General features: G+C 27.1%; 10 protein-coding genes across 16 annotated transcripts; 5 read left to right on the plus strand and 5 right to left on the minus strand.

Moving 5' to 3' along the window:
• Positions 1-36,699: 36,699 nt before the first annotated feature.
• Positions 36,700-77,716, minus strand: LOC112602785. Of its 2 annotated transcripts, none has more exons than XM_025351112.1 (6): positions 77,482-77,716; positions 73,042-73,238; positions 45,042-45,115; positions 41,315-41,423; positions 41,048-41,191; positions 36,700-38,106 (listed from the first exon to the last, which is right to left on the minus strand). In XM_025351112.1, the coding sequence occupies exons 3-6, from the start codon at positions 45,111-45,113 to the stop codon at positions 37,214-37,216; spliced, it is 1,218 nt and encodes a 405-aa protein (XP_025206897.1). In that variant the 5' UTR covers positions 45,114-45,115; positions 73,042-73,238; positions 77,482-77,716; the 3' UTR covers positions 36,700-37,213. The 2 variants fall into 2 exon arrangements, with proteins under 2 accessions (XP_025206897.1, XP_025206898.1); XM_025351113.1 differs by having other exon boundaries at positions 41,315-41,498; positions 77,482-77,715.
• LOC112602786 (uncharacterized protein MAL7P1.13-like) lies at positions 73,852-80,829 on the plus strand. 2 transcript variants are annotated; one of them, XM_025351114.1, is made up of 4 exons: positions 73,852-73,948; positions 79,279-79,657; positions 79,855-80,031; positions 80,494-80,829. In XM_025351114.1, the coding sequence occupies exons 1-4, from the start codon at positions 73,923-73,925 to the stop codon at positions 80,650-80,652; spliced, it is 741 nt and encodes a 246-aa protein (XP_025206899.1). In that variant the 5' UTR covers positions 73,852-73,922; the 3' UTR covers positions 80,653-80,829. The 2 variants fall into 2 exon arrangements, with proteins under 2 accessions (XP_025206899.1, XP_025206900.1); XM_025351115.1 differs by lacking the exon at positions 73,852-73,948 and adding an exon at positions 78,446-78,475.
• Positions 80,830-81,577: 748 nt separating this feature from the next.
• Positions 81,578-84,329, minus strand: LOC112602666 (cytochrome c oxidase subunit 5B, mitochondrial-like). The gene is made up of 3 exons (XM_025350864.1): positions 84,048-84,329; positions 82,206-82,279; positions 81,578-81,903 (listed from the first exon to the last, which is right to left on the minus strand). Exons 1-3 carry the CDS (start codon positions 84,148-84,150, stop codon positions 81,694-81,696), a joined length of 387 nt encoding a protein of 128 aa, XP_025206649.1. The 5' UTR covers positions 84,151-84,329; the 3' UTR covers positions 81,578-81,693.
• A 356-nt stretch (positions 84,330-84,685) lies between these two features.
• On the plus strand, positions 84,686-88,625 carry LOC112602665 (40S ribosomal protein S7-like). The gene is made up of 5 exons (XM_025350863.1): positions 84,686-84,808; positions 85,365-85,538; positions 85,936-86,117; positions 86,420-86,570; positions 88,504-88,625. The coding sequence occupies exons 2-5, from the start codon at positions 85,365-85,367 to the stop codon at positions 88,579-88,581; spliced, it is 585 nt and encodes a 194-aa protein (XP_025206648.1). The 5' UTR covers positions 84,686-84,808; the 3' UTR covers positions 88,582-88,625.
• Positions 88,626-91,416: 2,791 nt separating this feature from the next.
• Positions 91,417-96,759, minus strand: LOC112602754 (peroxisomal membrane protein PEX13). Of its 2 annotated transcripts, XM_025351009.1 has the most exons (6): positions 96,610-96,759; positions 96,475-96,529; positions 96,050-96,391; positions 93,183-93,430; positions 92,882-93,112; positions 91,492-91,874 (listed from the first exon to the last, which is right to left on the minus strand). In XM_025351009.1, the coding sequence occupies exons 2-6, from the start codon at positions 96,495-96,497 to the stop codon at positions 91,492-91,494; spliced, it is 1,227 nt and encodes a 408-aa protein (XP_025206794.1). In that variant the 5' UTR covers positions 96,498-96,529; positions 96,610-96,759. The 2 variants fall into 2 exon arrangements, with proteins under 2 accessions (XP_025206795.1, XP_025206794.1); XM_025351010.1 differs by having other exon boundaries at positions 91,417-91,874; positions 96,475-96,759.
• Positions 96,760-109,634: 12,875 nt separating this feature from the next.
• LOC112602667 lies at positions 109,635-111,443 on the plus strand. 3 transcript variants are annotated; one of them, XM_025350865.1, is made up of 4 exons: positions 109,635-109,656; positions 109,815-109,963; positions 110,042-110,165; positions 111,144-111,443. In XM_025350865.1, exons 1-4 carry the CDS (start codon positions 109,650-109,652, stop codon positions 111,341-111,343), a joined length of 480 nt encoding a protein of 159 aa, XP_025206650.1. In that variant the 5' UTR covers positions 109,635-109,649; the 3' UTR covers positions 111,344-111,443. The 3 variants fall into 3 exon arrangements, with proteins under 3 accessions (XP_025206650.1, XP_025206651.1, XP_025206652.1); XM_025350866.1 differs by having other exon boundaries at positions 110,042-110,162; positions 111,150-111,443; XM_025350867.1 differs by having other exon boundaries at positions 109,839-109,963.
• Positions 111,444-113,940: 2,497 nt separating this feature from the next.
• Positions 113,941-126,788, minus strand: LOC112602506 (BTB/POZ domain-containing protein KCTD3). The gene is given in 13 exon segments (XM_025350596.1): positions 113,941-114,635; positions 115,425-115,603; positions 117,914-118,010; positions 118,115-118,301; positions 118,371-118,510; positions 122,294-122,410; positions 122,508-122,711; positions 122,783-122,979; positions 124,521-124,832; positions 124,936-125,080; positions 125,558-125,871; positions 126,729-126,767; positions 126,769-126,788. Coding segments are annotated over 13 exon segments (2,166 nt in total). The 3' UTR covers positions 113,941-114,420.
• On the plus strand, positions 119,959-121,306 carry LOC112602507. Its single transcript, XM_025350597.1, has 3 exons — positions 119,959-120,072; positions 120,238-120,328; positions 120,928-121,306. Exons 1-3 carry the CDS (start codon positions 120,025-120,027, stop codon positions 121,140-121,142), a joined length of 354 nt encoding a protein of 117 aa, XP_025206382.1. The 5' UTR covers positions 119,959-120,024; the 3' UTR covers positions 121,143-121,306.
• Positions 126,789-127,405: 617 nt separating the features above from the next.
• Positions 127,406-129,236, plus strand: LOC112602508 (cyclin-dependent-like kinase 5). The gene is made up of 7 exons (XM_025350598.1): positions 127,406-127,758; positions 127,831-127,919; positions 127,976-128,169; positions 128,241-128,328; positions 128,400-128,571; positions 128,630-128,799; positions 128,866-129,236. Exons 1-7 carry the CDS (start codon positions 127,722-127,724, stop codon positions 128,998-129,000), a joined length of 885 nt encoding a protein of 294 aa, XP_025206383.1. The 5' UTR covers positions 127,406-127,721; the 3' UTR covers positions 129,001-129,236.
• Positions 129,237-130,590: 1,354 nt separating this feature from the next.
• LOC112602481 (N-acetyltransferase ESCO1-like) lies at positions 130,591-134,660 on the minus strand. 2 transcript variants are annotated; one of them, XM_025350573.1, is made up of 10 exons: positions 134,435-134,660; positions 133,895-134,360; positions 133,343-133,752; positions 133,019-133,269; positions 132,585-132,735; positions 132,371-132,517; positions 132,108-132,294; positions 131,879-132,046; positions 131,590-131,798; positions 130,591-130,730 (listed from the first exon to the last, which is right to left on the minus strand). In XM_025350573.1, exons 2-10 carry the CDS (start codon positions 134,351-134,353, stop codon positions 130,601-130,603), a joined length of 2,112 nt encoding a protein of 703 aa, XP_025206358.1. In that variant the 5' UTR covers positions 134,354-134,360; positions 134,435-134,660; the 3' UTR covers positions 130,591-130,600. The 2 variants fall into 2 exon arrangements, with proteins under 2 accessions (XP_025206358.1, XP_025206359.1); XM_025350574.1 differs by having other exon boundaries at positions 134,431-134,660.
• Between the last annotated feature and the right edge of the window lie 9,519 nt (positions 134,661-144,179).

Below are 144,179 nucleotides of genomic sequence, written 5' to 3' on the forward strand. Positions count from 1 at the left end.
TTTTGTAATTGTTTATAAAATAACTAAAGTACAAAATTGTAAGTAGGTTATATCTAGTATATTAACATAGTAATTTATAAGGTACTATTCAATACAAAACTATATTTTACACTTAACTCTCTAAATTATTGATTCGATTTTAAGTATGTAGGTGTGTAACTGTTTATGTTTAAATAAAATAAAGATTACTAAGTACATTTTATCATTTACTATTTTTTTTGCGTACTATTGAAAAATACGAATACCAATCCCGATATAAAATGGTTAAGGCTGTTTGTTGTCATAAAATACTTGGTCGTATACTTCCCAGACACAAGTCCACCCCTGATCTTATCTATATAGTATCCATATTATGACGAGCAAAACTTTAAATTACCTACATATTAAAAAAGATAAATATTTTAATCACTAAGTAGTAATTACATAAACCGCACACAGATAATTAATAATAAAACTTAACATGAGGCTTGAAAAAAAAAATACAATTAAAGAGCTTAAAACGCGGTCGGGGAAAGGGAGAAAAATGATTAAAAACACTAAAATGTCAGGTGAGGAAACTTCCCGCCTTGCTCCCCTAATAACGCACCCATAGTTCTAGGTATTGTTTTAACTCGTACAACTGTTTTTAATGGTCATTGTAAACTGCAGATATTACAGAGGTCGTAGTTAATTTATAATTCGAAACGAATAGAAACCAATATTGAATAGTAAACAATACCACATTATACACAAATTATACGATCGTGATTTGTAACAAGTCCATATGGTATAAGTACGTTAAAATAAAAGTATAATGCAGTCGAAACATCAACGGGTGCGCGTCATCACTGTGGAATTTCATAAATATTACAACTATTGAAGTATCGTAGTCGGCGCAACATTGATGGTGGTGTTTGCAGAACTATCATAATTTATTGTGACAGATTTATTTTCCAGGGAAATCGACATTGATCAAATAGAGATATAAAGCTCATAGTTAGCGGGCCTTATTGGGAAGTAGGAGTTTTTAGATTTTGTAGTCCGCACACTACCGTCGAGATTCATTTTAATTTGATTTCATATGTACATTCATAATTATTTATGCCTTATGGTCATTTTTTTTTTTTGTCTACAAAAAAATCATAATAACAGTACCGTTCCTGGAAAGCCAACAAAAAATATCGCCGTCGTATTCAATGGACAAAAAACGAACTAATTGTTTAGTATCTGAGTTTTTAATTTAAAAAAAACGTGTGTATTAGAGTCAATTAAGATTTTTACCAACGACCGTAAACAACAAATCTCAAATACACGTACAGTTTCGTTCATATTAAATTATCTCTATAAATAGCACACGCACACACAAAACGCATCATAATATTATATTAAACGTATGACTAAAATAAAACCATAGTTCATTGAAACAGCTAATTTTGATCGACGCGTTGTTGACCATTTTACGGAAATAAAGATAGTACTATTGTATTTGATCAACAAATTATAAAGCGCGTTATTTTTCTTTAAATAAATTAAAATAGAACTACCTAGCGTAGTAACGTTTCATTTTATCGTTTTTTAATCGACGGAACGATGATTACAATTTGCAATCAAGTAGAAATTTGATAAAAATTTAATTCTGGCTATCCGCAGACGGACGGGTAGGTAAACCGCTCGAGTTCGCTCATATCTATCGGACGGGAATTTATTTTACAAGCGCCGTACGGAACATACGACAATACCGAATGCCGGTATGGATAACAACTTCGACTAAATCGATTTTGCGAGAACGTTTCCGAACGAAATGGCAATAATGGGATACGATCATCGGATGCGATCACGTTTGGGATGCATGCCCGGGCCACATGCAGCAGAAGACGACTCGGCGGCCACGCACTACAAACGGAACCGAAGACTCGCGAGCAGTGGGGAGGGGTGTTGATGATTTTGTCCGTGACGTGTAAACAACGACGACGCAGTAACGGCGGTTTACGAATGTTTACGAAAACGCGTCGACGATGACGACGACGACACGAATTCCACGTCCTGCCGTGCAGATGTGTGTCACCGCCACCACTGCACTACTGTGCCAGGGCGGAAGTTTCGTCACGGCTACGGTGGAACCCAACACCCGCGAGAGATAATAATGTGACGACCTGCCGTACGTCGCACGGAGCGCCGCGAAGGACGTACGCCGCAGGAGTCACGGCGCTCAGACCGCGGCGGGGCGAGGGTGGCTGTGACGATTTCCCGACGGCCGAGTTCACTTCATGTCGGCTTTTCACACACGAATATAATAATTTATCCGTCAACAATACCGACGGAATTATACGCTAAATACGCAGCGTTGGCGTGAGAGAGCGGCGGCAGCAGCGACGACGACGACGATTGTAACGAACAGAAATAATGACCCAAATCCGCGGACCCACGCACCGACCGAGAACACACGGAGACGCCGGGGGCTGACCAGAGATCTCGGTATTATTATATTAAATCATGAGCCGTGAAAATGCGTTACCACTTTCCCGGTTATCGAGCGATCGGAAAACACACGAGCACCTAAGACCACCACCACCACCATGACATCACAACCACGGTCGTGGACGCCGACAGTGGGGAAAACTACGAGTAAAAGACCGTGGTTGACGACAGGCGTCACGTCGCGGCCGTGCGCTATTATTTCGGGAGTAGAAAAATCGTGGACCACATCGAGTGGATAATAATATTATTATTATTATTATTATTTATTACTAATAGAACGACAGTATTATTAATAGCGTGTTGAATGTATTTATGATGTATAAGTGTAACTAACCACGTCCGTTCGAGGAAAGCGAATCGAAACGCCACACCACAACACAACACACGACACGACACACGCACAAGCACACACGGTTTTTGCGGGCGCGAGAAAAATCAAGACGGTTAAAAAATATTAAATACACAACAATAACAATATAAACGTGCACGAGCGGTTTTCACTAGCGTCACTTCAAATCGAATAGATCGTAGTCCAAGTCGTCGACGGAGGTCGCGCGGGTAGACACACGAATGGTGCGTAACGGACGGCGCGGTGCACACTACTCGCTGTGCTCCGGTGACGCCGCGACGGGGTAAGGCGAACCGCACGCCGCCCGGCCGCTGCGCGCGATCGGGGCCCGCCGTCGGCGGTCGGTCGTCGTCGTCGTCCTCGGTGCCGGCGTGGGATGGTGGGGGGAACCGTGGTGCCGGTCGGTCGACCGCGGGTCGGGGACGCGAGTGTTGGCGATGGTGGTGGCGGCGGCGGCGGTGACGGTGGGACGGAGGGGCGCGCCGGGCGTTTCCCGTGCGCGCTCGAATGGGTGAACGGTCGTCGGACGGCGACGGTCGCGGGACGGTTAAGCGGCGGCGGCAGCTACGGCGTGGAGTTCGGTGAAGGGGGAAGGGGGAATCAGTGGCGGCCGCCGTTGCCGCCGCCGCCCGGTTGTTCGTTCGCGTTCGGACGGACGTGGAAACGTGCCCGAGCGATTCCCAAACGTGAACCGTACTTGCGCGTGCGGCAGTGCGCGAAAGGAAAAAGACGGTAAGCAGCGGCCGGTCGGAAAAACCGGTACAAGGAGATCCTCCGACTCATCGGCGGCGGCGATAAGAGATCCTGACCACTCACTCTCGCCGACTGCCGGTCACGGCCGCCGCCCGTCGCGGCGACGAGACGGCGACGTGAACCATGACCCCCAATACGACGCATCGAACGAAACTGCACCAGTTTCTATGAACAACGCGCGTTACAAGCCATAAATGAACGACGATCGCGCCAAATACGTACAACAACACTCGGTCAATAAACAACAATAATAATAATAATCTACCGCACGCAAGCCTGCGGTAAAGTTGTGAAACGTTGGTACTACAAATAGTGTGATATGATAAGATTATATATAAATATGTAAAATTATATATATTTGTATATATATATATATATATATATATATACATATATGTATGGGTTACTAGAGTATCAAACCGCGCAGATGACAGAACGACTGTTTTTGGAGTGAATATTCGCTTTTGACTGCGAAGACGAGCAAGACTATGTTAATCCACTGATTTTTCGTTCCGATTTCCCGGAGATGTAAAGAATTGTTCGTTTGACCGCGTTGGCGATAAGAAACGTAGGAATTCCTAGTAAAACGCATTCTATCGTTCGAGTTGAGCTAAAAAACAAAAATCGTAAATCATAAAAATATCGTGGCCTTTCGTCGGTGAAAATAAAACATTTATTTTTATTTACGTTACTATTATAACTTATTGCGTACAATTTAAACGAATTCGTGGTGGCAATAGAAATAACTAATAATAATTTATATCTAATGCAAATTTCGAGCGGAATACCTCACGCCGTACAAAAACATAAACAACGTAAAAATGTAAAAGTTCTAAACACGCCACTTTACAAGCCACCTAAAACATAGACAAATAAAGAAACTGATAAGTGATAATAAAAAATCCTGCCCCGTACGATGTTGTTTTCATAATCTCGACATTTTTACACAGCACGGATCATAAAACTATTTCCGGGAAATATTGTAATTTGTGCTGTACACTTGTACACATAGCGATGAAATTGTTTTTTTACCGATAAACAGTACACTGAATGTTACTATACGTGGTTCGGACACGGTATAAGTTATTATAATATAATATTCAACGTTTATTACCATAAACATCAACCAACGACGAATAAAATCCACTGCGGTATTAAAAGTGTGTACGTTAAGTTATTATGGTAAATAACACAATACGATTCCACGCTTTTCATTAGATTTCATTATTTCAAGTACGTACATTATTAACAATGATTTTTTGTATGTTTATGGTTCTACTTGGTTTACCACACTAATAATTACTCCGAGCGCTTAATCATATTATTACAACCGCCGTCTGTTATGTACAAAACACATTATAGTACGATGATTGAACTTGGTTAATAAAATATGGTCGGTAAAAAGAAAATAATATACATTTATGTTTGATCTGTTCAAAGGTCATAAGATGCACACTGCAGTTATGTAAATAACCGGTAGCACATACGCCTTGTTGCGTGGCTATACGTAACCTCTCTATAAATAAAGTGAAATAATAGAAATTCAATATTGTTTTTCCAACAGGTGTAGCTAGTGTGAATCGTAAAACAAACGTATATACAAATGTATTAGAAAAATCGTATTTAATTAGTAAAAGTTATAGTCGGTATAATCGTATAAATAGTAATATTTACAGGAAGGTCTTAGGATATTACCATTCCATTTACCGCAGTGCAGTATTAAATTGGTACACTTATCAATATATAAACATACGTACACAACAATCGTTGCGGTATCTCATTGAAAAACAATTACTGAATTACCTGCGTTTAATCGGATAACGACGTAAAACTATAACGTGCAATGTGCAAATTAATTGATATCCGCATTGGCCTAATTGTTTCACTTTTATGGTTTCGAGTCTACAGCGGCCGTTCGACGTAATATTTACAGACAGCAGTGGAGCATAATATGTATACGCGTGTATAGTCACAATGTTCGCGGTTATTGTTGCTATTGAAATTATTTATGCGCTATACATTGAACGAAGCAAACGAACACGAACTCGTATATAAAAGTAAAAAAAAAAAAAATAAAGTTATACTACCTATTACACGTATTATAATTTATAATATTGTACATATATATAGAAGCCAATACTCTATAGACTACATTATTTGTATGCGACGCAAGGTCAATGTGAATTCGTAATTCTGAGCGCGTATCGTGAGTACACAACTATATATTGTTGCGCGCGAATGACACGATATTTCGAAATAATCAGAATGTATAATGTATCCTCGCCGCTATCTCTTTTGAATTATCAAACTCTGTAGAATATGACATATTACGATAATCGATGGCTATTGATTTTTGGCCTCAAATCGATTCCATCAACTGCAGTAAATGGCTCATCTATATAAACGACGCGTACATCCAGTATTAGATTTTACAAGGCGACAGCGACATTTATCGAATTTTGACACTCGGAACTTAAGACGTTCTGTTCGTTCTAAGAATACGGTGTCTTACACACTACGGGCAAACACGCAACGATTCGACCAGGATTCTGAGGTTTCGCAGATCGTATAATTTTTTAATTGACCGTCCACTTTGCACAATTACGGGCCTGGTAAATCTGCTATTAACCGATACTTAGTTTCAACAACACATTTTTTGTTTAAATAATCCGTGCGACGTTAAATCTCTGTAGAGAAATAATACTGTACAGTATACATAATAGCTGGCGTGTGCGCTAAATAAGGTATCCTGTCATCGTGTTCTGCGAGAAAACGATTTTCGTCTCGACATCCGTCGTCGCAGAGCGCATACGTATACACAAATTATATTGACACTATTATTATGTATAGCATGTGCAATAAATATTATTGTGACGTTAATTATGTTTGTGTTCTGCGCGTTTCTCCGTGGTCGAATCACGGTGCGCGTCGACGTGTATTACCACTACTAGTGAAGTGTGGCTCCTATAGGTTTTCCGAGGGTTCTCAACGTCGATATGATATTATCGTGTACCGGCGTTTCCGGGGTGCGTCGTATACTATAATATAATTATTTTATTATTATTATTTTTTTTTTTACCATCGAGTTTTACAGAGAGCCGTTCAAACATTAGAGCTATGATCACTACCCCGCGAACGAGGGCGTATCATACAAAAAAATTAATGTAAAAGTTTTCGCTTCAACGATTGAAACGGTTTCAGACAATCGGTCGGGCAGTGGGTACACGGTCTCGCGGCGAGCGGTACGGCCCGGAATAAGTGAAACTGACGACGACGAGTAAAAAAAGAAAACGAATGTAGGTAGACCACTAGGAAAAAAAATAGTCTTAAATAACGACCACGACTACGGTTTACGGTGATTATGCGATGACTATTATGGTGATAATGATGATCGTGATGACGGCGATGTGTACGAAACCGTAACGGAGTTTTTCTCTCAAAACCGCGGCGCGCCGTGCTCATATATTATTATTATTATTATTATTTATTATTTATATTATACGCCGCGTCGTCGTTATTTAACCGGCAGACGGCTGCCGAGCGGGATGAGGACGAAATAACGAATGATAATAACGTTGGGTACGATGTGTATCACGTCCTATGGTCCTATATAGAAAACGCGGCAGTGGCGTCGGCGACGGGGTCAGTCACACCGCCGAGCGCAGCAACCACGACGCCGCGCGTCGCCACTACCGCCGCCGCCGCGACCGCCGCGCCACCACTACCCTCCGAGCGGCTAATAGCGCATTATTATTTGTTTTTATGCTCGGACGGCCGAAACCGGTTTTGGCACACATCGATTGTATAGGTCACACGCGGCACAGATACGGGGCTCGCGCCCGCTCGGCGGCGGGTGCATTTCTGATGACGTCCAAACGCGCCGCCAACGTGTACGCGCGAATGGAGGGTGCGGATGGGGACGGCCTTTGAAAAGCATCTGTGCCGCCGAGCGAACCACCCCGCCCGCGCGCGGTCGCTCTCGAGCAGGGCGAAAACGCGTTACACCGGACACGAGCGGACCGCCGTACCTGCACCGTGTCGTACGAGCGTGGCGTAGAAAGCTTGCTCGCGCCGTTTTTGTGGGAGACCTGCCGGAGACCCATTCGGACGGAAAACTGCACCGCGATTCGGCGGAGAAGTCCGTCATCGTTTTTGTCATAAACTCGTAACAGTCATAACACATTCCATGTCACCATACGACACGCGCGTCGAACGCGTCAGACGCGTCTCCTCGTCTGCTGCTCATCTCTGCGTTGTGATATAATAATAATAATAATAATAATAATAATATTATACGTCGTGTCCCCCTCAGCACTAATCACACGGGCCGTCGTGTGCGCGCGTCGATCGTTGCAGCGGCTGCGGCGGCGGCGACCGGTATTCTACGTGCGCGCATACCATTTTTACGTGTATCGTGTAAAAAACGAACAAATATTTTTATTTTTTTATATCCGACCGATTCTTCGCGGATTCAGCCGCGCACGCAGCACATACTCAATATATATATATATATAACATGTTTTTATGTAAGCGCGCACGTAGGTATATTATACGTATGTATGATAGTATGTGTGTACGACGGCGCGGTGTACCCGCGGGAGGACGGACACGAAGAGAAAAAAAAAAACCTAACCTGACCCGCAAACACGACCGTATCGGTTGTTATTTTATATTTTTATTTTAATAAAATATTGTTCTTATTCTCCATACCCGTTTGCCTTGAGAGGAATCACACGACGCCGACGACCGCCGATCTTATATACGCGCATTTTATATTATAGCGTATTACGCGCGCGTGCAAAAACCACCCTTCGCTGGCTGCCGAAACGCCCGCGTCGCTCTCCGCTTCCACCGCCAGAAAACCGACGGACGAAAATCTGCCGTTTTCGCGACCGGCGCTTGTACAGGCTCTTCCGACATCACCGTATAATACATTTTTAATATATTTTATAAGTCGCACGAGGGGCTGCGACGCGAAATACCGGAACCCGGACGGCGGGCAATCGCTAATCTGTGCCGGAAAAACATATTATTATCATTATTATTATTATAATATTATATCCGTCGATTCTCGTTAAATATTACCAGTGAGTCGTGTCAGAGTACGTGCTCGACGATTATATTCGTTTCGTCGATCGTTGCGAGTGATTAACAATTATAATGTTTGTTAATACGTACCGGACGGACGGACGGCTCTGCAGCGCTATTGAAAACGGAATATCAATAACGCGTTGTAAACCGTAAATAAATCTGATGAATAATACGACACCGCAGCGTATTGGGATTTGAATATGTATATACGTGTAGTCGGGATGTTGGATTATTGTGCAGGGTACGCCTATATGTGTTATGAAAGGATTTGAACTTTGTGTGATCGACATTATTATTATGACGTTTATTCGGACGCTCCGGAGAAATCGCATTCAAACAAAATAGGTCTATTTGAAATGCAAAATTGAATTATACAGTCAATACAAACGGTGTGCAAGGAACGGGTTGTGTACACCGCGTACTACTTTGTCGCGTAAAATATAGGGACATGAAATTTGAATTTTTTTTACGGTTACATTTTGTGGCCAATCAAAATACTCCAAACTCGTGCGGGGGGACACGGTGCTCAGTCCGGCGTTAAACGCGACTCCACTTTAATATTACATTTAAATTTTACATCGACCTCTCATAAAATTATACGTATATAATATTATGCAATAAACATTTTATCGCGTCCGTCGCATTAGACGAATTCGGCGAGATGATTTCGCAGTAGCGCTACTAACAAATTCGTTTTATGACCGAACGAGCCGATTCTATAATATATTTTGTATTTATGTACAATAATAATAATAATAATAATAATAATAATAATATCGCGTTACATTCAAAACCAACATCTCAACAAGCTCAGGTCGCGGTACCTATTGGCTATTATTGTAATATCTCATATCTCCACTCGGCCGTGGCGTCGATACGAAGTTATATTTTGTTTTTGTATATACCGCAGGAGAACTACAACGATAAGATATAATAATATGAGTGTATGGGACCCGGTGGTATCGATTTTCCCTTCGCGCTGCACACACGCTCCTCACACGCATCAGTCGCTCTCTCGACTCGTCCCTGCCGCCCGTCGAACATCAATTCCGGCGACGACGCGAAACTCGCCAGACTAAAATAATAACAACATAATAATTAATAATATATTACACATATTACGCGTACTCTCCTAGTGTGCACAGTGTATCGCTGTCGTAATAATGATCATAATGATAAATAGGTATAATAATAATATATAACACGAAATATCAAACTCTTCCGCCCTCCTCCCCCGCTGGTCTAGTGAGGCCAGTGGTGAAATTAATCGCACGCGCCGGTCGGTTGTTAATTAGTAAGAGAGATAAACCTGCACGTTGCGTTTACACAGACACACGGTACACACGCAACGATAATAATAATTATATATACTCATACGCGATACGCTATATTATGCGAAGAGACACCGTGGGCGAAAGAATCTCTGCTAGAAAAGTCTATAGTTTCGAGATGATCATAATATTACACACCATCACACGTTACACACGCACAGCAGTTATTTTCCCGACATACTTTCTATAACTAGACCTTATCATATAGAGAGCTAATTTTTAGGCTTATGAAAAGTTCAACACATGACGTTAATGATATTATATTCTCATGAAGATAAATGAAATGTACCAGAGATTATGTTTTTACACGTGAAAATATTCAGCACTCTTCAAACAACTATATAACTATATAATAATTCTATTATTACTTATACGAGTAAATTGTAAGATTGTAAATAATTATGCTCGACTAGTAATTTACAAATAAATACAATGCATCTATTCTCTAAAATATGCAAGATAAATTTTTATGAATTCTGTGATCAACATATCATCAATACTTTTTCATCCCCGTCAAGCTGCGTGTGAAAATCAAAACATCCGTCCTTCAGTTATGACGTACTAACGTTTGTGAATAGTGTGAAATAATAAGTTTGGTGAATATGTATAAATCATAATTAATAATAACCGCATTGTAATAATCTTTTAATTAATACTAATTAGTATATTCATAATACATACGATTCACGTTTATTTAAACTCGATACTCCTTAATTTTATTAGCTTTCCACTCATATTAGAAACTATGTAATAAAATATTAAAAGAAACTATTGGTGTCTAATTAAATTCGTTGTTTTCAGTCAATTGGGCTGTTTGTAAACCATTGTTTCTGTGAGGATAAGTGTATACTACAATAATTATTATTTACTATTTAGGTATCAAATGTACAAATAAAACATTTTAAACTGTATAATTATAAAATGTACATAATTCAATATTAATGTAGATATTATACGGAGAAACACTAAAAATACAATTGTGCATTAGAAACGAAATATATGGGTACTTCAGAACTATAATACATGAATTGAATTAATACTTGAAAATAATATCGATGAAAATAGAAATGTGTTGGTCCAAGTGCCATTTCAAAATAACTTATTACATAGATATAATTTCAAAGGTACTATAGCACATTTGACACGATATCTCTACGGCGGACGGTAAAGGTATAATATTGTACTTATTATTTCGAAATAATTTAATATCGCTATGGTCACTGTGACATTTCCAACGCCGAAAAGTACGCATGTCAGAGGTATATCGATAGGGTGGCATGACGAGCCACGAGCCCATGACTCTAGAGGGCCCAAAAAATTTAATCCAAAAAATAAAAAATTTAAAAATATGATGATCATTGGAAAAAACTATATGTCCTTATAAAATTAAATTAAATTTAATGTTAAGAAGAATTAATTGACTCACATTTACACATTGTCTTATGTGCAATGTTGACTGTTTATTGACGTCTGCAATAATAATAAAATTGTGAAACGGAGGATTAAACGTACTCCATATTTAAATCGGTGTAACATGTTTTTAATTATTTATAAGTTATAACCTATTAGCCGTAGCATATAGAAATTAATTTTATTGATGGGTGTAATATGTCCCTTATACCGCACCTTTTAATAAATTTATTAGACTAAAGGTCCTCTGGACTATTTTGATACGGACAATCGAAGTTTTAGTCATACCATTGGTGTAAGTGCTCCTGTGGCCTGCATATTTTTTAATAATTAATAAATTTTTCTAAAAATGAATTTTAATTTGGCTGTTGATTAGATTGTCAACTACAAAACTATCATTCTTTTTCGGCTAGGATCTGTTACCTTCAACAATAGACAATTTTTTCCCTCGTCGACTATTGTTTATGTCAGTTTCCCAAAAAAGAATAGTTTATAGTGTTAGTATGATTTATACTTTATTATAAAGTGGTTACTCAAGGCGCTCGTGTACATTTTATACACACAATTTTTTAATGATTTTTAAATATAAACATTGTTTTATTTAGCGCACCGATAGATATATACTTCGGAACATGCGTTTTACTAAACATACTATTTTGCTTTTTCACGCGCGTGCGCTTTAATCTTTGCGATTTAGCAATACAATCGTTGTTTTATGTAAATATCCACCGATAAATTATGCAAATCTAGACACGAATATTATGAATTTAGTGTTTACTCGATAATCTATTTTAATCTATTCCTTCTTCCTGTACACATTGTGATATAAAAATAGGTGCAAATTATAATCTCTAAACAAAACTCGGTATAAGATCTACAATTGTACTAAATTTGGTTAGTATAAGAAATGTTAGAATTTTATACTTAATCAGATATAAGTTTTTTAAATTTAAAACCTAAAATTACAATTCAGTTATACAAATAATTTTAACATATAACCAATACCCGATGATCCAACATTTATTTTGTCAAGAAAAAAAACATCATATTTATAATAATAAAGATGGATATTATATTATATTATATATTTATATATTAGTATAATGTTCTAATGTAATGAATAATAACTAATGAGTAATGAAAATACTACACCAGCTGATAAAACGGTAGTAATTTGACTCTTAAATGAGGAATAAACAATAATGATTTATTTATCTGATTTCAACAATAATTTCTACTTTATTTTATTACAAAGATAATAGTATATAGAGATAAAAATAACCAACGGTCTTCATTCAAAAATCTCAAACTCGAAAAAAAAAACAAAAATGTTATAGCATTTAACAATTAATAATTTTTAAAATGATTAACGTTCTAACTAAACAATTTTAATTTATGTTACATATTATACTGATTTTTTTTCGCTACAAAATAATATGTCTAAATGGATTTCTTTATGTAACATACATTTTATTGTGCAAGACTTATGATTTTATGAGTATTGATACTTCTTAGTTAGATATTTATTTTTAACCGTTAGTAATGCATCATAAATTTATAAACATTGATTTAACAAAGCATAAAAATATATCAACAGGTTCATTGCCAAAACACTACGACCAAGCACAACATAAATGTTTAATTTATGTATTATGTAATAATGTAATATTATCAGTTTTCAATTTTAATTATTTCTGTCGAAACTAATTGGATATAATGCGTATTATGTAAACATCAAAACAATGAAAATTTAGTCCTATTAAAGTTGTTCATATTTAAAACAGCTTAATATAATTTAACATGGTAAAACTGATAAAATATGAAATACTAAAATGGAATATACATGTAAAAACTGTAATAGATTTTTAGTCATATTTAAAGTTCACAATAGATTGGCACATGATTACTTATTAATTATTTAACAGATTGTGCCGATATAGTATAGAACTCATATTTTAAAAGCTAGTAAGTAATAACAATAATTATTATCATTATATCAAAAAATTTTAATTAAATCACATGGAAAAATTATTCCAAGGGTTACATTTTAATTTAATTATTTACTGGCAAACAATAATAACAAAAATAAAATATAATTTATTAAAAATAAAATCTAATGTAATACAGATTTCATTAAATTGAAAATTAAAAATAGCATAGTTATACCGCTATTACAACAACTCAATATTCATTATTACTTAGAATTTATGCGGGGTACCAAACAATGTTTGCTATAATACAATTATATAAAATGCTATAATAAATTATTGAATGTTATAGTATTTATAAATGAAAATAACAAAAATTGTGTGGGATTTTTACAAAATTACACAATTTATTTTATTTAAGATACGAATACAAATAAATATTATACTCAACAAACTAGTTGATTTTAATTTTTCAGTAACAATAATTTATGCAAGTTTTATCCATTACAAAGTTAAAAAAAATATATATAATATTATGATAGCAATGCAAAAAATATGTAAGGAATAAACATTTAAAATTTTAGTTTAAGTAAAAACTCGTATTTTAACTTTTTTATATCTTCGATAAAACTGGCAGCCAAAAATAAAATAAACCGTAGCTAACGCAAAATAGGTGAACCACTATTGCATTGCTGCAACACAGTTAATATAATCGTTTGAATTTATATTGGACGGGTCATGTGTTTTTATTCTAAATGGAAGCAAAATAGAAAAAAAAGGTTATCAGTTATTACTTATCGTATTGTGTACTTATGTTCACTGTTCAGTCAGTTCAGGGCCGAAAGGAAACTATTCTAGTTACGTAATATACAAAGGGGAAATAATTTTCTCCGAAAAATAATAATGTGGTAAAAAGAAATTTTTAAAATTTAATCATGGTAAAAACTATTTAATTTGATAAACTTTGTAATAATTTTAAATATTAATGTTAGACGTCTTATAAATAATAATTATTATTAATGATAATGATCATGTTATTATTATTATTATCTAATTACACCAATAAATAGAACGTATTTAATGTTATAAATTATAATACAATTTGTATGTATTCTTATAATACCCTTCAATATTTTTAATAATAGAAGATATATCTAATAAATTAATATCAAGTTTTCTTATGAATTTTTATACAAATACTAGGGAGTGTTTCTCCCTTCATTTCACTACGATTTACAAACGTAAACTATTCTTGATTTTGCCAAATTTCAAAACTCAAAACTTCAGTTTTAGATTCTTAGCGGAACGATGGATGTATAGTTTAACAATGATGCGTGTTTATATTATGTTTATTATATTATATAAATTACATAATCTAGTATATCACTTAAAGCGAAAGCGATGATGAAATGAATAGATAACCTGGATTAGGTAGTTAATAAGACTTGTGCGAGCCGCGAAGACGGTGAAAACTCCATTGAACGTATGTGACTGGATTTATTTATTTTTCGGAACTCAGGTCACGGAATATCAATAAATAAGTTAAATAATAAATTAGTAAAAAATGAATAGTACAACAAATTTTGCATTATGACATGTATCTTAAATCTTTAACATTTAATTTAGTGTCATAAATTGATTACCATATCCATGATTCACGTATAACTTTCAAACGACCAACGGAATTTAAAAACCTTTGAAAAAAAAATTAATGAGTAACGGTTTGTATGTATCTACTCAACATTTGTCAATAATATTATTAGCATTTATCATATGATTATCGTTTTAAATACTTCAAAAATCTTTTAATTTAATAGCACGCAAACTTATTATTAGAATTACTGAAATTAACTAATGATTAATAATACATAATTCAGAAATCTAAAGAGCAATTGAATATTTTTTATATTATTTTTAAAATTGTTATCAATCACCTTTACGAAGCAACTATAATGAGTAATGACAAATACACGACGATTATTACATATTTCAACAGCATTTAATATTTATTGCCAGTTGAAGTGAAAATAAATTATGTACTATTTTCGAAATATAATAAAAGTGTATAATAATATTTCATTGACTACGAACGTATCGTTTTTCTGTAAACTAATATTAATTTTATTGTTTAAAAACAATCATTAAATTTATTGTTTACAATATCGTTAAAAAAATAATTAGTTTTGAAGTAACTTATTAGGTCGTTAAATTGATTTTAAATTATTGTTATACCTAATAAATAATTATTAAATGAACAATTAAAAAAAGTACGTTTTACTAAAATATGTTTGCATATTTTCACAATTTTAATTGCAAATTAAATGAGATACTGTGACATTTTTTAGTACGCATTCAAATCCAAACTTTACCTATAAACTGGTATAACAATATCTGGCACAGCATCATACTACCTACTATTTTATTTATTTTTTGTCGGCTCGATGGCTGAGTAAAACGATTTGTTTTTAACCGTTTCTTTTTTCGCTATTGATTTAATGAGAATCATCCCGATGGCTAATCGCCAATATTTTTGTTGAAGTAAAAAAAAAATAAAAATTAAGCTAAAAACCAATAAATTATAAGTTACATACTAGTATGCAAAGTTTCGAGCAGTACCAGCACTCAGCAGTCTTTATTCCACAATAATTGTATTGAATATTAGAATGACGATAATCAAGAATATACGTAATAATAAAATAACATGTTATTTTACAGTAATTATGAAGCACGTCGTCCGTCGTCATCACTGAACGACTAAACACAGTGAACACGTTCGCAATTATTTACGTCGGATATTCAGACGACATAATTATTTAATTGGACGGTCAAGGTGAAACATTTCGTATGACCTATAGCCGACAGTTGTTTGTTCACAGTTTACGAAGAAAAATTCATTGACTTTTTTGGGTGAGACGACTATTTATAATCAGAGAATGAGAATGGAGACGATAATGATCCCGGCGTTCGTAAACTCAATATATAATAATACATAATACATAATAATATGATCCATTGATTTTTTACGACGCATGACTACAATTATACGCGATTATTTTACAAAATTTTTATTTTTAGATTTTCCGGACAAATATATCACATATTATATACAAGTAAATACAATGAATAATAGTCATAGAGCAATAAAAAAAAGTATAAACTGATACATTAAAATATGAGGAATTTGTGAACATATTATGTGGGTAGACAAAGTGTGTCTTACTTTGATGATAAGTACCTAATCCTCAAGGGAGAAGAAGTCGATAAAGTCGCAAGTATAAATTGTGTATTATTATAATCGGCTACCTAGTTTCGTTAAAATTTAATCGCACTGCACACTTGCGGTTCATGACATGAAAACAGTCTCGATCGAGAATAGAAAACAGTATAGTTATTAAAGCTCATAATAACATATTTATTAATTTACCATATTATAATTTATAACAAACATATTTTCCTCACCTGATTGATTATCGCAAAATTAATAATTTGTACCGGATGGTCAACAACGAAATATCAAAATGTCAACGATTTTTACAGCCATAGTGAGTGTAATCGCAATGTACTCGGTCAAATCAATGAAATTTTTTTGGGTGGCTGAAACTATTAACATCTATTTTCAGTTATTATCTTAAGAAAATTACTTTGACATAATAGGAATAGGATTTGATAATATAAGAAAAAGTTATATCCACACTTTGTACTATGCCGACGTTTTATATAAGGGATGATAAAACAACAAATAACGCGTACACATAACGTTTTGTGAAACAAATATAATTATCAAATCGGTCGAGAGTTTTTTTTTTATGTGGATAGTACGTTCGTTGGGCTATGATGTCTAAAATACCTGCCAAGAACCAAAACGAAAGACATTAATATAATGATAATAATGTCATAGACCATAATGCACTTACCTTATCAATGTATAGTATTATAATATATATGTGGAAGTATAAATTGGTAAAGAGGTAAGTATACCGTATACCATCGATAATTAATAATGCGAAAAGGTACATAAGTAATATACTAATATTGTAGGTACACCTACCTAAGTAACGCGTATCATTTATTTGCAATAGGCAGAGTTCGAAATGAATAACTACTGATCGTGTGGCACTGAATTAGAATTTTTTTCGATTCAATAAATCGATAAAATAATTAAATAATCAAATGTAGGTACGTGTTTAAATGTAACGACGTAAATCAACGTTGTGCCCGACGCTTTTTTTTTTTTTAATTTCAAACATAATAAAGTGTACAATTTTTGTATGAAATATTGATTTTTTATTGTGCGTAGGTATATACAGTATTTTTTTCCAACATGGCGTTTAAATAGCAATTACACGGCGGCATTAAAGTAAAATAGTATATTTCTTGTGTTTGACACTTCATTTTTGAATAAGAAAAAACCTAAATAGCGTGTGTATGACGCGAAATGAAAGATTTACGATTTGGACGCGATATCGGTGTTTTCATGGTGAACTTTAGGAGACATTTCAAAAGGAATTATAAAACGATTTAATACCTAGCGATCATATGTTTCGGGGGCGTTGTCAATTACATCGAATATAATGTAAATTTTTTATATTCATTTTTGTAATCCAAATTTTCAGACACAGTGAATATCGAAAATAGCTTTAAGAATTTAGTTCGCACAATAATATGACAGCGGGAGTACACACGAATGTACGCGTAAACGAGTGGGCATAATTGACGACAAACCACGTTTGTACATTGTACTACACAGACACACAATACACTAGTGCAACAAATCGGGATATTATTAAACAAAAATGTGAGCCGACGAGTTACGCTTGATGCTTTTCATTTCGATAAGCTTTGTATTATTACATAATACATATTATTTTGTGTTGGTAATTTATAATATCAATTCGATTTAATATGTTTATAATATAATACGTTTCCATCGCGTTATTTATAAATTATAATAATCGACAATAATTATTGTCATATGGTCCTTAATAATTTTTATCACTGTGTAATACAATAAAATATAATATACTCTATAGACTATAATATAATATAATGTTATTATTAGGTATCATTCGCACCCCGCAGTGTTTGTATACATTATTAATATCGAGGTAGTTTATTATTATTTATTACTCATTACTCATTAGTTTCACAATCGTTTGGTGTAACACAATAATATGAGAAAAACATCAAAAACATAATATGATTTACTAAATTTAGATTTATTTTTATCGTCATCATTAAATTTTATTACTTATTAATTATTATACAAACTACGTGAAAACTAACACGCGATTTCAATTTGAAAGACGTCGGCATATAACCATTTTATTATAATATTAAATAATATACATTACCACGCGATCGACATAAATCCGAAATTCCAGACAGTTGAAACTCATTTGCTCGTGCCTTGCGCACGACCGTGAACCACACTTGACCGTCAAAATTACCAAGTTGCAGTACTTAATAATTGCAAACATACGCTATAAAACACACTACCAACGAATTTATACGAATCGCTTGGAATCTAAAATAATATGTACACAGAGACATGACCAAACTATAAAAGTATAAGTACTGTATGAACAAGCAACTGCAGTACTTACTCGGTATTGAATTTATATGTCGTGAGCATTTTTAATATTTTTTTATCGCGAGTCTCAAAAAAACCGCGTTCGATGCGTCTCACGCGATCGTTATACACATTTCCTACAATTATTCACCATCTATACGGTGTTGGCAATAATCGACCTAGTAGCATAATAAATTACATTGCGCATTAAATTCTGCATGTTTTCCCCTAGACAACGGAAAACGCCAGAACTAAAATCTTTTATAATTGCTATTTATACAAAATTTTCATTCGTTAGTAACAAATTAATTTATCTTATACCATACAATATGATATTATCAATTATGCATTAAAAATTCGTATGCATAATAATAATGCGTGCATTTTAAATTATAAAGTCAAAGATTAAAATTACATGATCATGGAATAATATCTTTAATATATTATCTTCTGTATTAGAGACGGTTCCAAGTCAAGAAAAAATTTAATTAAGAAAACCCTATTACGTATAAGGTTTGTCGTTTGGTACGGTGTTTATACAGCGTTTCATGTTATACATATAGTTTTACTTCCTCCGAGAATTTAACAAGCTAATTCTTAAAATAAAATATTAAGACACTCATTATACGGGCACTTCCGACAGTAACGTTTTTATAAATAATTAAATGTTAAATATAATAACGTAAACAGTGTATCTAGAAAAATAATTTATGAAACTAGCTACTAATAATTTTTATATTGGATAATTCTTCGAAAACAAAAATAACTGCAAGACAGTAATTAATTTATTAATTTACCAAGTACTTAAACTAGATCAACCTAGACAGAAATACCAAAATATATGAAATATTTACTATTTAGTATTTACTAATCAACCGTCTTGCGTTAGTAATTAATTATTATTATGTTTTTACAGATTATTTATTTATTTATTCTTTAATATCATCGACTAAGAATCGTTCAGTGAAACCTTCATAATATTACAAAATCTTCATTGACAACAAAACAAAATTCGTATCATTGAAGGATTTATAAAATAATTCCATAAATTTGGTTGTGGTTTTTAAAAATATTTCGTAAATGGAAGTCTGTCGTATAAATATATAATGCCACAATTGAATTGCGTAATTCTATTTACATATTTCACTTCATTGATTAACCTGTATCTATATTTTAGTTTGTGCAGCCACGAAGGCCCCTTCATTAATTAACCATAAAAAAATATATTATTTTTATGTATTTTCTAATTTGTAGGTATAACATTCTCAGCGATGCATAGAGATTTGATATAACTTTATTTTACTTTATTTATTTTTTATAAATGGTAACAAGTGACAAATTTAAAAAAAGAATATTTGATGAGAAAAAAAATATAGAAAATTACATCACATCAAAAGTTTAGTAACAACTGGTTCGGACGAGTAATGTGATGACAAACAATAGTGTGGCACGTCATCGTAATCACCTAAAAGAATAATTAAATTTTCCATTGTTGTCAGTCCACCATGAGAATTGAGAATACAAAATAAAATTATATCATTGTCGATGTTTTCCTCTTGGTCTCAAGCCGGTGCAGTTTTATTTGCCAACAAACAAAGAACAACATTTGTGTGTTATTAAATGAAAATCCAAGAAAAATAATATTTACAGAGGAATATTGAGAGATGAATTATAGAATAAGTAACAATACCACGCATATTGATGTGAACGCAATGACTATAAGATATCAGGTTTTTTATTTTGTCAAATCACCAAACAGTAATTGCGACTAGATGAAATGGTGCATGTGGCGCGCGCGCGAAAAGAATAGAATAGAATATTATACACAAGAAAGTTTCGATTATAATATTTCATTCAACCAGTTGTATAGGTATCTAGCTACTATTAATTTTTTTTTTTTACTTATGCTAGCGAGCACCGAACGAAACAATAGAAACATACTATGTTAGGTTCGGAAATTTCGCTGTGGAAACTGTATCGAACTGTATATTATAATATTGTTGAAATTAACACCCTGGCAACCAACGAGTAAATCCACGATAGGTTTAATAGATATATTATGTTAACGTGTATTTGAATATATGATGTAGAAATATATTTAATGATTTATTACAACAATCATATAACAAATAGGGAACGACGATGGATGGCTAGAAAATATATCGCATTCGATGACGTGTAATACGCGGGTAGTTGAGTATGTAAGACGGGAAATGACAAAATATGAAATAAAAGTAAAACAATAACTAAAAATAAAAATACAATAGAAAATAAAGTTATATGAACAATGAATAATAGATAGTGACATTTAAAGTGGTAAAAAATGTCAAGAGATCAACGCGTGGTGTAAGGTCAGAAAACCTGAAAAATCGTAGTCAAAGACACGCACATGGTTTATTTATTATTTAGGGTAGGTATACAGTGTATAGAGAAAGTTTGTAAAATCTATGATTTCGCAATGTGAAACAGTCATTTTCGAAACTAAGAAGTAAAACTGTATTCAATATCTGCACTTGAATATGTATTCAGTATTATCTAGAGGATTAAAAATTTGAATGTCATACGTACGTGTTGTATAATATATTATGTATAATAATATGCTCAAACTGAAGATTAACTGACAGTTTTTAAACACACTGTAAATTTTTGGACGCGTGTTATAACAATAATGTAGGCTATTATAGAGTAGTCGGTTATGCTCGTAAACAGGGACAGCGGAAACACGCGAGGGACGAGGCTAAAATGGCAAGCGGACGAGTGTAAGCGCTAAGTGTGGGTGGTGTAGGCAATGATGGCCTTTACCCCGTTTAAAGGTCAGCCTCGAGTAGCATATCAATACCTACGTCGCATTGTACTTATATGTCGCATCATATACCGTTGTGCGCATGTACACCATACCGACATCACTTCTTCCGTTAAAACGTTAATCTTAATCACTATTCTGTATTCTCAATAACAATAATAACTTTATATAAACGGGGTAGGATTTATGGGTGAGCTGCTTTGGAGTTTCGGTAGACAGTAAGTACTGGGTAGTATTTACTAAATAGTATTTAGTGTTGCTGGCAAAAGACCTTGCCCTGAAAACGCATCGAATGCAATCGAATAGACCTTGTCCCATATTATTGCGACGATGTGTAAGTGCGACAAATGCTGTTGTTGCTAATGTTGACCTTTCTCATTATTCTTCTACCGTGATCGATTGGTGCGTATAATAGCATTAAGCACTTCTACCTCATCCTCCACGAGTAAGTATCCTCTGGCATCTCGTATCGATATTTTTATAAACCACGCAGTATTAACTGTTACAGGCTTAACTATACCTAAAAATTAGAGGGGGCTCCAGCCCTAGAATTTTCATATAAGCAAATAAAGCTTCTCATTTGCCTCTCATCCCATCACAAACATGTTACATTCATTTTTAATAAATGAATAATTAATATTATAGTTTATAGTGTATGACATTTGTATATAACTAATAAAAAAAGTGGTCTTGAGGTAAATAAAAAGTTATTAAAATAAATAATTTTTTATTAACAAATTCAAGTTAAGTTTTCTTAAATATAAGCAATAGTTAAAGAATCTATTTAAGAAACATTATAATAAACACACTAATCATTATAATTTAATAATTAGTATTAATAAATTTATTTAAAATATCTTCAATAATTAGAATATTTGGTAAATCTCCCCTAATCCTATGATACACAACTTAGAGAATTGATTTAATAATATAGTTGATCTTATATTTATAAAAATTGTTTATCTTACATATTTATTTTTCTTATGTATTTATTTGATCCATTATTCAGTTGTTGAAAATATTCTTTCACAAAGATTGGAACATGTTGGAACAGAAAGTATTAGACATAGCAAGTTATATAAATTTGGAAAGAAAGACTTTCGAACAATACTCCCTGGTGATTGTTAATCTTTTTTGGTTGATTATTGTTACAATTTTTCACAGCCATGATTTCTGATTTTAATTCAGTTTTATTTAATAATGTGCTAAAAATAATTATTTAATAAAGCCTGAGAATAAATTATGACTAATTATAATATCAAGAATATTACATTATAATATTATTAATAGTTTTTCACAGAGTCATCATATATATTAAAATAGTATTTTAATAATAAAAAAAAAAAATATTTTTCCACGACGTTAAAAATAAAGTAAAACGATATTTTAAGTTAAAATTTAAAAATGTAGCTACAGTTGGTGGGACTAGGAATTATGATAGGGTAACTAACTAAAAGTTAGGGGGAGGCTTAGTCGCCTGCCAACTTTCCCTAATAACATCTATGCTGACGGGTGATAATCATCACACAATTGGAGGCTGGAACGAACAATATTAGATGTGTGACTGTGTGAGTGATTTTAAGTCACGCTTCATACTGTAGCAGCTAGAGTCCAAAGGAAGGAGTTGACATATTTGAAATTATATGTTGGACAAAAATGCATTTGATGTTTTATTTATTTTTTGATATAATATAACCATCATATTGGCATAAAATTAGTTACAAAAAATTGTTATCTATGTCTACATACCTAAAAGTCAACTGACGATGGTCAAAAGAAAAATTAAAAAAAAACATAAATATTTGTTGTCAAAATAACATTGTTAAAAATATAATGGTGCAGTGCGGTAGTCCGTGTACTCAATACTTATATAATATTAGTTATTCCCATGCACTTCGTTGCTCGTAAAAAAATACTACCTCTTAGATAAGATTTTTAATAACTTATTTCATCGTTAACATTGGTTATTGTAGATCCATGACCTACGCCGTATCACCAGCTCGCACTATTACTTAGTTTTCATTTAGCGTATTTTCTGAATTTTTTATGTAAGGCCCTATGGGTCATAGCATAAAAGATGGTAAGGGTTCCGGCAAACGTTATTTTGTTCAAATCTCAGCAAATATACGCATACGGTCACAAGAAGTTCTTATAAAAATCTTATCAAAAAAACGGACTTAGTTTTTCTAAAATTTTTCAATTTTTCTTTAGGTACGTAAAAACATTATTTAAAAAAAAAATGAGTCCAATCGATCCACCTGTTATAAATAATGTACTTACCAACAAGCAATATTTCATTTTTATATGTAAAGATATTTGATAGGTGTCTACCAATTATTGCTTATATTATATTAGTAAAAATATATTATAATATGTATTTATTATTTATAATACATAAGTTAAAAAACTTTATATAACCGAACAAATAATATTACATTTTATTTATTATACTTTAGGAAATATAATGTAATTCCAAATAATTACTTATAAATTAAATCTAGGTACTATAATAATAAAATATAACGTATTATAATTTTATACACTTACAAGAAAATTATAATCGTAAAAACAATGGATTACGTAATACCACTTTTTTCGGTCAAACTGTGTGTATTATGCATGGACAGTGTCCGTTTAAACATTAGACTCATTGGGGTGTTGGACTATTTCCTTCTTCCAAAACAACACCAAATGTGTGACACAAATAATACCTATATAATATGTTGATTTAGTAATACATGATATATCATGGTATTACGGCGTTTAGCTCTACCACAGTACCACATGTCATATTGTTCATAAATTTTATCAAGAATGCATCATATATCAACGCAAGTTGCATGCGCATAAATGCGCAATTGCCGATATCGTTTTTAAATTACCATACATCACACTCAAACTACAATTTTTTTTTCACATGATATTTACTGGAAATTGTATCACCGGCTGTGAAATTATATTACAATAGAAATATTTGAATTATTCAATGTGAATATTTACGATAACCATACACAGATAACTAAATAGCGGCACATTATTGCACAAACAGACAAAATAAAATTCAAGTGCGATATATTATTATGTATACCATAATATACTTATAGTAATAATACAGATTATATATTCTGATAAATTAAACGTACTACTCTTATATCTATAGTTTATATAGATCATTTTATGTATATACATTGACCTTGTCGTTTTTAATAAGACCTACGCAACTATCGAGTTACATTTTAATCGTAAACATAAAGCTTTTTTTAGGTATGAAAATAATTCATTTATATGAGGAAAACATTTTAATTTTTGTTATGGTATTGCAAAAATAAAAGATGTCAAATTCCTTTTCGTATAATTTGTTGGCCTGACGTCAAAAAACTATAATCTTAATTTTTCTATTGTTTGAGGGAAAAAAAGACAAAACCCGTGTGACTGTTTCTAAACGTTGCCAAAAATATCGATTAAAAGTTAACCGATAGGAACTTTGTTAAAAAGAAACGACGTCGAAAATTGTATTTAAAAGAATAGCAGATAGGATTAGAATTTTTTGATATTCAATTTGATTTGCAATATTCTGACACTGTTATGAGTTTACAACCACTTTAATTGATGATTAAAATGATTTGAAGAATTAAATGTATACATAATCGTTAAATTAATAGTAGTACATTAATATAGTCACATAAATAGTACAGTAAAAATAAAAGCAAATAATGATTACCTTTTTTTTTTATTTCAAAATAATTTTAACTAATTTTAAGGTCAGACTATTGCATTTGCATAAAAATCAATAAAAATCGCATAATATATTGTATAATTAACTTTAATTTTTTTATCATAGCGTTATAATAAATAGGTAGGTTATACTAGCTATGTTTGTTATATTGTCCGAGTGTAGGTACACTGTAAATATTAATGTGTAAATATACGTGTTTAAAATTTAAACAACGATGTTAATCTGCACTAAAGGCTATTTTTAAATTTATTGAGACTGTGTCGCTGTAGTAGCATTCGCAGAACGTGTATTATATATCATAATAATACATACATACGCTACACGGTATATAATATCCAAGTCAACGCTGCAGCTTTATAAGGATACGTTTATCACAAATATAAAACAACTTCAATAAACCAATTTTGTTTATGTTTAAAAAGTAGATACTAGATATTCTCTACAAGTGTGATTGTTACGAAGATACGAATCGTAATGTTCTAATCTATTTCTCAACTGCTAGGTACTTTTATTGTAACACAATACCAATTATTTAATGAAATTATATTACTGTTCAATAATTGTAAAAAGTTTTGACCACAAATTTAAAAATAAAGTTTTTATAAAAACTATAAAGCGTGTACTTCCAAAAAACAAAAAGTTATAGTAAAATTCAAATACATATAATAATACAGCCAATAATATAGGTACATATTATTAAAAACTATACGATTATTCACTTAGTATTTTTATTAAAAATATTAATTAATTTCGGCCCAAACGTGTTAATTTATTCTCGCGATTCTCAATGCACGAAAATATAATATTATTCGAATACGTGTAAGAAAACGAGGGGGTATTATTGATTAGGTTAATATTATAACTGTGTGATACAAACGAGAATGACGAAGAGAAGGGAAGTAAAGAAATCAATGAATCAAAGGTTTAAGTCGCCCTGAGGGTAGCTATATATTATTGTGTGTATATATCTATACTCTATAGTATATAAAATTATAAACCAATTCGAAAGATTATTTGTTACAAACCCATATAATAATAGTTAATATACAATACAAAATATTGTAATACACATCAAATTTTATATACGAAAACGTGTCTACTTCTATCCGATTATCCTCTAATTGTTTTACATATTATTTTATTTTTATATTGATTTCTCTTCAAATGAACAAGGATTAGATCGATCAATAGACACCACCACTACTCGCGTTGCGACGAATAGCGGGCTTGTATATTATCATTGTATATCAACGGATTTATAATATACATAATATTATTTACGTATTGAACGAACAAACGGAAAAAATAATTTAATACAAAGGTACACACACTGCAGTCACAATTTTATTCATTCACGCACATATTCTCACGATTTTTGTGCGTCGCGAACGAACATAATACTTATTAAGCATTAGTCATTAGTGTATAACAAAATGTTTTTGTTTGTCAAGCCGTGTTAATAATAAAATACAATAATACACCTATAATGGGATATGTACGCATATATTTAAAGACGGTCGTCGTCGTCGCGCATTGAAGTTTATTTCCGGTCGGAACTGCCAAATTGTATCATCTCAGGTCGCTCGGCTCGACAACGACGAGATCAAACGGATACTCTGGTTCTGATATATATATATATGATTATATTATATTTTTACATGGGTACTATATATACGTATATTATTTATATATAGTGTAAATTCAATGGGGGCAGAGACGATTAGGTTAGATTTGTTTCAGTTTTTTTAACCTCAACGTATTAGAAAAACACGACAGAAAACTTTCCTGATATCTTAAAGAAAAAACTCTGAAACTCTTATGAAAATAGGTCGAATAGATTTTAAGTCTACATATGTGCTATAAACACAAGGGCATCTCCTTTTGTTGTACATTTGAATAACAAAAAATAAATTAAATATTATTTTATTTTATTTGAAATAAATTCCTTTCAACGCATGGTTATACTTTACCCGCATAACTCTCAGGGATTGAAGAAGAAGTTAACCCACCCTTCGAGTCTTAATTGATATAACTTTTATTTAAATCGGTTCAGTAGTTTCTGAGATAAGTGCGATCAAACATATACAAACTCTTCAGCTTTATAATATTATTAGTATTTTTATACATTATACTTACTCTATTATTATAAAATCGTTTAGCTTCCCACCCACGAGCGGAGTCTATTAAGAACAACTTTAATCATATCAATGTAGAAAACCGTAAATACGATCTTAAATATACTTGATGCAGTGTATTTTAAATTATTTTGATATTATATAAAATTTTGACTACCCATCGAACGAATTATACGTGCGACTATATACCGAGGCCAAATGACGGACGACGAATAATTATTATTAGGTACTACTTCTTAAAGACACACGTGATTTGTATTTTGTACACATATATCTATTTATATATATACAATAATGAGACAGCGTTTTGTTATTAACCGGAAAAAACTTCGTTTCAGTATATTATATTTTATTATTTGTTGAAGGACACGTTTTAAATATTTTACGCGTCTTCAAAAAAAAAAAATTTCAAAAATAAAAATGTTGAATACTTAAATAATTGTGTTGTATGTACGCGCAGCGGTAATAAAATAAAATTATTGCAACGTCCGACGGACGTAACAGGTAGGTACGTGTGAAAAATGTGCATTCAAAACTCGTTCAGCAGTTTTTAAATGTTTAGCAAATATTATTTTTTATTTCATTCGAAAAATTTTGAACGGTACAACAAAACCACGATTTGCAATAAGCTACGAATACGGTAATTAAATGCGGTTAAGTGACGCACTCACACAGGCAATTCGTGGAGACATCGTCGCTTTCATTATATCATATTCAATTCGGGTCATGGGGTTATAAAATACCAGAAAATGTAGCAGAGACCAATTTTCAATTCCCGTCTTGTCTGCGTTCATAAAAATTTAGCACTAATGAACAAACACAATAATTGAATTGGAATAATATTGAATACGTTGAATTGATGTGTGTACGTCGATGTATGTGTATAGAATATATTATATAAGTAGTGGTTTCTAACAAGTGCGACTCTAAAATTCTAACATATTATCGCGATTCACGACTGCGCGTCTGCGCTGCAGTCTTTATTATTCAGTTCGCATATGTTAATCAATAACGAAAATGGCGATTACAATTTTAAATCATTATCAATAACGTACAACTAAAACAAAAAAAATAAAAAAAGGAATTGAAACGCCAGACATCTATTAATTCGAGTCGTGACCTGTAGCGGTTGAGAACCACTGCAGTGTACTGTAAATATCACACGATGACCAGTCCCAGATTCGAAGAGTTCTCCAGGCCACGGTGCGAATTTTCAAGTATGTGCAATGCACGAAACTCTGTGCATGAACGCTGTTTGCATAAATTATATATACTGCATACTTTATAAAATGTATTATATAGTATATATATATATATATATATATATTATAATATATTATATGTATATTATAATATATTATATGTATATGCATCCGAATTTATGCACAAGAGGGCTCCTTGACATAATATTATTCGAAGACGATTTTTTTTTTTTGCAGAGTTATGTTATTTTCAAATTCTCTGTACCCCGAGGAGTACAGTCGCATATTCTTGTACATATATAAAAACAGTTATGAATATATACATAATATCATGGCTGTAAAATATAAACAGCGGTGCGTATCGCGCATATAAGTATATTATTACATATTACTATTATACTGCAGACACCGCGCAGACGTTTTGAATAAAATAAAAATCAACATTTACGAGCGCAAAACGTAATGCATATAATGCACGTATGTGATAATAATTTATAGATCCAGAAATTGTCGCGGTGCGATGGGATTTGGTTTCGGCGAATGAGATGGCTATCCGTCGCCGTTACAGGTCGTGGGGCTATAGAGTCGTATACTCGCCGAGATTCGCGGAAAATATTTCCATTCGGGAAAATACAATTTATACTGCTCCGTTCGCCGGAAAAGTTTGACGTTAAGATACCAGCTACTCGCAATACTTGTTATTGTTATGCACAGCAACGCAGTCGAACTGAAAGATAAGAAGTGCAGATGAGGCAGCATCAGCGTTAGCCCTTTATCCGACCGTATAATAACAATATTATATACACATTATAATACACACGACGATAGTAAAAAGTATAATATAATATAATACGCCGGGACAGTGTTACCGGGCTTACGACGTGCATAAAACAAGAGATAACGAAAAAAAATTGTAAAGCGGAGACGTATTATATTATATGGGTAGAAAAGAAACACAGGGTATTTTTTTATATTATTTCTCGGCGAGCGGTCGCGAGGAGGAGTAACTGGTTTCCTCCCGATCAGATATAATAGTACACAATATAATATAATTCCACGGACCGAGGAAAGAAACAATAATAATAATAATAAGAAATAACAACCACCGGCCCCCGAAGCGTCGTGCGCACGCCAAACGATTTCGCATTCTCAGACCGTGGAGGTTGCATGCGCGTGGTGGGAGCCCGTCTCGTTTCAAAATAGTGCGAAAAAAAATGTTAAGCCACAACCGCGGTCGGTTGTAAGACTCGTCTTTTTCGATAAACGTTGCAACGCGCGTAGTATTGTATGTGAAAATATTAATATATATATGCATATAGTCCGTCTAAATCGCTGCATACGATGCATATTCGTACAAATGCTTTACACCATAATCGGCATAATTGCTGTTAACGAAATTAAATTTTACCGATTTTTAGCATTGATGTATGACCGTGCCCTCCACGTAGGATGTGCTGAAGCGCCTGAAGCCCTTTATTTTTTCAATCAGTCAACAAATGGATAAATTCATGAGGTTACTTATATACTCACCCAGTACCTATATTAAATTGCGCCATGGGAAAAGTGAAAATTTTTGTATCACTCTAACCGATCGAGGCCCTTACAAGTAGACACAAGCGGCATGTTTAATTATTATATTATTTGGTCATATTTTAACAATTTTAAAGGGATGAACAAATTTGTTCCACTTAACGAACGATTATATTATTATTAGGTAAACCGAACTAATTATTGTCGGTACGGTACACTTTATATTTACGCCTTTAAGGTACGAGTATTAAAGTATAATACATATATATAGTGGATAAAAAAATCACGAGTATTAGACGTAGTTTTGACGAATGTTAATGGCTCGTGCACTGTACACTATACAACTATTTTTTTTTTAAATATTTTTGTTAACAGTAAATATAGTAAGACAATATTTTTTACTTGCATAGTCGCTTTCAAATGATAAAAAAAAAATGGCGTCATACATTACTTATGGCCATTGTGAATAATAATTTATCGTTTTAGAATTATTTATAGTTACTTATTATCATATTATATACAAATACTTCTTATAGGTTACTGCAGTCGTCCTTCGGTAAAATTAATTTAAGACATATTTTTATGCATATTATTCTGTTAATATCATAACGAAAACTTTTTTAATTTGCTTATTTATCAGAAGATCAAAAATTCGTAAAATTCGTTATTTTTATGAAAACACGCAGCCTTACATATTATTATAACTTATCATAAAATCTATTTATTGCGAAGAACAGTGGTACACTGTACACTTTACAAGCATACATTCAAATTCGATATTATAGCATTAAATATTTAAGTCACAGTAAATTTTAATTTAATTAGTATTTATATTCTATTATAAATTAGTCTGGACACTTAAAAAATGTAGGTAAGTTAAAAATGATTCATTATTTAGCGATGACATGAGTAGGACAGCCTCGCAATATGGTTACCTTGGATTTGTGCGACATTAAAAATTCCGGTTTACAGAGCCAATGTGTAATAATATACTGGTCAAACGAAATTTGATTGGCCCGTTAAGTCTATGAAAACGAATTATCAAAACACGTTAGTTGTTGGGCTGCTTTTACGCGAAAATATTGCATACATAACGAGTAATCTTATAAATGTTAAGTCAAATTATGAAAATAAAAATATTTACTGGGAAAAAACATTTATCGTTATTAAATTTGTAATGCTAACAATTTTTATTCACTTTAGCATAAAAATTAAATATACATGCAGAGACACCAGTTTTCTTTTGTTCCAATTATTCTTTTTAAAAACGATACAATTGTTTCAAATTGAATGTCATTTGATCTCTTTACATAATTGTATAATATATATATATAGGTGTACAAAACAAAACCGAGAAAAGTGAAATATGAAACACTGCTGTGATGGCTATAACTACAATACGTTTTATTATATTATATCATAATAATATGATGTTAAACTTCGAGTTATTCAGATATTTGAAAAATTATAAGGATGAGGGATTGTAATTTATAATTTGTTCGTGTTTGACATAGATATACAAAAATAATATTGTGCAGTATTAATTATAATTTATAACATATATATTATGCAGCTATATGTTATTTTATCCGAATAAAGTTAAAAGAAGCGTATGTATAGCTATAGATTATTGATTATATTATTCTATGCTTAGTTACTTTACCAATACATTATATTTATAGAAGTTATTCACAGACCGCGGTGTAAAATATCTGATTTGATTATTAACTCGATACATTTACGAAGAAAATAAAGAATGACATTTCGTCGAAGTTTTATGATAATATTTCCTCTAAAAATTTACATATTATTTTCCACGGTGTAAACAACAAGCGCCAACTTATGTATTAACTATTAAACACGTATCGATCAAGAATCATAATCTATTCTTACCAAATTGAACTGTCAAACGCAGAATCTTGAAATAATGTATATATATACGTAATACGTATAGTTACCATAAATGATACTGTCACATATATTTACGTATAACTCGTATAAGTTCACTTGCAGCTAGTTGCTATACTATTGGCATCATTTGCAGCTTAATTGTATAGGTGTATTATATTCATATACATAATTTTAAAGTATATTAATCACGTACTCGCGACTAATTAGTCGGGCTACTAAATTCTAACATCTATAGAAGGAAACAGTTCTTAAGAAACTTAAAGCAAATTTTTTAAACAAAAGGAGTTTAATACATTATAACGAAGTGCAAGAATAAGTAGGACAGTAGAAAATTGTTGTTGTTGTATACAAGAAAGTTAAATCCATTTTTCCATAGCATTGATAATTTTTTTAACAGAATTTACATACCAATATACGAGCAAACATCTGATACAATATTTTAAGTTCAAACAATATCACTGCACTCCGTGCGGTAGCCGGTAGTATTAAATATAAAGTATGTAGAATTGTAGAATTGTAGACTAACTAACCTAAATTTAAACACGAGACATGTGAGAACTTTCAAGATTGCATCCTTAGATATAATAAAAAAAAAATCACTTCTATTAAAAGTATAAATAAATTGTATTGAAATCATAGAACACATTAGGTACCTACGTCTCAATGTCTGGCAAACGATATTTGACTTAACAACTGCGCAGGGAAACGGAGATTAGACGTAGGTATATATAAGTTACAAAACACACACTGACACATGGTATGTACATTCACGCCTACATAACATGAAATATTATTATAATTACTATGCATCAAAGTGTATATTGTATAGATATCAAAGCAGCAACGAAATACGTACAGTAATAATATACACTTTACGCAATAATAACTAATAAGTATGCCAGTAGTCAAACTAGATTTTGTTCAGAATTTATTTGATCATCAAATATGATTGTGTTATCATGTACAATACGAAACTACCAAGAAATGGATATTAATTAATAATATATTCTATAGCTGATTAAATAGATAAACTTAAAAGATGTTAGCGCAATAGGTATTTGTCTTCTCTCTTGGACCCACGCGCAATATAAATAAATAAAATACATTCATACAGGATAACTTCTAGTGATTTTTAAGTACCTATTCCTAGAATAAAATCATGTATTAAAATATATTTAAAAAGTGACCTATCTTTATTTCATTGTTTAATTTCCACAATTTATATTATATTTATGTAATATATATATTTTAATTTGTCATACCTTAATTTATAATGTTAGCATATTAGCAAAATGCCTTAATTGTGTGTATTAAACATCAAAACTTCAAAAATAATCTGAATTTCATTGTCTCCACCATAAATTATGTAGGTATCATAATGTAACTAAATAAATTCTCAACTCTCAAGTCACAACTAGAAAGAAAATTACAAATTTTTAACTGTCATTTTTTTACTTATCATATTATGTACCAATACGTTTGTTTTATTATAACTTAAAAACTTTTTTTAAAATATTTTTATTTTTTTTTTGTTCTTATAGACGGCAAATCTAATTACAGACCTGCAACGTGCGGTCCCCACACAAGAACATAAATCCTTCCTATAGAATGTCTATTATTATACACTTATAATACATACAACGCATATGATAATAAAATATTATTGTATGTTTAGAATCTCATAGGCTGTATACGCAATAAAAAACATAATATAGAAGGAAGAATTATAATACGAGTATGATGTAAGACGGGTTCCAGCCGTATACCGGATGATTCATTAAATGCAAAACACTAATTATTTAAAAAATTATTAATGTTTAAATAATTTCAAGTTGTTAAATAAAAATGTTTTTCTATAAAAAAATCAAGTTTCAACTTTTTTTTTTTTATTCATTAGAATGACAATTTACATTTTTAATTTTATATTTCGAAGCGGAATATTGTTACGAGTATAGAGATTCAATCGTCTCCGCTCATAAACAATTTGAATGTTTATATTTTACTTCAACAAAAATACATTTATATTCTAAAACATTATTATATAATAACTCTCTCTCTCTCTTTCTCTTTCTCTTCAACACAAGCTGTCAAGCTTAAAGAAGAGAGATTAATCGAGATCATTATTTATAAAATGTCTGATTTGTTTTGTAAAAAAAAAAATTATATACAATAAGTAAATTTGATAACTGTACTAAGATAAAAACAACATAAAATAACGTGAGGAGGGAGGCCCACCAATGTGGAAACCCTCGGGACTTGGAGGATATACTTATGCTTGATTACAGTTACAATTGATGAAATTCCAAAATTCGATTTTTATAAATCGAAATACTCCGAAATAAAGTTCAATTTTTTAACATAAAATTAAAAATATATATGCATTCAAAAGAGAAAAAACTTAAAATATGATAACAATGAAAAATATCATTGTTTTTTCAAAACTATTGTTTTTAACAACATAAAATTACGTTGTTTTCTGATATAATGAATATTTCGCATTAAATGGATCACTCCGTATAGTACATAAAAGGCTACACGTATATGGGTGAGTTGGGCATAGGCAGTTAACCTACTCACCTCATCGGAGTGGTTTCTACGACTTTTTGTATTGTATTTATAAGCACACTGCACGCCGCAGGGTCGTGAACCTCAGAAGAGCGCTTACACGCAGACACGCACACAGAGAAGCGCGCGCGACATTGTGGGGCTCAGGGACAAGGAAATCGACCTTGTCCCAGGTTATGGACGCCGCCGTCGCGGTATTGTGTTCGATTTCCCCTTTGCGCGACGCGGACGTTAAGTACCGCGTGTGTTGCACATTACATCGCGTATTATAATATTATAATATGGTGTGCGGTACGAATGACAAAAATAAAAAAAATAAAAAAATGCGATCGTCGACTGGCGGGGCAGTGCAGTACCGGTAATGAGGATTTAGTGCGACCCCTTCATTGCAATAAAATAATTTACGTTCACACATAGTATCACACACACACACACACACGATGGCGCAGATTGTTTTTTTACCCTTCGTTATTTTAGTTTTTAAGCCGACTCAACTCTTTTATGACGTGCGGTTAACAGGCACACACATAATAATAACACGCACACATATATAATATATAATAATTATTAATTAATAATATTGAACACCAAATGTTATTCGTATAAACGCTGCGCCGACTTCATCGAACGTATATTAATATTGTTTATTAGGTATTGTATTATATAATGTATGAACGGGTCTTGGCACCGGCCTAGAATTTGCGATTTACATTGAATTCTTTATAATCGCGGGTTACTCACGCATAATTTTATTCAACTTTTTTTCCATCCAACTACTACTAAATTCACATACATTCGTTAAATTATGAAGCTTATAATGTAATATCAATATATGTCAAGCAATTGCAATTCTATGGACAAACATAAATAAAAATACAATTGCGATTGGTCCCTTTCCGTGGACTTAAAGTCAATATGTTTGGAAAAAAAATCAAATAGGTGAACACTGAACATACTAAAATGATATAGATCGATGAATTATTTTCCAGGCGAATCAGTTAATATCACAGGGGTTAATTTTTGTTTAAGAAGATTAGATGATTAACAACTAAATATAACATAACCAACAGTGAAAATAACGATATTATGGTGACAACAAAACAAACTTTAGACAACGAGTGATGCAAGGTATCTGAATATAAATTATATGCTTAAGACATCTAGACCCTAGAAAAGAAGTTTATTTATTATTCCATACGAGACACCTAGACACAACTGTATTTATATATTTAAAAATTAAGTTAAAAAATTTAAACAATTATAATTCAAATAACAGTGATGACTAGAGAATGCATAAATTAGTTAACAGAACGGTTATGTTCATCAAAACTGTAAATCATAAAATCAATCTTGTTGATTTAATTGTAAGTTTCTAAATTCTCAGAATTAGAGTAAAATCAGGACTCATACTCAATACATTGGTTAATTTATTATGGTGTGAGAAAAATTGCATTGTGACTTTTTAGTACATAGATAAATGACAAAATTAAGAATGGTGGCGTTTAATTCACAGTGAAATTATTTTCAAAGACTTTTAAAAAAACATAAAAACAGTAATTTATGTGTAGAGGAGCGCATACCTATTTTTTAAATGACGATAGTAATTACGGTAACACGCGTTTGACTAGTGTCTGGGTTTTCTTGGTCAGAAAAGACCGAGAAATCTATATGCAACAGACTGCTGTAGCTATACTCACATCGTGTAAAGGTAGTCGAGTAAGTAGGGTAAATAATTCATTTAATAACATATAAATACAAGGTTTGTAACAACTGCTTTTGGCCGTTTATTGATGAAAAAAAAAAAAAAAACACGGAAACCGAAGACAAGCATGCTGCAGTCGCGAGGTGACTTGCACTGTCACCTATACTTACGTATGTAGTGGCTCACAATGTTATAGATCTGAAGAAATGTAAATAATATGCATGATATAATAGTGATTTTATTATCATATAATATAATAGGTATAATGGTTTCAAATAACTAATAATTAATACGGGATAATACACGTAAGGAGAATAAAACTCCGAACACGACGATAACCGCGTACGGGTATTTATACTTTATACATGTACATAAGAAAAGGGATTGCCACTTAAAATCATATTTTATAACATGAATTTAAACTATATAAATAAATGTAAGTATTTATCATTCAATATTATTTAAGCAATTTTTGAATTACATTATAAATAAATCGGGAGTCTAAATTAATGGGATGGGGAGGGGAGCACTGGCAGTAAAAAGAAAACCTTAAAAATGCGTACACAATTCGGTACGGTACGGAAAAATGGAAAAAATAAAATAAAAAAAAATAAATATTACGAAAGGGTCGCCAATGAGTGTGACGTTCTTCGTCAGCACTGCGTCCGTTAACCGTGGAATATGATATTATACACTTTATTCATATTATAAATGCTAATAGTCGCGCGAGACCGAACACGATCATTCGACGTCCGACGAAGTCATTCCGGTCGACTTGTCGTTGTTCTTGCTGTTACCGCAGTCGTCCGGCCGGCTGCCGTGCAACAACTGACTCATGACGTCGGCCAGCCGCTTGGTCTGTATCGCGTTTTCCTTTATCAGTTTCTCCATCCTGGTGAAGTGCCGATCGTGCATGGACAACGTGTCCCGGTGCACGCGGATCATCTGCTCCAGAATCTGTTCCAGCGCGTCTGGCTGCTGGGCGGGATGAAGCCGGCGGGACGACGACGAACCGACACCGGCGCCGCCGCCGTTACCGCCGCCGCTGCCGCCACTGGTGGTCGAGCACATGGTCAGCGGGTCCACTTTGAACCGCTTGGACACGTGGCCGGAACTGTTGACCACGTAACAGTGGTCGTCGTTCGCGCCGTCCGCGTCGTCCATGTCGTCCAGCGCCGCGTCCGAGTCGTTCATGTGATGAATGCCACTGATGCTCGACGCGTCGGGTTCGGTCATGTCGTCGCCGACCACCACGGTCTGCGTGTACGTGGCCGCGTTCGCGTACTTCTTCTTTCGCTTGAGGATGTCGTGCAGCGCTTCGAAGTACGGCGGCGGTTTTTTGGGCGCCGAACTGTTCGGGTCCGTCGAGCTGATCAAGTAGTTCCTGTACGACTTCTCCAGGTTACGCCATTTCTGGTGGCACTTGATGCCGCCTTCGTTCACCGAGTCCGCGATCCTGTACCCTTTAGACATCAGCTCCTCGCATATTCGTTTCCACACCCGAATTTTAACTGTACATTGATCGTTGAACATATCCTGGTATTTTTTAGAAGCCACTAGTGACAGCATCTCCCTGGTCGCTTCGATATCCTTTTGACACGGCGTTCTCATGCTCCACAACAGTTGGTCGGCGTCTGCAATACAGCGAAGAAAACATATCGTATGATACGTAATTAATTGATGTTATAAGACCGGGCGATTTTTCTAACAAAAAATACCAATTAATTTAAAAACTAGGTATTAATATTATTTTTACATGATTTTAAGTCGTTACAAAATACCACTTTTGAAAAGTATTTTTTACTATTTAATGACAATATATAAGTACATTATTAATTTCTCATTTTAAAGTAAAAAATATTTTATGGATTACTATTCGATGTATTAAAATTTAGTTTCAAACAAGTATTTAAACTTTAACGTACGATTAACAGTGTAGTGGATCAACATTATACAGACTATCCACTACACCTCATCAAAACTTTACAATTAATAAACTAATTTTTTTTTAAGTGAATTTTAATACATCGATGTATTTTGTAAAATATTTGGATCTAGAATAAGGAATTCAATATGTGTGTTGTTATTAAAAACGATAAAAAATTTAATAATTATATCATCGTCATGTTACTGTGTAGACTGGGTAACACACCATACAAATAAAAAATTAAAATATATCATTATACATTTTTATTTTTTCAAATAATGTTTTACAATAACTTAAAATTTTATTAAAAGAAGGGGGATAGGTATCCGCTTCATTCTATAGTAGGTGTCGAATGTATCTATTGAAGATCAAGTAATTTTAATGATGTGTTAAATTTTAATTTAATGATAAATCACTGCTTACGAAAAACGATTCTGAGCAAAAGTCTGTCATCCTAATTACAAGGTAATAGACAATTTTAATAAAACATTCGTTGAACATTTAAAATATCTTTAGTTTTTGGTTTCATAATTATAATAAAACGTTTGAGATGAGAAATCGTTATTTTATACGTGAACATTGAATGTTGTTAAACTTTTAAACTTTAGACACTGATTTAAAAAAATATTGTTAATATTAAATGTTGACCTCTTCCAAAGTATCAATTAAATCTAATTTACTACCAAAAATCATCCCCAAAGTTGAAAATCGAAGAATTTTTTTTATATATATTTATATATTGTGTATACACATAAAAATAATACATTAATCATTCCGCTTAAAATCTAAAATAATTTCAAATAACAGACTGTAATATACCTAGGTATACTAATAGTTTTTGAAATAATTAATTTTCTTTAATAAAATATAACATTGCATATAAATTTAATTGTAAATATGTTGTTTTTGTTTTTATCAAAATCTGAGATATCGTAATTATTTTTATATCAATATTTTAACTTTTTATGTTTAAATACTGGCAAATAAGTAGTATAATATGTGTATATTATGTTAACCGACAGGATAGTATGAGAAACCCTCTAAATTTAGTGGTAGACAGCATTTAAAAATATATCCATAGACCTTATGCTAAGAGACCGGCATTATATAGTGTAACAGTAATAAACACATAGTAGTTGTACAATAATATGGCAGTCTTTATTAATTTGAAATAATATATACAATTAATTTGCTAAAAAAGTGATAACTAACTTCAATAATACACTAAGTAGGTACAATATTTTAACTAAACCACAAGTCACACTCGACAAGTGCCCTTTATCTCTGATCACTTTTCAATAAATAAAATCGGCCCATTAGGTATTTTAAAGTTCATAAATATAATACAATAATCCGTTTCATAATGCAATCGAATAATTATCAATTCAATTTTACGGTCGAAATCATTATTACATAAAATATCTTGCCATTACTGCGACAATTATTATTGAGAAATGTGAACTTGATGTAGCTATTAGCTATCAATTTTGAATAGGTAGGAAAATAAGATGAAAAAAATGGTATGACCGAAATTTAACATTTTAAATATTTGTTCAGTTATATGGTTTTATCTAATGAAACAAGCACGTACAAAATTATTATCAATAAAATTTACTTTTTATCATTAAAATAATGTTTACTTATAAAAATGCTGTTATAAATTAAACATGTACTAAATACTGATATTGGTATGAGAATGTCTGTATAGTAAAAACAAATTATATAACACTATCAAAAAAAGTTGTAAGGCTCGTTGTATATATTATTATTACACGTTTTACAATCAAATGATGACTATATAAATAAATAAAAATAATGGAGTTGAAAACAACTATTATATGCGATAAAATTGTGAAATAAAATGAAACCATGAAAACTTTATTAATTGTTTACAACTACAATCTACCCGCTGTTTTATAAATTGACTACTCCAATCGAATTCCAATATTTAAATTTTTATAACAAAAAAATTAAAAATATATTCACTTAGATAATTATACATATAATTATATTAAGCACAATCTGTACCTATACTTTATAATTAATTTAAATTTTAAACGAATAAAATTAGATTTTAAATTCAAGGTTATGGCGCTTTATAATGAATTAGTACAATACGTGCAAATAGTTCATTTTCATAAAATAAATGAATTATTAATTTATATGAATATGCGTTTATTAGGATAAGTTACTGTGATTCAAATTGAAAAAATATTGACTTATGACATAATTTTAATAACAGTAATAACATATTATAAAACTGTATGTCTGTATGAATATGTAATAAAAAAAAATTGTACATTTCTGTACAAAAATAATTTTGAATCAAAATACAAATACTAACATATTGTGAAAAAGCATTAACTATGTATTTCTTCAATCTACTATTGACAAGAATTTGCATTTTTCATAATGATAAGTCATCAACGAATGTCAATAATAATATTATCGTAGGTACATTAATCAATGAGACCTTCAACCAAACAACAACAGATTTACGATCGTGAATTATGGAACAACAGGTAAATGGTCGGAAACCCACAAACTCATTACTCACTTCACACATTATAATATACTTTTTCACAAATCACATTATGAAACGGATAAACATTTAAATATGCACATTCTAATAATATAGAAATATTTACCTGTCAAGACTTGAACAATTGGTTTCATATCATGTTCAGGCGAATCTTTTGGTGACCCAGGGGGTGACCCATAGCTCCCATGATATCCGAAACCAAAAATTTCTAATATATCCTCAGAGTTAGGAACTGATATACACTTTCCACCTAAAAATGTTCCATGTATAATTTTTTCTTTAGACAGTTAGACGTGAAAAATAACATTTTAGTTATGCCTAACGAATAGTGTATTTATATACTTCTAGAAGTTTCTTTTTAAACATTACTTACTTTCGTTGTCCAATACAATAAGATCACCATTTTCATTTAAAACTGGTTGTTTCTGGTCGTCAACGGCAATACTATGGTTATCTGGGTTAATCCATTGATATTTTTCCATCTTAATAGGTGTCATAAATTTGATTTATTACTTAGGTATTTTTATAACTTAACTATATACGTAATATATTTTTACCTGTCAAATTATAAATGTGAATAATTATACAAAATAGTATGATAAAACTTTCATAGAAATATAATTTGTTGAGTAAATATGTAATTGGCATAATTACATTCAACTAATCGATATAATATTTATTATATAAAATAAAAATATTATCTAACATAGTTAAAGTTAAATTTGCTTAGAAAAATATTTAAATATTATTTTATACAATACATTTTTATTATAATAATAGTATAAGTAATGTGAATAATTTTTTTTAATAATTTATAAACATCTGAGAAAAAATTATCCTTTCTGATATTTCTCTAATTGATCTTAATAAATAATATCGCGTACCACGTGGTTATTTTTCTCAAAGTTAACTCAAACTTGAGTTATTACAATATTTTGAAGAACTATTTCAAAATATCCAATAAATATTTACTTAAAATAGAGATTATTTCAAAAGCGATAACATTACATTACAAAACAAAGTAGTCGAATTTTTAAGTAAATAAAATATTTTTGTTAGGAATTATGACATATAAACCAGTGTTTAAACGTAGTCAATACAACACTCTTTTATAAAAGATAGCACATATATTTAAAATTGCATTCATATATCTTGTATGGCTATCTACATGTATAATAACACTAATACCTGAATCAGCGCTACACAGAATATTTTGTTTTTGCAACTTTTAAAATAAATATGTACTTATACATCATTAATTATTTTTACTTTCGCTAAATCTTTGCATTATATAAGATTTTAAATTTACATCATTATGTTAACAGGTTATGACGTCTGGCAATAAAGTGACCATTTCTTCAATCAATTACAAATTAGTTATTTTTAAAGCTAATGAGCGCATAAAGACGACCTATTAAGTGTAAAAATAAAAACTTACAGAAAATTATAAAAATAAAAAGGTCAATCTATCGATGATGAAGGCATATCGAGCATCGTTCATTTATACTCAAGCATTGATTTATTATAAATCTAGATAAATAACTAAACGTAAGAATGTATTAACAAACAGACAATGTACGGTGAAATAAAATTAATTAATTAATAAAATCATAATTATGCTAGCATCATGATACCGATTAATTTATGATTAATATTATTGGTATGTTTGAATATAACCCACGTGAGCGGTTATAAGTCAAGTTGTAGATGATATTATTTTTTTTAATACGAATGTTACGTAAAATGATCACGGAAATCCGATACACACGTATGGTTTTTGTAACGGTACGGTGGATGCATGTGTAAGGCGATTACTATATACACTATACATCAGTATACTAGAAACAACATGAAAGAGAGAGATAGAGGAGAAACGATAGTGATAACGATGGCCTTGGTCTAGACCCTCCATATAACATCTTTGTGGTCCATTGCACAAGACAACCGAAATGGCACAGTGCACACAACGCACACACACTAAAAAAGTTGGGCGTTGCATCGACCTTCTTCGTTGTTGCACAAACGCACAGACACGCACACACCCACACATAGAATATACACGCGATGCAACGTTGGCAGTTTAACCGGACCCAAGGCCGGAACGAGGAAGACAAGTGCGGGGGCAGTAGATATTACATGACATCGCTGCTGCTGCACTGCACAAATTCACGTCACGAGAACTCTCATAATGTGTTTAGGTTGGACTGGTTAGAAAGAGAGAGACCAAAAAACCTTTATTGTATATAATATAAATATATATTATAATATACATTAAACATAAACTCGTTACTAACAACAATCACAGCACTAATAGAAACAATAAAAACAAACACGCACACACGCATGCACGTCATTATAATAAAAATAGATATAATAAGTAGGTGGTGAGAAGTGACATCAAAACCTTTATGGCCTTTTCAGACAATCTTTTACAATGTCACTGTCAAATGAATATATTGAAAAAAAATACAATATCAAACGTCATGCAAACAGACATTCCTCTCCTGCAGTGCAAACACAACATCTGTGTCACTCAATTATTTTAATATTCAATCCAATAAAAAAAAAAAAATTGTTTAATGATAAAATTCTAATGTATAGCATTTAAAAAGCAACAAAATTAAGTCATTAACCAACGAGGATGATTGTATCGAACTATTACCATCATTACAATAGTTATTATTTTCTTTGCTTGTACAGGCATACTATAGTTGTATTTAATATTATGTTATTTTATTAATTAATGAATTATACATCAAAGAAAAATACACCAAAGTGTGTTTTGTTTATTATGTATAAATGTATAATATATATACGGGTACATGATAATGTATTTCTATAAATGGTAAAAAAATGTGGATTCTCGATCAAAAAAAGAATAAGTTGACTTTTATTATCAGATTTAAAGATAAGAACATCAATGTATTATAATAAATAGCATGTTTAACATTTACATCTTAAAATAGATATACGAAATATTTTCAATATTTTTATTATACTTCTTTAATAATATGGGAGGTCAATTTGCCAGTTTAGACAAAAAAAATGACAAGACAAAAATATCAAAACAATGTGTCACATAAATACTTACAAATACTTTTAGGCTTTAAAGCAAAGTTATTCCACGCCCATAAGAATTAAGTATATATTCTCAACTAATTTTTTTGAAAAATATTAAGTGTTGTAGATTAAAAAAATATAACGAGATAAAAGTACTATTTTAGTATGTGAGGTAAATCGTCGAAAAATATAAATACAATTTGATAGATTACCATTTATACTTAAAATTAAAAGGTAAATCATCTGATTACACGAATATCAGTAATACAATTCTACATTATAACAACTTTTCACAAGCACATTGGTGTGCTTACATGTGTACACAAAGAATGTAAACATAAATTAATAATAATCAAATTTTTCAGAAATATATTTCATTAACAACCACGAAAGCATATAAAATACAAATGAAAATATTAAGTACAGTGAATAATGCAAATGTACAATTAATTATTATTTACAAAAGAAATAATAATTGATCTATTACGACTTGCAAAGCTAAAAAAATAATTTTGAATTCATATTAAATACCTATAGTGACTACAGTCCAAGTAATTCAAAAATTCTGATAATTTTTTAAAAAAAAAAGTTCAATAAACCAACCAAAATCCAAACATACATTGAAAGTAATTTTGAGTAAAATTGGCGTGTATATCATTTGTTACGATAATTTTAATATTTGTAATGGTTTTAAATAATTACAAAGTATTAACCAGTTAATTTAATTTTCATTCACGTACATAAAGAACAATAGACTTAAAATGTCTATACACGGACAAATTATTTTTCATATTTACTAACTACTTTTAAATATAAGATAATTTAAAACAAGAAAGTAAACCCTTTAAAACAAGAACAATAATAATGACAATGCTAGGAACAAATTAAATAATTCCTATCACGTTTTTAAAAAGTATTGACCTGTAAAAATTCAATTCACTTAATATATATTAGAATTGAGTAAATGACTAATGTTTACTTAATAGGTGTTTTTCATTGAAAAAAAACATCTAGTCATGTTGATTTAAATTTTTACTTACCACGTAAATAAATAAATTGTGAATTTCGATATTGTATATCAACTTATGGATATTCAATAAAAAATAAAACATACCTGAAACAAACACAATATACAACTTATTAGTTATGAATGAAATAAAATAAAAAATAAGATATGCACATGAATTAAGCTAAAATAAAAATTAAGCTGTCCAATGCGTGGGCATTAAATTAAAAGACACACAAGTAACATTTAATTTTTATAATGCACCTATGAACAAAATATTAACTTTTATTGTGGTTTTGCTATTCTTTGATTGAAATAAGAACGTAAAATAGTGATCGTATTTTTTTATTATGTTTAACGCCCACGATTAGCTTTTTGAAATTACTTTACAAATATTATTTATATACGTAATATTATATTATTAATTATTTTATTTTTTTACTATAAAACGTTACAACAATTAACCATATTCCAAGAAACCAATTATATTTTAATACGTCGTAAGAAATAAATATAATTTTGGTCTTGGTTAGTTAATTTTTGTTTTATAGAGCAAAGAAATATTAAGGTTATGAGTGTTATGACTGATTTAATGATTTAATTCAGTATATGAAATAAAGAACCTTAGTTTTAGTACTTGCCTAAATTTTTCCTAGTGCCAAGCTTACTTAAAATCTAAATATACCAATATCATTTGATAACATGATAAAATATGTTAAAGTAATACATTTCATAATCAATGAAAAAATAACATACAATACATATAATAATCTTAATACCTATAATAATACTGAGAGCCCAGATAACTCCTCTCTTAAAATAATAAACCAAATTATTAGTACAAATATTAAATTTGATAATATAATTTATAGAACTAATCTTAGTCTCATATTTATTGAAGATGTGTTCATCATAATTTACATGTGCGATGAGTAAATTATTAAATTAAATCTAATTCTAATAACATTTTTTTGGTAAATGAGCATAAATTCTAAATGAGAAATTTAAAATCCAAAACAAGTTTAAATATACTTCATATAAGTATAAACAAGAATAGTTTAATATAAAACAAACATACCTACAATCATATACTCATGACATTCATAATTATGTTTCCTGTAGGCTTTAATGCTCATAATTAATTAACAGGTTATTTTAATGATAAACACTACATATTATGCGATAATGATTGATAAGACTTAACATTATTTATTATTTTTAGATTTGTATAATAAACTTAATACTATAGGCTGAACTAAAATAGAATACTAATAATTATACAAATATTTTACAGATTACTGCTGAATGAAGTAAATAGACAAACGATTTGTATTATATTATTATGAAGTGTTTTAATTATATAAATAATTAAAAATACATTTGCAAATTAACTACCAAATACTGAAATACATATGTAATAGAGGTAATAAGTGTAATATTAAAATAAATAATACGATTGAAGAATATTCATTAATAAAGGATATTTTTAAAATTTATTATCTTCAAACGATAATTGAAATAACATTAATGGATTTATTGACATTGAAATAATAGTACAAGCATTATTTTATTTTCAATATTTTGTAACTAATTAAAATGATTACATGAAAATATTCATTAAATTACAATCGGATAATAAGTTATAAACACAACTGTGTAAAAAACAATGTGTTTATAACAAAGAACACCTATGTAGCTATGTAATAACTAAGTTTTAACAAACTATAATTTAACGAACGTAAATAAAAATGCTTTATAAACTACAATATTCACAATAGTTTAATTTTATTGAAAAACAATTGCGTCGGTATCAAATGATTTCTTCAAAGGCGTAAAGTCTTGGCCAAGATATAACATCAGGAAAGCACTATAATAATATTTTAATGTTTATTTCAAGCACACAACAACATGCAGACTTTTTACACATATTTTTTAAACAATTTAATTGAAGTTATTTTGGATATTGAATACAAATTAAGACCGGTAAATTGGTAAGTGCAAGTGCGGTGCAGACACGTGTTCCTGTTGCGGGGTTCGATGTCCGTATCGTAACCAAATATCGCACAACGGCTCGTAGGTAAAAGCACGTCTCACGTTTCACGTGATAGTTTTAAATAAAATGTATATTATACACTGTTAATAAGCCCACACAACGGCGATAGAAACGTAATGATAATGCATTTGGTTTATCAAACAATACACAAGTCTTAAGACTATAAAATTATTATTCGATATAGGTATAGGTATTTGTAAGTAAACGATTGAATTATCATTGTAATATCTAGTAAAATATTAAAATAGACGGGGTTGTTGGCGAGGTGAAGGGAAGAGGCGGCGGCGGCGGCGGCGGCGGTGCATCGGGTCAAAAGCGCATCGCACACTTGTGCCCAATAACTGCACAACTTAACATAGGTATTACAATAATATTTATAAAAGCCAAACCTATTTATTGCTACACCACAACGCGCAATACATCATAATATCACGTAATATTATAATATCTGTATACATGTTGTTGTATTTAATAAAACCATTAATCGGCCGTCTACGTCTACGCTCGTTCGCGCGCGAGTGTGTGTATCCCGCGCAAAACGATGCGTTATTATTGGCACATGCACGTTTCACACGACGTGCGAGTGTGTGTGCGTACAGACGGACGTCGTCGGTGGCAACGGCCAAATGTGTTAAAATTTAGTGTGTCATCACTGACCTGGGACAACCCGTGCAGTTTCGCTCCTGTTGCTGTGCGCGCGGTAAATGTGTATTATCGGCGGCAGCGGCGGCGCTTGCGCTCTAATTCACAGCAGATGCCACTAAAAACGGCACAGCCGTTCACGTCGCACTGTCGCAGTCACCGCCTCGAATCGAATCGAAGCGGAACGCCGCCCGCCTCAGATCGCGTGGCGCGACCCCTCGCGCGGTGGCCGACGGACGGAAGGGGAGGAAGACCGCAAACCCCCACCCCGTCGCCGACGATCAGAAGCGTCATCGATCTTTTTCGCCGTCCCCCTTTTCTAGTCGACACTGTGCAGATACAACAATATACGTACAATAATTTATTAGTTTTCCCCGGTTTTATCGTCGTATCCGCACGACATTTTTTCTCTACAACGGTGTATAAATAACACATGATAATGATATAGTATAATATATAATCACACAAACTACACGCCCGTGGATGGAACAGAGTTGCATTGCTCCAATTCAATAATGCCATCCTCCTTCACAACCGTCCCCCATGTTACGAACAAATAAAAGCAATCAACGGGAGTTTCCGCCGCGGTCAACCGCCGATCGATACACGATAACAATATTATTAAAACGAAAAACTGCCGTGTGCGTTATCATTTTATATGATACATTGCAACAATTATTATAGATGCGTCTCGGTAGTCGATAGGTACTAGAAGATAACTGAAATCATCACATACAATATGCATAGGTTATAAGATATACGATTTCTCGTCGCTAAATTAATTTAGTTAATCACACTGGACGACTGGACAGTGCTGCTGAGAGTATATTTCGGGTACTAGAGACTATAGAGAAGAAATATTGTACACCACAAATGGCGTATAAAAATGTTGGTTATTTAAAATTGCACTTTGCACATTAATTTCCAAAGTTATAGAATGAATTATTAATAGCTAATTATGGGAATTTTTAAGAGTTGCATTTTTTCGTAGTGTATATGCAATACTCACTAAAATATGACACATCTGCTATTACAAGATGATATTATTGTCTTGTGACAAACATCTCGATCTATAATATTATTTTGTTTTTAATTTTAATTAATCACTACTTTTTATATTTAAATCAGACTATATGATTTTTTTCAGTTTTTAATATGCGTAAAATACCATTAATGAACTAATACCTACATATAGTTCAGATGTCATTAAGAGGACGCCGCACCCGCTTGTGTTTTCTGTCTTACATACATACACAACATAGAAAATTTTCATTCAACTGAATCCATTTCATGTTGTTAGCTTTAGCATTAGAGTAAATTTACCTACCATAAAATTTAAATTTTAGCATTTCATCTATGCAATGATAAAGGCTTTTATTAATATTATAATTTTAAAGTGAGTTATGAGCGTTTTTAAGTTTCAATATTTTATATAGCTATAACTCAGCTTAAAATTAAAATATCAATAAAACCCTAAGTCATTGCTTAGATAAAATTCTTATCTATAAGTTTGATAATAGGTAAATTTACTCTAATGTTAAAGCTAACAACATAAAATGGATTCTGCGAATGAAAATTTGCTGTTGTATGTATGTAAGACAGAGATAACATATGCGGGTGCGGCATCCTCTTAATGCATAACCCGTACTTAGTTAAAATGTATCTACCATACTGATATACAGTTAAATATTATGTACTCGGCTACTGGAGACATTTTAACTTTAAATACATATTCTGTTAAAAAAAAACATTTAACTGCAATTTATGCTTTATGAAAGTAAACGTAAAGTAAATAGTAAATACTGAAGTCGTATTACGCTATAATAATGTATTATGTTCTGTTTAAAATTAAAAACAGCTGTCTTGGTCAATGGTATTGGAAAAAGTTAAAAGTAATTTACCAAAATTAAGTTGTACGTATATAAAATAATAAATTATGAGTTAGGTATAAGCAAACAGTCAATGTTACTTTGTAGGCATTTCCAGACTGCATTATGGAGTACGAGATTAGAATTTTTGTTGTATATTTTTAATAGTACTTAAGTACATTATTTCTCATATCTATATTAATAAAAAAAATAAAATATAATAACTTAATTGATTTTAATTTAATTGTTCAAGTCCATTATCACAAAATGCATTTTGTAAATGAACCCCATGACATGTTTTTATTTCTGGAAATATAATGTTTTTATCATGTCGACAATATAACGTTCGAAATAATTATTAAAAAATGCGGGTAAATTTTAAATAACTATGAGACATAACAACAAGTAAGAAGTAATAAGTAGCAGCGGACCTGAGTGAGAACACAAAATTTTTCCTACCAACAATGTTCGAATGAGGGCGGAAACACACAACCTCTCGTTTCGGTCGAGTGAAAAAAAACAAAGTGAACAGTGGTTGTGTATACTATTTAAACAAAACGGTAATCGTTAACACTATTGGACGGAACAATGACGATGTGAAGGAAAATTAAATACACAAATGCTATCTACGTTTAAATAATTTAAAGTAAAAAAAAGTAGCGCTATTAATACATAACATAATAGGAACCGACGAGATTGGCCGAGTTCCCAACGGCTTACGGTGGTTCGATTAATCCACAGTTCTGCACATAGGTCTAATGGGATGCGCATGTTAGTTTCTTGTCACTGTTGTTTTCGAAATCGTTATCGACACAGTCTAGTGTTGACATTGTCTAAGGTTATGGTCGTAGACAGCAGTTCATTGCATTTTTATGTCACTAAACTATAATAAATACATCTACTCGTATAATGGAGAAAATCCAATCGAATCGTGTGTCACCACAGCCAGCCATCTATAATTTGAACTCAAATCGTACATATAAATACATAATGAGTGTAATACTGCTTATAAATTATAATACAGAGAAATTATATAACATATTTTTAAACATTTTGTAAGGTTCAAAAAATAATTATAAAATAAAGAGATCTGTTGAATTGTATGAAACTTATTGAGTTATGTATGAAAAAAGAAACAAATTTTTGTCAAACCAATTAATCTTATTATAAGTAAAACATGTTTCATAGGAACCACATTTATAAGAAACTTAAAAAGTTAAAAATAATGCTGCAGTTCTATAAACAAATATCAAATCTAGGAAAATTTGTTTTAAACGTTGCATTCTATTATAACAATACATTTTGATTATTTAAGGATTAATAAATAACTCTAAGCACAATAACAATAAGAAAAAAATATCAACATTACCCTGCCAGACTGAAAGGAAATCGCAATATTTTACACAGGATAAGGCAAGTAAAGATACTGTTGGTGTAGTCTGCATGTCTACTTATAATACCGTACCCCTTGTTTATCGTTATTGCGAAAGCACAAGATGGTAGACTCTACTATGCATTTTGAAATTTATTTATAGTTGGCGTGACATTAAGTCATTGCGAAACGTTGTTGGATCGTGCGATTTGTAGAAACTTTTAAGACACCGGCTGTGAGGCCAGTCGGCGCATAACGCATGCACGTCACCTATTACGATGCACTATGCACCATAACGAAGGGGAGGGGAACGTCCGTGGTCTCTAGACAAGGTCACATGCACTTGATACTACATATTATTAGCGACTCTGTAATGTTTTTTGTATTATAGTCGTATATATGTATTAATTTAATAATAAACACATTTTTATAATATTATAATTAGTAATTAATAAATATTTCAATTTGATCTATCATTGAATTCAAATTTAATGCATATATTACTGCAGTAATATACTCAATGGTAAAGTACACTTGAAACTAAATATACAAAAGTCGATTTGACTTCATCCGTTTTTAATTTATTAAATAAAGCCTTAAATCATCAGATTAACGAAATTATTCATTTGGCATAAAACACTTTTTATTTAAGAAAATACTAACGTTTTTAAAAATATTTCTTTAACTTACATAATTGTAAGTTGTTAAAAAATAAAAATTATATTTTTACTATTTTTATTGTTATAATTTTTTATTTTACTTTTTTCAATAAAAACATATGCTTTTAATTTAACATTTCTAAATAAAATATTTGAGCAGATTATTTTTATTTACAAAATGTCGGAGTAGTAGTTTATTTGTTTAGTTTAAGTATTTAAAATTTAGATAAACAGAGTAGTGAACCCATATTTAGTGGGATACCCCTCTGGTCTACTTGAATTCACTCATATATACTTTAAATAATTATAACTCAGTAAGTCATAAACTACTCGTCCAAAGTTTAATTTTTAAGGATCGACAATTTTTCAAATAATATTCAGCTTTAAAATAAAAAATAAAAATGCATTTTTTCATAAAAAAAAAATTTAAAAAAAATATTGCCGTTTAACAATTTATAACTATGAGTTATTTACATTAAATAGATTGCCTGATACAATACATAAATTCTTACATATTTATTCATTTATAAATATATATTATTTTCATATAATTTAACATAAAACTACACGTATATAATATATATATAATATGTGTGTGTTATACAATTTATAAACTTTTTGAAATATTGAATCTAATTGTTAATATAAATTTAAATTACAGACAAAAAAATGTAAAAAAAAAAAAGAATAGATAAAATTTATATATTTTGATTAAACTGCAATTGTAATTTTTTAAATGCAAGTCAGTATTGCAGACATAAATTAAATATTATCGGGTGTATAAAGTAATAATATTAGTAATTTTATAAATAATTTGTTTGTTTTAAAATCAAAAAGTATATGTGTTTTTACAATTAGTAATAGCCACGGAAAGCGTAATAAAACTTTCAAACTAATAATTTATTAATTGTTTGATGTATAAAATAAAATAGTAAAAATAATGAACTTAAGCAATAAAATTAATTTTAACTAAAAATTATATATTCAATTAAAGTTAAGAAAACACTACACAGACATTTGTTGTCTCCGTCTTACAAGTGCTTAACAAAACAAATTTACGTTCAACAAATTAAGTTTAGCTTCGTTATAGCTCAAAAATTAGTGAATCAATCTATAATAAAACTTAAAATTTTCTGTGTTTGTATATGGGTTTTTTACCATAATTCAATTTTTTAGCAAGTTTGGCGTATGTAAAATATAGTATTTAAATTAAAAATGCTCATAATTCACTTAAAAAATTGAATTATTGTAAAAATCCACATACAAACATAAAAAGGTTCTTATCATCAAGTTTCATCAGAGATCAATTCACTATAATTTTTAAGCTAACGAAACTAAACCTGATTTTCTGAGCATACATTTGCCATATCACGCATTTGTAAGACGGAGACAACAAATTTCTGTGTTTTGACCACTTAAGCAAAAAATATTAAATGACAAATTTCACTAATTAAGTTTTAGAAATGATCAATAAAAAAACAAAATAAATAAATATGAGCTAAAAAAATAATAAGGTTGAGGTTTTGAGCTGAGACGTATTGCATTGAATAATTGTACAGGACACGAATACGTTACGATAATGCACTCAGAAGGCAGACACAGATTCTTTCGAAAACATTTTTCAAGGCCAATATTCATCTGGACGAAATCATAGTTTAGTATTGATTGCTTCGAACAATATTACTCATAGGTACGCAATTTATAATAATAGATAATAATAATAAAAAAATATAGTACTATAATAATAATAAGTAATAACAGTGATGGCAATCTCTCCGTCCATCCACCTTGCTCTTCTCTTTCAGAAATCTAATTTACTTTATTATTATTATTATTATTCCATAACGAGAAAAGTGACCGCAGTTTCTCACGGATAGAATACATTTATACATGACAACGAATAACGATGTATTGTACCTATAAAGTACATCCTACTTTTTTACCTGTTCTATTGCACTCCCTATAGACTATAGCCCCCACTTATGACCACTTGCCAATCGTATCAGTTTTGTGATCCTCTCATATTGTAACCTTCGAACGACTGCAGTTACGAGAACGACGATACGGCGTGTATTCTCTATCGCTACTGCCGCCGTCGACCTTGGCCGTTTGTTTTAATATTATTAATATTATTATTATTTTTTTTTAGGCACACTGTCCTTCCATGGTTTCCCCTACCCTTTCCACGTCCTGTATCTACTGGCGGCGATAATAACAATTGTGAAATTAATTTACATAGGTACTTCCTCCGATGGTCTCTGTACACCCGTGATTCACCGGTAATTCTTTGCCTGCCAATCACCAGAACTTGTACACTGTGCGAGTACGCCCACCATCACCGCTGCGTTGCACTTGTCTTCGACAACAGACGAAGAATACAAACATCCATAATAATGTAATATTTTACTACATTGGGTAAACACTAAACGCACACGTTTTTTTCTAACATGTATCCGCTCACGTGTCTTTAACTCGTCCAATGATTAAGTAGCATTTTCATATAGACGGGTGCATATAATTTTATTGTATATCTATAATATATTCTTCAAACAGCTATATGATGTAAACACTTTAATAATTGGTATTTAAAAGAATAAAAAAGGTAGTGTTAAAGTGTTTGTGTAGAATTTATAATATAAAACCATTACAATTATTTAAATTAACTTACAGTTAATTGTAGTTATCAATTTTCTATTTTTTAATATTTCATGTAGGTATACAGAAAAATCTTATAAAAATAAAAACTTATTTGATAGTATAGATAACAAATTTTAATATTGTTTAATAATATATTTATGTTATGAAAACACATCAAGTTTTATTAGCAAATAATCAGTTCATAAAATTTGAAATTGATTAAAAACAATTAAAAAATAATAGACAACTATTAAGTATCCCGAAAATAAAATTTATAATATTTGAAATGACAATATTTAAATAAATCAATAATAACCAGAATAACGATGAGCGATGACCGTGAATATCATATTTCGAATTATTATTATATAATAATATTGAGGTATCTGATAATAGTAACAATGCTATTTTTTAATCAGCACCTTATAATATACTTGTATATTGCATTTCCCATTTGTTATTTAGTAAGAACATAATTATTGGAGATTTCTATGACAATAGTCTATGACACATGAAAAATATAGGTATAAAATATGATGACGAAAAAAAAAAAATATAATTAATATAATTTTAACTTAGAATGCTCAATGCTTATGTAAGTACTAGTCACTTCTGCAAAATGTATTTTACATTAATGTATAAATAAATTAATATGTATAAGACACTATAAAAAAATCAATTGGACTTGAATTATTGGTAACTACGTAACAATAAGTACAGTTAAATCAATTCACCAGGATTCAAAGAATTCTGCATTGACACGTAATACAATTTTATAATAATATTTTTAATAAAAGCCAATTCGTTCAACGTGTATGTGTAGTGGTAGGAAAAGTATGATCGAAAAGCCCAGTTCCGATTTCCGGGCCAATGACCGGAACTGCAACTCGATTAGATTATAAACTATTTCATTATTATAGACCTTTTGTATAAACCCTATATTTCTATTAAATCCATTAAACTTTGTGAAAATGTATTTTGAAAAATATATAAAGAAATGTATGTTGAACACACTTCGCAATAATTTGAAAGCAATGATAAAACTTATTGCATTCTAAACTTAAATTCTAAGCAAAAACATTTACAATAGAAAATACAGGATATTTGGATGTTTTTCAAATTTTTGGTTCATAAGTCATAAATAACTATAATTTTGTTTACAATGATATTATTTTATAGATATTTAAGATTTTAAAAATTGTTTAATGATCAAATGAACACGGATTTACAATTATTGAGTTAAATATTCATTGTAATTTTCTGAAAAATAACAAAATACTTAGAAAATTAATTTTTCTAAATATTATATCAATACTTAACCTAAAAGGCACTATAAGAAACTTATGGATATATATCTAATAAAAATTGTTAAATATATCATCTCATCCATATATCCATACTCAAGCATATGTTTATTGGATGAGCTTGCAACTTTTTATATTATCTCCTATAGCATATACTTATTTTGTGTTGCAATAATTATTACTATTATATCAATGTCTACAAATATATTTAATTAAAAAAAAAATGTATTTAAAGTATGCAAGGCTATATTATAATATTAGGTTTTGAATTTGTTCATTTTTACTTTTATTATCCAAATATTTAAAAATATCTTTTGATTTTTCTACTCAATAGATATCAAAACACAAGTGCATAGAAGAAAATTACAAAATAATTAAACGTCTAGTTAATGAAAAATATTACAGATAACTCACCATAATAAAATGAATTTAAATTTATTAGTACAATATTATAAATACTACAAAAAATATTTTAATAAAAGAAAGGTATTTAAATAGAAATTTTTTTTTTTTTGTTCGAATTAAGATATGTTTTTCTTTTAAGCGACATATTCTAGGTGTAAGTTAATTGTATGTGCATTGATTTTAAGAAGTGATAACCATTAACATTTAACAATAAATATTGTTTTATTTAATATTTAAAAAAATTAGAGGAAACGGTTGGTTATTTTATTTCAAAACAACTAAGTAGGTGAAATTGTTTATTTATTTTTAAATATTATAGAACTACATTTCGTTAGAAGTCAAAGAATTTGAAATAAGTATATCTTAGTCGAAATTCAAACGTGGCCAATATTCAAAAACTTAATATTTTTAATAGAATACTACTGACATACTAACTAACATACTATTTTAAGTGGCCTATTTCTGAAGTGTTTCTTACATGCAGTTAAGCGCCAGATTATTTAGAAGAAATTTAATACTTAACTTGTCAATTAAACATGATATTATTTTATCATAAAATAAAATTTGTATATTAAAAGATCTGAAATGGATTAGTAGTGACCTAAATAGAATCTAAACATACAAATGGTAGTTGGAACAAAATGTACTATTTTTCTTATAAATTATTCTGTAATAATAAAAAAGAAAAACGTTAATTATAAAATGTGATAAAATAATGGCATTTTTATAGTATATTTCTTACTTTATGAAAGCATAAAAATACATGTATAATTTTAAGAATGTTCTAATTTTGTATTATAATATAGACATGCTGAGTTACTATTACTATGTCGTATTATAAACAGGATTGCCAACATAAATAAAGATTTACACTAAATACAAAAATATTATCTAAGCTTATATACATGACTTAATGTAATTAAAACATTATTTCATCTAAATGTTTCATTACCAAGTTTTTTGTTCTGTGTTAATAACAGAACAGAAATATTATATTAATTAAATACCTACTTTATATTTTAAATATTTTAATTAAGTTATTTATAAGATACTTAAATAGTTATAATAGTTATTTTAATAACATTTGAAAATTTATTGTTTTTATCCAATTCTTTAAAATTTAATACATTTTGTAATTTTGGAAAAGAATTATTAATTAGTAATTAAATGTGATTTTTAATACTTATAAAAAATTGTTAACAGTCGTCTAATGAAATCTATAAATTATAATAAGCATTGTATAATTATAAATTATATTTAGAATTTCTACTCAATGGGCATTAGTTATCTAATATATTCGATATTTTGATTTAGAACTATACAAAATGTTAATACTTCGTGTATTGACGTACACACGGTACAGGTTTCGATAAAACGGTCCCCAACGAACGACCGTTCTTTCCCACCTTAAATTGAGGCATCTGCAGAATAATTCTCATCAGCTGTTTGCATGGGTAGAGAAGGGTCATATATTTACGCTGTGTTCCTGGGTTCATCCACCCTCCTATCGTACCGTTACACCCCACGGCAACAAAACACACACTACACACACGTGGAGAATTTACCCAGTTTTGTGTATAATGTGATACTCTTGAAAAAGACGAGGCGCTGATAGAATACTATACGCTTGGTTGCATGTAAATACTAATATACAATTATATTATTAAAAAAAAAAATGAGTTAGTGTTGATTATTTAAATTTAAAATGCTAACTATTTAATAATTAGTAATTACGTATTTCATACTTTATTCAATCGAATATTGAATCAAATATTAAAATTATTTTGTACTTATTTAGCTAACAATATTTTTATAGACTATATAAAATTACATAATAAATAATAAATTAGGCATTATGATTTCCACTTATATCAATTAGAATCTCAGAATGAGAAGAGTGAAAAAACTACGAAAGCAAAAGAAATGTTCCGTGAAAGCGAAAACGGTTGAGTTGCTTCGTCAATTAATTTCACAACAGTGGCGAGTTGATGACCAGATTGTGCAATAAAATTCTAGACGATAGTAACCTATGTATAGACGGCAGAAACAATAAGTTTTAAACAGAAATTAATTTTTTTAAAGTTTAAAATATTTGACTTTGTCTTTTTTATAATATATGACTATATGAGTACATAAACAATAAACAATATTAAAATATTAATTTTCTGATAGTATTAGTTAATTTAAATAAAACAATTAAATAATAATAGCATTTAAGTATCCAAGACTTAAAACAAAAATAAATTGGCATGGTTTTGAATAAAATTTTAATTCAGACGATTCTTAGTTCAAAGCCTGTTGATTAGATTCCATAAACAACAAAAACAAAAATTTTAAGTAACATTATTACCACGACATAACTTTATATTTTACATTAATATAGCCATTAGCCTTAATAATGTTTTGATTATTTATTTTAATATGTAATAAGTAATAACTAATAATATATTATAATCGATACACATGCAACGGAAACGACTGACGAGTAGAGCGCGAAGGGCAATTAGATAAGTTTAATGGTAACGGCGGCAATGTCGGCAGCTACGGAGGCGGCGTTGACCTAGTTAGGAACAAGCCCTGGTCCCCGGGAGCTAAAAGAGAGAGTACGCCCAGAATGATGATAGAAATTATACTATACAGTTGTAAATGCAATTTTTTTTAAATTAACAATAATACACATACAAATTATTGTGTATGTTTTAAGTGAATATCTAGTATAATATGTAATAGCTATTAGCTAATATGAATCTTTAAAACCATTAATTTTACATGATCTTTAACGACCAAAATATTTTAGGAAGGTAATATTAAAAATAAATTTAAAAACAAAATACATCCTTTCTAACACATGTCTTAAAAATGCGTCCTGTTTATTCATAGACGCGCACAGCCAGATGGTTTGTAACAAGGGGTTCACTGTACCTTGGGGTGAAATTGGGACGGACTCGTTTTTTTGACGTTACGTACTAACATGCGCATTTTATCCCTAGGGGTTTTACAGTACATATTTAATGGTTTTTTTTCTTATTCCGTCCCTTAAACCAAGATCGGAAGAAAGGTAAAGTAATTGAAAAAATATATACAGCAGGTGTGAACTATAATAATATATAGTTATGGTTACGGTATTAAAAGTATACTTAATATTATTTTCATAGAATATTGCCAAACAAAGATGATAAACAAATATATTTATGTGGATTTGCGGGAAGTTTTATTTAAAAAAGGTGAGATTTTTGATTTAAATTATTTTGTTTTAATATGTGTATAACGTATACCTAATACTTGGACACGTGGTGAGGGTTTCAATAATATGTTTTCACTAATATCTAGAAAAAACACTTATATACTTATATATAAAGGGTAGGTATAAAAATTACATTTATTTTTGCTTCTCGGAATTAGACAGTAGAATGTTTATAAACGATAGTATATATTTTTTTACCTTCATTTAAGAATTAAAACATAGTTTAGACTGTTTAGAAATATAAATTTAGTATCATTTATTTACATTTTGACTACTTTAAACGACAACGTTACAATAATTTAAGCTTTAACATTGCGTAACCTAATAGCACAATAAAAAAAATTTAATAATAATAATAATAATAATAAACATATATGTCTATTAAAATCATTGATAATTTGACTACGGTTGTCGTCTATTGACCTACATAAGAATTTCACTGATAGACGGTTAATGATTTTGAATACATTTAATAATTAAGTTCCTCCTAATCCTTCTATACTTTTATATAATTAATTATTATTAAACAATTATTGCTGATACCTTTGACGTTTATGTATTACGTACAAGGTATAATATAAGATTTAAAACGCACCTATACTAATTTAAGTTTCAAAAATAATGAACTAAAACGTTTTGAAAAAAATAAATATCACTTTAAGCAGGCTTCAAAATAAGTTTATTACTATACTAATTATACTGATAAAATCATTCATTATAATTTATAAATATAAGGATATAAAATCTTTACATCATCAAACAAAAAATAAAATATATACATTCCTTCAATCGTATAGTTACTTATTAGTATATTTAGTTTTATAAAATACTTGGTTAAAATAAACAGTTTTTAGTTTTTAGTGAAGAACTATTTTGTTTCAAAATAATATTTATTTTTTTCATTTTACAAGGACCAACTGCAGTAGTTACGGTTGTCAACCTATTCAAACATGCTGAATCGGTGTCAAGGCACAGACAGCGCAACACACATGTATAAGTTAGGTGTGACGATAAGAGAGGGTGGAGGAATAGATACACAAAAGGTGATTGTCATTATGGTACTGGAAAGTTATTTTATTATGTGTTTACTAATTATGATTATTGTTATAATTTTAAATGTCGGTATTATATAAACTAAGAAAAATAATTTGTTTTAAAATACTTGAAGGGAATTTTTTGTAATTTAAAATTCTATTGTTATTTTAAAACTATGATTAAAATCAAAATTATGGAGGTATAATTTTAAAATTTTACGTTTATCTAGAAATTTATATATAATAAAACATGAATAATTACAAATATATTATTTGATGAAAAATTTCTTAAAAACACGTATAGTAAAATATTATATATTTCATCAAAATCTATGAGTTTTACAATAGTAGATATGAACTTATAAATACTCAATTGAGGTTTTTTAAGTGTAATACGAATAATGAGATTAATTAAAATCATTAAATAAATACTCTTGAACGAGAGAATTCCAATTATATTTACATAATATAAATATTTTTTAAGACTATATTAAATGTATTTATTGATTTTAACGGCTTTTAATTAGTTTAATTATAAATATGTTTAACATTAAATTTTGATGTCAAGGTCTAAAAAATTACAACAGTTCACGTATATTTTGAATAAATTCCTCGTTGTAACTAAATAAACATAATTGAAGTAAATAAGAGGTTAAATATATTCTGACATACAAAAAAAAAAAGTAATAAAAGAAAAATAGATAATATACAATTATTATTTGTTAGAATAAATAAATGACAAATATTTAATATAGTGATTAGTGAAGTAAAACCAAGTTATTACATTTTAAAGCATAATTGAGATAATATTAAACACTTGTACTAATACTACATTTTGGTAACATAACTATGATATTTTTATATATTTTTAGTCAGTACAGTTTAATTCTTGAAATACAACGTGTGTTATATAATTTTAAAATTGATAAATACTTATTTAAAAAGACCTAACACGTGTCATATAATATTCTTATCATCTTTCGATTTGATAATAGGGTAGTAATGAAACCGCCAAACCTCTTACATAAAACAATTTGTATAGGGTGTAAATTTAGTTTGTACCGTGTAATAAATTAATAATTAGTAGTTAGCTTTTTTACCAGTAAATTAAAACTATTTTAATGTTATGTTCACAACAGTATTTAATAACCCTAATATATTTGTAATTTAATTTGAAAAAAAACGTCAAACAACAAAGGACATGAATATTTTAAAACACATGAAAAATGTCTGTTGTTAATCTCAAAAAAAAAAAATAAAAATTTATTATTTCGCAATTAAAATCATAATTATTATTAAATAAAAATCGTAAGGATCTTTACAACTTAGAAATTGGTATTTTAATAAAAAATTAACCATCGATGTTACATTATTTTTTAAATACAACTACCAATGAATAATACAATATTTTTTTTTTATTATTCAAAATAAATATAATATAAATACGATTTAGATACAAATATATTTATATATGAAGGAATATCTACAAAAAAATCAAATAAATCTTTCGTTTCAAATTGTAATTCAAATAAATACCTACAATATTAAATATTAAATAGGTATTAATGATTTTAGCAAAATCGAGTTTATGATATATTTGAAATGTTTTTAGCAAAACACACTAATACTCTTTAATAACTAAAAATGTGTATGTTCAAAACATCCCTCCAAATATAGAAGGGTGGTAGCATTACAGTACAAGAAGGGAGCGAACTGAAAGCACGATAACGTGGGTGTTGCCTTGACTACTTACCTATCTATAGTACTTGAGTAATTTTAGAGATGAATTTATTGTCATGTGAATTGTGAGTAAAATAATTGCGTATAATTTCAATTAAATGTAGATTATTTACTCAAGTTTATTTAAACAAAAATAAACACCCGTTGTCATACGATAGAATAACACAAAATCTAGGCCACGCTATTGATCAAAATAATGCACCAAGATATTTAATTTATTTATTAGTTATAACCCAAGTAACAATTGATGATTTTTAACGAACATAATATTATAATCACAATATATTTATACATTTTGGTGTCACTCACCGGAAATATAGTGATCCTGTACGACGCACCCACAGCAGTAAATCGATATTTCTCGTACACAAGTTTAGATTTTAAAGCCGGCAAAAGAGAAGAAACAATCACTTAAAAATGAATTTTAAACGCAGTAATAATATTATTAGACCATTGTATGTGTTGCACTAATTTATCAAATAAAACCGATTCGCAGTGACGAAACACAATTTTAACACAAACTTAATAATTATATATTTTTAGTATAGTCAGTGTACGTAATTTTCAAATAGTTTTTAATATAATATATTTATAGAATTACACTATTATATTACAATGTTTTAGGTATATATGCATAATATGTCAATTAAATATAAACACAACGTATATATATATAAATATACATAATATACCTATTATTGTATGATTCCCGATAGTAAAATATTTTCGGAACAATAATGATAATAATATTAGTAAATATAAAACGGAGTGGCGGATGGGAGAGATGTTGAGTGGGAGAGTGAGTGAACGAGACAGAGGGAGAGAGAGAGAGAGAGAGAGAATGAGAGAAATGAGTGAGAGTGATAGAGAGAGAGTAGATAAAGTGAATGAACGCATACAGTAAACACTAGGCAAGCCGACAAATACTGCGAAGTAACCACGATTGTGAACAGGGCCGCCGACTTCTCCCTCATGAGCGCACACACGCACAGGCACAGTCCACGGATCGAGGTTTTTCCCTGCTACAGTGTTGCCGTGCGGAATGCGCACATACATACACATAATGTGGCAACACCGCAGTAAAACTAATTGACTCGCACGTTTTTCTCTTCTCACTCACTCTGTATTCGCTGTCGCACGCACACACGTGCTCTCCCTCACACACATAGGCGGCTTCACATGGCCCCAAAGAAATGTATCTTTTGTTTAGTCACCACGGTATATGTTATTATTACTATTATGATTATTATTATTATTATTATGCGGAACGAGTGGAGAAGAGGGTTTGAATATAAAACGGATTCCTCATGAGTATTAAAGAATTTAGAGCTTTTGTGTAAGTTTTGAATGGATCTCTCAGCATTATAGAGAATTATAGAGATGCATTATAATATGTATTTTAAATAAAGACATAGTATTGCATTATTACGTTTTAGTCGAATAATTCAAAAACCTATAGCCACAATTAATATAATAAGCGATCCGATTGTCATAATACTAAGGTGTGATAAATATAGATACTGCATTTTATAAATCGTAGGCGACTCATTTTATAAATAATTCCAAAAATTCTTGCTCTAGTCTTATACTATTAAAAAAATCCATACTAAAACATATGATCATTCACCCACTTCCCACTTATTTCTAATTTTTCTTGCATTGTAACTGACAATCTAACTCGTCAATTTAAACCAAGTAACTTTAATTACTAAACTCATCTTTGTAAATAAAAAAATACCTAAATCCTAAAAAAATAATTGAAGTAGACAAATTAATACATTCTTTTACTTAAACACACAGACAAGCATTTCAGGGATATTGGCGAGGAAGTTTCAGAGAGCTTAATCTAACTCAGGTCTTCATCGTGAAATAGAATTATTTCGCATTCGTGAACCGTATAAAAAGTAAATTGGTGATTAAGCTCTTTAACTAACCCTTTGCTAAAAACTCTTAAGATTGTACTTTATTCTACATTTCTATATGATTATATGTATCATAAATTCATAACACATATACATTTTAAGAAGACTTCTTGAATTTATTGTAGAATATAATTCTACACTCCATAATTCATATTAAAAATATAAGCTTTGTTTAAAAAAAAAATAAATGTTTTATTAATAACATTTATAATTGACAATTGACTACAATCACTACTACAACGTGTAATCCGTTCCCTGCTACTTGAATACATTTTATGGTTAACCGATACACAAAGTAATTTACCAAGTATATTTATTAGTTATCACTTATCACCATTATTTCAAATAACTAATACAATAAAATCTAGGATTACACACAGACATTTTTACAAATTATAAATGTTTATAGATCAATATTAATTACTGAAATTGTCATAACATCATAATCCACATATATTCTAAACCTATCATATCATGACATTTTATCCTTAATATACAAAATACATAACTCTAACACTAATCGTCGGGATTTTGATTTTGATACATCATAAATTCATAACTTAAAGAAAAATTATCCACTTAGTAATTTGCAGTAAAATAGGTATATTTAAAAATTCTAAAAATCATATTTTGAATAACTGCAATATTGAAAAAAAAAGAGTGAGCATGCTCGGTCAATCGTCCTCTATTTAAATTATTTTAATATTAAAAGTATTAAATTCTAAATTTTGACATATTTTAGAGTACTTATATTGCACTTAGTACCCATTACATTTTATTTATTTTCTCATCCATATAACTAATATTTTAATTATCATTTAGAGTTTTCTTAAAGAAGAGTTCTGACTTTTATGTAATTATCAACAGTTTAATACCTATATTTATAATATAATTGATAATCATATATTATGTATAATGTGTTCGTAATAAAATATAAAAAATAGATCGATGGACGTTATATTATATACTTAAAATATAAATGTATTAATTGATTTATTTATTTTTAATTTTAACAAAAACAATTTATAAATATTTATTTCTCAGTATCAGTCTCATTTGATAACAAAATAATTTAAGAATAAAAATTAATAGATAGAGTACACTAGATATTAAATTACTTGATAATTAAACAACTAGATTACACATAATTAATTAAACTTAATAATACGTATTTTAATTGTTTTCTTAAATTTTTATTTTTTAATTGCGTTTGCAAGTTTATATTCAAGATGTTTAAGTAATAAACAATGTTTTATTTTATTTTTTTATAAATAAAATCTTAACAGCATAATGTTTATATACTTGTATATTATTATAAGATAAAGTATTACGTAAAAATATTATGATAATTTAAAATTGAATAGGTACTTATAGTTTTCATTTTAATAATTTATTAGACATTGCAACACGATCATTCGGCATTTTTGAACAATTGTAAAAGCCGTTAAAAGATAATATTATTTAAATATTGGACGTAGTCGAGGCACAATTACTAATACAGTTGTGACCTCTATTAATAAACAAATAAAATTATAAATCCGATATACGATCTTTAAATCTTTTTTTTAACATGATTGCCATTATTGCATATAATTTATAACTCAACCAGACCAGGAACAATGTCTTTTATCTCAAATGTCAGTTTACAATAATGCATTTATTCATCAAAATTAATATAATCTTTACGAATTTAAAATAAACATGTTTTCATAAACATTAAACCGATTTAAAAATCATAACCAAGAAACAAAATTATTTAAATTAGATATTGATATATTTTTTTTTAAATATACAATTATTAAGTCACACCACTTTCAACACAATATGTAGCTAACATAATTTTCGACTTAATAAAAATTAAATTTCATTTGATTTCTAAAAACAGGTGACACATCATTTTTTTTCATTGACGACTATTTTTTAAAACTTTTTCTTATTCAAGCACGTATAGTATTTATACAAAGGAGTTTTAACCGCTAAATGATAAATTAATTTTTTACATCAATTATGATTTTTAAACAAATCCCAATATATTTCCTTGTCTTCGTACTACATCATTTTATTACATGGTAAATAAATAGGTAAACCAGCATGAAGTAAAATTTGCATTAACTCGTCATTATAGTAAATTTGTATTTAGCAGTTCTAATTTTAGTAATAAAATAAATTGATCCATTGCCAAACCTAAAGGTAAACGTATTATCTATATTTTATTATAATTATAACTCGTATAATTACGTAAAATATCATAATTTAAATATATTTATAATTTGTATGAAAATTAAAATATTGCAAAAACCTGTGAGAAAACACAGATAATATTTTTGGCTTAAAGTTAAATTAATAGGCCAATTCTTCTAATACTAAACTTAACTACATAAATTTTAACTAAGCTTAATAGAAAGTTTCTATGTGGTTGGTACGTTTAAAACGATCCATTGAGAAAATACAAGTTGTAGGAACTGGCTTTTAAATAATACATTTTTAATGAATCTATATAAAAGGGAAACAGTTTCACAAATTAATCTATAAAGGGTGTATACACTACTGCTAATTATGTATTTGTATAATATATTATTATTTATTGCTGTAATTAATGTTGTATCAAAATATCAATATAATAAATCATATACACATCATAAACATAATGATAAAGTTTATCCGTAAGACTGTTCTCCGTCTTTCTAATAAGGTATAAACTTATAAGACTTACAAGATTATAAAATACAATTCATAATATTTCTCTGAAATATTAATTTTAATATGATGCTAATTTTTTTTTGTCAAATAAAATTAATAAGTAAATATAACAATTAAATAATTTTTGTTTTATAATAATGTATTATATAATTATAAGTACCGCATACTTTAGAGAAAAATTATTATCGTGAATATAGTATGTTGTTTCTGATTTAACTAACTATAAAATTTAACAAATGTAGATAAAATGAGGAAGAATAAACTAAGATGGTTTTGGTTGTGTTATGAAGAGAGGTAGGTTGAGGCATCAGCGAGAATAGATATGGAAATTGTTATATAAGTACAGATGGATAGGAAGATCAAAGAAGAGATCAACAGATATAGTTAAAAATTGTATAGAAATAAATGGCGTGTGTAAAGAAGGAGTAAAAGACAGAACCCTAAGAATTTTATGTATAGATCAAGGGTGGGCGATGACCGAATGCGTGTTTAGTTTGGAGCAAAAAAGAACTAAGAAATAAAAGCAAAAAATTTATCAAAAAAAAAAAAAATATATATGATATAATTTTTTATGAACATTTATTTTTATTTATAATTAACTTTAAAAAGCTTGATAAATGAGTACCACTCAGCTGTACATTAGGTTTCGAGTGGGTCACTATTAAAGTGTATTAAATTTAAATCAATGATAAACCTTTGTATATGAAAAACAATTTTGAGCGGAAACGGTCTATCAGCAAGATATATACCACTTTTAGTATTATAATTTATAATAAATGTATATGATTCTTTCCGAAAGTATTTTATTTATTACGTTATTACTTATTAGTATTTAATTATTATTATGATAATATATATTTTATACTATATATTATACCAACTTATATAACTAAATGTAAAAACATATTTTTGGTAAATATCGTAAAAACTACAAATAGATTCATAGCATGTTTAAATAGATAATATTTTTAAATAAATCAAAAATTTTCTTGCGTATCATAATATAAAATATTTAAAAGCTTAAGTTCCTACAAATAATGTTTTTAAATTATAAAAAAATAATTAACAGATTATTCATCGATAAAATAAGTAATTTCGTTCAAACTGAAATTTAAAATGTCTATAAAAAATAATTGATTTCACACATTTTTTATAAAATTTTCGAAATTCGTCAAAATTCTTACCTACTTTAAGTTGCATATAAAAAACTATTCTAATGTATTTTTAATATTTTTATATAAATATAAGAATAACTTTTGTGGGATCTTGTATATAAGTTTCAAAAGTTTTGACCCAGCAAAAACATTTTTATTTGTATCTATAAAAAATTAAACATTTCACATGTTTAAAAATATCTCAAGAGTTAAAAAAATTCAAAAAATTTGGAAATAGGAAATTAATTTTAAGTTTACATTTTTTTAATTAGTATATTTATTGTTATTTTATTGATTATATTATAGACATTTCAAATTTACTTTAATTATTGTCAATATTATTAATATCTATATTACAGTATGGCATAATAAATGGCTAATATATTTCTTAACTAAAGATGCATACATCAATACATCTTTCATTTTAATGTCAGAATATAGTAATTTTTTCACGAATATCAAGAGCCCAAACATGTAGATTTTGAATATCATATAGTTTACCTATTTTATATGACCGATCGTGTTGCACTGCTAAAAACATAGTTTCATAAAACTATAACTAAGTACAAATGGTACAAGTAGTTTTGTTTTGCCAACTCTGAGGAGTTGACTGTGCCACAAGGTCGAAGATATATATTATTGGCAAACACGCAGAACTTGCTATAGCCTGCGGGTGATACCAATGGACAAAGATGGCACTAATATCCTTGACATTCCTGTACACATATATTTACTCGCATTTTAAAAAAAAAACACAATTTTACTGTATTACCGACTGCCCCGTGCGAGTTATGTAATCAGTCTATATATAAACTAATATTACCTATTTAAAATAGTTAATGGGTAATCACAGTAAGGATTACTATACGATACATCATATAAAGTGATTTATAACTACGAAATTAATTCATAAGCTATTAGATCATTACATTATTTATTCATTTTTGTAGCAACTGCAATAATTTACCTAATATTTTCAACTTTATTTTAAATTAATTATAATATTCTGCTCTATGTGTACAATAAACTATAGGTTATGATGTACTAATTAGGATATATCCATAATTATGTGACATGGGTATACTTCAATTAAAAATTTACTTGTAGTTAATGATATAATTAATATTATTCAAATTACTAAATAATTATTATACTCTAATTTAGTGATTTGACCTAGTGATCAATAATATCTCTACTATGGAATAAACTTATAATAACTTGAGTAATATTTATTACCTATCTATAAAATAATAATAAAAATTATAATACAATTATAACTTATCACTTTCTAAGAAATCTAAAAATTGAATTGGATTATATATATAGGTATAATATTAAAGTGCCCAATTTTTTATTTTTTATTTTATGATGAGTACAATGAAATCTTATCATTTTGATAATTACTAATAATAACACAAACAGCGACATATTATAATAAGTAATAATTCAAATTTAACTAAAATAATTAAAAGTATCGTTTTAAATTTTTGGTTACTCCTTAATGATCAACACAGTCAAATCTGAAGATTTTTAGACCTTTTTTTTCTTATCAAAAAATTGTTATTTTACAACAAAAACATTAAAAATTCATGATAAATATATTTTTTTATTACACCAATCTAACTTCTAAAATAACTTTGTAAATATTTAAGCCCACATCTGGAATACTATAAAATGAAGTAGGTACACCATTATGACGTTTTGAGTGTACACAGTTGACATAGTTTTAATTGTTTTCCGCATCATTTCTTGTCATATTTTAATATTTTATAAAGGTACAAGATTATATAGTTAACTAGTATTTTGTTTCGAAAGTCACGTATACTTGGGCGGTTTACAATTTTTATCGCAAAACGTGCAATAACAATATACGATATACCTAATTAAACTGGGAAGGTAAAGCTGTTATGGATAAGGGAAATCAATAATATACCTAATAATAATTAACTGCTTATTTTACATACATGATAATATGTATATTTTATAAGAATATTATAATAATGCTACATATCTAGTATAATATAACTGTACTTAGAAGATACATTTTAAGACACTTGTTGAGAAATATTAAGCACACCAAAAATATATGGCAAATTTAATATCTTTATTTTAATTATTCCAATTATTTTATTTTATAAAATCGAAATCAATATTTTTTACCAACCTATATTTATAATAAAAAATAAAACTTATTAAAAACTCTACCTGCTAGCAGCTGCAACATCGAAAGAGGTTGTGCCTTTGACAATTAAATCATGATATGCTATTCAAGGATTTATATTAGAACATATTTTAATAATAAATAATTTACCGTTAACAAGATATTATAATATTATGATTTATGCATAGAAACTTGAGGAAATTCTAGACTCTAGTTAATCTCTATCAAAATAATGTATGTAGTTATGTAGGTACCTACTAATGATTTGTTATAAAAATTGAGTACAGTGCTATAAATTTATGATCTTTAAATAAAGCAATTTATAAACCTAAAATAAATTAATAGTTAGTAATAAAAAAAAAAATAAGCCACAAAAAAATACAAATCAATTTTTTACTAGTAATGCCATCTATCATTAATTAATTTTTAATTCGTAATAAAATAAGTTTAAGTTAAATTAAGTTTAACTTTTGGATGACACGACACGGCACAATATACGGCGTAATTATGAACCTGGTTTTAAGTTATATAGGTACAGCTGGCTATAGATTGCTTATATTCTAGTATACCATAATATGTAAGTATGTAACACATGTTTAGTATTTCAGCACTAATATTTTTTTATTTATTATAATTTATAACTTTTGTGAATTAAAAAAAAAAAATCTTCGATAAAAAATTATTTATGATTCAATTACAATAGCTTTTTGTTTATTTGATCTATTTTTTAAAAATTTAGTTACGTAATTTTAAATTATATATATACACACTCTACTTGGATTGTGAACAAGACGAAACGATAGATGCTGAAAAAAAATGACCAGTAATACCTACAGTTTTCCTAGGACCAGCCGATAGAAAAAAGGTGATTATTCTTTCGCGAGTTTCATAAACAAAATATCATTAGAGCAATCATTATCAAATTTAAAAGCAAAAATATTATCTAAGTTTGAAGGTTGAATTTTTACGATATTTTCATTTTTAGGCAAGTGCTGAGTATTTTTAAATTGTAGAACATTATATTTTTATTTATCCCACGTATAGTAAACAATATAATATGTATAGTGTATTTTATATTAAATTCATTACCCACTTTCACCCTAAAATAATATTTGGGCCCTGGGAGTGCCACACAATATATTACTCGCATTTATAAGGTAGATTAATAATATTTTAAAAGTTTAATGTGACGGATTCAGTGCCCGGTAGACGTTAGGCGTTTAAACATCCCTAATGTGCTTCTAAAATTACGTACCTACAATAAAATACAGTAATACGAAAAATACCATTCAGCATGCAACTGAAACGACTGACGACTTCTTATACTTAATCCATAAATTCGAAAGATAAAATTACACCAATAGAGGTCATTAAAGAACTGGTAAAAAATAAAAGATATATACCTTTTTGATTTAATCAAAAAATACTAAAAGATGCAAAAAAAAAAAAAATTACTTTAAAATAATCAGTATCACCCAAAACACATTTTATACATACGAACTAATGTTTCGAAACATCAGAAAAAAGATGCCTTTGTATCAAAATTCCAGCTCTAAAAATAAATTTTATCATATGATTTTTAAAAATTTTAACCCCCTCCTCCCCAAAAATTTTTTTTATTAAAAACACGCCACTACATCACGTTATACTCAGCATACAGTATTGAAGAAAAACAATAGTAAATAAAGGGGAAGAAACAAAAATTATCAACATAGCTCAAAAAACCGGGAGTAACGGTAACGATGATAAAAACTAGTGTGGTGTTACCGTACACACGCGCAAGAAGGGTGATAAATATTAAATATATTACATACTTTAAAATAGTTACATTAAATTATATATACAGTGGAACCTCGATAACTCGAATCGGTTGGGGACGAAAAAAAAATTCGAGTTATCGAAAATTCGACTTACAGAGGTTACACATATGATATGTTATAAAGTAGGGGCCAAGACATTCTTTCGAGTTATCGAAAATTCGACTTATAGAAGTTCGAGTTATCGAGGTTCCACTGTATGATGATGAAACGGACAAGTGGCGGTGGTAATAAATGTAGGAGAAATAAGGAATGGAAGGAGGATGAGGCGAGAAAGGGGAAGAGAATAAAGCTGATATCGACATGGCGTGCGATATATTATATCATGAGAGTGTGGGAGGGAAGCCCGGGTTAGGTAGAGCCGTTGATGCGTCACGACCTTCCGCAACGTCAACGGCGTTGTGCTCAGACTTTTAAATCGGAAAAAAACACTGACGATGATCCGTCTCGCACATCTTCGAGCACACGCGAGCAAGGCACCAACAAAAAGGTTTCGTGACCAAACAAACGGTTGAACTATTACAATTTGTGTACGGTTATTTATTAATGTATCTTAAATGCACGGCATGCACGCGCCGATTAAAGGATACACGAAACTCGAGCTTGTATTCCCTCCCGGTCTTATATTGAGTTGTGAACCGACTAAACCGGCATAATATTGTGCATATTATACTTATAATCATGTAATGATAATACAACACCATACATTTTTAACTGCAATATTAAACGTGTAAACGAGAGCGCCGAACGATACGTCACTCGAGTATGATCATATTATTATCAATAACAATAATTATAAGACGTATTCCACAACGCACCTACTAACACCCCGTTAAACCGTTCGTGTTGTGTAGACGCTTTTAAAGTGCAACCGTTGTGTCACTGGTGTCGGTGCGCCGACACATAAGGTCGTTGCGTGTACGCCGCCCACTAGTGTAGTGGGCACTGGGTACAGCTGCCGCCGAATATCGATTGACGACTACTGAGACCGATAATAATAATCATTAACATCGATTCACGCTGATGGGACCGGAATTTAAATCATAATTCATCATTACTGTTGTCGTTGCGATTATTATTATTATTGTTTTACATAATACACACGTCCCACTCGCCTCCCCGCGTAATTAACGCACCCGACGCGCGCCACCGCCGAAACGTTTCACTACGCGTCGAAAATGCAAAATAACATCAAATGCGAGCGGAATATCATTAATATTGTATCGATTCAATCTCACGACGAGTAATGGACACTGATGAATGATGATGGTGGTAGTAATAAAATATTAAATTGTATGTGGTCTAAGGTTTTCAATACTCACACGGCTACGATCCAAAGTTCTCTGGCGACGTGTTTTTGTTGCGATGCGTTTGCGTGTTACGTGCTGCCATCTACGCGCCACTCGAGCGCATTCACGTCAATTTATAAGGATAATACAACTAATTACAGTAATAATGCAATAACAATTAGTTGCTATGTCGTCTCCAACAGTCAGCACCGTCGTCGTAGCCGTTCGATCTGAAACACAAGAACGCCCCGCCGCTCTATTATTAATCAAAATAAAGCCGATAAGTACTGTAATAGTAATAAACATTAATCATTATACAATATACATTCGATTTGGCGAACTGTGAACAATGTACGATTAAAACGTAATGTTTTTATGACATGTTACAATCTGTAACCACTAATTAACTCATATCAACTTAATATAATATAGCGCACAATACTATTAATACTAATATTGTAGAAAAAACTATAAATTCAGTATAATTATTTTATCATTGTATCTTATTAGTTATTAGTTATTACCAATATTACCCCAATATACGGTTATACGGGTAGGTGTAATTATTATCGATTTTACTTTAAACTTTTTTTTTTATAATAGAACACGTTATAATATAAATTATAGAGCTATTGTGTATATTGTAGTTGTTTTTACAAATATTATTTCACATTGAAGTTGGAATGTTAATTAAAAATTATTTGATTCATTAAAACAATATTGGAAGGTAAAATGCATGAAGACTATTATTTATTGGGTATTTGATGAGGGATCAATTTAGTCCGGCCCACCGCATTATTGAAAAATACCTCGAAAAAAAAAAACATCATCGGTAGCTTGTTAATAGTTTGCGTAACAATTTAACAGTGCATTATAAATCCATAATGTAGAAATTAATTGTATTATCTTAGACTATGACCTATCACTCATTCTTCAAGAGGTAAGATTCCGTATTTATTCATAATATAATATTATAATAATATAGGTAACCTATGTCATATTAATTGGGATTTTGAAATTGTAATTTATGCTTTGATAAATTACTATAATAAATTGAATAATTTAACATTTTCACTGTTTATAATTAATTTTATTTAATCATCTAGGTAATCTAGGAACGTATAATTATATTATTCATGATATCATTTAAAATTTATTTACAAAAAAAGTCTACATACTACAAATGTTATTTGTTTATTATAAACAATGCAGTTAAACTTTTATTTGAATTTTTATTGATATTTAATTCAGAATGAATATTATATTAATAATTAATGCAATAAGACATTATTTATTTTATAACATATATAGCATTTGTTCATGACATAGCATGCATCACGGGTAAATTTAATAAAAATTAAAAATTAATACAACCTCAATGTTACCTACTTATAAGATAAAGATGTGCATAAATTCATAATTTTTCCTCTTCATAAATTTTTGATAGATTATGATCAAAAAATTGCATTATTTACACAAAGAATGATTTAATTTCTATATTATGCATAGTTTAATTACTACTCCAGTGACAAACTATTTACAAGATAATGCAGTTTTTCTCTAGAAATTTTTTGTAAAAGAGTTTGGTCTTCTTATCTCTTATCTTCATAGTTATACAAGAGTACAAGACGGTCAAGACGTATAAACTATAAGGTTTATAATTTCAAACATAGTCTACTGATTGTAATTTAATAATTCACTATTTACACTTGCATGATAGATGAATAAAAGTATAACAATTAATAAATATCATGTAATCTATTTTTATATTTTTTTTTTATTTAGTATTAATATACTATTAAAAATAATGTAATTTGATAATCAAAAATGTATAACTCACTTTTTATTATAAAATATAGAACTGTAATATATCTAATAGCAGTTTTCATATTATTAATATTTGTTCCATATAAATTTAACTGTTAGAGTTTGTCATTGAACATAAACTATACAATAACAAAATAATAATTTACCAGATATAGCTGAATCCAACTGTACTTAAGCTAATTGAATAATTTCTCAATTCAGGGGCACCAAGGTTAATTCCAAATTATGATGCGAAATAATAAGCTTTATATAGCCATTTAGCACCAATATTTTAATTTATAGTTATGGTTTTCCTATTAATTTTGACAATATGTATTTATAATGTATTCATTAATGCATAGATAAAACCTTTGTATAATTGACAAGAACTTTTCATAACCATGAAAATAAGTAAATAATATAAAAATAAAAATAAATTATAAATAGTTAATATTTTTTATTACCTAAATATTATAATAATTTTGCAATTATTTAATATTATTTAAATACAATTAATATTTGAAACATTAAGATAACAATACATGTTGGTAAAAAATAATCACCAACATTTTCTCTTCCAATAAAAATATATTATATACGAATAATTAATTGGAATACAATTATTTTGTTTTTATTTCAATGTCATAAAATAAATTATATTTATAAAAATTCCAATAAATAATATAAACAAATTTATAGCAGTATTAACATGGTATGGGTGTTATGAGTGTATTTGTAAATTATAAATGATAATAAATATTATGTATAATATTCTTTTAGCTTTTTTACGTATATTATATACATTATATCTATACTAGCTATCGAAAAATTGGTCAAAAATTAAAAATAAGCTGTTAATACAAGCTTATGGATACTACCACTATCCATCCAAAACATTAAGTTCACTAATTATTTTCTTATAACAAATTATTTATTATTTATATGTTATATAAGCGTTTTAAATTAATGTAAAATTAGTTACCTACAAGCTACAGGGTAGTATAAGTATTATAAGAACAATAATCTTAAATAATAATCATTAACAATTAATAGTTACTTTACACAAAATAAATGTAAGTGCTTAATTAAAATGTTTATGAAACATGTTTCGAACAGAACTTTAAATTATGTCTAATTATTAGAAATGTATCAGCTCTAAAACTTAAAAACTATATAAAAGCTATTATTAATATTAAATTTTATTTTTTGTACAGTCATTTTGTTATGATTATTTAACTTTTAAGTTAATAACTTAATAAACCTCATATAATAACTACAATGATTAATTTAGGTATGATCGATTAATCATATAATTATACAAAATTTATCTATTTTTAAATGAACATTTTCTATTTAATTTAAATAGAAATAATGTATTCAATGCTAGAGACATTATATTATATTAATATATAGTAAAATAAACTTAATATAGTTATAGAGCTAACATTCTTCAGTATGTTAATAACACAGGGCATGCCACACCATAACTTTGATATCTAAACATTACTTATAAATTAAAATCAAATTCAATTAATATAAAAAACTTCATAAAAACATTACAACCATTCAAATCTTATTTTAAATCTTGCTTCCTAACTAGATAACCCTTATTTTTGTCTCAAAAGAAATTTATCTTATAATTTTCTTTCAATATACTTAAAAAAATATAATAATAAAATAAAATTTTAAGTTCATCTCTGAAGTAGTTTTACTAGATGCGCCTTTTAATCACTTTACTATTACCAATTTCTAGTTGTTGTTTTACAACAAATGTCTTTATTCTATTTAAAATACAGTTTGTAAATATTTTCTATATTGAAATATAAAAGATAATACTTTAAAATGAAAAAAAAAATGTGTTGTTTGGTCTTAACTATTAAATATGTATAGGGCATAGGGGTTACGGGTTTTAACTAGTTTTAAAATGGTATTCATTAGAGATGACACTAAAGACATAATATATAAAAAATATACTTAAGGTATTCTATAATACTTGAGGATTTGGAATATAAAGTCACACTTTCTATACAGTCAAGGCAATATAAAATGATTAAGTTAAGGATAAATGTCAGTGAATGAATAATAACTGTTTACTATGTACCTATAACATACTATAACCACATACTTTAATTACTATAAAATATATCATTACATAAATGTTATATTAATTGTTGGGGTTTATATTTTATAAAAGCAACAGTGAAGATGATTTTCGAAATGTTTCAATAATATGAAATTAATTAAAATACGGAGTAACAATATAATAACTTATTAATTTGATTAGGTATGTAAATTTTAATTTTGAGGTTAAAAGGTATTTATTCGGCCAATCGTTAAAATTAAATATTAAAGTTTAATAGATATTTCGATAAAAGTATGTTGAAACTTTCCAAACGAGGGGCGGACATTGCCACATTGGTATCTGTATTCTATAAACTTATAACCGCAGTTATGCGGAATGGTTACAAGACATTTCTACCTAGCTTGTAAACAGAACCAAAGATCATGTCCTACCAAACCAGGTCAATGGATAAACCACAAAGCGGCAATTTGAGTTAAATTCAAAAACTGATATTAATTAAACGTTGAAGAAAAGAGAAAATCCAGTATTAAATGTTAATCAAAAAAATAAATATTATAAACAAACGTAATTTTAGATAAACTCACCTTTATTGTTTTTTAACCGTAAACTCTGTATCCGAGTATCGATCAAATAATACGATAGTTATGAAATGAAAAAAAAAATATTGAAGTTAATTGATCTTCTAAGAATATTGTTAACAAATTTTAAACTAAAAGTATTTTAAAGTTTAATATTTTTATCGCCGGTTACACTTACTAGATGAAAAGTAAATAATAAAATTTAATAATTCGAAAAAGTGGTTATCACTGAAAGATTATTACATTATTATGTATTAACAGTACACAGGTCATGTTCAGCCATTTTTACAGGCATGGGGCATGGTTACACATATAATTTAAAACATGGTTGCCAATAACTGCTAACCATTTATAAGATCTCTTTGACCATCACTCAAATCCCGCAAATCCTGCTTCCCGCTAATATAAATAAAATCAAAACTTTGATAACATTTTAAAATTTAAAGATAAAGGAATAATATTTGTAATTTTAATTTGATACTTATTACTTATCTTTTGGTTTAAACTAGTTAATATTTTACATTTGAATATTTGATAACAGTTCAAATTCAAATATACTTATTTCTTCATTTAGTTTTATTTGAATTTTGAACTTTTTAACAAACCCAAATCGGCTAAATCCATAAGGTTATTTATGAAAATATGTCTATTATAGAGGTTTTATTTTACTAATGATTGTTATTTGATATTATTATAATTGATAACCAATAATGTTCAATTTACAATTTTATTTTCTATTTTTATTTTTCATGAAATGGGAAATAACGTTAAGATTTAAATTAAAATATTTATTAATATTAATAACAACTGAATATGAGTAATAATGAATATATTAATTATCAATACATTATTATAATATGAACATTATAAATAAATTGTAATGTACCAAGTCTAAAGTCTTTATTCTTCAGTGTTTACGAGTAAAGAAAATATTTATCAAATTCTTTTAATTTAGGAATTACTATTGTATATTTAATGTTACAACTGTATTATAAATCATGTGAGTATTATTTAACTTTGAATAGATAATAAATAATCTGTTATTATTAATGCTTTAGATATTTAGTACCTATAAAGTAGGTATTTAGTTTAAATTAAATTATTAATTGGAACATTACCTGTATCATTAATTGTTAGTTCATGTTCATACAAATTGCCTGATGAATTGTTATATGAACTTAATCTATAAAAACAAAAATGTATTTTTCATTTTATTGTTGTCTTAAATGTAAATATAAAAATAATATTAATATAGATGAACAAATTCACATTTGTTTAACTTTTCATTTTAAACACAAACTAAACCATGACCAGAACGATATAATTCCATTTTAATTTTAAATCGATAGATTAGTTTTTTATTTCAGCAAAGTATTTCATGAATTCATGATTCCATAATTTTACACAGTTTGAATTTACCATTACTGTATTTTAATTTTATTAGTTAAGATAAAAATTGACTAAAAAATTCAATGATAGGTTATATCACTAAGAATTAGGGAAGTATCTTCCTCAATCTCATAAATTCTCATTTTTTATAATGGCAATTATATAAGCTAATCAATATTGTCTTATTATTTATTAATAAAGTTATATTAATCTATCAAGTTATTAGGTAGTTATGTAATTTAATTATAAGTTGAACATATTTTTTGATTTGCATTTACTTGGTTAATTGTTAATTGATGTAAGACATTGATTATCAATTTAACTATTAAAATTAAACTAAAATGACAAATGTATAAGTATAATATAGAAAACCCTCAACTATAATTTCAATGAATATATTTTTATTGTTAATAGGATTAATGATACATCAAGTGAAACATATAATGTCAAAAATGATGAAATTGTTTCAATACATAATGCATATAAAAAAGAATTTAGTCGTATCAGTGAAGAACACCAATATAATTTAAATAGTCTAGAAAAATGCTATAAAGAACAAATATTAAGTATAATTAAAGAAAAGGATTCAATATCTCTTCAATTACTATCAATTTTTCAATCTTTATATGAGCATTTTCAACACAAATTAAAGAAATTAAGGCCAAAAAGTTCTAAAGTTATTGAACCATTTGATGAGAAAATAAATTTTATCAATGAAACATATCAATGTATCATAAATAGTTATGAAAATAAACAACAAGATTTATTCAAAGAAATTTTAGAATTAAAAAAGGTAAATTGAATAATAATTAATTATTACTTATCTTTCTAAAAAGAATAAACAATATATTTTCAAAGTCTGAATTTATTATTTAATTTAAAATTGTAAGTTATATTTTTAATCATTAATAGTGAATATTGATTTTTTTGTATACTTACTGTTTTAAGTTTAACCATTATCCACTTTCTTAAAATTAAATTTTTCTTTAGATTATCATGGAAGAAAAGAAGAAAAATTTAAATATTTCATCAATTCATTTGATAGAAAAAGAAAATTCTATTTTAAAGCAACATTTGAATTCCAACAATTTGAAAAGAAACTACAGGTCAGAGTTAACAGCAGGAATTTTTATATGGTGCTTAGGTGTGTTATTTTACCAAAAAAAGGTAATTTAACTGGAATTTATATAAAAATTGTGATAATATGATCTATTAAATATATATCAAAAACGTTTATTGTAATCAAAGACATATTTAACTTTATATTCATTTAAGGATACAATGTCTATAATATTGGTTTTCCTTTACAGTGATAAATCTGTAAACAAATGTATATTGCACAGAAATAAATTTTTACTTAGGTAAAAATCAAAAGATGTCATCATTTATTTTGATTTGCTTGACTATTAAGAATTATCGATTATCAATATTGTGAAAAATAATTTGTAGTTTATGACATCATTACAACTCATAGTTAGAAACATAAACTATAAAGAATATATCAATAATCCTATTTAAAATTTTATAATTTTTAATAAAGTTATATTATTAAAATTCTCCACAATATTTACATTTAGTAAATTATTCAATTAAAATTAAAAAAAAAAAAAAATTGTTTTTATATTTTAGGACAAGATACTAAAAGAACATCCAAAAATAGTGCATTTACTTGAATTTGTTTTGGTTATTACTATAACCTGGCATTTGGGGAAATTTGAAGATCGTGGATTAGCCTTACTAAATATAGTTATTTGTGGAATTGTATGTTGTATCTTAAGTTTGATATAGAACATCACTTTTTACATATTGTATAAATATTTACCCTAAAATAATTGTTTAATTCTATTGAATATTTATGCGTGTTAAAATTATAGTTCTTATATGTTATTTATTATTATATATTTTTATTAATCCTGTGTACCTCAAAATGTTAATTGAATAGTAATAAAATATGTATGAAACATATAAATTTGTTTGTAAAATGATTCCAAAAATAAAATTTTATGTACTGAATGGTCGATCAGTTTTTAATTAGTTCTCCAGTTCATTCAAAATATTTTAAAAATTCATAACCCATTAATATACTGTTTAAATGAATAAATATTGAATTTTAATGCAAGTATTCAAAAATAATTAATAGTCACTTGTAAATACCTTTAATAGAATTTGTAGCGTTATTATATTATCATCATAGACATTTAAGTACTTCTCAATCCAATAACTAGTTAAAGGATTATTTCAAAGATGACATAAATTAAATACCTATCAGTAAATATGCAAGCATTTAAGCATAAAAATCAAAGTAAATATATGTATATATATTTTTTAGAGATTTAAACTTCAAATAAAACAATTCAGTAAATATTTTAATTAAGTTAACCTAACATAAGTCATACTAACATTTGTAGAAAATAATTTTGTTCAACAAATAAATAAGTTTTATACTTGTACCTAACCTTTTAATTGTAAATCTAAAAAGTCCTTCGTGAATATTTACAATATTTATATTAAACTTAAGTATTTTTGATAAAAAATAATACTTAAATAATAAAAAGTAAAATATAAATATTTGGTTAAATATTTTTTAATTAATTATCTGCAAAACTGTAAGGGACTTAGAAAAAACATTAGTGTTTTCATTGATATAAAGCTAATTTTCAAAGAACAATATTGTTTAATACTGTTCTGTATTGGACAATAATAATCTAAGTAATAATAGTGATGCCAACAATACTTTTTTTTAATGACAAAACGATTTTACAAACAAAAAATATTTGGAGCAGGACTAAATTTGTTGAATATGGTTGAACAACAATGACATTTAATTATCTATACAAGTGGTTCCTTGTAAACTAATTTGAACCAATGTCCACAGAAGCAACGTTTTGGCTCGCCAGAGTGTAACCACATCCACTTAACATGTGATGAATCTTCTTCACATACACAACCAACAATTCTAGCTTCAAAGGCAGATGGAATTTCATTTGGTTTTTCTTTGGTCCCCACACCTCGTTTAATAGATTTTAAATTGTATGGGTCCTACAGTAAAAAACAAAAATTTTTGATTATTTTTTTTGTTAATTTATTATTTTTTTTTCAATAATATAATCAATATGTATAAACAATAAAAATATGCATTGCAGCAGTTGCTGAGTTACTTATCATGACTATAATTTACTTATAATTAAAACCCATTAATAGCTTATTAAAGTATTCATTTCTGAATTTTTTAATTGAATAAATTGATTAAAAAAAAAAAAATCAAAACATTTGAAATAATTTAAAAAATGCATAATTTGATTAATAATAATATTAACTTTGTAAACAATAATAAAACTTACATCATTTCCAGCTAGACGCAAAAGCATTTCTTTTTTTTCAATACCCGTAGCTAAATCCAATGGATCAGGAAATCCTAAAAATAAAATAATATTAGGATTATTCAATTTTCTTTAAATAAAAACTATTCTAAAGTCATATTTAATAGCAATATTTATTTAAAAAATGTATTCATTATAATAAATCAAATTTTTTAAATTTTCACCTTAAAAAGTTACATAAGATAATATGTTGCATGATTGTATGAGTTACAATGTAAGTTTTAATTTTTATCAATTATTATATTGATATTAAAACATATCCATTGAGGTTAAATCCTAAACACCTAAATTCAACATAACTAAATAATTATAAAAATAAATAGACAAGGAATATAGTAAAACTATTTTATGTATTTCTAAACATTTACAAAGTTTGTTATTTAAAAAACCAATTCACATTATTTTGATACATGTTAAGTTTAAATTAATTTGAGAAAAGAATAATAATGCACAAATGGATAATTATAAATTATTATGGTTAAAAAAATGTTTCTTTACGCAAAACAACTTTAGCAATCTAAAATATTAATAATATTCCAAACATTTATCACTTGGCAAATAAAAAATTTAATAATGAATTTATAATATAAAAAATAGTTATATAAGTTAAGATTTATAATATAATTAAACATAATCATATAAGTAACTATTAGTTTTCAATATAAAATTTAATAAGAAATGACTGTTTTCCCTTATTTCCATGTCATTAAATTTTTTTTTATCAGATATCCAGAATTATAATTTACTTTATTCTACTTGCAAAAGTAGTTTGTAAGTACAATTAAATTATAATTTAATGTTATGATCCACCAAAATTAAGCTTATACCGATCAAGATTTAATAAAAAACTAAGTTTCTTTTCTTAAACTTGAATAATATTCAAAATTCAAAATATAATGGTAATAAAATAGTATTAACATAATTTAATAAGAAATAATAAAAATTAACCTATTACAATAGGTAATCAAACATTTAAAAACTTATACTCATACTATTTGAGCTATTCAATATGTTTGATGATGCAGAGTATGAGATCTCATTCCAAAAATAAAGTTTTAATAATAATGAGCACCTAACTTATAACATTGAAACTTTATAATAAATTGAATATAACATATTGAACATGTATATAGTATTAATATTAAACTTTTGTATACACCTGTAATCACGTGAAACACAATCAATGATTTGGTATTCAAATATTTAAATAACTAAAAGAAAGATCATCATTTTGATTAGATATTTCACTAGATTTTTATTATTTTATATTTTCCAATACTAAATTTAACAATCTTTAACATTCAATTCATCAAATTAATAATAAAAAAATAAAAAACTTGTGTATTTGTTCATCTTAATGTAAATTATTTTGATAAAAACCAATATTTAGATAAGTTAATCAAATATGAATTATATTAAATAAAAATCGAATATAACCAGTCAAAACAAGTTTTACTTGATAATATAGAAATACTTAGATTTAGATACCAATAGTTATTAAAAAATAAATAGTATAGATAATATTAATGATACTATACAAATAATTATTAAGTATCTACCTATTTACAATTTAAAATTAATGAAGAATACGTTTATTTATCGTCTATGAAATAGAAGAGATACTTAATAGTAGCTATCTGGTCTTTCTTTATAGGTACTAGTAATTGATTGTCACAATATTTTGGAATGATCATTATTAAATTTTGTAGATTAGAATATGTGGTTGTAATAGCAATAGCACTAATGACTATTGCCATTAGAATGGACCTACTGAAAATTAAAAAAATAAGGAACACAACTTACCTTCATCCTTGCTTGAGTTTAACCTCGCAGCCGAGGTTGTGAACATTCGCGGTGAACTTCGGAAAGCGAGCTTCGAACCAAGAACTATTAATCTTGAATTCATTTCTATGTATTTAGGATTTTGTTTTGAGTAACAAACTTAACTCCTACGGTCGAGATGGTAGTTGACAAATTTATCCCCCAGAGTCCGGGTAAGTAGTCTGTGTGATGAGCGGTTAACAGAAAAGAAAATTTACTCGGGTTGTCATGACGGGGTTAAACACATGATTATAGAAGGTCAATTTACGCATAGAAAAAGGAGATAGTTACGCCTTACGAGCGCAAACGGATATGTTGGTAATGCCGATAATTTATTTTTTATTGCGCAAAATCACGAATTCCCATTTAATACGTATATCTTTGTCTAAAAATACATTAATTTTGCTAAAAATTAATTTAAAGTATTTATACAAAAAATTGACACTATTCTACTATAGACGATCGTTTTTAATAATCTTATGTAAAAATAATCAATTACAATTATGCGTTTAAGAAAATCTTAAAAAAACGTAAAACAATTATATCACAACCCTGGTGATCGATTTTCATGAGTTTGCAAGCCTGTAAGAGGGACTGTTGTTAGGCTATCTCGATTCTCGACACTGCCGTCGTCTCTCTCCTTTTTCATCGAACGTGCATGTAATGGCTTGAGAGTTCGGATTTTCTCTTTGATTTGTTGTGTAGTACTTTCGATCCTTTCATAGCGTTACGCGTTTTTCAAGGTATGTATTTTCGTGAATCTAAACTTATTTCTTTTATTCGAATTAGTTTTGAAATTCAGTTGTTTAATCGTTTCGGGATTAGTTATCGTCCGCTGTGTGCATGTACCGGGATTGAAGTATTGTTACTTTAGAGAAATTGCATCAGTTTTTATAAAAATTTTGGTTTCTATACTCGTTTTCGTTATAAAATGCCATAAAATCTGCGAATTTATTCATTAGCGTTTCTTTTGTTTTATAAATATCGGTGAAATTTAACGTGATTTAGGTTATAAGTTATAACTAACGTGTAGCGTGTATTTACACAATACTTAGGTTAAGTGATAGCAGTTGTCTGATAACGAAAATAAAAAACTTACTAGAGATTGTTAATATAAATAATAATTTTTTTAAAATTTTATTTGATATACTAATTATAAATATTAGTTAATGTACCTATTTTTAATTTAATATAAAAAATGTAACGTTTTGTATACTAATAATTGTTTATCTATTTATTTCGTAAAGTCCATCTACTTGAAATAATGAACTTAAATTTATTTTTATTATTTATGTGTAGATGCCTATTCCGACTCAAGCTAAAATTGTTAAAAAGGGCAGTGCTGGCCCTGATCAATTCGAGTTATCCATTGCCCAAGCTCTTTTGGAATTGGAAAACAATAGTGACTTGAAAGCCCAACTCCGCGAATTGTACATTACAAAAGCTAAGGAAATTGAACTCTTAGGCAAAAAGGTAAGCATTATTGATCTAAAAATTATAGTTAGGACAGGTTTCTACTTAAAAGCGTAAACATCAAACGTATATATTGTATCTAAATATTATATGTTTACATCTAATTCCATGTGAATTTCCACCAAATGTGGTTTATTTTTTATTTTTTGTATAACTACTATTTAAAATTAAAGAAAAACAGAAAACTTAATCACATAATAATTAATAAAAATTAACATGTTCTTTTTTTTTGAAGAGGTCTTTGATTATACTATAATCTTAACGGGTTCCATGTCTCAAAAGTTCTTTATGTATTTATAACATAAAAATATTAATTTATGTTTTCATTTTTACTTTAATTGTTATACATTTCAATATTCTTTACATTCTAAATATTATTTATATTTGTATATTTTAGAGTATAATTATTTATGTGCCAATGCCACAAAGATCACAATTCCAAAAAATTCAAGCTCGTCTTGTTAGAGAATTGGAAAAGAAATTCAGTGGTAAGCATGTTGTTTTCATTGGTGACCGGAAAATTTTGCCTAAGCCAACAAGGAAAACCCGCACCCAAAACAAACAAAAACGCCCCAGAAGGTATATAATTTTAATTAATACATTTTCAGTATTTAATACTAAGTTATATTTTGTTGGACTAACCTTTGTTGAATAAGTTGTAATAAGTTACTTGTAAATTGTAAAATAACAAGCATCTGTTTTTCTTGTTATTTTAATAATTGATTTAAGAATTTTTAATCACATTTTTTTAGCGTATTGTTTAAAAGTAAACTTATTTAAAATTTAAAACTATCTAATTTTTAAAAGATAATTTGTCCAATATTTTTTTTTAAAGTTTTGTATTTTAAATTAATAATTGATAATGATTATCTATTTAGCCGCCGTACATTAACGTGGGTCTATGATGCTATTTTGGATGATTTGGTGTTCCCTGCTGAAATTGTTGGCAAACGTATTCGTGTGAAGTTAGATGGTAAACAAGTCATGAAAGTACATTTGGACAAAACTCAGCAAACAAACATTGAACATAAGGTAATTTCTTATTTTAAGTTCATAAATGACTGTATATTATGTTTAGCAAATATATTTCAACTTCCAAACCATCAATATGAGCCAATATTTGTTTAATTTAAAATTATTATTTTGTTATTATTTTTAGTGTATAATTGTACCTATATTAAATATAATAATATTTCTTAATGTTTTATCAATTGGTTAATTTTAGATTCTGAGTATTGATTTGTACTATTAACTTAATTTATTTTTTTAAGAGTGTATATGTACACAGTAAGTAATTGAAAAAATTCTTCAAGGATAGTTTTAAATTGTGAATTAAATCCAATATATACTTAAAGGTGGTAAAAATTAAAAGATTTCAGTAGTTTTCAAAATAATTAGGGAGAAAGAATTAAGGAGATAGAAATTTATATGCAAATCCAGTTTTGAAAAAATCAATTTTTTTTTCATTTTTAGTGTTACTTGAAAACTAATAACTGTAGATATTTGAAGTTTTCATTAAATATTTGTATATTCATTATCTATACATAATTCAAAACATGTTTTGACTAAGTTACTCGCAAGCTTTTCATTTTTTGGTTTTTTTTTTTTTATAATAAAAAATTTGCTAGATTTGAAAATTTAATTCAGAAGCCTATAGTTTTTTCATTTACCGATTGAGAAATATCAAAAATTTACTATCAATATATTTTATAATTTTTTTAAAATAGAACTTCTACAAAATTCTTACAATCTCTAAAATTGTCAAATTGTCTTTTAGTTAATATTACATTATAATTTTTCTTTTTATCTAAGATAAATAAGTTTCTTTATATGTTTTTCAACTTAAAATAAAATAATTTATACAGAAAGTCAAATTAATTTTATGACTATTTGAAAATTAAAAGATAGCTCTTTATGATATTGCTTATTCATCACCCATTAAATAATTATTTATTTTAAGATTAATTGATATTTTCTTATAATTAAAAAAAAAAAATTACTGTAAACATTTAAAATTTTTACTTTATTATCATTTCATTTACATCAAAATATTTCAAATGATATACCCATAGATATTTTGTTTTTTTTTTTTTTTTCAAAAATCCTAAAAATGTAATATGAAGTCCTACATAAAAGTTTTTTATAAGTATTATGTAAAAATAATTGAAGTACATATGCAACATTTATTTTATAAGAATTAAAAGCTCAAATTTTAACAAAATTACATGTTTAAACTTACAACAATGATATTTATTATTTTGTTGAAATTGAAATACATTATGGGTATTTAGAACATGTATGTAAATATATTTATATTTTATACGCATTATAAAATAGTAGTATATATATAGTTTTATATCTAATGTTTTCTGCAAAGTTTATTTCAATCTACTATTATAAATAATAAAACAATTTATTTAACCTAATACTAATATTAAAAAACTACATAAAAATAAATATGCTTGATATTATGAGTTAATAGACCATATTTACTCAGAATAATTTTTATATATAATTAGGTATCATTGAATTTAAATTTTATATGTTTATCACAATGACTCATTCGACAATCTACTATACAGCAGATCAATATCCACTTGCTCTGTTTTTTGCATTTTTTTAATTTATGAAGTATAATTTAGTAATGCAATGAATTCTAAATGTTAATATTTATAACTATTAATTACTTTATGACTAGGAGTAAGCCTGGAACCATAGTTAAATTGTCTGGCAGAGTTTTTCAGTTTTTGCTGTGCTCAGTTTACTATGATAGTTGTGTTAAACTTTTCTTTGAAATTGATCAGCAATAATACTTGTCATAGTATTAAAATAAGAAAACTTATAAACCAGTATGAAAATTAGTTAGCACAATTGTGTTAAAAGCATCTATTGAAACTTTGTCAAATACTATAATATTGTTTTTTCAGAATAATATTATAATCTAAATGTTTTTTGTTTGTTACAGGTGGATACTTTTGCTTCTGTGTACAGAAAGCTGACTGGTAGGGAAGTGACTTTCGAATTTCCTGAACCATATTTATAAATCCTTATTTTTATCTAATAAAAACATGATTTTATGACTTAATATTATTATTGTTATTGTTTTAATCCTGACAGCTAAATTATATAATATAAATAAGTGAATTAGTTTTTGTAATTAAATTGAAATTGGTTGCAGTTAATTATTTATTTGTATTTAGAATTTAAATATATAATAATCGCACAGTAAAAATAGTCTGAGAAACTTACTGCACCTTCTCATTAATAAGGTTATTTAATAGATATTGATTTTGATACTTCAATTTATTCTGAATCCTTTATAGATTCTGAATAAAAACAGTATATTAGCATCCATTTTACCAAAAAAAATATTACAAGTTTGGCTGACATAGATTTAACTTAATTTGTTTTTTTTAAAGCCTTTTATGCCTTAATCATAATTTTATATTGACATGGTTACAAAATAATTTATTAATTTACAGTAAGAATTTAAAGTTCAGAGAAAAACGGTGTATTAAAAAACAATTTTATATTTTTTCTTTTAAATATTACCCAAATTGTAAATTATTAAATGATTGTGCAACAAATTTTCTCAGAGTTATATAAACCCATTTAGACTCTTAGTTGCCAAAACTGTTTTTTCTATTGCTCTCTACAAACATCTATTCAAAGTCCACTCCTATTTCTTCTAGTAGTTCTCTGATGCTTTCCTTTCATCTACAGTTTTTCCCTTATATCTGTCAGTATTTCTACCAGTCCGCTATCTATAGCTTACCTATCATATTCCTAAGCACTGGTTTTAATTTCCCATTTGTGTTCTATATTGTTGAACATGAACCCATACATTTTCCTTATCTCACTGACTGCATTCTGCATTAGCTATTATCTTTGTCAAGATAGTGTTTCAGTTTTCCATATCTTTCTTACACATTGAAAATAGATATCTCATTTTTCACCATTTTCGACTATTCTGGTATTTGTGTTTTATAGTTATATTATGTTGACCTGTTAAGTTAGTTAACCAAAGCCTTTGAGAAATTTTCAGTCTTTATATATTATATTATAGTAGACTTATTTGTAATTTTTAAATAATATATATAGACTGTGAAGTCGTTTTTTCTACGATTTAACTTATTGTAAATATCTAATCTGTGGTCCATTTGTTTTTTTGTGAATTTTGCAATTAAGGAATTACTTAATACTTCACACATATAAACATATTTATATTTTTTAAGATTAATGATAGTACCTTAAATCCAATGTTCAGCAGTTATTCTTCAATAATTTTAAACATTTTTTTGAAAATTGGGTATATCAGATTCATTCCAATCTTGTGGTGTTTTCTTTTATCCATATCTGTTTAAGATTTCAAGGGATAGTTTATTTTTTGAAAATATCAGTTAATTAATTAGAGTACCACCATTTTTATTTTCTATCATTTGTATTGAAGATTAACTAATAATTTTTTGATCGCTAATGTTAGAAAAACTCTAGAGTTATTTTAAGTGATTGTTCAACATACATTTTTTAAACAACAAACCATTTTATATTAGCTAGCTCAATTTTTCACGCTATTCAGTAAAAAATTTTAAAACTTAAATTTTGATAAAAATATAGTTTTTATGGTTATTCTTTAATATTATAAACAATTAAAAAACAATGACTTTATTGAAAACTGATTCTCGGTAAATATTTTAATTCTTCAAATAGTAACTAGTAAGTAAATTAGTGTGAACTTGCTACTAGAAAACACTCAAAAACATTAAAAAATTGTTAACTTAAAATAATACAAGGAAGAACATGAGAAGTTGAATACTTGGATTTCTATTTAAAGTTGTGTATTATATCAATATGTCTGAGTAAATTAGAATTATAATTGTTAAAATATTGAATATTTATGTTGGATTTAAATACAACTCTTTTTTTATTCCAGCTGTCTTCATATCAAGAGTTAAGATACATGAAAACAATTTTCAATTTAAAAATTATAAAAAGCCTAGGCATTATCAAAACCTAAAACTTTATAAACTTTTTCATTATTTTCAAAATGTAATAAATCAGAACTTATAGTTTAAAATAATGGTTTTGATAAGAATACAAATTAATAAGTATAAATGCAATACACTAGCCTGTATTTACAAAAATTGCCGCTTCTCTCCCTAAAAAAAATTAATTTTATTGATATTACACAATTGTTTCTTTATTTTCTGTACTTTACAAAAGACTAGAAATTGGTTGTAAGTAGTAAATAGTTAAATAAAATATAACTCAGTTATAACAAATATATTATTTAAAATATCAAAAAAACTTAAAAATAAAAATGTTCAATAAATTTATAATTTCAAAACATTTTGACCATTTCAATGTTTTGCCACCTCTAAACATAATTTTAATATTGCTTCCAAGGGAAATTGTCCCTTTGAGCCCTTCCTTAAATACAGGTCTGGTAATATAGTAACAAAATATTTTAGTTCAATAACATAGTAATGATAAAGTAATCTTTCTATTAAAATGTTGATATACATAACAATATCATACATAGAATACAACAATTTACCAACAAACTTTTCTTTAATAATAAAAGTAATAATTACAATATGTAGGTTTTAAAATTAAAATGAGTCTTATATAATTGATCTACTCCCACAAAAAATAAATATGGAATGAATGTCTAAATGTAATATAAAAAATATTTACAAGTATAAAGTGGAACCTTACCAAACACATTATGGTAATACATTTCTTACCATTGTTGAGTTTTAAATGTTTCAGACATGATAACAAAATCTTAAAATAAAATGAAAATATACTGCCTATATAAATTATATGTCTATTTTTACATATTCAGCAAATTCCTATTATTTTTTCAGTTTTTTATATCATTTTTTGAATACATATATAACATTGTTAAAGAATATAACAAATATATAATTAATATCAATATTTTTAACTATCACTGTTTATCAATGTTGGATTTATCACAGTCCACCAATGGATGTGGTAAAGGTATCGGGTTGCCATGAACATCAGTAATTGGAGTTGATAATTTAGGTTTCATTTGTTCAGAAACTGAATTTGATGGTGCTAGATCAGAACTTGGAGGATTGGGAGTACCTTGTACCTTAGACACTATTGGATGATTATCAGGTCTGCGTGTCTTAAAAGCACTCAGAGGTACATATCCCTGTTTCCCATCAAAATTATCAACAAGAAGCCATCCCGTTTGTTTAGCTAATGCTAAATGATCTTGAGATGTCAAATAAGACTTTCCTTTAACCAAAGTTATAGTTTTTGGATCTCTATTATTCCAATCATATTGTGCAATACCAACTGTCACTGTAAAAAATGATAAACAGAATGAACATTGATAATAATTATTAGAAGTTAGTCTGAATAAACATAGACAGTACTCAGTAAAAATTTAAGAGAGCAGAAAGTAATAAATTGACAACAGTTTGTGACCTTCACCCTAAAAATTTTTATTTATTAGTTTATATTAATTTAATTTTATATGTGCTATTTTAACAATTTAATCATATGCTATTACATTTTAAATTTTTTCACAAATTATAAAATAATCTAGGATTTTATTAAATGTATATAATTTAAACCAGCATTTCTCAAACTGTGGGTCGCGGCCCACTGGTGGGTCATCGGTCAATTGTTAGTGAGTCGCGAACAATTTTTTAAATTATACAGATTCCAAGAAATGTATGTTAAATTAATATTAAATATATCATTCATTATTAATAAAAGTACATTTGTAAAAATACATTGATTATAAACCTATAGAATAATAAAAATAATAATTTAAACCTAATAAACAAATTTTGTTAAAAAAATTGAAATATATTATATTATATTATTTTAAATTAAAATTTTTTTTTTATTTAACTACTTTTTGAAAAGTGAAACCTTGTGGGCTACTAAAGATTTTTCTGTGGAAATTTAGGTCACGGTACTAAAAAGATTGAGAACCGCTGGTCTAATCTAAAATTAAATGTTATGATTTTTATAATAATATAATTATTTATTTTGTTTTGCAATTGTTGAGCTATCATAATTTTAATACTGATAGCTATTATTAAGAAAAATAAAATAGAAATTTATTTAATGTGTTTGAAAATGGAATTGAAATCTAATGGTTTTTGCAATTTTGTCATTTACCAACTCTCCTTTACAAAAAAAAAAACAAAATAAAATATATACATAATAAATTATACTTTTGTACCCCTATATTATGCTTCTGAGGAAAACTCTACCTACTACTCCTTAAAATTCTGCCTATGATAAGTATAAAGTATTGACTTTTAGTCATTGTACAGAATGAAAGTCCAACTAACTGTTTGAAGGTAGAGTGTTGATGGCAGCACTAGAGTTAGCTGAGTTAGGTACTGGTGTAACTGAGTTGAGTAATTTGTATACAAAATATGGTGTAGCGACTAGAAGCCCAGAAAAAACTACTAATGGCCAAGATCGTCCATCAGAAGGAATTATTTGTCTATTATCTGTAGATGATAAAGCTGACCACAAATCTTCTTCAGCACTTGATCCTCTATCTCCTCTTACCATTCCTAAGTAAAATATTAAGAAAACATTATTCATAAGTTTTTAATCATAATTCATAGATTATAATTTACTTACTTAGAAGATAAAAAATTTTTGTCAAAAACCAACGAGCTAGTTTGAATGTTATAATAGTTGAATACAACTTCGTCATAAACATTTTTAGACGAGTAAAATTCTCAGCTACACCTAACAATGCTTGAAAAGACATATGCATCGCAGCAAATGTAGATTCTAACATCATACTGACTGAGTTAAATGATTGAACAACAGCCTGTATAGATTCAAAAGCTGGACGAGAACTTTCAGCTGCTGCAATAACAATTCTATAAGAAAACAAAATATACATTTAGGTATTAACATCAATACAAATAATACAGCCTATCATAAATATATAAATTGTCCATTTAGCTGTATCAAAATAGAATTGTTTTTGTATAAACTAGATATATTATTACAGATATTGTAGGTATATATTGCTTAATATGATTTACAACTATAAATTTGTTTTATATTTATTAGTAATAAAACTATTGATAGTTATATTAAACAATAACAGAGATAAATAATATATAGTATATATTTAGTGAACTAGAACATGCAAAATAATTTTATTTTTATTAGTGCCTATAAAATATTTAAAATAATTAAACTTAGATAAATAATATTCGTTTTAACAGAATATAATGTAATTAAACAAAATGTAATGAAGTATAATTAAAAAGTAAGGTCTTTTGGAATATATATCATTTATATCAAATAAATTAAAATTCCTTAACCCATTGTCATTATATTTTTGGGATATATGATTAAGGGGATTCTTATGTCTGTCTAAGAGGTACGATAGAACGGAATAGAGAATGTGACTAACATCGAGGAACATGAAAATGTAATGATCATAATAACTATAAGTAAAAATTATCAAGCTATTTACAAGTTTGGACAAAATTAAAAAAAAAAAAAAAAAATGAATTAATAGATAATTGAATAGATAATAATGTACAAAATATTGAGAAAATCATGCAATGAATAGATAAACAATACAGTCGAACTTGGTTAACTCAAAGTTGAAAAGACCGGGAGTAAAACCTTTGCTGTTGATTGCAGCATTTGTAGTAATCGTTCTATTTTATTCAAAGCTTCGAAAAGTTCATCACTGACCTCTCCTTTGTTTTCGATAAATCGCCTTAATTCATTAATATGCATCCGTGCTTGTATACTCGTGGGAATGGGGGGTTCGATACACTTTTGTTCCTCTTCTTCATCCGATGATTGAGTACATCTTACAGTTAATTGTATAATGTCTAAATCTGATAAATGTCCGCATATTTCCAAGTCGTTATCCATGTTGATGTAATCATCAAAATTAATATTTACACCTTGCCTCACATCGTCCTATACATTTATTGTAATCGTTTGTTGAATTTCTTCATCACCGACATTTTCTGAATTTCAACTTAAAAAACCAGCTTTACAGAAACAGTTTACAATGGTTTCTGATGTTACTTGTTCCCAGGCATTTTTGGACATTCGATTTGCTTGTAAAATATCAATTTTACCACCATCCTGTAGCCAGTTCTGTACTAGTAGAGTACGGTAATGGTGCTTGAAATTTTTAATAATTCTTTGGTCCATTGGCTGAACCACAGATGTCATATTGGGAGGAAAAAACACAACTTCGAGATTTCCCATTGTAGGAATGTAGTTATGCGCAGTGCAATTGTCAATAAACAACATCGCCTTTTTGTTTTTTTTACAAAATATTTTATCAATTTTCAGTAGCCAATTTTTAAAAGTTTCACCTGTTATCCAAGCTATTTTATTCACTTGATATTCAACTGATTTTGATTTTACATTTTTAAAGCACTTAGAATTTGATGATTTTCCTATCATCAACAATGGCAATTTTTCTGACCTGTCCATGTTAACTCCGACTAACAGTGTTACGCGTTCTTTACTTTGTGTGCCACTACTGCACCGTTCACTTTTAAAAGCTAGTGTTTTGTCTGGGGTATACCTGTAAAATTCGTCTGCATTTAAATGTCTTTGGGATTTTTGCTTTTTATCATTTGTAACAATTTTATTTTCCAATCACCAGCTTCTTGAATATTTACATCACCACTTTCACCACTTACGATTTTAAAACAAATTCCATTTTTTTCTTTGAAACCATTGAGCCATCTATTGCTTACCTTAAAATTAATTTTTCCTAATTTTAATGTGAATTCTTCAACTTTTGCTCTTATCAATAGCCCACTAAGGGGTATTTTTTTGTCACGTGTCTGTTTAAACCATTTGTAAATGCACTCATCTACATCAGGATTTTCTGGTTCTCTAGCTCTTTTTCTGCTCTTTACACTAGACGTAGCCAACTTATTTAAAATTGTTTCTTTATTTTTAAGATAAGTTGACAAAGTGATAGGTGGAATACCAAATTCTTTAGCTATCAAAGACTTTGTTTTTAATCCATTTTTAACTACCCGTATCACTGCCGCTTTTTCCTCGTATGTTAGTGTTTTTAGCATGCATTTTGATGATGACATTATGAATGATTACGTTGAAACAAACACAGAGCACTGAACACGAAAATCATGCGTCGTCATGAACCAGTCGTCATCGTAAACCGTAGATAAACAACTTATCGGTAACGATAACATTAATGATTAATGAGTAATGACCTTTATAGATAAATGAGGGAAATTTTATACAAATACATATGAATTAATAAAACTCAAAACTTCGAGTTATCCACGAAAATATTCGAGTTAAACAAGATTTTTTTACATTGTTTAAATAGAAAATTCTAGGAACCAGAGAAAAGTTCAAGGTATTGACGATTTCGAGTTAAAGAAGTTCGAGATAACCAAGTTCGACTGTATTTGAAAACATTATGTTTATTTGGTGCTTATGTTCTATAACAAAGCTGAAACAAAATATTTACTCACGGATCTTGGTATTGACCATTTGTTAATTGCCCATATGCACCATAAGGATTGAATCCACCCATGTTCATGCTCGCCATACCCCTATATGGATAGTTATTGTATGGTGCTCCAGCTAGTCCACTGTAAGTATTCATATTAGGGATAGCATATTGTGTTGGCATCGTTCTTCTCTGAATTCTCGGTACATTCGTGTTGAGAGGAGTATTATGAGGTGGAAGTGGTGGTGGAGAAGTTGTGGTAATTGGTGGAGTTGTGGAAATTGGTGGAGCAACTCTGCCCGGATCTACAGCACCAGTCGGTATATTTTGTAACAGATGATTAGACTTATGTACAATATTCTTGCTAAAAAGTAAAAATAAATGAAAACGTCAATATTTTTATTGCATTAACAATGATAATAAAATATACAACTAAAATATACTTACAATTCCTGATCATCGTCGTTCATGATTTTCTGTTTACTTTCTTAGCAGTGATAATCTAAACAACACGAGAAAGCGATTAATTTCAACGACACTACTCGAAGAATAACATAAACATATATAAATTCGGTCGAATACCGTATACAATGCAGTGCCTATGCAGAATGCAGATAATGTAGGTTCAGTACTTCAGTACTCAAGTTTTGATAGAAAATTAGAAAGATCAAAGAAACCGGAGAGCGAACAGTGACAGTAGTGACACAGTGAAATGCAAATATTGTGATAACATTAACAATCAGTGAATAGTCCGTGTCCGCATTATCAGTAATATCAAATATATATCTATATAAATATGAAAAATAATATTCATACTCAAACCGTCGTTACCGCGATGTTTTTAACCGAGTAACTACCAATGGAGATGTCCACTACCCGAATGGCCGAATACCATTTTTTCTTCAATTTGAATCGCCACGAAAGGAATTTTTCTACTTTTCACCAAAACGTAACAAACTTACAAACTTGAAACTTTATATTATTCGTATTTATTAATGTTGTTGTTAGGTATAAGGACCATTATAATAGCCTTGATCTAGTACTTATGTGATCATCATAATTAAGTAAAAAAAATAAAAAGGTATTTATGTGCCTATCAAAAAATGTTGATTTTGAGAAACATTTACAACAGTAGGTATTCAACAATAATAAATATCCAGTCTTGAGGAAACATAATAGAAAAGAACAAATCTTATTAATGAAAAAAAAAAAATGTTTTTTAAATTAAAAATAATAATTAATTATGTCATAACACATAGGGTTTTGAGGAATAGTGCATCTGCATAGGTACTTCTTAAGAAGCTGCATGTTCAAAATTGGAATCGGCACAAATTTGTTGCATAATATTTACAAGTCCTAAACTGTAAGTTGCATCACATTTACAAAATTTAAATGATTGTGTATACTTATAAGTTATAGATATTTTACATATACCTATTTTGCTAATAAATCGAAAAATATTCAATCATAAAATAAATATTATTTTTAAAAAAAGAGCCTTCAAGAACCCTCATCATGTATATTTTGAAATATAATTCATATTATAGAATATAGATTAAAAAATATTTTTACTGTGTAAAGTTTAATAAATAAGTGAAAAAATGTATTTTTATCATTATTAGTTATAACTGGTATAAATATGTAATGCATTTTTTTGCATACGCACACATACATAACTGCGTATGTGGCAATTTTTACTAGTGCATACCTATGTAAAAATATAAATGTTATTGTTTTTAAATTCAGGACAATAAATAATCGGCATACTGTAGTATTCAGCGATAACGTAAACACAAAATATTCTGAATGCTTAACCCTAAATTTTATTCGTGGGTTTTTACTATTTAAAGGATTTAACATTACACTTATTTTTGATAGCTAAATTTTTTTATATTGTTACCCATTTTTTTGAATTTGAATTAAGTTAATTTTTTTAAACAACTTTGACTTATAGTTTTTTCTATTTTAAAAATTGACTTATTGGGAGTTAGTTAAAGTTTCGATTAATGCATGTTGTGTTTATCATATTTTTTAACAGTCTCTCTAAAACTATAGAAAGTTCTATGTGATTTCGTATAATTTTTTTGATAACTTAGATATTGTATCGTAAATACAATATTTTATGAAACTATAAAAATGTAAAATTGTAGATATATATAATATTAAAAAACACGATAAAACATACATGAATTAAAATCTTAACTCACTTTCAATAACATAAGTTTTAAGATAAAAAAAAAAAGTTATATTAATCAAAGTTGTTTAAAAAAGTTAATTATGTTCAGATTATTCCACTTCAAGATCCAAGTGACAAGTGTAATTTATATTTCCAAGTTTGTTTCAATCTAATTCCTTTAATTCTGCATTAGTAAAGCAATTCTACAGAATGGCTATGTATTCATTATTTCAATAATTCGTATATTTCATTATTTTTGAAACGCAATATTTTCTGCTATATTCGCAGATAAAATAAAGTCTTTATTTATAGATTTTAGTAATTTTTACAGTACTATTAATTTTCTATAGTAATCGACCTATTTATTGTTGAGCCAAGTTTATATTTGATCATGGTCCATGACAGATAGGTAACGTAAATAATTATCATGAAATCGTTTTAAATATATTATAAGTTGCTTAAAAAATTATTTTTATATGCACTTATACAATATGAATATAAATAGATTTTAAAAATGTTCACCCGAATTTAGTTCCTGGCTCAGCTACTGCAGATATATACATTATAATAGTATCTTTTGTGCTATACTATTTATTAAGATATTATTGGCAAGAATTATTGAAATAATATAACATTATTTTACTGTTTAAATATCTATCGCACTTAATAGGTACTAGAAAGCTTATCACTACACTAAACAAAAACTTCCCGTGAGGTTACGTCTAATTAACCACAAAATAACGCGTAATAGGTACACACTTTATTATATTCTGTAATACACAGTAAGCGTTCATATGCCGCCGCAACTAAAAATAAAACAAATAATACTAATCAACTATAACACAGATAACGATTTCATGAAAGCTCTTTTATCTCTAACACATTCGTCTGGAAATTACTGCAGAAAATAATTGAAAATTTGCCAACCATCATTATCAGCTTACACTTAAACTCTAATGAATCCTCATAATAGGTATTATTTTGTTAAACTGGAACGCCAACGGTTTAAAAACACACAGAAATGCACTTCTAGCCTTTTATAATAATATATATACCTACTTCAGTGATTGGCAATCCCTTGATGTAACTCTAGACCAGTGGTTTTCAACCTTTTTAACAATGTAGCACACTTCTTCTCTACAAAATTTTTGCGGCACACCAATTCATAAAATACGTGAAACATATATTTTTATATATAATACATATATATATATAAACAAAATTAACTCCATCAATCGATTTATCACGGCACATTTCAAAGGCGCTCGCGGCAAACCAGTGTGCCACGACACACCGGTTGAAAACCACTGCTCTAGACAAACCTGAAACCACCCATATGGCGGTCTCACATTTCATCCAAAGTTCAACAAACTTACCAATGCCTTACTATGCTTTACTCCATTTTGAATAAAAAATCAGCTATACAAATCTATCTCTCCTAATTTATAAGTAAATTTTACTCCTCACCTATGCTCGCCCAATATGGGTTAATTTGCATCTACTCATTTGAGAAAAATACAAATCTTCTAAAACAAGTTTTCCAAGTATTGACCTTCACAAAGACTTCAAAATACTAGAAATACAAGACTACATCAAAATTCTAATTAAAAATGTCCATAGTTCGTTGCTAAACTCAACGGGTTCAATGTACTTTGGTCTATCACTTACACGCACAACCACCTCAATGCCAATTAAAACGGGATCATCCTTGTCACAGGCATTTTTACGGAGGTTATTAGGGAGTTATATCTCTTAATCCCCGCCTTTACCCTCATTAGGTATTTAGGTTATATTTGTGTTTTGTATGGTTGTAGTTATGTTTTTCCCATTTTTAATTTTATTAGTAGGTAATAAAATGCTGGGATGTTTGGGCATTGAGAATTTTAGTTGTATAAATCTCCTCCTCAAAAAAAATCTTAAATACGTTATGATTTTCTATAAGGACACTATTGTCTATTCTGGATAAATCTGGATTTTACTTGAAAATCGAGTTTCGGATTTTGAAATTTGAATTTCATCTAAAATATTGAAATAGTATTTTGTATATTTTGAATAAAAAAGTTTATTAAGTGAGTTAATTCATATTTTTTTTATCAAAAACATTTATTTTTTTTATTAAAATACATAAATTCACATCTTTAAACCAAAAATTCGGATACAGAAACAAGGGTGGGGAGTATAAAGTATAAGCCATATGATCAAAACCAAAATAATAAACTATTCATTAATAAGTATTTACTTATTGTAACTCTAAAGAACAACATTACAAGAAATGTTCAACTACAATAAGAATCATAGCATTTTTATCTATTATGTGTAATTTTAAGATGACGATCCACAATTGTTATTTAAGGGGTTTAATATATACCGTAAACTTATTAATAATATTAATGACAACATTAATTAGTATAAATCGTAAACGACGTGATTAAATACGCTAATTCAAAGTATTAAAAAAATTACACTGTCACTTGTCAGTTAACTAATGGTTGTTGCATAATAACAATATTGTGGTAAAAAGTGGGTTAGGGATAAACTCATAAGTACAATATTTATAGTAGATTTAACTAAAATTTTACATTACATTGAAGAAAGATTATCAGCTGTGTCGTACCGTTTTTTTTTTTTTTTTTTTTTACATAAATATTTATTATTTTGTAATGAGCAAGTGAAAAACATAGTTTGGATTGTCTTTTTAAATTATGACAAAAAAAAAACCTTAACGGCATAGTTAAAATTCTTTTCTATGTATTGTAAAAATTTGGTATTTTTTTTAGTTTTGTCTTATGAATTATGAAATAAGATTTCACAAGTAGTAATTTTAATACTACTCCCCTTCATTTTATAATTTACAATGGTTTTGTACTACCTATGCATATTGATTTATTAATATAAAATAAGAACTAACCACAAGGGGCATGAACTATACGGGTGCTAATTGTAGAAGCTCCCTAAATTTTGTTAATAACCCCACGACAAGATGCAAACTTCGATAATTAATGTGCGACGTGCGTATTTTTAAGTAGACAAGTAGTACCTATTTGTTATTTGTATATACCTGCCTAATTATTATTATATGCGGAACATGGTTAAAATAATTCATATTTACTTTATTTACTTTGTGTTAGATTTTTCAGGTTAAAGTATTTAAAATTTAAAAAAACAAATATTATTTTCCGAAAAGTTATTTTTGTTAATTTGTAAGATTGTACTGATTGTAGGTATTACATTATACACCGACAACTAAGTATATACATGTAATTATGTTAAAATGATATGTGAACTAAAATAGATTATAAATTAGAGATTAAGTCTAGCTGGCAATATTTTAAGCTACATGCCTACATATTTAAGTATATTTACTTCTAAGGCCTTCCTCACAATGCTCTTAAAATTTTTTTGGTGTATTTAAATTTTTAAAAATATTGTTTTTCGAACAAATAATTAATTACTAATTAATACACTTACAACTTTACAAGTATTTGACGTATAGAAGAACGGGATTGAGGGGCACATAGCGGGATGACATTAAGACATTCCTCTAGGTTATTTTCTTCTCTTCTTAGGAACTCTCCTAAAAAATCTAAAAATAAACATATTAAAAAAAAATTTTAATTGTATTATGTTATTATTAAAATTAATGATAAGAATATTATTTATTTTAATGAATAATTTCCGAAGGCAAATTAGTGTAGGACGTGTAGGTACATATCATATTCTAATTCGTATCATATTCGGTATTCCTATGATATAACATAATAAAGATAATTCAGGTATAATGATTAATATTACTTATTAATTGTTATTCTTCATAACTACGCTAACCTGTTTCAAAAAAATTTACATATTGATATGGCATTAGATTTATGTATGTATTAAATAATAATTACAATATTAGTCACTACCTATATTCTAAAATCACGCCTTTTACAAAAACTATTTTTTCATCTATTTTCTAGTTGAGTTTTGTAGCACATACTTCAGTAACGTGGAAGAAATTTGGGTGGAGTATGTACAATATTTCTGAAACAATTTGTATATTATGTCTTACATTTTTCATTTACGTATTATGAATAGAAATTATCCAATACATTTATTTGCTGCAATTTCAGATTTTTTTTGAATTCCTTGTATAGCAATAATTGTGTGCCTAAAGTTATATCAAATAATTAGGATAATAATTTAAGTATTTTTAAATTATTTAATTTTAATTTTTTTTTAGGTAGATATATTATTTATAATTAAAAGTTATAGCCTTACCTTGTTTAATGTAATTCAATAAAAAAAAGGTCAATGAACTTATTATTTTTATGTTTAATTGATAATTATTGCTTAATACTTACAAATAATTAGCTACTTATACTCAATTAAAATTCTATTTTTATATATCGAAACTCCGAATAAGATTCCATTTAGGAATATAAAATTAAAAATTATTGATTAAAAAAAGTAAAAATTAAAAAATATATATAACAATAAAAATAAATATTTTTTTAAAAATATTTTGTTAAAAATACTGTTATTAATTCAAATAAGATAAGTACCTATTAGAGAAAAATATAGTAATTTTCGAAATATTGAGCTTAATTGTGTAAGTAAGATAAAAGAAACACTAGGTACTAGGTAGTATACATAGTATACATGATAAAAATTATATTATATACTATATGATATGGACTATGAATAAATTGATTAGATAAATACTAAATCATGAAAAAGACTGTCGGGAAATTGGTACGGTCGTTAAAAATAAAAGTTTCTTAAATTATAAGAAAAAAAAATAATCATAAAATATCTAAACAATAGATTAGTACTAGAGTACTGCATAGTATTTAAAAAAAAAATATTAATCTAATCTACGATGTCATATTATGATAATATCGATAACGACGATTAAAGATATTGTATGGGTTTCATATGACCTAGTGCAACTGCAATGTTCAGAAAATTAAAATTTAAAAGGTGCTATAATTAAAATTATAATGGAAAGTTTTTAAATTGTTAACCAAAATTAATTAATTCTGTACAGTTTACAATGAATTTGCAAATATAATTTTAAGAAAAAATATTAATACTGGTGGAAATTTTCACAAAATACAATATTAAAATGTCTAGAAAAAATTTCAATGAATTTAATTACGTCTGTAAGTTTTAAATAGGTAATAAGTTATATATTATTGCATTATATGCAGTGAAAACATTAATTTAATTGTAATAAACTATTTAAATATAATGTCACATAATCACACATAAAATAATAAAATTGACGAAATAACTGTTATTAAACGTAACACAAAAAAAAAAAAAAAAAATTAGACACATGAGTATTTCCTAGACAAATATTTTCATCCACCATGCACAAATATTTCTGGTTAGATGATTATTATTAATATGAATTAATTATTTTTTATTTTTTTCATAATTTTATGACTGTAGAAGACACAACGATAACATTTAGAAATTTGTCTCCAATAAAACGTAGGTAACATACGAAATTACCGGTATAAAAATTTTCCCAATGAACCGTTAAATTCAAATTCAAAGAGTGAACAACTACGATGGGTACTGAACTTAAGCCATTTTAGATATTTGATAATAAACGATTCGTAAATTTTAATTTTTGCCTTTAATTTTGCTTTAAATATTTTTTATTATTCGAAAATTTGAACTATGGATGGAACTTTCAAGTACTCAATTAATATATTCCAACAACTTTATATTATACCGTTATACGAGAAAAGTATAAAAATCAAATCTCTACTTGTATGTATAAGTAATAAGTTAAAACTTATGTAGGTATATCATTATTTAACAACCAAAAATTATTAATTGTAATTTGTATTCAAACTTTAAATAATCCAAAACTAAAATATATATCATGATGGGTTTTTTTAAAAAAGGAGCTATAAACATAATGTATTTAGTGATAGTGAATGGATTTGAGGTTGTTTTTTATACCAGTCTTTGTAGAGAAAATATCCACGACAAAAAGGTTTAAGTTCTGTTAATAAAAATTATATAAATATCAAAATAAATTGCAGTATTTACAGTTATTCTTATATAACTTTTATTGGTGGAAAAATATTCTGATGACATAAATATCAGTGGTACTACTGGTAATAGTTTAGTAGAGGTACCTTAATGTTTTCTCCAATTTTGAGGAATGTATTCGATGTAATTTTGAATGGTGGTGATCGAACAAATAACTATAGCGGATGGTGGAATAATTATTTTAATACGATTGTTGGAGCAAGTAACCCATCGTTTTGTTAGCTTTTCGATGTATTCAACAAGACAAATCTACAATGCAAATTGAAAGAACGCCATGAATCTAATAATTTAGCAACTAATAAAAAAAATGCTCCACTTCAATACATACTTCATGTTTTTATCAAACTATTAATACTTATACAAATAAAAAAACGACGATGGATATTTTTCAAATATCCATAGGAAAACTATTTTGAATTTATTTTTATGCTATTGTGAATTTATATTTTATTTATTTTAGACACATTTTTTGAACCGTTGAAAATAAAATATTTTATAGTACTAATATTCTGCTTATTTAATTTCTTTTTTCAGAACACAATAGACCGTACTATTTTCTGTTTATTAATGAAAAATATGTACAATTATACAATATCTGGTGAATCTGCATAAATATGACGTATGAGTATATTGGGTAATTCACTAAGCATACTCACCTCATTTTTATTCTTCAATAATGTAGTTATTCAAAATATGATTTTTTGAATTTTTAAATATTTTCATAAAACATACGTCCTTTACTTTCAAATTATGAAGATTTTCGTACTACTTTAGGAGTATTTTATGAAGATACAAACTACAGTATTTCAAATTACTACCCCTCCTTTTTTTTTTTTAATAAATATTTAGTTGATAATTTTTCTGAAAATATTAATGTATAAAAATAAAATGTTGACTAGTAGTTTTTGAGTTTTTACAAAGGATCCATGAAGATGAGTTTTGAAGTATGAGGCTGCGATGATTTGAAAATTAATTCTTTAGCATTTATAAATTGTAAAAATGGTGAATGCATAATATACCTATACTACATTCAATATTACAACTAATCTATGTTTACGTAAAATTATTTTTAAGGAGTATTAAGACTATTATTTTTAACATAAACATTTCAATCACTGTTAATTTGAATAAAGTACATTAAATTATTTAAAAAAAGTTATCAAGCTATTAATTAATAGTAAAATAGAAGATTTTATTTGAAAAACAAAAGCTTGTATCGTCACCGGACACTTCTTATAATATTTAATCTCTTTATATTTTTAATATATTCCCTATTAAGTAAATTATTAGGTATTAAAGTAGGTATATTTAAAAATTTTAAAAATCGGAATATGAATAAATACATATTTAAATTAAAATATAGGGGTGAATATGCTTGGTATATCACCCTATAAATATTCAATATTGATTGTCGTAGTTTAACAAACAAAATAATAAATACAAAAAGTAAAACGTTGTGAGGAAATAAATATGGTATTTAAAATATTATAATCTGTTTACTACTCAGAAATTTATGTGGTAAACAAATTTTGAATGACCTAAATATTAATTTATGTTAACGTTTTTAACACCAAAAATTAGCAATGACTGTATAATAAAGGATTGAAACAGTTTTATTTAACAATGTATTGAAGTATTAAACTATAATGAAAGGACAATGAAATATATTTGATTGATCCTTAATAATAGGTATCTAACTAGACCAAAACTTAAATATTTTGTAGTAAGGATATTCATAAGTTACAGGCATACATACATATATATATATACATATAATGATAAATAATAATATTTAGGTTAGGTTTTTGTGTAAAAATTTATGGTTTCCATTTGCTTTTCTCGATTTTTTTAAAATGTGATAGGGATTTTTTATTTAAACCTTTCAAAAGTTTTAATTAGATTCACTTACCCAACAAAAAAGCAGTTGAAAATCAAAATATTTTTTCTATTATAAATTATGATAATTGGTTCGTGTTTATATGTATATACACACACACACACACACACACATTATTGTAAAATCAATATAGGTAGGTACCTTCATGACCGTGTTTAGAACTTAAAATCGAGGATGCGCTAGTCGCTGTTTAGTATATACTGTATAGAAAGTTTAAAGTTTATAGATAACTCATCATTGAGCAGATAATTATAAATTATTGTAGGTAACTAATTTGTTAATATAGAATTTAATGATAAATCATTGTAGAGCCATAGCCAGAAATGTTAAATGGCGGCAGAAAGCGTAGTATATAATTACACTGATTTTATTATAAAAAAAGATTAACAAATTTTTTTTTCCATTATAGTTTTTTGGTATTATATACGTATACATGTGTTCTATGATGAAGTGACTAGCCAGCACCTTATGAAATTATACCCAGTTTTATAAAAAAAAACCCTATAAAGGAAAGAGTGTCGTTTTTTTTATGGACAATTTTTATAAAATAATAAATCTGAACTTACCATAGATACAATTTTTGATGTATCAAAACTATTTAACTTTTTAGGTATTTTTTTTATTTTATTTTTAAGCTACAGTTAATTATTTCATCAAATGAAACGCATAATTAAACCATAATCTTGAAAATAATTTTTATTAAATTAAAATGTATGGTTAACAACAAAAACGACAAGGCTATATTCTTTTGAACCTAGGCGTATATTTGTTAGGTAGTGCATTACATTATAGGTAGCTTACATCAAGTTAGGTTAAACTTACAATTCAAAATTTTTTACGAGCTATGAAAAATTGAAAAAAATAAAATGAAATTGAAATCGATGGGAATTGAATACATTTTTAGGAAGTGAATAGAAGTCTAGTGCAAAAATTTGTAAGTTAACCTGTAGTCATGTAACATAATTCAGTTTCTATAAAATTCTAAAGAGCGATTTCAATCTTTGTAATAAATTATAACTTTTAAAATATCACATATAGGTAATTATTTATAATTTAATTTTTAAATAAGTTATTAATAAAACAAACATCCTTGTTTTTAGCCAAAACAATTCCTTTTGGTATTAATACTGAAAAAAAAAAGAAAATCCTTGAAAAACTTGCAAGTTAGGTGATGATTAGTTATAATCAAGGGCGCCCATAGAAAAATTCTCAAGGGGGGGACAACATTTTAATTATGTCCATGTGATAGGAAAGGGTTTACAATTTAAAATTATACTGTTATTTTTTTATATATTAAACTAGAAGATTATGAAATAATAATTATTTAACCAATTGACCATAAAAGTTATTTATTGAATTTTCATTTTAATTAATAACATAAATTTAATAAAATATTGATTTACAAATAAAAATTGTAAATTTCTTTTTTTTAACACCAAATATATTTATTACTTGTTCTACGTATTCATTTGTTTTATCATCAATTTTTTCCCTATGTACGCTTATAAAGCCTGGACATAAACAAGTTAAAAAGTTAAAGTTAAGTTAATTTTAAATTTTTAACTTAACTTTTTTTAAATTAATTTTCAATAACTTAATTTTTAACTTAACTGATTTTTATTGGTATTAACTTAATAAATAACAAGTTACTTTTAATCATATCTAAATTAAGTACATTAAAAAAAAAAAAATTCCATTTTGATATCATTTACTTGTTTAAAACTGTATAAAATTTGTTTTCATAAATTAAACAATTATATTTTATTTTATTTATCTTTTAGTACCTACTACTTAATTCTTTTCACCTGTATTTTAATTTTCCAAATTTAGTTATTTTATGTATAGTAAATCTATTTTTTGGGCTTAATAATGTTTATGAATTTTATAATTTCAAACTATTTTACTGGCTATTTTATATATTAAAAAAATAATAATAATAATAATAACTTAACTTAAGTTAATAAGTTAATTGAAAATTTCCATATAACTTATAACTTAATTGAGTTAAAAAAAAAAAAATTAGATTAACTATTAACTTTTCAAAATGTATTTTATCAATTTAACTTAACTCAGTTAAAAATTATCTTAAACTGTGCCCAGGCTTGATGCTTATCATGCATAATCCATTAAATCTAACCTCACTCATTGTAGATCTTGTGTAAACAATTTTTCAACATTTTCCAGGAGGGGGACTGGTTCTTCCCTTTCTCCACTCCCCCATATGAGCACCCTTGGTTGTAATGGTATGTGAATTTAATTTGTTAATAATTATAGTTTAACGGGAATTGGAATTTAATTTTATATATTATATTGAACAAAATCTTTTTGTTATAATCTTACAAAGTTACATTTTTATAATTTTTTTAAAAAATTAAGTACCTATCAAGACTAAGAAAATTTCTGAATAAATTTAAATATCATATAACATAATGCCTAAGATATGATCATTAATTACATTAAATAGTTTATAATTTGATTGTTAATCTTTATTGTTTTGTTTTATTGCATAATTTTAAAACTAAAGGATCCAAAGAATGAAACTTAATTTACAAAAAATTTAATTTAATTATTAATTAAATGCATATATAGTGATGTTAATAATTTTTATTTTTTTAAAGAAGAGAAATTAAGTCAATTGTTAATTCTGCCTTTTTAATAGTAATAATAAATAATAATTATTTTATATTATCATAAATATAGTATTACTTTAATTTTGCCAAAATGAGTACAAATATATAATTAATCAATTTAATAAAAATAAAATTCTCTAGAATGATATCTGAAGTAAGTTATAAAAATAATGATCAAAATATTATTTTATAATTTTGTTGATGTTGACAAGGAAAAAAGTTAAAAATATGTAAAATCAATTTACCCAATTTTATTATTGTTTTAGACACTATTTTTCACGTTAACAGGGTATTATATGTTTTTATATAACATAATAAGTAATATTTGTATTAATTTTTTAGAATAATTTGTCAAAAACAGAAATTTTAATGCTATACCTAATAATTAAATTTATTAATAAATAGGTAGTAATGCAAAATATTTATTTTTGTTGATATATCTGTTTAAATATTCTTAAAAACTTTAATAACCATTATTAGATGTTAAATGGTGTATCTACTTATGTTTTATACAAATGTACACAAAATACAATTTGTAAGAATATGAATTTCTCACACACAAAAAGATAGAACAGTGGTTCTCAACCTTTATATGATCACAGTGCATTTCTTATAACTATACGGTGTAATGGAACACTATAGTAATAAAATAATATGAAGTAAAAAAAGGCATTTTTATTTTTATTTTTTTATTATTAATATATTATGTAATTAAAAATTAATACTTAATAACACTATAGGCATGTTGTATGTACCACTATGGTAGCAGCATACCTACAGCCATTTCGCAACACACAAGTGTGCCGCAGAACACCGGTTGAGAAATACTGAGATAAAGAGCTGTTTATATCTAGATCATTGCATAGTAATGTCAGGTAAATATCTTTAGTACAAATCTTACACGACATTGATTGTTGATTTAAAAAGTATATATACTTAAGCATATTTAAATTATTATAGTTTGTATTCAGAAATTATGTACATAAATGCTGAATGTAATCATGTCTTTGAATATTAAAAATACCTTAAACAGATACTCATATCACTATATATACAGCTACAGCAAAATGTCATACATACTCTCAGATTCATTTGAGATTTACAAGTGACAGAGTGATAATTCCAATAATCATCATGAAGTTTGCTTTGGCGTTTGTGTTGTTGATCAGTATTTCTTGCCATGTAAGATAAATTTTTTTTTTTGTTATAAATATACAAATCATCAATACAATCATATAAAATATTTTATTGTTAAATTAGATTGGACGAGGATATTGTGCTCCAGATACATTATATGAAGATTTAAAATACGAAGTGAATCAAGCAATAGACTATACTGCAGACACTTACCATTCGATAATGAATGCATTAACACCAAATGATAGTGAGTACATAATTTATATCCCTAAGAATATTTCACTTATAAAGTACTATTTTATATTTTGAGACTAGAGTGCACAATTACAAAATATATTTATACTCAACTTTTAAAATATAGCTATAAAAGTTCAACTCATTTATTCATATTATGCAAAGTATCTATATTTGATTGTCACAATTTTTAAAATTGTATTTAATAGTTTTCTAACAGTGATCAGGTCCATAACTATAAAAATGGCAATACAACTTTTCTAAAGGTACTTGGCTCAATAGTTAAATACTTAAATGCATTTTCATACAAGTCTGAATGTTCCCTATACATACAATATAAATTAGTACATTAAAATTCACATTAGGCAAGTGACAGGCACCAACTTCTTGACTTTCTACAGTTTTCTGTAATCCATTGCGCAATTACCTATCATCTCACACCTGCAACTCTCAATTTCATTCACTAATTTATTCTCCATTTTCTTCTCCTAACAGTGATAACTGATAATTCTTTAGGTAATTATATCTAAATATCGTTATTTGGGCCGCTGTCTTGGCTGTTTTATGTTCAGTTTCCATTTTTAGCCCAAGGCAATGGGCCTCTCTGACCTCCATATATAACCAGCAAGCCAATTTAACCTACTACCTCTGAGGACTTCAACTATTTCCAATTTTTTTTTTTCTACTAATTTGAATGTAGTTCTATTTAGTTTTGGCCTGATCATTTCCATTATAGTCCCTGTAACATTTAACAAGGTTTGCTGTCTTAAGGTTAGGTTATTTGGTACAATCATTTTTTTTTTTTTTAATGTGATTCAATTTAATGGTTAAAAATTCTTTTAATTTGATTATTTCAATGTCTAAAAGTTAATATACAACTATAAGTAAATAAAAGTAGAAATTATTATATTTAGTAAGAAAGATAATTACAAGGATTATGTAATAAATGATTAAATATTAATTTCTAACTTATCTATTTTTCAATGAGTAGTGCCAGATATGCCAGATATGCCAGATATGCCAGATATGCCAGATATGCCAGATATGCCAGATATGCCAGATATAGCACCTGATTCATTAGAGAACGAAGCATCTGATTTGAAAGATTCTTTTGATCAAATGGAGTCTGCAGCTGGAAATTTGATAAAAAGTGGCATGAACCAGTTAAATAACGCTGTACAAAATGCTTAACATTATACTTAGAAACAATAAAAGTAGATTTTATTAATGCAAATTTTAATAACTACATTCTAACTATAAAAAATGCTATTCAATTTATTCTACATATTTATGTAAGTTTAAAATGAAAAGACCACAAATATTAATTTAACATTAGTAATATTATTAATATATCTAATACAATCTTAAATTGATATTATCTTTGTATGAACATTTTATTATGAAATAATAATAACAATAAAATGCATTATTAACATTTATATGTGTTAATTGTTTATTCATCATGGTACTATTAAATATAATAAGTTCATATTATCAAGCCAAGGTTACTTGATTTAAGTACAATGCAGAAGATAATAATTTTTATAGTATGTGATTTATTGAGTTAAAAATGCTACTTACGGATATAAAATGTTCATAGTTATCTATACAATCCCACATTAACAATAATTAAAAATCTTACTCGTTACCTAAATATGTTTTGTTCTGCAATCTGGATCAGTTTTTCCATACTGCCAATATTTTAATTTACTTTCTATATAAGCAGAGATTAAAATCAAAATCATAATACTTAAATTTTAATCAGTTTAATAATAATAAAAATAGTTTATAAAACTAGTTTACTACCTATAATAATTTTATTTAATAGTTTTAAAATTGTAACTATTTGTTTAATACAATTGTTTTCAAACCATTCATAAATATTTTATTTTTTAAAAGAAAATCTAACATAAAATTGTTAGAATTTCATAAATGAATAGAATTAAAATTAACCAAGATATTTAACTGTAGAACATAAGCAACTGAAAAAATGATAACTGTCCAAAACCAAGTTAAACACATATAGATATGGATGAAATAGCATTATCACGAGTTCTATTATTCGATTCCATGTAAAACCGGAGATTCATAGTTTATAAGTTATACAGCCATTAGTTGATGTTGTTTTTAGAAAATAATTTTTTTTTAATTTTGTAATGCAGCAGTAGTAGAATTTTCATACAGATTGTACTTTTAAGTATTAATTTTTCAAAATTCTCAAGTACAAAAATCTGTAAAGTATAATTGTAAATTATTTTAATTCTTTTCTTAGTATTATTTAATTTTGTACGATAAAATTAACATTTATACAAAAATTACGACACTCAAAAGAAAAAAAATAAGCTAAATACACACACACATATATATATATATTAAAAATACAGAGATTTGATCGTCAATATTTTTATTAATAATTATAATAAATGATATAGATTTTATAAAATAATATACAATGTAACACAATATGATAAATTGATAGATAAAAATAATATAAAAATATTTATTATTATATTTTCACAAATGTTCAATAAGAATATAATAAAATCATTTTAATAACAACTTGTGAAGCCACACGAATATGTAAAATATATTGATAAGTGTAGTATAACAATTAATATAAAAACTAAACACTACTAGGTGTTATTTAAATAATAGTAATCATTAGTGTTTGTTGACTCTATAAATATTGCAGTGACAAGAAATAAAAATCATTTCTTGTCTATGTGAATTTGTTAAATACATTAATATTGCAAACAATTGAATCAATTTTACAAACAAATACTACTCAACCACTTGAAAAAAAATATTATTAATTAATAGTTTTCATAAGTGCAATGCGCAAACATTGCAGATAAATACGTTAATGTGTAAATTAGACAATAAATATGAGAATTTTATGATCATATAGCTTATACAATTGCAATTCTTAAAACAGGCAATAGTTCAAAAAGTAAAAATAGAATTTATCTCTAAAAGTATGATTTTAATGCTTACTTATGAGCTCTATAGTATTATTATACTTATATAGTTAATATTAATTATCATCAATCATTTTTATAAATATAAAATATTTTATAGTAAATAATAAAAAAAATAATGAAACTTAAATAGGTACTGTTAATTAATGAAATAAATTATAAATTTTAATATGGAACTCAACTAATCAAGTATCATTGTAATCTAATATAATATGTACATTTTAATTTTAAATATTAATATAATAATATTCATAATACCTAATTGGTGGTTTAGTGAAACTCATTTAATATATTACATAATTCATTTATATGTAATTGAAAGTATCACAAAATCTGTTAATAATATCACATTAAGAGTAATTAATAACAATAAATTTGAAAAAAATGATTAAAAATCGCTTGTTATAGTAGCCCGTTTAATCCAAATACAATTTTTTCATTATCCACATTATGACCTAAGACACAATAATACAGATATAATATTTATTTTTTTATGTCAAAATACATTTTAATTTTTTTGTAATTTGTTAATGATTTTCTGACAAACACAAATTATTGGGATATTTGTACAATCAATTTATTTATTTTGCTGCTCATACCATTTAGCAAAATTAATTATGACAATTATGTTACAAATTAAAGTTCTAACAAACTTAATCAAATATATTGTTATTATTAAGCATTATTTTGAGTTTATAAATGCTACAATGCCACAATAATAGGCCAAAATAAACATAATGTGAATACAATTTTATAATAATGTAATTAAACTAAACGATAATTTATAAGTGTAAATTGATTAAAACATTTTCATCCGTATAGAGAAAACTACTAGTTTTCATTAATTAAATATACAAAGTAAATTTAGAATTTGAATCGCATAAATTATCATTTATTACCTACTGAAAAGGTAATTGGTCCCATATTATTTATAAATAAATAAATACTTTATATTGCATCTATTGTTAACATATTTTGTTATGCATTTCTAGGATAACGATCATCAATTGATAGTCGCTGTTTCAAATAGAAATTACAACCAAAATGTAATTGAGTTTGAACCTATACAATATAATATCCTATCCATATAAGCATTTAAAACATAAAATATAACGTTTTTACTTGAAACAAATAGTTAAATGTAGTGAAATTAATTAAAACACAAAAAATTATTTAATATCTATCATGATTTTCAAAATTCTTTTAAATAAATATTTATAAAAAAGTTATCTGCATTTGACCTTGAAAAATGTAATATAATTTACTTCAATCTGTATACCTAAGATAATTTTACAAGGATGATGTTGAAGTGGATGCATCTGTTTGTTGAGACTGATTAAGAAAGGCTACATTAGATGCCTTTAATCTAGCTGTGTTTCCTTTTGAGATCAACATTCCTGGGTATGGAGATATACTAGGTGTTGAACAGTGGCTGTTACTCAGATCACACTGGTCAAGTAATCGTAAAAGTTCTTCAGCTGTCGGACCACCATTTTGGATAGGTTCTGACGTGAGAAAAAATAAAGTTAGTTATTATTGGTAAAATTAAAATAATATTACAGAAATGGTAAGCTAATGAGGTCTTAGGCAAATTAAAATATTTTTACTAAAGGAGGAAGTATTACATAGTAGAAAAAATGTATATGAAGAAACTATCTCTCTCTATTAAGTTAATTATAAATGCTGATTATGTGGTATAATCAGCTATAATATATTATATACAAGGCTCATATTTTGGGTATTTTAAGAGTATTAAAAAATATTTAAATTTGTAGGTGACTATGATCATAAAAATGTTTAGATATATACTTAAATACATAATAAAAAAAAAATCTTTAATTATATTATAAAAACTAGTAAAATATATAGAAAAAAAAATGTTTTTATTATTTTTAAATTTATAAATTAGTATTGATAAATGCATATTTTATGTTAACATCCAATTTTGAATTGTTTAATTGTCTATATATAGATTATATATTTATTGATTGTAAATATTAATTTTAAAGTTTTTGAATAAATTTTGTTTTTGATAGATATCAAAAATATTGGTACCTATTTCCATCAAAACATAATTATATTTTAATAAGTACTGTATAAATATTTAAAAAATTTAAAAATCTTAAATACTATTTAAATGTAAAAATGGCATGGTTATATAAAATAAAATTGTATTAATTGAATTTTGTCAAATTTCTATATTACCTAGCATTAATACACCATAGAAAGATGATAATTGATAAGTAAATACATGAACTTACAAGCCCAAAATAAATATGAATTTTTGTACTCACGCAGACATTTGTTGGCTAAATCTAAAGCTGTGGTTAAGTCCCACATTTGAATAGCTCCATTACAGTGTCCAGTCAGTATAAATCTTCGAGGTCTCGATCCCATACGACTAGAGCCTTCACATTCATGCACGCAAAAGCAAGTAATTATCGTACAATCTACTGCTCGAATTATACACACTCTGAAAATTAAACAAACAAATATTAAAAACCAGATACACAGACAATTGGCAATACACAGAGCCACAATAAGTGATGAGCTTAACCATAAAAAAGTATATTTGTAAATAATTTAATACTTTTACTATTGTTTTTATAATATACATAAAGGGTTTTAGCAAATATATATCACGGTGATGCTGATGCTTCAAGTCAATATTATTATATAACAGGGGAGGTTAATATGAATAGGTTCGTGGACTACATAGATAAATACAATATTTACCAAGAGCCTAAATGTTTATAGATATATTTCACACAATTTAATATTTTTTTATAAATGTATACTTCAAAAATTAAAATTAAAATAAATTATAATAATAATAAGAAAATTTTGATTTTATAATTATGACACGAGCCACATCTGACAAATGACAAGAGCCACATATGGCTCACAAGCCACAAGTTGGCCATCCCAGTTATATAACGATATTGCCAATTGTATAAACTTTGAATAAATAATACAGAAACTGAATTAACTCTCAGTTTTTATGATTCTACAATGAATTTTTTGTTATTTTTAACGTTAGTGATTGTCTATTAATTATTATTATTTACTATTTAAAATAGAAAACTTTATAATGTTTTTAATTTATCAGCATGTTGAAAATTAGATGTATACAAATAATAGAACTTAAAAGTGGTCTTTTTATTAAAGATATCTATGATATTGAAAAAACTCAACAATGTATTTTAAAATATAAAACATCTCTCGTATTAGATAATTTCAAAAAATCACATCATAGTTAAAATAATGTAATATATTAGTCAATGGTCATTATTTGTATTTTGTATATTATGATAAAATATAATGGTAATTTTTATATTCATTAAAATAAAAAATGGATAAAATAAATAAGATAAATTATATATTATAAATGTTATTATTCAATATTTCATACATAAATATTATGTTATATGGCTTGATAAATGTTTAGAACATCATAATTTGTTATTATTGATTTTATATATTTCAATTAAAAACTAAAATCTATATTATGTCAATCTTGAGACCAAAAGTAAATATTTTGATAATTACAAATCATTAAAAATAATAATATTTAAAAAATTGCAAATAAAAACAACAAAATATTATTTAATAGAAAATTATAAAGTAAAAGACAATGGATCCAGAACAACCATTATATAAATTTACAATTATTGTGTATTACCTCTAATTTAATAGTTTATTATGTAATTAATAATAATTTAATAATTAAGCCATTTGTATTTGCAAATAAGTACAGTATTAGCTATTGCAAGCTACTTTTTTTGATGAGTTGATTAGTACACTATACTTACAAAAATATAAAAATATATTATATTTATGTGCTAGACAATGTATTACCATCTCACCCTATCATGTGAACTTATAACTAAATAAATATAACCACAATATAACCTAATTGCAAATAAAAATATAGTTATTTAATTATCAATGACATTTTTTATAACTTCTAATTTGTAGCAGAAAAAATTACATCCAAACAAAAAACTAATTAAACTATGGAACCAATTCTGTTAAAAATTATTTCAAACTTTCTTTTACAATAATTTTCATTTTCACCTTCAAATAGAACAGTATTTTTAGTAAGTAAAAATTAATAATAAAAATCACCTTATAAGTCTTTAAAAAATTTTTTTATTAGTGAATACTATTAAATTAAAAATATTAAAGAGGAATCTAATATTTTGTATCAGCAATGGATTGATAAAATGTTGTTTGTTTATTTAATGACTCAATATAAATATTATCCTGAGATTTTTTAAATATTTAATGTTTTTTATCACTATATCTAATAACATGCACAATGAAAACATCATTTAGTGGGTTGAGAAGATGTTTTTATATAGATTTGTTCGACTACAGTCCATAGGTAATGATCGTTTAAATAGTTAAGATGTGTTGGACATTTAATTTGAAAGGGTGAACTTGTATAAGTATAGTTTTGTTAAAAACATCATAATATGTTTGGAATAAAACAAAGATATTTGCAGTTCTTATTTACTAGTAATGAGTTGTTAATGTCATAATCAAATATTTACATTTATATAAAGTTGAAAAAATATTGAATTTTTAACTAGTTTACATTTGATAATTTATAATTCAATCCCCTCCTCCTAAAAAAAAAAGACTTAAAATCGCCCATGGTTATAATAACATTGTATTTTACTAAGTAAATCGTCAAATCAAGCAGGACCTATATCTTTAGAATTTTTCTATACTTCTATAATAATAAAACGCATTAAGTATTTAATTATAAGAATCTTACCTTTTACCATTAGACGCAAGACGAACAAATAATTCAGAAGTTTCGGGCATAACCTTTTGAACAAATACTTGTTCATCATCTTGCTCACCATATGGTCCTATTTTTAGAACAACAAAAATAACATAATATATTCATTCATTTTAATTTTTAACTTGAACAAATTAATGGAATAAATAATCTAACATATAAAAAATTATTAACCACAATCGTTTCCAGCGCAATAGCTAATGCAGGGTTCGACTTCTTCAAGTGACAGTATCTTAAATGAAGCAACTGGTGTAGAACCTGGTTGTGTAGAAATCATACCCCTAAATCTAGTTACACTCCAAGTCCTCACATGATTGTATTCACTACAAACGGAGACAAGAAATTTCTCTGATAGTGTAACCTATATAAAAATAACAATTAAAAAACAACAACAAACATATTATCTAAAATTAATGTTTAAAATACATACTTTGGTAACAGAACTTTGGTGAACAGTAAATGTTTGAAACAGTTGAGGACCGTGTCCTACAGTCTCTGGATGTTGAACAATCACACGCACTGTACCTGAACTTGTACCGTATGCTATTTCAATCCAATTTCCACTAACACCTAAAAAAAATTACATTCACTTTAAATTGTAGACTTATATAATTACTTGATATTTAACTAAATGTAACTAAATAGGTTTATAATATTTAATAAAATAAATATAGATTAAGTATTAAAAATGTAAGTGTTGTAAAAACGTTAAAAACGACTAAAATTAAATGTATTAATTTATTAATAACGATTCTCATAATATATTATGAATGTATTAAAATTGAATACATAATAAACCATAATATGCTAGATACATATAGATATTATGTTTAATTATAGGATGAGCAAAATAATTATATATCCTTAAATTATACCTACAAAATTACAAATCACAATGTCATCTATGGGTATAATTAAGGATTCTTATTAATCAAAGAACATTTTGGTCACATACTGAAATAGATAAAATTAATTGATTTATTAATCGATTAGAGTTAATGATAAACAGTTTTATAATATTATCAGTAGTTGTGGTTTCATAAACACTAAGATACTTGATTTATAAATCATTGTTTCATTTGCTGTTATCCGTAATTCATAATAATTGTACAATAACATTTTCAAAATATTTTTTTGTTTAATATTTTTGATGGAAGTAATGTAAATAGTAAAAATAATTTAAGTAATGTCATTTTTTGAATATAAAATTTTATATTTTTCTTAAATAAAATATACTTTGTTTTATTAATTTGTCTCTTATACACGTTTCATTCAAAGCTCACATAAATATTTGTTAGAACCCATAACTAAATTCTATACATCATACAACAGTAATTCATTATAATCTATACCAAGGTATCCAACCTTTTTCTTTTTGCTGTGGGTTGTATCTGACTTCATTTTTATATTGGAGGCCAAAGTTTTTTTAGAAAAAGTAGAGAGGTAACGAGATGAAAAAAAAGAAAAATTATAATTTTGGAGTTAAGAAAAAATTATTTGTCAACTTGACAGGCCAGTTTAGAAAACTTAATATAATGGAATTGGCTCACAAGCTGTGAATTGGAGACCTTCAGTTTGTAATTCTGTAGCAATAGACAATAGTAGTTAATTGTTTAATTTTGAATAAAATAAAATATATATTTTAGATTCTGTTAATTTATATTTATTCAATTAAATTTACATTATTCAAGTCTTTTACAAAATTAGTTGGGTATATTTCAATATATTATTGTAAGTTTTATTTCATATTTCAAAAATTATTTAAAATTTAAATATTTCATCAATGTAAATACCTTATTATTATTTGTCAGTTAGAAAAAAATATACACTTTAAAAATCATTTAAACCATTAAAATTACGATTTTATGACGTTAAAGTGTCAAAAAATGCATTGACAGATGATTGACAAATTAAGTAAAATTGATAGAATGTATACACAAGTGTTAAGTATTTATTTGAATTTTTCAATATTAGAACACTTGAAAGAAATATAGAAGTAAAATGGTAAATTAATTGTTTAGTATTACATAAACTTTCTGATTCATTTGATACTGAAAAAATTTTTTAAGTAATAACTGAATGAAATGAAATACATATTAGTATTTCTGTTGGTAGCTAGCACAATTTTTCAAGTATGATAACAATAAATTTCAATATAGTACAAATATTATATTACCTAGAATATAAATTACATACTTTTAAAATTATTATTTATTTATATATTTTTCATGCAAAACTATATTTACTAATGGCAAAGTATAATAATACAATTTTAACATATTGGATTGTTCAAATAGATTGCACAATCAGCAGATGACCAATTACAAGATAATAATGTATGGACTATCACTGTACCAACATTTTCAAAATCATTTTTATGGATTGAAAGTTTGTACCCGCAATTATGCCATTGGGAAATTTAATGTAGTAAATAATCATTTGCACAAATGTTTATAGCATTGCTAGCATATTTAACACTAATATGCACATTCTATGGAAATTTAATAGAATAATATATTTTGTTTTTTCAAGATACTAATTTAAAATAATTTAGTCTTAAATTTAAATGTCACAAAATTATTTCTCACAATAACTAAATGAGTATATAATCTAATAAAACTCAAATATTTTTATAAAATTATTTTATAATTTTGTCTTTAAATTAATGGACCTGGTAGAGCAGCTGTTGTAAATTACTAGATTTCCGATCCCCTTACGTAATACATTTAAATATTACTATATATATATATATATATATATATATATTATATATTATTTTTTTTATTTAAGATAAGACAATTTACAACCTATAAGAATTACTAAAAAGTACAATGAGTAAATATGATATTATAAGCCATAGGGAAGGAGCCAAGATATGTGGATGAGGAAATGCCTTATGGCAGCACACTAGCAACATCATATATTTATCATAGAATATTAAATATTTTAAAATTCAATAGTAATAATACTTATATTTTAATTTATAGATTTTGCCAAGGGAGCAACTGATGAATTTATGAATATGTCACACAACATGAAAGACAAATTACAAAATGTTTTTACTGTACCGTCTATACCAGATACACAAATGATAGATGATAGTATGACAAATGTAAAGATTTATACCTCAAAAACAATAACCACACCATCTCAAGAAATAGTAACAGAAGTCATCAAAGAAGAAATCATACCATCTAAATAATTAGTTACAAATATCATATAACTAGCCTGGTTACATAACTTAAATTATAATTTATAAATTCTAATTAGTATATATTTTATATTTGGGTATCGTAGTACGTATTCGGTATTACACACATTATAATGTTAATTTATGAAATGTTTATTAAAAAATAATGTAGGTTACTTAACGTCTTATGATGTACATTTTAAATTCTGAGAAGAGCTATGTATTGGCTTTAAAAATTGTTTTTTCTGTTGGACGTTGGGTAGAGAAACCAAAAATAAAACTTTGCAGTAATTTTAGAAATAACTAGGAAAAATAAGAAGCTTAATGCAAATTTTTGTCTGTTGTTTCAACTCAAAAACAAATAACTATAGTCTTAAAATTTTTAACAAAAATTTATTGTAAATTCAATAATTTTCAAAATTATTATTAAATTATTTAGTTTTTTGATGTTATTTATTTAATATTTTAAATTTAAAACATTTTTTTTAATTGAAGAAAGATAAAATTTTTGTTTTTAAGTAAATAAGCTTGAAAATGAAATATGGAGTTTCTCATAAGTTGTTCATATCCCAATTAAAAAATATCAAAAATCTAATCTTGACTTTCTTTAAAAAAAGTATTAAAAATCAAATTTTCAAAAAATTAATTTATCACAAAAGTTTGCAAATTTCTTTATAGGTAAAACTTCATAAAATTTTTAATTTTACCAACTAATTATAAAAAATGAATTCTTGAGGAGACTTAAAATTTTTATATACATTTATAAACTTGACTATATGCAGTAAAATTTAAAATTTTAATATTGGTTTTGGACTTATAGAGGCATAGTACATACAATAGTTTTGACATTGACTATTGCTTATTTATATTGAAACCTATTTGAATAGTTTTATAATAATTCAGTGTTGACTAAAAAGTTGATAACAAAAAAAAAATAAAAAATAAATTCAATCTACCTAAATTGTAAGAATAATAAATTACTGAATATAATGTATATTACATTACTTTTATTTTAGATTATCAAAACAATATTCCATATTTATTTTTATTTTTTAGATTGCATTTTATTAATTTTACTAAGTAATAAAACATAGTGCACGGAAAGAAATATGGAAAAATTATGGTTTTATTTTAAGAATCATATTATTATTTTAAAGACTTACTTGTCTTAGGCGTTAAATAAACAGAAATAGCAGTGATTGGATCATTAGATGCATCTCTATAGAGCTCAGTAACTAGCAAATCATTGTCTTTCATTCGCAATGGAAATTTTTGCATATCTGAAAAAGTATATTAATTTTAAATCATATATAAATTGTAAATCAATTATATTTTATGATCTTTATTGTAATCATAAAATTTGTATAAAATTTTTACCAATATAATATATTGAACCATTATTACAACCAAGAAGTAGAAATGAACCGGCTGTATCGAATGATGCGATTGGCACTACATCTTGGGTTTGCCAATGTTGAGTCATTGCATGCCAAACCCCTATTTTACCAGTAGGAGATAAAGCAACAAGTTGACTACCAATAAAAAATAAATGCTCGACACGAACATTTAAATTGAATGTACCTAAACATATTTATTTATACATTTAACTTAATCCATTTTTAAAACAATATGATATAATTTATAAATAATACCTATATTAGTTCGAGATCCTTGTTCTGATACTCCCCAAAGTCGAACTTGATTTCCATATGATATAGCAACCATAACAGAGGATCCATCAGAATTACCATTTTGACTATTCATTTTAGCATTAATTGCTATTCGTTCTATACAATTGTCTATATGTGGTGATGTAAAAACTTGTTGCCAACCACTTGAATCTTTTAACCTGTTATAGTAAATAATAATGTTATTTTTAAGCTACTAAAAGAAAAATCTAAAAAAAAAATAAAACAAAAATAATTTAAGCATCCAAGAAATGGTATTAAGCTGTTATTAAAAATAATCTTATTCTTACATTAAGGGAGTGGATTTATTGGATTTTATATGTTAGTTAATTTTTCTGGGAGCTAAGTTAACACAAAATATGTTATATAATGTTGTGAATTGATTACAAAACATGTTTGAAGCATACTTATTTTTATTCCTAGTATATATTTTATGAAATAATTTTTAATCTATTTTGCACGTTTCAGTATTTTATCAACATTCTTGAATCAAAGAAAATATTTATCAACAAATTTTGAGTTAAAATTATTTATATACAGTATATAAATATTAGGAACATCCATGAAATTGTAATTTTTTTTGTAAAATTTTGTTTCAAAATTAAAATAGTTATAAAAGCCAATGTAGATTATAGAACCCTAGATAATATTCTTACCTTTAAATTTTATAATGAGACAATCCTCTTTAATAATAAAAATAATAGAGTAAAATGGATTCTTTTGAACATAAATTTATTATATTTTGTGTTAGACATGCTAAGCAATTTTAAACTAATTATTTTCTCAATCATTTATAGAGAATTTGTGAATTTCATTCTTTGATAAAATTTTAAGGAATTCTAACAAAATTTTTACTAAGAAGATATTGATTATATATTTTTTTTAAATACTCTTATTATTTGTTTAAGTTGTAATTTTAGAGATTGAAATAGAAGTATAAATTTAAAATGGTAATTTATGTTATTAGTTATTACTATGCAATCTAAGTTATTACTAGTTGCCCAAATTAACTATAAAATTAAATAGATATATCTAAAAAACTTGGTCACATCATTTTTTTTTTTAAATAGGAGCAACTATGCTGGATACCTAATGTTGTTAAGGGCCGATAAAAATATTAAATCTAATGCTCAAGTATTGCTTAATTCAGTTATGCATCTGAGTTGATTATAAAAAATTAAGTTAAATTTATTCATCCAAAATTTATTATTTATTATTTTGTATATTTGTCACAGTAGCTCAAATTTCTTTGTAATTATTTTTTTATCATAAAATACATTTTTAAATTTAAATTTAGTTTTGTTTAGTTAAATGCTAATATAAGATGTATTTTAATATTTTATAAATAAAAATAGAAATTTGTAAATCTTATATATTATATATCATTATTATATAAATTTATTGTTTTTTAAGCTAATAACCTATACATAGCTGCAGTAGTCTATAATACCAATATAAAAGTGGAAAAATTGTGCAGATAAATAAATAGTTATATTAGATATATTTTTAAAGACTAAATAAATGCAACTAATTAGTTACTAATTAATATATTTTATTATTATTTTGATTAAATATTTAGAGTATAATTATAAGAACTTTTGGTGCGTATCATATTTATTGATTTTTGGAGCATATTTTAAGTTTACTATAGCATAAAATCTGTTGCTACAAACATCTAATAAATAAAAAAGTTTTTATTTACCTGTAGCAAACAATAAAATGAGCATAAGCAACTACAATCCAATTATGGTGAGCTTTGATGATTTGAACGCGCAATGGGTCAGCCCAGTTTGAACCTTGATTATAACCAAAAACCAAGTTTAATGCATCATTTCTAATATATTTATTGAGATCAGCAGATGAGTTTCTGGAATGGTGATTGGGTACATGGTTACCGAGTGAAGCTGCACGAGAGTGTCCACTGTTACCGTTGCCACGTCCATTGATAACTGACCCACGACCATTTACAGTAACTCGAGATATGTCCAAAGATGAATTACGAGAATGACAACGACTAGAAAAAATTGTTGTCATTAATATTGTAATCCTTAATTTTAAAACTGTTGCTTAATGAAATACTGAAATGTACTAAGTTAGAATACTTAACATTTACCAACCTTTGATATCCATGAGTATGAGGTATTGAAGATGGTGAATTTGGTGGGGGTGCTGGCTCAGGAACACGAACTATTGAACCAGGCCTTGTTTGATCATCTACTTTAGCTGCATTACTAATTATCTCGGATTCTTGCATAGGAGGGTCTGAGAATATTATTCAGAAAAACATTTTATAAACATCAAGCTAATCATAAGAAGAAATATTTCATAAATAAAATGCTAAATTGTCAAACTTAATGTAATAAAATGAATATTATTGTAATAAACTAGATAATTTGAATACTTTAAATAATTATGATTCATAAACTAGTTCAAATTTCAATTTTGACATATTAAAATACTCCAAAAAATATTAAAAAATATTCTGCTTCAAAATATGAAATTAAAAATTTATACATATAGTTATACAAAAAAGTAAAAAAAATACAAAATTCTAACAGTAAAAAATATTAAACATTGTTTTATTTGGATTGAAAATAATTTAAATAAGATTTTTCAAAAAAATTAATAAATTTTAAAATAATAATTGTTTGATAACAGAATCACTCTGTATAATAAGATTTTAATTCAAATTTATGATCTTTTAATATTTTTATTAAAAACATTGGAACTTGTATTTACTTGGAGCTGGTAACATGCTATAAAACAAAATGTCTCCACATGACGATTGCTCTAGATCTTCACACAGAATAAGGCGTTTGACTAGAGGCATAATACCATAAAATTCAGCTTCATGGCGTAATGTTCTAATATCAGTGCCGGACAAATCTATGTCATGTGTTCGTAGATAATTCAAAATAATGGCAAAAACTTTTGGATCACGGTCAATGAATATAGCTCCTGTATCATCTCGCAGACTAGAAATACGGCCACTTAATAGAGCAGTAAAAAATGAATCTGGCACCCATGTTAATGTCTGTCGAGATGTTGAGAACCTAAGACAGATATGTTTGAATTATGTTTCATGTTTAATTTTTTTTTTTGCTATAAAATATTTTTATTATACAATTTATAAAGTAGTTTATAATAAGTTTAAGTGATGTAATTTATTATATGGTCATTGAAGATGTTTAGAATGGTCACCCATTGGTGGTATTTCGTTGTTGTATCTAGTTGATTTTACTTATCTAGTAGGTCATAGCACCAGTCACACTTTAATAATTTACCGAGAACACCTGGGATGGTAGGATTTAATAGGTCATTGACAAGAGGGTTTGAATGGTGTTTTTCAGGCAGAAATAAAATTTTTTATACAAAGTTATGGCAATTTTATGAATGAAAGGGATCGAAAGATCTTGATGGAGTGTGGGGTTAGTTACATAGTAAGGAGCTTTAGTGATTTGACGAAGACATTTAAATTAAAATGTTTGTATATGGTTTAGATTGGAGGGTTTGACTGAGCCCCATAGTTGGATCCCGTATGTCTAAATGGGTTTAAGCAGTTTTGTAGATTAGAATTTTGTTGTTTAATTTTGAATAAAAAAAGCCGCAGTGCCATATTTTATCAAAGGCTTGAGTAAAAGAGGGTAAAAGAGTAAGGTAAAAAGATCTTTAGTTTTAGATTTATGTCTAAATATACCAAACAGATAAACTTAAATTAATGAAGTTTTTGAAATAAAAATAAAATTGAACAATTATGTAACAATTTGTACTATGCTTTTAAAGTATCTATTACTAAGTTAGAAGATGAATTTATTATTACAACATACAATATATAATTATTATATTATAATATAGTACATGCAAGAATTTAAATCATTACAGAATATTGACTTTATCAGTTATTCTTTACCTAGTACCACCAACGTTAAGATGCATTATTTCACCATTGTGCGGAGGTAACATGATTCATCAGCCTTTAAAATCCCGAAGTTGACGTCAGTATTTAATCGATGTATTCTAAACAAATGTATTAAAAAAAATTAATACAATATTACATTATACTCGTGGTAATAATTAAAAATATAATTAAAAGTACATTGTTTACGTGGCACTTTTGAATATTAAAATAATTTTGAAAACCTTAACACTATACTTAATTTTTACTTTTATTAAATAATTTTTATACTAAATATTAATTACGATTTATGGTTTATGTTGTTTTATTAAGCGTCAACATAACTTCAAGATAGCATATTATCTTCATATTATCCCGTTATCACTTTTGGGAAAATGATACAATTTTGATAGTAGCAAATTTAAAATTGATTCTGCTCACGAGTTACGATTAATTAATTATTAGAATAATTTAATTCATCATTATCAAAAATCACTGTAAAACTAAATTAGTTTTTTCATATGATTTTTGCATGAAAAATTAAACAAAACCTATTTTATCATAGTTTATGAATTAATATTATGAATTAATATTAATAAATAGTTCTTCCCCTCATGTGTACTCCTGAGAAATGATAATTGAAATTGTTTTCTCCGATAAACCATTATCAACAACACTATCAAAGTATCAAGTATCAACTCTATACTCTATAGTCTATACTTAATAATAGGTATTAAATACTTTAGTCTTAATTCTTTAAATTTAATGTACTAAAGAAAAAGTGCAGTCGCAGTGTCACAGAAATACAGATATAGAATAGATAAATATAATCTGTCCTGTGATATAGTACCGCATAGAATACAGATTATTATACATAATATTTTATATCGGCTTACTAGTTTTTGGTAATATTTGTGTACATAAGATTAGGTTATTGTCTTATTGATTAAGATGAACCGCTTTTAATATTATCCTCGTACAAGTCATTTGATATCCTTCATTAAAAATATGCAAAAATACGAAAAACTAGATAAGATCGGAGAGGGTAAGTCCATAATACGCGATTAGTACATTGATATTATGATTAATGTTTACCTTTTTTAACAATCATAAACAGGCACTTACGGTACGGTGTTTAAAGCTAAAAACCGTGAAACTTTAGAGATCGTTGCACTGAAACGCGTGAGACTTGATGATGATGATGAGGTATATATTTAAAGAATTAAATTGATGCGTGTTTTTAAAACAGAATATGTTTCTAGGGTGTTCCTTCGTCGGCTTTGCGTGAAATTTGTTTGCTGAAGGAGTTGAAACATAAGAATATCGTTCGACTATATGATGTACTTCATAGTGATAAAAAATTGGTACTTGTCTTTGAGCACTGTGATCAAGACTTGAAAAAGTATTTTGATAGTTTGAATGGAGAAATTGATCCTAACGTTGTGAAATCATTCATGTATGTATTAAAAAAAAAACAATTATTTTTTTATTGGATAAATGCAACTAAAGTAAAATTTATGATTTTAGGTTCCAACTATTACGTGGATTAGCGTTTTGCCATAGTCACAATGTCTTGCATCGAGATCTTAAACCACAAAATCTTTTAATAAACAAGGTTACCAAATTAGAATTCTCAAAACAAAATAATTTATTCAGATTAAAATCATTTTAATTTGTTTTATATAGAACGGAGAATTGAAACTAGCTGATTTTGGTTTGGCTAGAGCATTTGGAATACCAGTTAAATGTTATTCTGCAGAAGTTGTTACTTTATGGTACAGGCCTCCTGATGTTCTATTTGGTGCTAAACTTTACACTACATCTATTGATATGTGGTCTGCTGGATGTATATTCGCTGGTATATACTTTTTTTACTTCAGTATTCATTCAGAGTTTATTAAGAATATGTTATTTAGAGTTAGCCAATGCTGGAAGACCTTTATTTCCTGGTTCAGATGTAGATGATCAATTGAAACGGATATTTAAACTGTTGGGAACACCAACTGATGAAACATGGCCTAACATGACAAGTCTGCCAGATTTTAAACCAATGCCGATGTATCAGCCTAATATGACTCTTGTGCAGGTTAGTTATAATAAAAAAATTAAATTAAATTAAAGCTTAATTGTTTTATTGTGAATGTTAATTTAGGTAGTACCTAAATCAACGACTAAAATGCGAGATTTATTACAAAGACTTCTAGTGTGCAATCCATCCCACAGAATATCAGCAGAACAAGCAATGAGCCATATATACTTTACAGACATAAATTTGTTACCAAAATAATTTAACATTGCTTTTTAATTTAGAATTTTAAATGCCAATTATAATTAAATGTGCAATACAGTGCTAACAGTAAAAATAATAATTTAATTTCTGAAGTGTTAGTATTATGAATCCAACTCACCAACTCAAGTATATAGTGTATGTAAGAATTAATCTTTGTTACTTCTCATGCCATAACTGTTTTTTTTATTCCAATCTAATTTTTGTCCTGTTCCAACCAGTTCTTAATTTATGATTATTTGAATGTATTTAACAAAATATATATTCTTATTTTAAAGTTTTTTTATATATTTTTTGTTTGATAAATGTTTATAACATTTTATTTAATTAACTTAATTTTTTAAGTTTAATATTTATTGTGTAACTCCAATGCAAATTATAATTTCATTTTAATCAATAATTAAAACCAGTTTGTAAATTTTAGTTTATACTTTTTTTTGTATACATTACCTTTTTATTAAACTAATTGATTGTAACAACTAGTATGCACTAGTGTATTTTTTTTTCGATCTCAATTGTATTAAAGTGTACCTAATTTATTATTTTATCATTTAAAAATCAATAGTCAAGTATTTTGTTAATATCTTTACTATGAATTAATAAAATTATTTAAAAAATATTAAAACCATAAATATTGTTATATCAATTTATTGTATGTGGAGGTCTTTTATTTGTACACTTATTTAGATTAATCCAAATAATATATTATTTGATTAAAAATACATATACATTTAGTTATATTCTCTCTTTATCATAAATTATTATTTAAATATTAGGCATTTATTACAAATACAATGCAGTCTTCTTGATTAATAATGTTTTATCAAAAATAAATTTAGTCATAGTTATCTTAACTATTAAAATATAATAAAATTAATTTTGGTTAGATCATTAATATAAAGTTAGTGCCATCCACGATTAAGGCAAATTATAAAGACTGCTAAGTATCTTGATGTAATAAGATAATACATTAATTATTATGGTTTAGAATTTTCTGAAAAAGACTTTTGTAGCAAACATTATTTTATTTTTTTTTCCAAAAATTAAAAATAATATTAAATACATGAAACACAGTTATAATATAAAAAATGAAACTTATTATTTAGTATGATACAATAAAAAAATAAACATTATGCATAAAATAAAAATACATAAATAATACTAACTCTAATTAAGTAAATACACTATACAAGTTGCTCAAATTAGGACAATACATTTTACAATTCAAAAATTAATATTTTATACTTAGATGAATCTGAATATAGTAATTTAAATGTTACTTATTTGATACAGTTCTAAAGTATTATGAAATTATCTTGATTGAGAGATGCATTAATGAACATTATTTATAATACTATAGTTAAATAAATATACAAATAGAACTTTAATTGTCATTAAGTCATGAACACATTAAACTAGTATACTTGAAGAAGAGCTATCAATTTGGTAATTAAATAAGTTTTTATGATTTTAAAACTAAGTCAATATTAAACATTATAATTTTATAAAAATATTTATTTTAATACTAAGTCTTAATTTAATCTTAGCAATAAAATAAATTTAGTGAATAATTATTATAATTAAGAATTAAAATACATAATTACCACCCAGTATAAACAAAATAATCATTTTTGTTTGTGTACTTTTTAATAAATTGTTTTCCAGCACGTGTGGGTACTGTAAATGCTATTTCATGAAGTGTCAATATATGACCATATGCATAGTTTTTACTAAAACAATTAAATTATTAATGAACAAAACATTTCTCAAAAGATCTGTACTCATTGGCTATTGTGACTACCCCAATTAAGTTTTTTGGTTAATTCAAATCTGTTATAGCAACAATCACAGATCAACAATGTCATATAATTTTGTTATTTTATAAGCAGGTCTGTTCAAAAACATATGCAAAAAAACCAAATCCCAGCTAGTATTTACAATATACAGACTGCATAGGTATTTATTTGCTTAATTTTTTTTACAGGATTTCGCATTAAATTTGCCTCTTAGATTATTATTGTAATCCATCAGAAAGTAAATTTATTTTTAGTATTTTGAAAATCACAAATGATAAATGGTTTAATTCAATTAGTTTGTTATCAAATACTGTTCATAGCAATTGTCGTGATCATAGAAATTTATATATTGAATATAAATTTGTAAATATAGATTTAAAATCCATTAAAAAAATTTTAATTGGATTACAACTGCAATCTATGTAACTATCTGAGTTTTATTGAAAGATGTGACATAAGTAGGATTAATCTAGATTCATGAGCTACATACTCATTTTTTCAGTAAAATATTATAGTTTCTCTATGGAAAAGTTAGAGCAATCTTTTTTTTTTTTTATGATAAGTCCAGATTTTTAAGATAAATTGTGTTTCAAAAGAATTAAGTTATAAACAACCATACATCGCTTTTATATATTTAGTGCTTTAAGTCTTAATGGGAAAGCCTACTTGAAAAAATGTGCTATAATAGTTTAATGTAGCATTAATCTGTGATAGTCAAAATAACAGTTTACTGAGAACACCATGACATAATTTCAGAGTAATCGCAATAACCGATAAATTTCAAAAATCTTACCGAAAACAGTCAAGGAGTTTTGAAGCAATTCCATTATTACGACAATCCCATTTTGTCCATATACGGTTAACACCAACTTTTACAGGATATGATTCTTCAGAAACAATAACCATGTCTTCTGTTTCAGTTTCTAGATTACGATATGCCTCAGATATCAATTCTACTACAAGGCATCCAATCACTTGTTTATCTTTTATGTATAAATAAACCTGAAATATTAAATGTTAATCTTATGAATATGTTAATTATTAATATCAAGCAATAAATTACTAGGAAAAACTAAAAATACCTTTTTAGTTGCAGGCAAAACAGAATTTTGTGTGTTAAAGCCAAGCTCTACATCAACGAATGATATAACTTCTAGAGCTTTTGTACATGCCATTTTAGAATCTGAACCAGATATAACAACAATACGCTCAGTAGTGTCTTGATAAACTACTTTTTCATTTTTAAAACCCTAAAATATAAATATTAAGTTTAAATTATAAAAAGGAAACAATTTATTTTAATCAACATACATTATACTTAAAGATATCTTTAGCTGCATGGTATTTATCATGTTCTGCTTCATCTTCTGGTTCACCTCTCGAATAATATAGACCACATTGTTTGCACAAAAAGCCACCAAATTTCTTTTGACCAGCATCAATTTGATATTGAGTAGCATCAATAATTCTTTTTAGTCTTCGTGTAGTAGGTTTTCCACTACAATAAAAATTATGAAAATTTATTTTTATAGATAATAATTATTTATTTAAGTTAAAAAAAAAAGCACAATTACCATGTAATATGACTTGGTGAAGGGGTTTGATTGGTAAAAATAGGGAACAACTTTGTTTTGGGCGATTCATTTAAAATTACAGAAGAATTATTTGAAGTATCTATTGATTCATCTATGACCATATTAGATTCAAAAGTACTCGAAACACTAAAATATAATTATATATTTAATTTAATGATTTGCATAAATTAATTATAATTGCTTTTTGACTAATTTTTTTTCTGAAGAATACGCTGAATGATAATTTCCATCAATGGCATAAGCATCTCTAATCAAATCTGGCATTTGACATCTTAAAATATTATTGTGGTTTTGTATATTTGATTTTAAACGTTTAGGATCTAGCTCCATGCATGAATCTTCATCTGAAAATTATTTATAGTTCTTTAAATTATTTTAATGCAATGGCATGGTGATAAAATTATAGACCTGTCACAACTAAAAAAAAACCTTATTTTTATAGAGTCAGTGCAGTGCAATAGCATTGATTATTAAACACCAATTACCACACCACTGATTGGATGAAGTATAAATATTAATATTTTATCCTATGAAACAAATTATTTTAAATTTTTTACACAATTATAGTAGCTTAATACTTTAATGAATACATTTAATTGAAATTATATATTATGAATAATTTCATACCATCTTGATCTTCGTGATTTCTTTTTGTAGAATTTGATGAGAGACCAGGGTAACGAACAGCTGTTGAATCGTTATTGTCATCTTCTTCATCATCCAACAATTCTAATAACTCATTAACTTCTTGTCCAATTTGTTCAATTGTACCATCATCTAGTATTTCTGTGTTATTGAAATCAAATTGATCAACTGTGCACATCTTATTTTCATCACCCCAGTTTACAACTTTAAAGTTAAAGCTATTATCTTTTTTACTACAAAAATTAATATTTAAAATGTAATCATTTTATATAAATAAATAATATTGTGTAAAAAAAATATCTTTACCTATTAGGTAAATCATTATGAATTACTTTTGATTTGAAAAATTTTCGGTTATCAGAATCTTCAATTTTTATACGTTCAGGTTTTTCCTGTTTTATATATTCTGTCCAAACATTTTTTAAAGATGGTTTAGAAATATCAAAATTGTTTTTCTTAACTACTTCAATGGTCTCAATTAAATCGTCTTTTTCTTCACATATTTCAGTTTTGATTAATGGTTTTTTATTTGCAGACTTTTTTTTAAATGGTAATATAACACCCGGAAACAAAGTAACCTTAGATTTTTTTTCTTGACTGGTTGATCTTGGTCTTTTCTTAGTGGTTGATTTTGTATCTTTGAATAGTTTAGCTTTTACCTTTGGATTATAATTTAAGCGAGTAAATCTTTTAACACGAAGATCTTCGAGTGATATCTATGAAGAAACAAATACGAACATAATTAAATGATTTGTAAACAATGCATTTAATGTTTTTTTAGATTTCTAAATAAAACATATACACAAAATATAATACATGTATATATTAAATTATTAGTAATTTATTTAACATTTTTACCTGATTACTGCCATAAAAGTTTAATGTTTTTACTCCTAATACAGCCTTATTATTTAAATTTGAGTTTTTTTTGGAAGGAGTCTTAGCTTCTTTGTTAGTCTCTGATTCAAAGGGTGTTGTGTTAACGTTTTTAATTCGTCTAAAATTTGGAGTTTCCTCAATGACAATAGTTGCAGAACATTTATGTCCATTCTTTGATCCCGACATAAGTCTTTCAAATTTATCACTCATAGTAGGACTTAATTCAGTGATTGGAGTGGAATTCGTGTTAAATGATGTATTTGGAGAATCAAGTCCAGGATCATACACTTCAGGTGATGATTGTAAAGGAGCAATATCATGGCTGTCTTCATCCCAGTTGTCTACGGGGAATAATTCACGTTTTCGATTTGATAAAAATGGCGATGGTTCAGTTTTACGTAACCGAAGAGACTTGCGAGGAGTTGTAAAAGCAGACATCCTTTTCCTAAAACAATATAAATACTATATTGAGTATACATAGCAAAATATTTTGCTGGCTATCTTTAAAAACATACTTACACTAAGTTAAGACCGAGGAGTAAATTTAATATTAATTATAGTAATAACTGACAATAAACTGTGCTACAAAACATCTAACTGAATGTTAATTGTTAAAACGTTTGAAACAGTTGAAACTAATGTACGAGTAAGTGTGATACCGTTTAAAATTGGAACTCGAAAAATGAAAATGAATGCCGGCCATCAGTGACTGGTGTTCGTTACATTGTTGTTTTGGAGGGAAAACGTCCAATCAATATGTTCATTTCAGGGGATTTCTAACAGTCACCGTTATGTTATCAGTCATCACAACAGTTCAAAATATCTTATCAACATTTTTGTATTAAGATTTTCAAGGAAGAAATTTAAGTGCATCGATACGTACCGGTTTGAGCGTTCATGAATTATGAGGTTACGTAATGTGCCGTGTACTAGCGTAACCACAGAATAAATAAAATTTAATTAATCCTATGATTGTATGTTTAAAAATTACAATCACGAGACGCACTAAAAAGTAGACCTGCAGACCTATATATATAGGCACCGTCTACTATCGCAGTAAAAAGCAGACTTGCAGAACAATAATCTAAATAATATCAATAAGTAGTTTTAATTCTGTACAAATTACAATGAAAAATGCACTGTTATTATACGATACATATAGTATTATTACTGAAGCTCGGATTTTAATTTTTTTCAAATATCAAAAATGCATTTATAGCGTAATAACTTCAAAAACTTTAATAAAAATTATTAATGGATGGGCGTGATCACGCGAATCACTTTATATGATTAGAAAACATGAAGGACATATTAAATAATCGACAAGTGTAAAGAAGATATCGCTATTTGTTTAAAAACCAATTATTTAAATTACCTGACAATTACTATACAAAATTAAAAATGATGTGTTTCAGTATTTGTATTAATATTTGGTAGAATTTTTTTTCTTACTATTATTACTTATTGGAAATAGATTGAAAATAAACTAATAAAAATAATTAATGCCGCAAAAACTTTAAAAAAGTTCGTTAGAATAGTGTGTATATTGTGTAATTACTTAAACCACATCAGTATCTTGAAAAACAATATGTTTCAAGAATTGAAATAAAAAAAAAAAAATAGAAATTTGAGTTCTATTATTATTTATAATGTTTGGTAATATCTAATTAATTACATTATTTAAATTTTTAATTATTTACTGTAATATGTCAAATATTCGCATAAACAAAGAAAAAAGCTATCAAATATTATTTTGACGAACAGAATTCACAATAATATGGTTTTAATTTAAAATGGACTTTTACAATTCAACATCAACTTAAGTTCGTATTAAACAACATAAGATGAATATTTTTGACAACGCTTTAATTGTTTTTATTATTATAATACTTATGCAGATATCCATGAAATGTTTCTGTAAATAAATTGAAAAGATAAGGATTATTTTATTTTATAGTTTTTATATTTTGAATAATATAATGATATAATGATAATAATATAAATGTCTATACTATTTTACTAACACTAGTTAATAATAAAACTTCACTTGGACCTAATAAATTTTTTGTAATATTATAAAATCAACATTCGGATTCTTATTCTAATAAATATAAATATATTTGTCAATTAAAAATAATACAGATCACTATGCTAATGATAGCCATGGCAATGACTAGTCACCGAGGCTGAAACACGGGCCGTCAAAGCGGCCACAACAACAAGCGACCGCTAAGACGATGAGTTAATTCAGCTCCGCGACGACTAAGAAACCGAAACTGGTACCCAAGGCGTCTGGGGCGCTTCTCACTCTGGCGGTGAAGACTAGGATGGAGGCTCAGCAGACGAGGGATCGTAAAATGTTCTCAAAGCTTAAGGAGAAGAGGAAGGTCAAAGAACAGTCGACAAGCTAACAACATTGGTTAGCCATGCTCCTTACGCTAAATTCGCAACCGGAGGCCGCTAGTAGACCGCCGTCTGAGCTAATATCGGTGGTGGCAATGGAGGTAAACCTATCTGATGAGCCGGTACCGGATGCGTATTTCTGATTCCTAACTGAACTAGGGCATTAGTACCCGAATCTGGTTAGATTTCGTAGTTGGCGCGTCTTCACTACGTTTTCTAACTGATTTAGGACACACTATTAAACATTTGCGTAGAAAGCATATTCTTCGTACCTATGTTAATTATATTTACAGTAAATACTGTAAATATAATTGATATAATTAATAAATTAACCTAATTATAGTATATATAAATAATTTACATATACAATGTTTAAATTATGAACTATACAATATCGTTGTCATGTATGCTATATTTAATTTAAAATATTATGCAAGTACATATATTGGTATATATTATATTATATTATATAGAGTACCAAACCGGGACATCATGTTGAATAATCTTTTTTTTTTTTTTTTAGTTTCAAGTTTAAAATTTCTGAAGCTCTTGAAAAAAAAATGACAAATAAATCTTTAAACAGGTCGATAAAATTTAGATAACATTCGTTAATGGTACTATATGTACAATATTATTTAATGATATGATATTAAAGTTATTTTCTTTCGGCTCACATTAATTGAGACAAAAATAAAGATCTACCGGGAAACCGGGACATGCTGTTAAAACCGGGACGAATGGCAAGCAAATATATAACTGTTGTAATTATAATACAAGATATAGGTTGCTGGAAAAGTCTAAAATGTTATATACATCTTTGACATTAACATATTTTACTTATTATGGATTTTAGTTAAGTCTCTCTCACAAAAAACAATTGTTCATCTCTTTCCAAATAAATTTCTGGATACGTTACTGACTATTATGTTTATATGAGATTACTATTTAAGATACTTTGATATCTCTAGGGACCCTATAACAATGTCACTGTTTGTATCGATAAATTATCCAAAACTGATTGCTTTAATTATACTATTAAATGCATGCACGCTGTAAATGAAAATGAAATCGAAAAAAATTATATCAAGATCTTTAATTAAACAAATCAACTTTAGGTATAGTTGTTATTCTTTGTTATTATAAATTAAAAAAAAAAAAACGAATTTTAGTTGCCTACCTAAAGCGCCGTCATACATGCATGCATGCATAATATTATTGTAGTACATTCAAAAGATCGTATGAAATATAAATATGAATATTGGTTTCAAGATAACGGAGTTATCAAAATTTCAATTCATGTCCCCGCGATATATGGATGCAATTATAAAATTAAATATACATACAAATTGATTTGTTGAACGTCCTGTTGCCATCGAGTAATTCATTGTAAAAATGAATGTTTTAAATTTGAGTTTAATAATAAATCATTACATACGAAAAATGATTCAAAGCAAAGAATCTCTCCATAATTTTAGTTATAAGTATATTTTATGATATAATTTTGATATAGCTATTAAAGTAATTTATTTTACTATAATAAAGTAGTATTATAGTATTACGTAAGATTGATAACATTTTTAAAGAAAACATTGCATTTGTTATAGGTACATTTAATATTTAATTGTTATAGTAGTAGAGTATGTATTTATATATTTTAAAATATATAATAATTAAAAATGTATACAAATATAATCAAGTATAGGTACAGTGAATTTAATAATAATTAAATAAGTGTCTATCAGTATAATATATTATCATTATTCATAGAAGAGAAAAAGAAATATTTTATAATTATTTTAAAATAGATTAGTTCAATCTACTCTTCACTTGAAAAGATTATGAAGGTAGTTTTTATGTAAGCTATATAATATTATTTTTTAGTATTGTTTCTAAATAAATCCATGACATTTTTAATATAATTTAAAAAATTTTTGTTACAACATTGATTTTATGAAAACAAATTTAGGGGCATAATAATTAAAAGCAGCGTCTAGCCTTTTACTCTTATTTAATTTAAAAATATCTATTATTTTAATGAACATGCATTTTTACACTTCAAGTTAAAATATGTAATAAATTATTAACTATTGTAATGTATATTATTACTAATAATATACATTACAATAGTTCGATAATTTATATCAATGTGAATTAGTCAGTGCTTTTGTGGGTACTTAAGATCAAATTTGTAAAGAGATTCTCCTTCTTCTACTTCTTCTTCTTCTTCAAAAAAAACAAAACATACTAATACTAATACTAATGCATAAAAGTTCTAGCTTAAGTTAAATTACGTCCATGAGGTCTATCCCATACTTGTGATTCCATATAAAAGAAAAACATTATATAAAATGTATGCGCAAAATAAATGCTTACATTTCTAAAAATAATAACAAACTCACGACAAAAATATGCAATAAACTTTCATAGGTATAATTATAATTATTGTAGCTAAGTCAGAATTGTATCACATTAGTCATGTATAGGTATATTATGATAACATTTTACTGATCAGCCACAATTTTACGTTGATTGCACCTTTGATTATTAATTGGTATTAATGTTATATTGTTATATAATATTAATTCAGTTTATAATATACTATATTGTTATACACTTACGATACCTAGTAAAACAAAAACATGGTAAGTAATAAAAGTAGAGGTTTGTCTTGATTTTTGTCCATTAAAACGCTACGATAAATCCGCAAGCCATGGCTAGCCACTAGCCAGCCAGCTACTTTCGCATTATAACTAAACAATTTGGCAACACAATGCATAGGATCGAAGAGGTGAGTGAACCTTTTTGGCGGGAATGAGGATTGAAAGTATAAAAGTATTTAATAACGCGTGATAGTTATTATAGTATTATTATTATACTATATCCCAAACGCTATAAATGTATAATTAATATACATATAACGTTCATCTTGCTACTACTAAATTTAATTTGATGTGTTTTTTAACTTTCAACTTTTTTGTGGAATACTTTATAAATAAAATAAGAACTGGACGTATTTACTTATTGACTATATTGTCCCTTGTCAGTAAAAAGAACGAATAATTTACTGGCTTTATTTTTAAACACAATTTTAGCGCAAAATAAATGTATGTAAAATGTCTTCTTTTTTTTTTTAAAAAATAAATTATTTATAAGTATGTTAACATATCTAGCACATCCTTGACCTATTTTCAACCAAATTAATTGATAATATGAGAGATGTGCACTATTATAATACTCATTAGTCTTTATTCAATATTCATAAAATTTACACATAACATATTTGTAATATCACAAGGAAAATTATCTTGATTTACTTGATATTAAATACAATAACATAATAATTTAGCTCCTAAAATATGTAAATAATTAAGTTATTAGTATATAGTTAGAATCCTACTATGTTATACGCAGGTACTATGTTTGTTTGTATATTTTTTTTAAAGGGTTTAATCTTTGAAGGATAATTCTAAATAAACAACGTGAATATTTCTTACTCACCTAAGTTGAAAAATTAAGATCAATCATCAATGTATTATAGTTAGTAGTTACTATACACCGTTGTATCTTTTCTTTTTGCGAATAACTTAACTTCTCCCCTGAATAGAAAAAGCATCCAACGTAATTAATATAAATTATAATACTATACTATACATATTATACAATATACACCAACGATATATGGCTCATATATTAGTAAAATCTACATAGTACACTTCTAAGTATCCCAGTTTAAATAAAGAGATAAGGTGTACGATGTGCGTTTTCTTTAGCTTATTTCAATATACAAATAATATGTGGTGTATTAATATAAATTAATATGTATTATAATTTATGACGTTAAAATATAAAGACATTTTAAAGAATGAAGTAATTACGTAAGCGTAAATTAGGTTAAGGAAAATAAACAGGTTTTTGAAATGAGTATTTCAAGTTAATATAATTAACACCACACACATTTGTATAATTTATAATTGAAATTTTCATATATTTTTTTCTGTAGTGGTCAAAACAGTCATAACAGTTATTATACATATACGTATAAAAAAGGTTTCAACTGTTTAAATAGAAATTATTATAAACAGAATTCGATTCGATATTTTACTTTAAAGAGATCGTTTGTAAAGTAGTATCTCGTCCAAATAAAATAGTAAAATTATTGATAACCGTGAAAGATATTTGAAGAAATGACATCAAGGTTTGGAATTATTTATTGACTATTTAGCTTTAGTTAAGACATCGTAGATAATTAATATTTTAATATTTATATATTATGAGCTATAATTTTGGAATCAAAGAAAAACTACGTCTATACGCATGATATTATACTAACATCCAATCTTTATGTTAGTTCGTTAACCTCTTTTTTACAAATTTTAATACAGTTTATGTTTTACTATGCACTATAATTAGAATATAAATTATTCCAATGTGTTTCGTGAACTATTTAACTATTAGTAGTTTATTTTTATTCAGTATAATCTGTAGCATATACGTATTCTAAACACATCATCGGAGGCACTTCAACAACTATATAATTATTAATTTCATAACTATAGGTTCACACTTCGCATAAAGCAACACAACATGTCTGTTGATTATTAATACAGTAAATGACCTATTTGTCCTGGATAGATGATGTTTTCTCCATGTTAAACTATAGAAAATTTATTGTATTATTATTACTATCATATAGTAAACTAATATACACAAACATTGTACATTTTAATTTTCAACTAATGGGTCTTTAAGTACCCGTATTTATATGGATTTAAACTAACTAACGCTTCATACAATTAGTTTTTAATATAAATTTCCTATCATAGAATTTGTTTTTTAAGTATATAATGTAAAAAGGTTTAAATAAATAAACTACGGTCAAAGTTAATAATCAATAATATCCAATCATAATTTTACCACTTATATACCTTTAATATAAATATAATATATATTATGTACCTATATCTTTTTAAGTATTTATTCTCAGGATAACATCAGGTGGAACACATGTATGATGCATGGCACAATGTACATATGAGCTATAATAGGTATTTAAGTATTTTGTGCACCGTGTGTTTAAATAATTTATAGTAGTTATTAAAAGATAATTTATCATTTTTATGAATATATAAACAAACATCATTTATTCATATATTATTGCGGTATACTTTTACATGAATACATAAATATTTAACCAAGATATTAGATATTAAATTGCAAATTATAAAAATATACAAAAAATATAAAATAAACTTAAAACTCATAAAATTGTTTACAGCCCCAAAAATATTGTTTTATGGTGTATGAAATTACCTAAATCAGTAAGGTGGTAGTTTAAAACACTATTGAATAGTAATATTTATAAAATATATTGCTCTAATAGTATTTGTGTAACAACTTATATTACAAAATTATATTATTAAGTTTTATTATACACTCACACTTTAATAGCTAAAAGTAGTAATAAGTATTCTAAAACCAAATCATCAAAAAAATATTTCTATTGTTATTGGTCAAATTATTATGGCAATATTGAATTTGGATAAAGTAATCGAATAATTTCAATTTTTTGATTAATAAAATTAAAATACACAATTAATGCTTTTTTATTAAACTTTTTTTTATAGCAAACTTTTATTTTAACGTCTTAATATTTGAAACTTATTAATAACCACACAAATATAAGCTAATATCAATAATACACACAGTGCCAGATTTAACTATTGTGCCGCTGTAAGCAAAAAATTTCTGCCTTTTTATAAACCAATATAAATAAATAATTTTATTTTATACTTTTATAAGAACTTATATTATTTTTGAAACCATCAAATTATAATATAGTATTAAAATTATAAGAACTAGGAATATTGGTAAAAGGTACATGTTATTGAAATTTTTCTCAAGTATTACAAACTATATAAATATATAAATATGAAATAAAAATGTAGTATTAATACATGAACCATGTATTATATTAAATATGTATGGTACAAAAAAAAAGATATGTATTAAAATGTGTGCTAATAAAAAAAAAAAGCTATACTGTGGAAATATACATTTTTAAGAACATTTTTATGTAGATTATTAATTTTTTTAATCTACATACACTCAATGGCTTTTGACATTATTTCTGAACTGCAAAATCGTTAACTATATCATCAAAACCCTTTTCGTTAACTAATTTTATCTCTATTACTAATAAACCCAATGATTTCAATCTATTCTCATTCATACTAGACTTTAAATAATTTTTGGAGTGCTTTAACGTAGAAAAGATAGATGACTTAAAATAATATTATTATTTCATTGGATAGGTATTAAGAAAATAATCAAAATGGCTTCACGTGGAGTCAGTTTCAAATAAGATATTGATTATCTTAATCTTTATCACGAAAATCTAGTTTAAATATGACAAAACTACAGTAGTTTTGGGTGGCGGTGACTATACGTTGGCGATAGAGAAAAGGCTCCTATAATTTTATTTTGGAAACTTGATGGTCTTGATGGTTCTAATAATAAATTTATGATAATAAATAATTCACAATTTTAAAAATATGCAAGGTTTGTTTTTTACAATATGTCTCCAAACTTTTACTAATTTGTAACAGAAAAAATATCATTACGACGCAAATTTGCCGCCCCTAAAATATTGGCATATTGCCGCTGTAAGCACGTGCTTACTTTATTTATTTAGAAATACGCTACTGAATATACGTCCATTTTTCTAATTTAAAATTAATTAATTTACTCTGACTATTAAAAATATTCGTCAAGTCAACTGCATATATTTTGATATTTTCAACCAGTGCCCAATTTGAGTCTTGCCCATAATATAATCATTTAAGCAGACTCAGGCTATTATATTATACGTCGTTTAAATAAGATTAGTAAATCTCGTGTTCGTTGACATGGTTTAACGTACGATTACAAAGCGTGTAACTAAAAGAAATGCGGGATTACTGTGAACTAATGAACCGTTAAATGTATACCTAAACTTATACATAGATATAGATGTACCATTTCTGTTTGGCAGTGACATACAGTATGGTGGTATACTAGTATTAGTAGTGTCACTATACCTATAGGTACACCGTACATGTTTAATAAGTATAATAAGTAATAACGTTAGAGTTCTGACGCATTATTAACATGCTAACGTCAAGTAAAAATTCAAAAGACAAATCGACCGCGAAATAACGGGATGCTAATGGGCCCAATAACGCCCTGTTCTATATAGGGTGATTTTCTGACTAAGTATATCACATTTTTATGTTTAAGTTATGCATTTACTCAAGAAATGGTTTTAAAGATTTTTAAGTATACCTACCCACTTACTACTTACTGTTTAAACTTACATAATTTAACTTCTTTTTTTAATTTTATTAATATGTATATTTTATTTAAATCGAAATTTGAGCTAATAAGAGTTATTAGACTTTATATTGATCGTAAAGATAACGCACACGCGTAGTGTATGGAATAGAATATTATATTAAATAGAAAATAAGTACATGGGTTTAGAACCTATAATATATGGCTAATATACTCGTACAAGTAACATTAACTAAGACTGAGTTTTTTAAATATAATCAACTAACATAATATTATATTTTATGTCATGTGTATATAATCATGTGTTCTAAATCTATTATCTAAAAGCGAAAGTGACAACAGCTTTACAACTTTAACGCAGCTAGGTGAATGTCGTGCCTAATACAAAGAAATCATAGAACAACGATTACTGGCTTACTGCTAACCTGCAGGAACGATATACAGACTGGTAGGTTAAGGATACTGAGCCGTTAAGACAATGAGCAGAACGAGAATTCAGGTCGGTGGGTCCTGGAAACACGACCATCAATAT

The sequence above is a fragment of the Melanaphis sacchari genome, unplaced genomic scaffold (genome assembly GCF_002803265.2).
Source record: "Melanaphis sacchari strain LSU unplaced genomic scaffold, SCAv2.0 Contig8_pilon_pilon, whole genome shotgun sequence".
In the NCBI taxonomy this organism is placed as follows: domain Eukaryota; kingdom Metazoa; phylum Arthropoda; class Insecta; order Hemiptera; family Aphididae; genus Melanaphis; species Melanaphis sacchari.

Coding starts and splice junctions, on each gene's coding strand:
- LOC112602754 (XM_025351010.1), bottom strand. CDS start 96,497: ATGAACGACGATGATCAGGAATT. Junction 93,431..96,049: donor AATGGTCAATACCAAGATCC/GTGAGTAAATAT, acceptor GTTTTCTTATAG/AATTGTTATTGCAGCAGCTG. Junction 93,113..93,182: donor AAAAATTTTTTATCTTCTAA/GTAAGTAAATTA, acceptor TATTTTACTTAG/GAATGGTAAGAGGAGATAGA.
- LOC112602666 (XM_025350864.1), bottom strand. CDS start 84,150: ATGAATTCAAGATTAATAGTTCTTGGTTCGAAGCTCGCTTTCCGAAGT. Junction 82,280..84,047: donor AAACTCAAGCAAGGATGAAG/GTAAGTTGTGTT, acceptor TTTTATTTTTAG/GATTTCCTGATCCATTGGAT. Junction 81,904..82,205: donor TGCGTCTAGCTGGAAATGAT/GTAAGTTTTATT, acceptor TTTTTACTGTAG/GACCCATACAATTTAAAATC.
- LOC112602507 (XM_025350597.1), top strand. CDS start 120,025: ATGAAATACATATTAGTATTTCTGTTGGTAGCTAGCACAATTTTTCAA. Junction 120,073..120,237: donor TAGCTAGCACAATTTTTCAA/GTATGATAACAA, acceptor TTGTTCAAATAG/ATTGCACAATCAGCAGATGA. Junction 120,329..120,927: donor ATCATTTTTATGGATTGAAA/GTTTGTACCCGC, acceptor TTTAATTTATAG/ATTTTGCCAAGGGAGCAACT.
- LOC112602508 (XM_025350598.1), top strand. CDS start 127,722: ATGCAAAAATACGAAAAACTAGATAAGATCGGAGAGG. Junction 128,170..128,240: donor AACGTTGTGAAATCATTCAT/GTATGTATTAAA, acceptor TTATGATTTTAG/GTTCCAACTATTACGTGGAT. Junction 128,800..128,865: donor CTAATATGACTCTTGTGCAG/GTTAGTTATAAT, acceptor ATGTTAATTTAG/GTAGTACCTAAATCAACGAC.
- LOC112602786 (XM_025351114.1), top strand. CDS start 73,923: ATGACCTATCACTCATTCTTCAAGAG. Junction 73,949..79,278: donor TATCACTCATTCTTCAAGAG/GTAAGATTCCGT, acceptor TATTGTTAATAG/GATTAATGATACATCAAGTG. Junction 79,658..79,854: donor AAATTTTAGAATTAAAAAAG/GTAAATTGAATA, acceptor ATTTTTCTTTAG/ATTATCATGGAAGAAAAGAA.
- LOC112602785 (XM_025351112.1), bottom strand. CDS start 45,113: ATGTTTTATTTTTTATTGAATATCCATAAGTTGATATACAATATCGAA. Junction 41,424..45,041: donor ACAATTTATTTATTTACGTG/GTAAGTAAAAAT, acceptor ACACCTATTAAG/ATGGAAAAATATCAATGGAT. Junction 38,107..41,047: donor AATTGTTCAAGTCTTGACAG/GTAAATATTTCT, acceptor GCTGTATTGCAG/ACGCCGACCAACTGTTGTGG.
- LOC112602667 (XM_025350865.1), top strand. Junction 109,964..110,041: donor TGATCAGTATTTCTTGCCAT/GTAAGATAAATT, acceptor TTGTTAAATTAG/ATTGGACGAGGATATTGTGC. Junction 110,166..111,143: donor TGCATTAACACCAAATGATA/GTGAGTACATAA, acceptor TTCAATGAGTAG/TGCCAGATATGCCAGATATG.
- LOC112602481 (XM_025350573.1), bottom strand. CDS start 134,353: ATGTCTGCTTTTACAACTCCTCGCAAGTCTCTTCGGTTACGTAAAACT. Junction 132,518..132,584: donor GCGTATTCTTCAGAAAAAAA/ATTAGTCAAAAA, acceptor ATTATATTTTAG/TGTTTCGAGTACTTTTGAAT. Junction 130,731..131,589: donor AAACTCCTTGACTGTTTTCG/GTAAGATTTTTG, acceptor TAATTGTTTTAG/TAAAAACTATGCATATGGTC.
- LOC112602665 (XM_025350863.1), top strand. CDS start 85,365: ATGCCTATTCCGACTCAAGCTAAAATTGTTAAAAAGGGCAGTGCTGGC. Junction 85,539..85,935: donor TTGAACTCTTAGGCAAAAAG/GTAAGCATTATT, acceptor TGTATATTTTAG/AGTATAATTATTTATGTGCC. Junction 86,571..88,503: donor AAACAAACATTGAACATAAG/GTAATTTCTTAT, acceptor TGTTTGTTACAG/GTGGATACTTTTGCTTCTGT.